Source organism: Dipodomys merriami, unplaced genomic scaffold (assembly GCF_024711535.1).
Source record: "Dipodomys merriami isolate MVZ:Mamm:240054 unplaced genomic scaffold, mDipMer1.0.p SCAF_57, whole genome shotgun sequence".
In the NCBI taxonomy this organism is placed as follows: Eukaryota; Metazoa; Chordata; class Mammalia; order Rodentia; family Heteromyidae; genus Dipodomys; species Dipodomys merriami.
In genome coordinates, this window is record NW_027206146.1 from 7255609 (window position 1) to 7378854 (window position 123246).

Below are 123246 nucleotides of genomic sequence, written 5' to 3' on the forward strand. Positions count from 1 at the left end.
CATTTGTTTCTATCGCATTTAAAAGATTATTTTATTGTTGTTTTGTATGTCCCTCCTCCACAGTATAACCCCTGCTTTCACTATATTTGATGTCAGTATAACTTGTGGAGGAGATGGGGAAAAACAAGTCGATTAAGTATACAGGTGGACCTGTTGCAACAATGAGAAGTACAAGTTGTCATGTCCAAAACTAAATTTACAACGTTGGCGCGGTGATGGGGGGGGGTGAACGGAGGGGGAGGAGGGAGCATTGAGTGGAGGAGTGGGGGAGGAGGCTGGGAAGGGATGTGAAGGGTAAACAAAGGAGGAGGCTGCAATGCTTGATGAGAAATGTGTGCATTATCCTGCCCATGTAATTGTAACCCTCTGTACAGTATGTTCACCAAAAAAAATAATAAAATAAAAAAAACACTGGGAACAATTACAGGCTTTTTTTTTTAATCACCAATTCATCTTAGTTAATGATTGCCTTGACCATCCAGACACTGTCACCACTTCCACGGTGGCAGTGCCAGTGGCCTGGGACAAAGAGCCAGGGACCCAGGACTCTGCCATGGCTGAGGACTACGTGTGGTACCAGGGAATTCCTTTCCCTGTTGTGTATATCTGCCCTGAACATCTAAAAGCTGTCCATGAGGAGCTGGTGCTGAAGGATGAGGACATCATCACGGTGACCTACCCCAAATCAGGTGAGCAGAGGGGGCTGTGGCTGCGTGGGAAAGGCCAGAGCTGTGGCCTCACTCCCAACTGTGTCCCACGTAGGAATGGTGTAGTAGCTGATTATTGAAGACCTGTGGCCCTCTGGTATTGTGCCACTCTTGAGCACAACAGCTCATGGAGAGTACCCAGGAGCTGTTCAAGCTCCAGGGTTGGCAGCACAGTTTTTTAAATAGGCGTTTTAGAGGTGCTTCATAGATCATAAAATGAAAAGGATGATTTTGAGGTTACCTGGAGAAAAAGCATGATCTCAAATAGAAGAATCATGATGGGCCATAGTTAGGACCAGGAAAACTTGGGGTAAACACAAGGCACTGGCAGGCCAGGGAGCCTGTGTGAAGGGGCACGGGGAGTGGGGAGGGAGCACTGAGGGCACACTGCAAGGGAAATGTGCTGAAAACCACAGCCAGTGGGGGCACTGCAGGATTTCAGCAACAGCTGACAGCTGCATTAAACCCAAATATCCACAGAGAAATGGCTGCACAATCCCAAGCAAGTTGAGAGATCAAAGTGGAATATTATACACTGTTGAAAATGCAGACAGCTCAGGGAAGGATCCATCACATGCTTCCCAGGGGACCATGCAGAGGCAGGCAGGCACAGCAGAAAGATGGTTACAAGGTTTATTACAGGAGCCATTTCTCCCCCAGAGAGAGAGCTCATGACCACCTCCACTATCTAGCAGCAGCAGGGGCTGGGGGTAGGAAGTGAGGTAGGTGGGAGCTCAGGTGGGTTGGGTAGAGAGAGGAAGGGGCCAGCTGTATGGCAAGAACTCCAGGGCAGGGAGCAGCTCAGAAATGGGTGGAGCTGAGGAAACAAAGGTGAGCATAATGCTTCCTACTTAGACCCATGCTCTACTATTATCAGGACATTTTGCCATTTGAAACCACATGAGTCCAGGCCATAGTGCAAAAAACAAACAAACAAACAAACAAACAAACAAACTGTGTACTATTGCACTCACATACAAGGCCCAGAAAAGCCAAAGTCCTGGTATGATAAGAGAATGATGGGGCAGGTGGCAAGCAAATCAATATTCAGTTGTCATGGGCAGTGTAGACTTATTAGATGACAAAATACTGGCACTGAGTGAGCTATGATTAAAATACACTAAACACTACTTATCCATATCAGATTGCACACCTGAGAAAGTTTATATCCGTAAGGTCTATGTTACATATGTTTTACCATTATCTATGTGTGTGTATGCATGTATGTATGTATGTGTGTGTGTGTGTGTATATATATATATATAAATATACATATACATAATATTGTGAATTCAGATAGAAATGAGTGACCTCTGCTTTTCTTTCTGCCCCAGGAACCCATTGGTTGATTGAGGTTCTCTCTCTGATTCACACCAAGGGGGATCCCAACTGGATTCGATCTGTGCCCACAGGTCTTCGTTCTCCATGGATTGAGAGTGAAGTTGGATTCCAAACCATAAAAGACAGGAACGAGGGTCCCCCCCTCATCACCTCCCACCTCCCCATCCAACTCTTCCCCAAGTCTTTCTTCACTTCCAAGGCCAAGGTCAGTGCTCAGTGCCAATAGCTGTCCCATCAAGGCCTTTTCTTCTTAAAAATGCACATAGCCAGCAGGTCTGGCATTCTCCCTCTGTAGTTCATGGAGGACCCCAGACTCTCCTTCATGAATTGAGGGTCCTCAGACCAAACAGGGTCCAAAATGCGGACCATGGCTCTGTAATCCCTGCCAGATGAACTGGATGACTAACGGAAAGACTAACCAAACTGTGTTTTAAGTGGATACCCAGATCTCATGCAGTCATCCCAGGTAAAAAGGAGGCTGAGATCTAAGGATCAAGATCAGAAGTCAGCCCAGGTAGGAAAGGCCAGGTGATTCTTATCTCTGATGAGCTATCAAAAGTAAAGCCAGAAGTGGAGCAGCAGCTCAAGTGGTAAAGCACCAGCCTGAGCACAAAAACACAGGGACATCACATAGGTCCTGAGTAAAAAAAAGAAAAGAAAAACATGACACCATGTCATGTGACCTGGTATCAGTGGCCTGACTCTGAAGGCTGTGCAGTGAATAAATACCTGGTGCTCATGGCCAGATCAGACCAGGAGCCTTTGTCCCACTTCCCCAGCCCAGCCCACACCACACACGGTGCACACTCTTCCCTGGCACAACGCAAATAGATTTGCTCCTGAACACCATAGAAAAGAGCGCCTATGCTGTGAAATCTCTGTTGTATCATTTCAGCTCCCTCCTTCAATGGATTTTTGTTGTTTTGTTTTTGTACCACTCCTGGGACTTGAACTCACAGCTGTCCCTGAGCTTTTGTACTCAAAGCTGTTATTCTACCAGTTTGCGCCATAGCTCCCCTTGAGGTTTTCAGGTAGTTAATTGGAGTTGGGTGTCTCATGAGCTGTTCTGCCTGGGCTAGCTTCAAACTATGATCCTCATATCTGAGCTGCCTGAGTAGCTGTGGTGACAGGTGAGAGCCACCCATGCCCAGATGTTTCAATGATGTTTACAGAACGACTCATAAATCTGCAGCCAGCAAAGGCTAACCAGCATCTGTTCTCCTGTGCTTTCTAGGTAAATATCCCAGATACGTTTAGGAAATGCATTGTCCCACCATTTTTTATTCCTGGCAAAGTGATTTGATTGTAGAAATTCTGAAAAGTATTTCACAAACTAATGCACAACCAAAAGACCAACAGATACTTCAATGTTGGAGCAAAAAATGGCTAGAATTTCTTTGAACACCAAGAGGGCAAGAAATGATGGGAAAATTGTTTAATTCTCTCCTTTCTCCCTTGAAGATGATCTATGTCATCAGAAATCCTAAGGATGTCCTTATATCTGGTTATTATTTCTGGAGTTTTACAAATCTGGCTAAGAAACCAGAGTCACTGGAACAATATTTTGAATGGTTCTTGCAAGGATATGGTGAGTAGACTGTGAAGTGAATGGAGAAGGATGTAAACCTCTTTGAGTGCCTATGCGACCCTACTCTCCAAGGTCTCCTTTAAATCTCACCATCTGTGGGTCCAATGCTTCCTCCTCCCAGAACTCACATTGGCTAAAGGCAGCACCAGACTTTTCCCATGATGGAAGGTCCCAAGGTGTTTTGAGCCCCTGGAGCTTCCGTAGCCATGGAGGACCCGCCCCCTCCTGGGTGCTCTTCTCCCAGATGTTGGCTCACAGCTTCTCACTGGCTTCCCACACAACCCAACTCTACCTTCCATACATATATTTATGTTTTAAAACGTTTTGCTGTCCGTGTCAGAGTTTCTCACTTGAAGTTGGGGTCGCTCTGTTTCTAGTCATGCAAAAGTTCTGGGTCATTCCTCATGCTTGTAATTTTGTCACTTCTCCATGGTTCTGGCAGGGGTCCATGGCCTGAGTTGGGTATGAAGGGTGGGGGGACCCCACATCTGTGCTCTAAGTACCTCATCATCTGGTGTATCAGGCCCTCTGGGTTTAGCTTCACAACCAGTAGAAGCACTTGATGAGCTATTTCTCCCCTGATTCAACATCTCTTACCACTTGTATCTATAGTCAGGGATAGTGGATCACGACTATAATCTCAACTACTCAGGAGCTGAGAGCTGAGGGTCAGAGTTGGAAGCCAACCCAGGCAGAAAGTCCTTGAGGCTCTCATTCCCACTCAATCATCATGATGCAGGGAGTGAAGTTGTGGCTCACGTGGTAGAGAGGAGTGTAGAAACCGAGGGACAGTGCTCTGGCCCTGATTTCAAGCAAAGATGTTTCAAGTAGAATAAAGCACACCAAGGCCTCTGCAGACTGACCTGCTGGGAGCCATGGGAAGGGATGGGAGGTGCCTCGTGTGCGTGTTTCACAGCTCAGGCCTTGCACTCAGACTTGTGCTCAGTTGTGCAAATGATGGATTTGGGCCAACTTGGTATGGAAGGCCCTCAGCCTGAGTTCTGTGAGGGCCTGCGGAACTCTTTGTCCGGGTCAGAGGTTTTGGTGTGGCCTTTGGTGACCTGCTTCAGATGGGCCAAAGGTTGTGCTACAGGAAAAATAGCTTAGAAATGCATGTCCTGACTCCACATTGCCTGTGTTTGCTCTCTTTCTCTCTCCCTCCCTCACTTCCCCTCCCTTCCCCTTTTCTCCCAGTCATGGAGCTTGTACTTTGGGCCTGGGTGCTGTCCCTCAGCTCTTTAGCTCAAGGCAAGTACTCTACCACTTGAGCCACAGCGCCACTTCTGGTTTTTTCGTGGTGCATTGGCAATAAGAGTCTCATAGACTTTCTTGCCCAGGCTGGTTTGGACAGTGATCCTCAAATCTCAGTGTCCTAAGTAGCTAGGATGACAGGCGTGAGACACCAGTACTCAGTAGTGCTCTCTCTTTGAGGCTATAAAGAGACAGGACTTATTTGTCGGTTACACCCTGGTGAAGGTGACAGCGACCAGAGCGATCAGTGCTGAGACCACCATGCAGATCGGGAATGGTGGAGACTTTTCACGCTGCCCCACTGTTCCTCCTGCAGTGCCTTACGGGTCATGGTTTGATCACGTCCGGGGCTGGATGTCCATGAGGGAAAAGGAGAATGTGCTGGTAATCAGTTATGAGCAGATAAAAAAGGTAACCATTGATTGTACATGCACCCCACCCCACCATGGCCCTGTTCACCCCTTCTACCACCTCCTCTGTTTCTCCAGTATCTTCTTCCCCAATATCCTCCCCCCAGTCTCCATCCCAACTTTCTATGTCAACTTTCTACATCCTGTTGTGTGTTATTCCTTCCTGCATTCCTCTCATCCTCCTTTTCTTTCTTTTTTATTTTTGTTTCAAGATAGAGCTGGTGTTCTACCCACTGAGTCACGCCCCCAACTCCACAGGCCACACATCCTCTCTCCTGCCAGTGTCTTCTGCTGTTTCTCTCTTCTCCTTCTCCCTCCTCCTCACTCCTGCTCTGTTGTCCCATCTCATACCCGAGCCCTTGTTTTTCTCTCCTTAGGACCCGAGGAGCATGGTAGAGAGGATCTGTGGGTTCCTAGGGAAGGCGCTGGAACCCGGAGAGCTGGACTTGGTCCTGGAGAACAGTTCCTTCCAGGCGATGAAGGAGAACAAGATGTCCAACCTCCCTGATGTCCCAGAGGAGCTTGTTCCCGCTGGTGTCAAAATCACCAGGAAAGGTATGATAATGTCCCAGGGAAGGAGGTGCTGGAAGCCAGGGAAAGAAATCTGGTCTCCAACCACACACTCCTGGCCTGGGATCAGCCAGGAACAGGCTGGCTGTTCACTTCCAGCTTGTGTTAAAACAAAGTAAACTGGAAGTGCAGCTGGGGCTCACATGGTAGAGTGCCAAGCCTTCAGCAAAAGAAGCTCAAGATCACTGCCCAGGCCCAGAGTTTAAGTCCTACAACAGACAAACAATTAATGTGATAGTAAGTGGATCTAAAAAGAAAACAAAGTGTAAGTACCAGCTGGGTGTCCATGGCTCAGGCCTGTAATCCTAGCTGCCCAGGAACCTGAGATCTGAGCATCACAGTTCAAATCCAGATGGCGTAGCATAATCCAGGAGATTCCTTCTCTCCAGTTAACTACCAAAAAAACAGAAAATGGAGTTGTGTCTCAAGTAGTAGAGCATGAGGCTTGTGCAGAAAATAACTCCCAAACAGCACCTATGCCCTGAGTTCAAACTCCTGTATAGACACACAATTGCACACACATGCACACATGTACACATCCTTAACTCTATTATATAAAACGTCTATTCACCTTCGTATTAAATGAAAAAGCTATTGTGTGACTATGAGACCATATCCTGAGCTTCCTGACTCCCACACATCTGGGGAGGATGTGCCCCTCTGGTGGCAGGGGGCAGAACTTGAGAGGAGAGCCCTGGACATGGAGCGTGGTAGCTGTGGAGTCCATCTCCCAGGGAGATCTGTGGCCTCACCCCCGGGGCAGGCAGAGGGCAGAAGGGACACTAGGAGACAGCGCCTTCCTGCCCTGACCCAGTCTGGTGTCATTGTTTTTCCACGGCCTAGGTACCATGGGGGACTGGCAGAACCACTTCACCCCAGCCCAGACACAAGCCTTCGAGGAAACATTCCGGGAGAAGATGGCGGGACTTCCTCTGGAGCTGTTCTTGTGGGACTAAGCCCAGATTTAGCTCCTTGTCTGTGGGGATGAAGACTTGTGTCCCCATCTTATGGAGGTGACAGGACTGGGCGGAGATCATAGCATTAGTCTATCACTCAAATCAGGAGGTCTGACTTTGCCTGTCTCATCTTTGGTGTACTCAGTAGTGTACACACTGCAGCCACATGCAGGTGAGGAGCACAAAGGGACCCATGTGTGTTCTTGCTGAAATAAATTGTGCCATGGCACTGAGGGCTGACAAACATGGCTCAGTGTTCTGCTTAGCAAAACCGACGTGTGTGAAAGCCTGAAGAAGTTCCCTTAGGCGGGGACAGTGGGATCCCCATGGCAGGAGGCTGCCTGATGGTTTGCTGGATGTTCTGGGGAAGGGATTTTTCCCCCACATTGATCTTGAGTGGAAGCTCTGTCCCAACTTGGGACAACCTGGGATGGAGATAGAACAGACACCAGGTCGGGGAATTGAGGTTTGGGGCACCAGGAGCCTGAAGCCTTTTGCCAGCTTCTGGTGCCCTGTTTGCATTGGACAAGGTATTTATTGAGTAGGGTACATGGTCGTACGTGTACAAAGTGAGATCACCATTTCCCCGACATCACAAGCACCAATACTACAATACAATCTTAATCACAAGCACCCTTTGTGTGGTATCATCTCCCTCAAGTGATAAATATCTCCATTATCTTTTTTTCAAATTTTATTTTATTTTATTTGTGAACATACTGTACAGAGGGGTTACAATTACATGGGCTGGATAATGCATACATTTCTTACCAAGCATTGCAGCCTCCTCCTTTGGTTTACACTTCACATCCCTTCCCAGCCTCCCCCCTCTCCCCAATCCCAATCCTTCTCCTTCCCCCCCATTACCCCCACACACACACCGACGTTGTAAAACTCGTTTTGGACATGACAACTTGTACTTCTCATTGTTGCAACAGGTCCACCTGTATCCGTAAACAACTGGTTGTTCCACATCTCCTCCACAAGTTATACTGACATCAAATATAGTTGAAGCAGGGGTTATACTGTGGGGGAGGGACATACAAAGCAACAAAGAGATAATCTTATAAATGCCTTAGAAACACATACATGAAAGAAAAAAACATTAAAATACATATATAAGGGTTCATTTTCCTGACATCACATTATCTGACCTTTTCCGCTTGACTCATACATATACTAGATATTGCAAATAAGGAAAACCATGGGACCTATGTTTCTTTAGGCCTGGCTTACTTCACTTAATATAATTTTTTCCAAGTTTTTCCATTTCCTAACAAATGGGGCAATGTCATTCTTTCTGATGGAGGCATAGAATTCCATTGTGTATATATACCACATTTTCTTGATCCATTCATCTACTGAGGGGCATCTGGGTTGGTTCCAGATCTTAGCTATGGTAAATAATGCTGCAATAAACATAGTTGTGCTGGTAGCTTTAGTGTGGTCTTGTTTGTAAACATTTGGGTAAATGCCCAAAAGTGGGATTGCTGGGTCATAGGGGAGTTCTATTTGAAGTCTTTTGAGGAACCTCCATACTGCTTTCCAAAGTGGTTCAACAAGTTCACATTTCCACCAACAATGAAGTAAGGTTCCTTTCTGTCCACATCCCCTCCAGCTTCTGTTGTTGTTAGAGTTCTTGATTTTTGCCGTTCTAACTGGGGTGAGGTGATATCTCAATGTTGTTTTGATTTACATTTCTTTTATGGCTAGGGATGTTGAACATTTCTTCATGTGTCTATTGGCCCTCCTTCTTTCATCTTCAGAGAAGTTTCTCTTCAAGTCTTTTGCCCACTTATTTATTGGGCAATTGTTTCTTTGAGGATTTGTTGTTGGGGGGTTTAATTTTTTGAGTTCCAAGTATATTTTCGATATGAGACCCTTGTCCGTTGTATGGCTAGTAAAGATCTTCTCCCAATCGGTGGGCTTTCTATTGATCTTGCTAGCTATGTCCTTTGCCATGCAGAAGCTCTGCAACTTTATGCAATCCCATTTGTCCAACCTTTCTTTGATTTGTTGTGTTTCTGGGTCTCTATTCAAAAAATTTCGGCCTGAGCCAAGGAGACCTAGGGTTTCTCCTATTCCATCCTGTAATGTTTTCAGATTGTCTGCTTTGACTTCAAGGTCTTTGATCCATTTGGAGTTGATTCTGGTGCAGTTTGATATATAAGGATCTAGCTTTAGTTTTCTACATGTAGTTAACCAATTTTGCCAGCACCATTTACTGAAGAGGCTGTCTTTCTTCCATTCTATTGTTGTAGCTCCCTTATCGAAGATTAGATGGCTATAGGTCTGTAGGTTCATTTCTGGGTTTTCAATTCTATTCCATTGGTCTTGAGGTCTGTTCTTATGCCAATACCAAGCTGTTTTGATTACCATGGCTTTATAGTAGAGTTTGAAATTTGGTATTGATATTCCTCCAGCAGTGTTCTTTCCGTTGAGGAGCGTTTTTGCTATTCGGGGTCTTTTATTGTTCCATATGAATTTTTGGATTGCCTCTTCTATTTCCTTGAAGAATGAGGTTGCAATTTTGATAGGTATTGCGTTGAATTTGTAGATAGCCTTGGGAAGTATTGCCATTTTCACGATGTTAATCTTTCTAATCCAGGAGCATGGGAGGCTTTGCCATTTTTTTAGTTCTGTGTTGATTTCCTTTTTCAAGATTTTAAAGTTTTCATCATAGAGGTCCTTCACTTCTTTAGTTAAGTTAATTCCTAGATATTTCACTTTTTTGTGGGGCTATTACAAATGGAGTTGCTTTCCTTATTTCAGCCACACTTTTCTCACAGTTGGCATACAGAAAAGCCACTGATTTTTGGGGGTTAATTTTATAAACTGCTACTTGGCCAAAATTTTGAATCAGCTTGAGTACTTTGGGAGTGGAGTCTATGGGATTCTTTAATACAAGATCATGTCATCTGCAAAGAGGGAGAGTTTTATTTCTTCTTTCCCTATTTGGATCCCCTTTATGTCTGCATCTTGTCTTATTGCTGTAGCTAGGCATTCTAATACTAGATTGAAGAGAAGTGGAGAGAGTGGGCATCCTTGTCTTGTTCCTGAGTTAAGAGGAAATGGCTTCAGTTTTTCACCATTGAGTATAATGCTGGCTGTAGGTTTGTCATATACAGCCTTTATTGTATTGAGGAATGTTCCATGGATTCCTAATTTTTCCAAAACCTTCATCATGAAGGGGTGTTGGATCTTGTCGAATGCTTTTTCTGCATCTATTGAGATAACCATGTGGTTCTTATTCTTGCTCCTGTTGATGTGATGAATAATATTAATTGATTTGCGTATATTGAACCAGCTTTGCATCCCTGAAATGAATCCTGTTTGATCGTGGTGTACGACTTTTTGGATGAATTGTTGAAGTCGATTGGCCAAAATTTTGTTGAGAAGTTTTGCATCAATATTCATCAAAGAAATGGGTCTATAGTTCTCTTTCTTTGATGAGTCCCTGCCTGGTTTTGGGATGAGGGTTATGATGGCTTCATAGAATGTGTTCAGTAGTGAGCTTTCTCTTTCAATTTCATTGAAGAGTTGGAGGAGTATTGGTGTGAGCTCTGCTTTGATGGCCTTGTAAAATTCCGCTGTAAAACCATCTGGTCCTGGACTTTTCTTAGCTGGGAGGTCTCTTATTGCTGTTTCTATTTCAATGCTTGATATGGGCCTGTTAGGCTGGTTTAACTCATCTTGGTTTAGTTTTGGCATGTCAATATTTGCTAGGAAAAGGTCCATTTCTGTCAAGTTCTCAAACTTATTAGCATAAAGATTTGAGAATTATTCCCTTATAATGTTCTGAATCTTGGTTGTTTCCGTGGTGATGTTTCCATTCTCATCTCTGAGTTTATTAATTTGGGTGTGTTCTCTTCTTTTTCTGATAAGATTTGCTAAGGGTCTGTCAATTTTGTTAATTTTTTCGAAGAACCAACTCTTTGTTTTGTTGATTCTTTCTATAGTTTTTTTGGATTCTAATTCATTTAATTCTGATTTAATTTTGATTATTTCTTTCCGTCTACTGGATTGGGGTTTATCTTGCTGCTCTTTTTCAAGGAGGTTTAGATGTGTCATTAAAGTGCTAGTTTCAGATCTCTCCAATTTGTTGATGTAGGAGCTCAGAGCTATAAACTTGCCTCTGAGTACTGCCTTTGCTGTGTCCCAGAGGAGCTGGTAATTTGTGTGTTCATTTTTGTTGAATAGCATGAACATTTGAATTTCCTTTCTAATCTCTTCCATGACCCACTCATGATTCAGCAGTGTGTTGTTCAGCCTCCATGTGATGCCAGACTTTCTTTGGTGGTTTTTGGAGTTGAGTTCTAATTTTATTCCCTTGTGGTCAGAGAGGATGCAAGGTATAACTTCAATGTTTCTGAATTTAGACAGGTTTGCTTTGTGGCCTAAAATGTGGTCTATTTTAGAAAACGTTCCATGTGCTGCTGAGAAAAACGTGTATTCTGATGCTGCTGGGTGAAATGTTCAGTAGATGTCTGTTAAGTCTAGTTGATCTATGCAGCTGTTTAGATCTGCGTTTTCCCTGTTGAATTTTTGCCAAGTTGATCTATCTAGTGGGGAGAGTGGTGTGTTAAAATCCCCAACAATTAATGTCTTTGGATCTATATGGGATTTGAGGGAAAGTAGTGTTTCTTTGATAAATTTGGGTGCTCCATGGTTTGGCGAATAGATATTTAGAATTGTAATATCCTCTTGAAGGAGAGATCCTTTAATTAGTATGTAGCGACCTTCTTTATCTCTTCTCATGAATTTTAATTTGAAGTCTATTTTATCTGATATTAGGATTGCAACTCCCGCCTGTTTATGGGGGCTGTTTGCTTGGTAGATTTTGTTCCAGCCTTTAACATTGAAAATGTGTTTGTTTTTACGGGCAAGATGTGACTCCTGCAGGCAGCAGATAGAAGGGTCTTGTTTTTTAATCCAACTAGACAGTCTATGTCGCTTAATTGGAGAGTTCAGTCCATTAACGTTAAGGGATAGGACTGAGAGGTATTTGGGAGTTCCTGCCATGTTATCCACCTTCTTGGGGGCTGCGAAAACTGGGTTCTTCCTATGGCCAGTGCTAATTTAATTTAATTTTATTGTAAAGATACTGGACAGAGAGGTTACAGTTACATGAGTAAGGTAATGTTCAGGTTTTTGTTAATGCCAGTCTTGTGTTATGTGCTTCCCATGGGTCTGAGTTTAATTGCCTGGCGCTCTACCGTGTTAGCCACAGGTCTTCAATAACAGAGCTACTATTTGGTCCCTATGTTGTAGACAGCAGGAGGGAATGGGGGCTGCAGGCCTGGAGGTTAAAAGACAGAGCACTGGAAGTGGAGCTCTGACTCAGGTGGTAGAATGTGAGCCTTGAGCGAAAAACTGAGGGACAGTGCCCAGGCCCTGAGTTCAAGTCTCAGGACCAGCAAACACTTGAATAACATAACGCTTGATGCATTCCCATCCTTTCATTTCTTACTGACGTTTTTGTGCCAGACCCAGCAGTCTGGCACCTACAGGACATGAATGTCTCGCAGGGTATTATGGGGGTGGTGACCAACCACATATCCACTCAGGGCCTGGGCTGTGACCCTGTGAGACCTAGGCTGTGATGTCATCGCACCCTCTCAGGTGTGATGGGGTCCCCTGAGAGGTGATCTCTCTTCGACTCCTGATGGGGAAAACGTGACCAAAGCCTGCCTAAAGCCCAGTCATTAGCTACAATTTGAAATGTGGTGAGTGAGGAAGCTCATCTCCAGGCTTTGAAAAATCAACACGTCCCCACGATTGAGAAAAAGAACAACAAACACACAAACAAAAAAAAGCACCATAGACATTCTTGGGGCTGGGAAGGTGGCTGAGTGGTAGGGTGCTTGCCTTGTATGCATGAGGCCCTGGGTTCAATTCCTCAGCACCACATAAGCAGAAAAAGCCAGAAGCGGTGCTGTGGCTCAAGTGTTAGATCTAAGGGACAGTGCCTTGGCCCAGAGTTCAAGCCGCAGGACTGATAAAAAAAATCAACATGTCTACTGTACCATAGTAATTGAGGAGGACCAGCTTACCAGATGGGGAGTGGTCCTACAGGTACTGGGACAAAATGAAGTGATTGATCAGGTATCAAAACAGGGAAGATGTAACCCAGCCAGGATAAATAGCTATCACCTCTGTACATAGCAGGCAAGGAGGCCTGGAACCTTCGGTTGATTTCAGAGGCCAGTTAAAGATAATCTTCATAAAACTGTAACTGCAAACTGAGTTAAGAGACTAACTTCTCCAAATATATACCATTTAAGGATGCTAACTTAGTGTCCAGAGGCTTTACACTCCATCAAGGCTGCAAACAGCGATGTTACAAATCATATTGAAGTCTGTAATGACATTGGCTCCTCTGCTGCAGCCATAATGGGTTCCACCATAATACGTCTTAAAATGTTTTAGATGTGAAAAAAATGGGATACATAAAAAGAAATTGTTCAAAAGGTAAGAACTCCTAACAAATTCAGAGCCTTGTACAAGTTAAATAACCCTCTTGGGATAGGATGGGGGTTGCCAGACCTTTCTATAAACTTCTCTGACATTATAAGTTGATTTAGGAAGAGTTCCCTCTTTTTGCCCAATTTTCCTTACAGACCCTGAAGACTAGAAGCCTCAGACATGTTCAAAGATCCCTTTGTATACTAATATGCCATGCTAACAAAGTTGTCTAAACATTTTCTGCTCTTTGTCATCTAGTTCTCAAATAACTGTGAAAAATGTTTGTTGTGTTTGTATTTTGCCTCATAGTTGCCTTTGTGTTGTCTGTCTAATAATGACCACACAGTTTTATCATATTGGACAAAATAATGTCACTTTGAATTGGAATTCCAAAAGAATCTATGGTCAATTTATATATATATATATATATATATATATATATATATATATATATATATATATTTTTTTTTTTTTTTTTTTTTTTTTTTTTTTTTTTTTTTTGTCAGTCATAGGGCTTGAACTTTGGGCCTGAGCATTGTCCCTTAGCTCTTCAGCTCACGGCTAGCCACTGTGTCACTTCCAGTTTCCTGGTTTTTAATGGAGATAAGCGTCTCATGGACTTTCCTCCCTGGGCTGGCTTTGAACCTGGATCTTCAGTCTCAGCCTCCTGAGTATATAGGATTACAGGTGTGAGCCCCAGGCACATGGCCAACTTTCTTTTTTTTTAATTTTAATTTTTATATTTTGTGAACATACTGTACAGCGCGGTTACAATTACATGGGCAGGATAATGCATTCATTTCTTATCAAGCATTGCAGCCTCCTCCTTTGTTTATCCTTCACATCCCTTCCCAGCCTACGCCCCCCCCCAATCTTCCCCCCCAAACCTCCCCCCTCACCCCCCCCCCCGCAGCTAATGTTGTAAAGCTCGTTTTTGACGTGACATCTTGTACTTCTCATTGCCAACTTTCATTTTTATAATCTAATTGAGCATTAAAACTCCTGTACAGCGTGCGCGGGGGGCGGCCGGCGATGGTGCGCGTGGAGGGCGCTGCGGGGGCGCGGCAAGGCCAGGCCAGGTGAGGGGCCACCAGGTGCCTGAGCCCTGGAGGCTGGCAGCCCACCGACGAGGACTCTAGGTGTGCAGACGCGGCCCTGATCCCTGATGACTGAACTACAGCAAGAAGTGGACAACATGAGGCCTGCGAAGGTGCTCGGGAAGAGGGAGAGCAAAGCCTCACTCCGAGGCTGAGAATGGTATGGAGGACAGAAAGAAAGTGTGCAGGTCCCCACAGTCCAGTCGCCTGCCCCATCCACGGAAGCTGAATCTCCAGACCAGAAAAAGAGCATCTGCCTGCGGTCAAAATCCAGTTTTGAGGGTGCAGCTGTGTCAGGTGACAAGAACGGATGCAAAACAGAAAGCAGAAATGTCCCTAAGACTGAAAGGAAAAAATCTTCATCTTCCAGCCAGTACAAGGCAAACATGCAGTTTCACAAGTTGTTCCTTGAAGTCCCAACCGAGGAGCCTCTGAGACACAGTGTTACATGTGCTCTACAGAAAGAAATACTGTGCCAAGGAAAGCTCTTTGTATCAGAGAACTGGATTTGTTTTCATTCCAAGGTCTTTGGAAAAGACACTAAGATCACTATTCCAGTTTTCTCAGTACCCTAATAAAGAAAACCAAAACTGCTCTTCTGGTGCCAAATGCTCTGATCATAACAACAGTCACAGACAGGTACATATTCATCTGTTACTCTCCAGAGATTCCACATACAAACTGCTCAGATCTGTGTGTGGACACTTAGACAATTCGAGTGTTGGTAACAGTCCCAATCCATCTTCTCCTGAAAACAGCTTCCGGGAAGACCGCCCTTCATCTTTGCCTCTGGACTTCAATGATGAATTCTCAGACCTCGATGGAGTGGTTGAACAAAGAAGGCAGGACACGGAAGGATACAGCAGTTCAGGTTCTCAGACTCTGTAATCAGAGAACTCCCGAGACTTCCACGTGACACAATCCCAGACAGTTCTGAATGCCACCAAAGTGGAGGCAAAACCACCTTGGGCCGACACCCATTTGAACAGAGTGCCTGATGGTAAAGCCAAGAACCTTCCCACACATGGTCAGTCAGAAACAATTGGAATCTTACCTAAAGTCAAGTCTGAGAAATGTCCAGCTGTTCAGCATATTCTTATATTCTATGCAATTGTTGTGTGTGCACTTATCATCTCCACTTTCTACATGAGATACAGAATTAACACTCTGGAGGAGCAGCTGGGGTCCCTGACATCCATTGTGGACACCCACAGTACTGAACAGACTGTCTCATTGGGCTGGGGTCTGAAGTACAGTTAAACGTGGAGGTCCTCTGCCAAGAGCTCACAGCCAACACAGTGAAACCAGAAAAGATTCAAAACAACTTTCAAAAGCTGCTAGAGAATGGTGACTGACCAACCAGACCCGCTGGGGCCAATGTAATACCTCAGTTTCCCCTGAAGAAGGTGCTCACGAGGGGTTCTTATTGAGGGCCTGTACTGGTCGGAGGCACAAGCGGATAAGAATCAGCTTGTTTGTGTTTGCCCTTGAAGAGCTCCAGCTCAGGAAAAGGGAGAAGGGGAATCGTTTGCTTCTTGTGCAATAAAAGTTGATCTTGTCTCTCTGAGAAAGTGTTTGCTGTTCTTGTTTCTGCTGCTGTGTAAGAAAACAGACCCATCTCGGGAGGCCTCAGGAGGGGCCAGGAGGACACTGTGGAATGCCTGTAGTTCCAGATTATCTTGACTGTCAATGAACACTCCACTTCATGCCTTTTTAACCCTTCCTCTCTTCCTTCTCTCTCCCTCCATCTCTAAGTCACCAGCCTTCAGACTAAGGGATACATGGTGACCCACAAGGCCCATGTGGTTCTTTACAAATTAGCCATGAGTCTCCAGAAATGCAATGAATGTCTAACTAGACATGCTTGCTTCAAACAGAACCGACATTTCTCTTTTTCTCTCTCTTTCTCATTCTTTTGCTGATATGTTCTGATGTAAATCATATCTGTATCATAATTTCTCAATGCAGTTTTAGTAAGAATGCTAAATAGAGTGGATTAAAGTATAAAAAAAAAAAAAACTCCTGTACATAGGGGCTGGGAAGGTGGCTCTGTTGTAGAGCGCTTGCCTTGCATGCCTGAGGCCCTGGGTTCGATTACTCAGCACCATATAAGCAAAAAGAAGAAACTGGAAGTGGCACTGTTGCTCAAGTGGTAGAGCACTGAACTTGAGCTAAAGAGCTGAGGGACAGCGCCCAGGCCCAGAGTTCAGGATCCATGACCCGACCCACAAAAACAAAAAAACCAAAAAAAAACAAAAAAATTCTTGTACATAAGTAGGAGTATAAGTGTATGTGAAACTGTTCAAAATAATCTAATATTTTAATGCTTAAAATCTGTCATGATGGTGTAAAAAAAAAACATGTCTGGGAAGGTGGTTCAGTGCTAGAGTGCTTGCCTTGCATGCATGAGATCCTGGGTTCAATTCCTCCGCACCATATAAGCAGAAAAAGCCAGAAGTGGGGCTGTGGCTCAACTGGTAGAGTACTAGCCTTGAGCTGAAGAGCTCAGGGACAGCACTTAGGCCCAGAATTCAGGCCCCATGACCAACAAAAAAAAAAAATACAAAACCAAAAACCAAAACAAGTTTCCTTGAGCTGAGAAAAAGATTTGGGAGGTAAGACTTGTCTTAAATGTTCATTTCAAAATATAGAAATGAATAAGACTAACCACTTAAGGTTCAAGTAAATGTCTGATGGTATGAGTATGTCTTAAATCTATAAGATAAAGAACTTATTAGTAAAGTTGATATGTAGCTACATTGGCTGTGATTTAAATAAGGTTAAAAGTAATGTAGTATAATACCTATATTTCCTACTTTATGCCAATTTCATATAGATGCTTCTCTCTTTCTCTTTCAGACACTAAAAACTAACAGTAATATAGGCAATGTGATTAGTATTCCTAAAAACTGCCCCGTGGGATGTCTTAAAAATTAAAACCTTTAAAAGGAGAATTAAAAAGAAAAAAGGGTTAATTTGGTTTCAATGCTATTCTGCAATTAGATACAAATTGGGAAGAACAAGCTTGTTCTGAGATCCTTAGTTTATTAAGTCTGGGTTCTTGGCACAGTGATTCCTACATGTAAAGAAAAACTATGCTATTAGAGTTTAAAGGTTTTCTACGAGTTAACTCAGACTACAGAAAAAAAAAAGTGTCAGCTTTAAATTCCAGATGGCCAGGAGAGAAATGGGTGCTGCCCAGTGGTTCTAGGTTTCCAAAGGGTTAACTTGAATGCTAATTAACAATGGGAGTAGCCTTAAAATCAGGACTTGGAAAGAAAAGTTATCCAAAATATTTGTTTCAAAGTGGAAAAGGGAAAATTAGGACTATTTAAAATTCACTTCAAGTTGTTTGCTGGTGTTTCACACCTGTAATCCTAGCTACTCAAGAGGCTGAGATCTGAGGATCTCAGTTGAAAGCCATCTTTGGGCAGAAACTCTGTGAGAGTCTTATATTTGATAAACTACTCAGAAAAATCTGGATGTGGCGCTGTGGCTCAAGTCGTAGAGCGCTAGCTTTGAGCTGAAGAGCACAGGGTCAGTGCCCAGGCCCTGAGTTTAGGCCCCAGGACTGACAAAAAAAGGGGGGGGGGAGGAGATAGGTGTAGGTCATGGAGCCCCAAAGAACAGATAGCAATGGCATTCTATACTTAATTATGAAAATTTACTTTTTCCATCCAATACTTCAGCAGCAGATAAACTTTGGAAAGATCTGAAAAAATTGCTTCTTCACCTCAACCTATAAGCTGAAAGGATGACATTGGAAATAACTAGAGACCCAAAACAGTGAAAGCATGGGGTGGTGGTTATTCCTGTGTGTGCAGAGGTTCAGCGGACTTCTATATACCTACCCTGAAATGAAAACCCAGAAATAAAGAGAAAATGCATCCAATGTCCAGGAACCTCTGGAGAAAACCTTCAAGAGGATGAGGATAACTAAAGCCTCAGGGAGAAAGAGAAACAGGGAACCTTCCCACCTGGAGACCAGTGAAGTTTCTCTAGAAGCTGAGAGATGCTAAAAGGACAATGGACAGGAAGTAAATGCATCGTCGTTGTTGATAATGATGATGGTGCTTATTCAGACTGCTGGTGCCTTCTGCCTCTGTTTGCAGGGTTCCTATGCTGGGTAAACTGTTGCACTGAAATTGTACTGTGATATGTAACAAGTCAGAAAATGGACTTGTCCAGTGATATAAAGATATTTAGTCAGGTTGTGTACCAGTGGTTCATTCCTGTCATCCTAGCTACTCAGGAGGCTGAGATCTGAGGATTGCAGTTCAAATCCAGCCCAGGCAGGAAGTGGTGAAAACTGGAAGTGGTGCTGTGGCTCAAGTCATAGAGTGCTAGCTTTGAGCAAAAGAGCTCAGGGACAGTGCAAGCCAAGCCCCATGATCAAAAAAAAAAAAAAGACCATGAATGAAACTTCCTTTTGTATCAAAGAAGGCTCTTCTGTGCAAAATGTTCTAACACAAAGTTTAGTAGGACATGTTGTCAGTTTAAAAGAGGTAAAAATAGGAAGTAGCGCTGTAGCTCAAGTGGTAGAGTGCTCGTTTTGAGCTGAAGAGCTGAGGTACAGCGCTCAGGCCCAGAGTTCAAGCCCCATGACCGACAAAGTATAAAACAAAACAATAACAAAAAAAGACTGTCAAAAGAGGTAAAAATATAACTCAGAATGAAATTAGTCTTCAAGAAGATTTGAGTTTAGAGAATGAATTAACTTTTGATCTTGAATTTATAGTTCATTGTGAGTTTTCATGCTTCTGTTGTGCAACTGTTCATCGGTGACAAGACTCTGTTTGCCTCAAGGAAAAAGAGTCGGCATTGGCTGGTTTTTCTTTTGTGGATGAAATGCAGGTGGCGCTCTAAAGAAAAATTATCCATGACTGTTATGTTAGGAGAATGGTGCCTGTCTGTCTTAGTAATTTGACCCATCACAATAAGAGATGCATGAGACAAGGTCTCACTGGAAATTGTGATAACTTAATGTTGTTAAATACTGTGGATAGGGCTGTAGCTGCAGCTTTTATTCTGCCTGTCCCTAGATTGGAGGAGTTGTCTAGAATGAAGGCAAAAGACTACCTTGTAATTTCAACCAAGTGACAGATGAATAAATCAAGAAATCAATCAAGGAATCAATCAATCAATCAATCAAGAAATGAAAAAGGGAAGAAAAATAATTTGACACGTTGGAACCACCACAGATTGTTTGCTGTTGAAAAACCGTTTAGGATGTGAACTGTTTGAAGGACTGAGCTACTTTAAGATAACTAGCAATTCTCAAAGGATTCAGAACCAGCTAGAGCAGCTCAAACAGGAACTGAAAAAGTTAAAATTCATTGATAACTGGGGACTTCCAGAGTAGTTTTCCTTTTATTTATTTATTTATTTTTGCCTCTCCTGGGCCCAAGATCCTCTATTTTATGGATTATCCGGCTAGCCTCTGTCTATTTCAATGTTTATCTTCTAGCATGCAGCATACGCTAGCTCAAACAAAAATGAGAATTATGCTTTCTGAAATCATAGGAAAATGGGGGATTGTGAGAGCCCCCAAAAGCAGAGCTGTGAGAGCAGAATGGATTGGGAGGATGGAAGGCCTCCTCTGAACATGAACTCTTAGAATCCTGATAGCTTCCTGGAAAGGTCAATCCCTTCTGGATTGATAGGACTTCAGATTTCTTTCTTGGGTGTAGGCTAATTCCACAGCAGACCTTCTGGGATCTTTGGGATAGACAAAAATCTATGTGAACTCTAAGTCATTTGCTGCTTACACCTGCTGCTTAAGATGAAGGAGATATTTATCACTTGAGGGAGATGGTACCACACAATGGGTGCATGTGATTAAGATTGTATTGGTGCTTGTGATATCAGGGAAATGGTGATCTCACTTTGTACACGAACGCTCCGTGCCCTACTCAGTAAATACCTTGTCAAATGGACTTAGGGCACCGGAAGCTGGCAAAAGGATTTAGGCTCCTGGTGCCCCAAACCTCAATTCCAGGACCTGGTTCTGTTCTGACCTCATCCCAGGTTGTCCCAAGTTGGGACAGAGCTTCCACTCAAGATCAATGGTGAGGGGGGAAGGCAACCCCTTCCCCACGACATCCAGCAAACCCTCAGGCAGCTTTTGCCATGGGCAGCCCACTGTCTCCACTTGAGGGACTTCCCCAGCCTTTCACCCAGGTCATCTTTGCTAAACAGAACACTAAGGCAAGTTTGTCAGCCCTCGTTGCCATTGCCCCATTTATTTCAACAAGAACACACGCAGGTCTCTTTGTGCTCCTCACCTGCATGTGGCTGCCGCCCTTACTGGTGATTGCACCAAAGATGTGACAGGCAAATTCAGACCTCCTGATTCGAGTGACAGACTAATGCTATGATCTCTGCCCAGTCCTGTCACCTCCATAAGGTGGGGACACAAGTCTTCATCGCAACACACAAGGAGCTAAAACTGGGCTTAGTCCCACGAGAACAGCTCCGGAGGAAGTCCCGCCATCTTTTCCCGGAATGTTTCCTCGAAGGCTTGGGCCTGGGCTGGGGTGAAGTGGTTCTGCCAGTTCCCCGTGATAACTAGGCCATGGAAAAACAATGACACCAGACTGGGTCAGGGCAGGAAGGCGCTATGCCCTGGTGTCCCTTCTGCCTTCTGTCTGCCCCGAGGGGGAGGCCATAGATCTCCCTGGGAGATGGACTCCACAGCCACCACGCTCCATGTCCAGTGCTCTCCGCTCAAGTTCTGCCCCCTGCCACCAGAGGGGGACATCCTCCCCAGATGTGTGGGAGTCAGGAAGCTCAGAAAGTGGTGTAATAGTCACACAATAGCATTTTTATTTAACACGAAGTTGAATAGATGTTTTATATAATAGAGTTAATTATGTGTACATGTGTGCATGTGTGTGCATGTGTGTGACTATACAGGAGTTTGAACTCAGGGCATAGGTGCTATTTGGGAGTTAATTTCTGCTCAAGCCTCATGCTCTACTACTTGAGCCACAACACCATTCTTTGTTTTTTTGGTAGTTAGCTGGAGAGAAGGAATCTCCTCGCCTATGCTACGCCATCTGGATTTGAACTGTAATGCTCCGATCTCAGGTTCCTGGGCAGCTAGGATTACAGATCTGAGCCATGGACACCCAGCTGGTACTTACACTTTCGTTTCTTTTCAGATCCACTTACTATCACATTAATTGTTTGTCTGTTGTAGGACTTAAACTCTGGGCCTGGGCAGTGATCTTGAGCTTCTTTTGCTGAAGGCTTGACACTCTACCATGTGAGCCCCAGCTCCACTTCCAGTTTACTTTGTTTTAACACAAGCTGGAAGTGAACAGCCAGCCTGTTCCTGGCTGATCCCTGGCCAGGAGTGTGTGGTTGGAGAGCAGATTTCTTTCCCTGGCTTCCAGTACCTCCTTCCCTGGGACATTATCATACCTTTCCTGGTGATTTTGACACCAGCGGGAACAAGGTCCTCTGGGACTTCAGGGAGGTTGGACATCTTGTTCTCCTTCATTGCCTGGAAGGAACTGTTCTACAGGACCAAGTCCAGCTCTCCGGGTTCCAGCGTCTTCCCCAGGAACCCACAGATCCTCTCTACCATGCTCCTCGGGTCCTAAGGAGAGAAAAACAAGGGCTCGGGTATGAGAGGGGACAACAGAAAAGGAGTGAGGAGGAGGGAGCAGGAGAAGAGAGAAACAGCAGAAGGCACTGGCTGATGAGAGGATGGGTGGCCTGTGGAGTTGGGGGCGTGACTCAGTGGGTAGAGCACCAGCCAAAAAGGAAACCTGAGTTCAAGACTCCATCTTGAAACAAAAACAAAAAAGAAAGAAAGGGAGGTTGAGAGGAATGCAGGAAGGAATAACACACAACAGGATGTAGAAAGTTGACATAGAAGGTGGGGTGGAGACTGGGGGGAGGATACTGGGGAAGAAGATACTGGAGAAACAGGGGAGATGGTAGAAGGGGTGAAGAGGGCCGTGGTGGGGTGGGGTGCAGGTAAAATCAATCTTTACCTTTTTCATCTGCTCATAACTGAGGATCAGCAGGTTATCCTTTTCCCTCATGGACGTCCAGCCCCGGACGTGATCAAACCATGACCCGTAAAGCACTGCAGGGGCAATAGTGGGGCAGCGTGAAAAGTCTCCACCATTCCAGATCTTCCTGGTGGTCTCAGCACTGATCACTCTGTTCCCTGTCACCTTCACAAGGGTGTAACCGACAAATAAATCCTGTCTCTTTATAGCCTCAAAGAGAGAGCACTAACTGAGTACTGGTGTCTCACGCCTGTCATCCTAGCTACTTAGGACACTGAGATTTGAGGATCAGTGTCCAAACCAGCATGGGCAAGAAAGTCTATGAGACTCTTATTGTCAATGAACCACCAAAAAACCAGAAGTGGCACTGTGGCTCAAGTGGTAGAGTGATCACCTTGAGCTAAAGAGCTGAGGGATAGCACCCAGGCCCAGAGTTCATGCCCCATGAATAAGAGAGAGAGGGAAGGAAGGGATAGAAAGGGAGGGAGAGGGAAAGAGAGCAAACACCAGCACTGTGGAGTCAGGACATGGATTTTTTTAAGCAATTTTTTCCTGTAGCACAACCTTTGGCCCATCTGAAGCAGGTCACCAAAGGCCACACCAAAACCTCTGACCGGGACAAAGCGTTCCACAGGCCCTCACAGAACTCAGGCTGAGGGCCTTCCATGCCAAGTTGGCTGAAAACCATCACTTGCACACCTGAGCACAAATTCGAGTGCAAGGTCTGCGCTGTGACACATGGACACGAGGCACCTCCCATCCCTGCCCATGGCTCCCCGCAGGTCAGTCTGCAGAGGTCTTGGTGTGATTTATTCTACTTGAAACATCTTTGCTTGAAATCAGGGCCAGAGCACTGTCCCTCGGTTTCTACACTCCTCTCTACCCCTTGAGCCACAACTTCACTCCCTGCATCATGATGATTGAGTGGGTATGAAAGTCTCAAGGACTTTCTGCCTGGGTTGGCTTCCAAGTCTGACCCTCAGCTCTAAGCTCCTGAGATTATAGGCATGATATACCAGCCTTGACCATAGATCCAAGTGGTAAGAGATGTGGAATAAGGGGAGAAAGCTCATCAAGCACCTCTACTGGTTGTGAAGATAAACCCAGAGGGATTGAGATACCAGATGATGAGGTACATAGAGCACAGATGTGGGGTCCCCCCCAACCTTCAGACCCAACTCACGCCCTGGACCCCTGACAGAACCATGGAGAAGTGACAAAATTACAAGCATGAGGAATGAAGTATGATATGGTCTATTTTGGAGAAAGTTCCATGAGCTGTTGAGAAGAATGTGTACTGTGTTGTTTTAGGGTGAAATACTCGGTAGATATCAGTTAATTCCGCTTGAAGTATGGCCTCACTTAATTCGGTCGCTTCTTTGCCAATCCTCTGGTTCGTAGACCTGTCCTTTGGTGAGAGTGATGTGTTAAAGTCTCCTAGTATTATCGTATTGGGATCTACTTTATTCTGTAAGTTTAAGAGCATTTGTTTAACATATCTGGGTGCACCAATATTTGGGGCATATAAGTTGATGATGGTTATATCCTCCTCTTGGATTGTTCCCTGTATTAATTTGTAATGTCCGTCCTTGTCTTTCTGTACTGATTTTAATGAAAAGTTTATTTTGTCAGATATCAGGATAGCTACACCTGCTTTTTTACTGGGGGCATTTGATTGGTAGATCCTTTTCCACCCCTTCACTCTGAGTTTGTTTGTATGTTTGGTTGAGAGGTGTGTCTCCTGAAGGCAACAGATGGATGGGTCTTGTTTTCTGATCCAGTCCTCAGTTTGTTTTCTTTTAATTGGCGAATTCAGCCCAATTTTATTAAGAGAAAGTATAGAGAGATGTATTGTTGTCCCTGCCATTCCGTTTTCCTAAGTTTTTCTTCTTTTCTTTCCTCCTGTGCTTGCTCAGTTAGACTTTGAGTAACGCCTGTTTGGGGCAGGTCCCAGTTCCTGGTTGCTTTTTTCAGGTTGTGTCCGCCCTCTCAGAATTCTTTTTAATGCTGGCTTAATGTATATGTATTCATTTAGTTTTTCTTTGCTATTAAAAGTTTTCAGTTCTCCATCGAATGTAAATGCTAGCATTGCCAGGTATATTAGTCTGGGTTGGGAGTTATTGGCTTTCAGGGCTCGTATGGTGCTTTCCCAGGCTTTTCTTGCATTCATTGTTTGTGTGGAGAGATCTGCAGTGATTCTAATTTTTTCCCGTTGTAGTATAGCTTCTTCTTCATTTTTGCTGCTTGCAGGATTGTTTCCTTATTATTCAGATCTATCATTTTTACTATAATGTGTCTAGAATGTTTCTCCTGGGATCTTGCTTGTTGGATGTTCGATAAGCTTCTGTGATGTAGTTAAGATGGTCGTTTTTGAGGTGGGGAAAATTTTCACCGATTATCTTGTTAAATAGGTGTTGCATTCCCTTGCTCTGGAATTCCTCACCTTCGTCCACTCCGATTATGCGAAGGTTAAATTTCTTGGCATTATCTGCTTGCTCTTGAATTTCCCTTTGGTTTAATTTGAGTGATTTTTTCCATATCTGTCACTTTTTGGTCCAGTTGGTGTATTCTGTCTTCTGTATCTGACACTCTACTTTCCATTTCATTCACTCTGTTGACTGTGGCTTCTATTGTGGTTTGCATGAAGGAAATGGATCCCTTAATGGATTCAATGTTGTTTCTCAGAGTACTGATCTCAGTATGTATTACCTCTAATTTAGCATTTATCTCACTTCTTATTGAGGTTTGTGCAGCTTCTATTTTTGTATCCAACTCTTGTTTGATATCCTGTATCTCTTTTGATAGTTCATCCTTGTGCTCTTTCAATTTCTGATCAATTTCTCGCTTTCTTTCTTTTTTTTCCGCTTTATTTCTTGAGTCATTGCCTCCAGCAACCCTTGGATGTAGCTTTTGTCTTCCATTCCAGCTTTGCTCCCACTGGGGCTCTCCCCTGCGTGGCTGCTGGCTTTTGAGGTAAGCTTGCTGTCCTGGGTTGTGGTAAACCTTGTGATTTTTCTCTGTGATTTTTGCATGGGGGTTCAGGAGACTGCTCTGCAATTTTGTTTTGGTGTGTCTGTCTTTGCTTGGTTGCTGATTCTGTATTGGTAGAGAGAGTCTGTGCCTGATGTGGGTTCTGTTGGGAGCCTATTTCCAGCTGCTATTCTGACCTACTTAGGATTCTTAGCTCTCTGCTGTAGATTGCTGGCAATTCCCGCCTTTGGAAGGGTTGAGCAGCCTAGACTGCTTGTGTTTGCTCCTACGGGTGCTCTTGTGAAGATCAGATGCTCTGGATGCACTCTCCCAAATACAGGCATCTGCTATAGGCTCCTGATGTGTTTTTGTTTGTTTGTTTGGGGCTGGTTGTGGGCTTGAACTCTAGGTTTGGGTGCTGTCCCTCAGCTCTTCAGCTCAAGGTTGGCACCCTACCATTTGAGCCACAGCACCACTTCTGTCCCTTTTTGCTTTTGTGATGCTGAGGAATCAGATCCAGGGCCTCATACATCCAAGACTATCACTCTACTGCTGAGCCGCCTTATCAGCCTGAGCTCCTGCTTTCTATTAGGTGCTGGCAGCCTGTGTTGCCCAATTCTCAGCATAGGGTATATGGGTGGAATTTTGGTGGGGTTTGGGCTTCTGTTGTCCTGAGCCTCCAGGTCTTTTGTTGTCACAGGCGTGCTTCCCGGGGAGTGCTGTTTCCTGATATTCTCCCCTCTGTTGTGGCGTATGCTCAGCTGTTTACTTCAGTTGGGAGGAGTTGGTTGTGTTGTTCAGGCACCAGATCCCCGGGCCTGGTTCCGGCCCAAGCCTGGAGTGCACTCATTAGGCCTGTGCTGATGTGTATACCACCTAGGTTATGCAGCCTGGAGGACACAGTTCAAATTTCTTCTACTGTTGGTAGTCTTGATCCAGGGGCGCTGTTCCTGGCTTGGGCATTTAAGCTTCCTTCCAGGGGCACTCTTGGTCTGGCCTGGCCAGCGGGGTGTGCTCCACGGGCTGGTGGAGCTCTGGAACAGTTCCCAGTTTTAGTGGGTCCTGTGGTCCGGGTGTTGGGGTAGGGAGTCTAGGTCAGGGTCTTGGGATTCCCCCCAGCTCTGGTCTCCCTTGAGTGATACACTGTCCCCTGTGGGGTACTCACCCTGGAGCTGGTTTTGTGGTGTAGGTCATCAGTTGTTGTTGCAATCCGAGTTCAGTTGGGGTGGTTGCAGGCTGGGCTGGGTGGTGGTGGCTCTGTGTGGTTCTTTTCTGTCTCTGCCTCTATGGAAGCTGTCAGGTCCACAGTGTCCACACTCAGGCGGCTTCTTCGCGGGTTATAGAGATCCGGTGGGTCTGACGCTGGTGCCTCAGGCAGCTTCTGTGCGGGTGATCTGCAAGCAGCCCCCTGTGTCTCTGGGGCTCCAGCAGACCCCGCCGGACTGGCTGGCTGGTGGCTTGGCCCACTGCCACGTGGCCAGAAAAGGTAGGGGGAGGGGTCTTCGCTCTTCTCTGTTCTGAAATTCTCCTTTTCCTCTCTTTCTTTTTTTGTTATTTTCCACCTCCTGCTTTTCTCTGAGTGTTCGTCTTTTTGTTGTTGTCGGTCTCTTGGGGAGATTAAGCATTGGAACTTGAACTCTCTTTTTGGTTGGGGAGAGCTGTGGCGTTTCCCTACTGACCCGTCGCCATCTTGGTCCCCCCTCTCCATTCCTAATGTTTTAAAGCCTCTTATTAATCACCTTTAATATTTCATACTTTAGTTTTCATTTGTGTTTTAAAAAAATCTCTTAAAATCTTGAGGCCAAGTGTCACTCATCGTCTCTTGGCTGCTTGTTTTACACATTAAAACTTTTAAACTCAAATGACAATTTTTCCTTAATGCAAGAATTACAGTCACCATCACTATACCACGAAGCTAGACTTAACACCTTTATGGCTTTTAAAAATATATACTACTTGTAGAACATCATTGGAAGCAAGTCACATTATATAAAGAAACTTTTTAACTCTCTTTTTAAGTCCAAGGGGCAGTTTTAGCAATACTACAGATCATCACATCACTAATTTTGACCATCATATTTTCAGAGTCTATCTACAGGGAAAAGGGACAGAACAACGATGGGCCACTTGGCTCCTCCTATGGAATGGGCACGCACCCAATCTGACTCTTTAGGGTTAGATGAACTGCGTTTGTGCCAGCTTGCCCTCTTTTACTATGCGAGGACTCTTCCTAGCACGTGTCCCACCATCTGTGGTCTCCCCCCAGGGCCTGTTCCACCATGTATGACCAGCTGAACTGCACTTCTGCCTGCTCACCCATTACCCCTAAAGATAGGTCTTCTGTTGGCTTCTAGTTTTTCCTTTTCTTATCTCTTGGTTCTCAAATGAAATACACAGTTTTAGACAGACAGAACAAGTAACATTTTTGACAGTGTTAAACTAACCTTTACATTTAAATTTCTAATATTTATTCCCAAATGTTAGCCAAGGGAACTAAATCCCAAACAGCCAATGCATTTTTGTTAAGCCAGATAACTTGATTACAGTATAAACAGTCTTATGCATTCTCAAATACCAGATTTTCATTTTTCAAGTTAAAGAATCCTTAAAAAGTCATTTAAAACACTATGAAGAGGGGCTGGGAAGTTGGCTCCGTGGTAGAGCTCTTGCCTTGCATGCCTGAGGCCCTGAGTTCGATTCCTCAGCACCACATAAGCAAAAAGAAAAAAGCCGGAAGTGGCGCTCTGGCTCCAGGGGTAGAGCGCTTGCCTTGAGCTGAAGAGCTGAGGGACAGCGCCCAGGCCCAGAGTTCAGGCCCAACGACCGGGCCCAAAAAAAAAAAAAAAAAAAAAAAAAACACTATGAAGATTCTTTAAAATTTTTGTTAATGTCCAAACCTCATAACCTTTTGAATTTTAAATTTAAACTCACCCAATTGTTATAGCATGCTGACAATTCTTATCTTGAACATGTTCACAAACACATACAAAACACACACAGATCTTGTTGTTTTTTTGTTGTTGTTGTTCGGTTGTGGGACATCAACTCTGGGCCTGAAAGCTGTCCCTCAGCTCTTCAGCTCAAGGCTAGAGCTTTACCACTTAAGCCTCAGTGCCACTTACGCCTTTTTCTGTTTATGTGGTGCTGAGGAATTGAACCCAGGGCCTCATGCATGCAAGGCAAGCACTCTACCACTGAGCCACCTTCCCAGTCCCCACACACAGATCTTAAAGCACGCAAAAATCAAAATCAGTTGTATATACATTTTCTAAAGTTTTAAACAAAAATTTAAGACACCATTTTTTAAAAACTAAGTTGGGCTTCATTTTCCCAAAGCTTGCTTGTTTAGCAAGGCAATTCACCAACGGGTCTTTTGAATCCCTTCTGTTGAAGGAGGTCTGGGGGAAGGGGTCACCTGAAACTAAACTAGCCTGATTTTTTCCCCATTTAGACAAAACCACTTTACAAATTGTTACATTGTCAGGACAAGCTGAAAAAGTCCAATCCAGGCACACAGCCTTCTACACCCTCCCCGCCAGCAGCCTCCACAAGGAGAAAATGCAGCCTGAGGCTTGAAGCAACTTTCCATGCCTCACGGGGGGGTGGGGGGGGACACAGCAGGTCTGTGACCATGACTGAGCCCAGCCAGAGGCTGGGACTTTTATTCCCCAGAGATGTTCAAATAAACAACACAAACACAAATAAACACAAAAACCAAGGATCCACATTTAAAACTGGTACCAATTCTAAAACAGAACTAGACAAGAACCAAAGGCTAAGTAAGGACTAATGGGCCCCAGTTTATCTTTCTCTCTACCAGAACTCTGTGCTGTTTTCACTCAGCAAGCTGAATCCCAAATCTGCTGAGTGAGCCTGCCACGCTCACCCAGAACTTCCCTACCTCAGAAAACATAGAGCAAACAAACACATTAAAGTAAACAAGACAAACAAGTGGCCACAAAGACAAGATCAGGTCTCAGTGAATGGGGTGACATCTCACCACTTACCAGGGGACTCGAACCCCCTCTACTCATCCCAGAGAATTTTTCTTTTTAGATTCTGGCAAACATTGACCCTTCTAAGGGGCCTTCTAAGGTGGAGGAGAATTCCCAATCATCTTGGGGCAAGGGAGAGAAGTCCCTAGCGGCCGTCCCCTCAGACTGACAGGTTCTCCCCCATGCTCAGACCCCCTGAGTCAAGGCCTGAGGCTAAGATCTTGTTGGTGCCACTTGCAGGTGGTCAGTGGCAGTTTCATAATTGACAAAGAAGCAAGTTACAAAAGCAGAACCAGCAGGGTTTTAGAAGAATTTTACCAAGCCTCCCCAGCCCTTCTTTACATGCACATGTAGTCAGACCAACTAAAATATCCAGCACTAATCTAGCAAACAAACAAGAATAAGCAATTTATAAAATCAAGGTTATGACACACACACAAAAAGTCAGCAAATGCCATGCTTACTTCAGAGAGCAGAATGGGCCTTCCGCCGTGGACTCCCTCAGCGATTTATAACCTGTAAGAGTCAGGGGAGGGAGAGGTCAGGACAATGGAAACAAGCACAGATTTTCTGGGGTGGTGGGGACTGGTCTGGTTGGTTTCCTGCTGAAAATCAAAAGTCAATATCATGAACAGAGGTCTCAGAACAAGGAAGAAACATGGATACAACTTCTCTTCTTTTTTGGTTTCTTTCTAGTCTTCTTTCTCTTCACCCTGTGTCTTTAGGGTTAAGTCTAGGGGGTTGGATGGGGCATTGCCCATGGCTTTCAGTCTCGTCAGTCATTCAGTACACAAATCAACAAGAGGTAACAGAAAAACAAAACACACACAGGCTTACAAGATGGAGATCTCCCAAGTTGATCTGCTGCCTTCTGTGAATGAACAGAAGGGGCAGACCCAAGTTGATGTGCTGCCCTCTGTGAATGAACAGAAGGGGCAGACCCAAGTTGATCTGCTGCCCTCTGTGAAGGGACAGAGGGAGCAGACCCAAGTTCAAGGTGGGCGGGTTGAGCCTCGGTTAGGAGGCCCTCCAGTCAGTTCTGGTCAAAGACCAAACTGACTCACGCCCTACAAGTCGGGGTTCTAGGGGTCCCCCTTCAAGTGAGGATCTGGGACGTCTCCCATTTCCTCCAGGGTTGCCGTACAAGTGCATCCGCTTCGACAACCCTTCAAGTATGAGTCAGAGCGGCCATCCTCAAGTGTAAGCCAAACAAACAAACACAATCAACCGGACAAGACAAATTAGCAGTGCTGTTTTCTTACCTTCAGAGTCTTGGGTCTCAGGGATTTTGGGGGGTATCCCGGATGAGCCCCCACTAATATGTTGTACCCCCCGTCGCAGGACCCCCACCAAGAAGACCACCGAGAGTCAGACGTTCCGAAATGCAAAAGCAAGGCTTTATTCAGGTGGGCTGCAGCTCGAGATTCATCCTACACACCGACTCAGAGGAGCTTAGGAGGAGATCCTCAAGCTGAAATGTCACAGGGTTTATAAAGGCAAAAACTACAAAGTTACAAAAGGAGGAGAGAAGAAAAAATCACAGACTAACAAATTTACAGCAACTAGAGGCGTCATCAGGGCATTCCAAGGTGATAAGAGGTAGTAGGGAGTTATCAAACTGGCTGGGTCTCAATGGGCCATCTGGACATTCCAGAGCAGTGAAAGCTTAGCAGGGAGTAATTGGTGGTCTGTTTATCTTGGGCCAGCTTGGTCATCTCCTGAAGTTTGTGGGGACCCAAGGCCAGCTATAGTACAAAGTGGGGCCTGACTTCAGAGTAGCTTTGTTCAAGTAATCTATGGTTTAGCAGTTTCAGCACAAACAAGGCAGTTTTTGAAATTCAGGTTGGCCCAGGGTTCATATGAGTAACAGAAGGGTTACTGTTTGGGTTCCATTCAGCATTCCCTTTGTGGTCTCCCTGACTTCCTTCAGCTCTTTGTTAATGGATTCCATGAATGCCTTTAGTGATCTTTGTGTATTCTCTACCTGGTCTCTCAATTCCTGTATTACTCTTTGATTAGCTTCCTCCCGTTCGTGGGATTCCTGTAGTTCTCTTTCCTCCCATTCGTGGGATTCCTGCAGTTCTCCTTGAGTGTTCTCAGCCTGCTCACGCCGTTCCTCCCTTTCTCTTTGAGTATTCTCAAGTTGTTCACGCAAATCCTGTATCAGTTTTTGAGTAGCTTCCTCACGCTTATGATATTCCTGTATAAGCTTTTGGGATGCCTCCTCTCTCTCCCTTTCACGCTCATACAGAGTCCTTTGTAAGTTGTCAAACTTCTCATTTATCATGTTTGCCAGCAGTGTTTGTAGAGCTATTTGGGAACTCTCCTCTGGATTATTCATTATCTGTTCTGACCCCTGATTATCAAGATTGGGAATTGAGATACCCGGATTTGCCATTTTTCTTGTGTTTTTCCGGCTTACTCTGCCCATTTGAGATTAAAATAGCACCAGTTTTGTGCTAGAACACTATCTTAAGGCAACCATCAATCAAAGTTTGCATTTGTACAGTCAATAGTCTACAGATACAATCTAGTTCAACAGATACATCTATTCAACATCAAACAACTATATGTTAATGGGCTTCGAACCGCAGAGAAGAATTTAGAAAACCAGAAATTATTAGGGTTAGGGAGAGATGTGGGTAAAAAATAGGAATAGATTGGTGTGGGGAGGCACAGGGAGAGTTAACTATGTCCTAATCCCAATGCCGGAAATAGGTTGGGTAGGATGCAAGTAGAGAGAGAGAGAAAAAGAAGAAAGGGAGAGGGAAATGAAAAGAGACCAGAAAAAAATAGAAACGTAAAAATTAATATTATTATGGAGATTAAAAGACCATCTATTTAGAGAGGAATGTGAGTATATTAAGAGAAGGGAAGGGACATAGAGGAGATGTGAAAAACTTTAAAAAATGCTTAAAATATTATATAGGTATAAAGAGGTAGTACTGCTTTTAAGTCTCAGAGGTTTTGAATTGAGTAATAAATTTGTGGATTAAGTGTGTACACAATGGGGGATAGGGTCTACTAGTTATCTACGGGTTTATCTGAGGATGTGCAGGACAAGAGTTAAGTCACAAAAAGAAGATCAAAAGAGAGGAAAAGGTGAAAAGGATAAGAAAGGGAGAAAAAAAGATCAGAAGTTCAGCAGAGCTAGACAAAAAACAAAAAGATAGTTAAGAAAAAAAGAAAAAGAGAAAGAAGACAAGAAAAGAAAGGAAAACGCACATTCAAGTATTCCTAAAATAAAAATTATAAGAGGAAAAAACAGTTACTGGAAAACAATTATTTTTTCAAAAAAGGCAAAAATTAAGGATTAATAAAATTTTTAGAAAAGGAAAAATATTTTTTATATATATAAGGTACCAAAAAAAAGAGAAAAAAAAGAAAAGAAGAAGAAGAACAAAAAAAAAGTTCTTTGATTTTTTTTTTATTTTTTTTGGGAGGGATGGGAAGAATCCTGTATCTCCCTTTTGTCTGTAACCAGCCTCTTGTTGGAGTCTCTGGTCAGCTTGAGGTCCTGTGGCTTGATTGGTTTCTTAAGTCAGTTTGTTCGAACAGGGAGAAAAATGCTCTGCTTTACCCAAGATTTGAGATCCCCCTCCCAGATTAGTTTAATGGGAGGGTGATCTGCTTTGAGAATCACAAAAGAGGGGGATGCAGTGGTGAGGCTAGGTTCTGGGTAGAGTTGAGGCCTTTCAACAATCAGTAGCTTTTCCCTGGGGCTATTTTGTGAAAAAACTCACAGAGCCCAGCCTGGAGCCATTCTCAGGGATTCTGTTTTTCAATTGATTGTTGAGGCTGCTAGAGGGAGGGGCAGCCTCTGGCTCTGGTTACCCAGTGAGGAAAGCCACTCCAATGGCTGGCGCCTGAGCTGGGTGACTTTTCCCTGGATGGAGCTGAGCTGGCAGGTCACTTCGCCGTTAAGTTCTTGTGACCTGCTAAATGACTCGTTTTATTCCAAGGTCTGAGCTGGAGCTAGCAGCTCCTCCGAGCTTTGTCGGTATCCAAGATGGAGATCACCGGTGCTGGGGGGGGAGGGGTGGCCTTCCCTCCTCTGCTCCCTGAGAAGGAGTGAGGACGTCGGGCTTCTACTCACGCCAAGTCTTGGATCCTGGGTCGTCTCTGGTCTGCAAACTGCAGGATGAAGATGTCCGCTCCTTGTCGGTTCTTGCTGGTGTTGAGTAGAATCCGCTCGCCCGCTTCATCCCGGACTCTCTGTGTGAGCGCTCAGGTATGGCCCCGGCGGCGGTCTCCGCCACAACCCTGCCGCTGCCGCCACCGTGCCTGCTGGCAAGCGCTCAGATGTGTCTTCTTGCCTTGGCTTTCCCTCTCTTGTCTAACTCTCTGTCCTGTGAAGGCACACTTGGTGGGATTCTCTGGCTTAAGACGGTTCACTGGAACTCTAAAACTGCTTTCTATGCGAGAGCTTGTTCAGATTCCAGCTTCTCCTCCGCCATCTTCCCGGAACCCCCACCTCTCCTTTATCTTAAGCAGCAGGTGTAAGCAGCAAATGAATTAGAGTTCACATAGATTTTTGTCTATCCCAAAGATCCCAGAAGGTCTGCTGTGGAATTAGCCTACACCCAAGAAAGAAATCTGAAGTCCTATCAATCCAGAAGGGATTGACCTTTCCAGGAAGCTCTCAGGATTCTAAGAGTTCATGTTCAGAGGAGGCCTTCCATCCTCCCAATCCTTTCTGCTCTCACAGCTCTGCTTTTGGGGGCTCTCACAATCGCCCCTTTTCCTATGATTTCAGAAAGCATAATTCTCATTTTTGTTTGAGCTAGCATATGCTGCATGTTAGAAGATAAACATTGAAATAGACAGGAGGCTAGCCGGATAATCCATAAAATAGAGGATCTTGGGCCCAGGAGAGGCAAAAATAAATAAATAAATAAAAGGAAAACTACTCTGGAAGTCCCCAGTTATCAATGAATTTTAACTTTTTCAGTTCCTGTTTGAGCTGCTCTAGCTGGTTCTGAATCCTTTGAGAATTGCTAGTTCCAACGTGTCAAATTATTTTTCTTCCCTTTTTCATTTCTTGATTGATTGATTGATTGATTCCTTGATTGATTTCTTGATTTATTCATCTGTCACTTGGTTGAAATTACAAGGTAGTCTTTTGCCTTCATTCTAGACAACTCCTCCAATCTAGGGACAGGCAGAATAAAAGCTGCAGCTACAGCCCTATCCACAGTATTTAACAACATTAAGTTATCACAATTTCCAGTGAGACCTTGTCTCATGCATCTCTTATTGTGATGGGTCAAATTACTAAGACAGACAGGCACCATTCTCCTAACATAACAGTCATGGATAATTTTTCTTTAGAGCGCCACCTGCATTTCATCCACAAAAGAAAAACCAGCCAATGCCGACTCTTTTTCCTTGAGGCAAACAGAGTCTTGTCACCGATGAACAGTTGCACAACAGAAGCATGAAAACTCACAATGAACTATAAATTCAAGATCAAAAGTTAATTCATTCTCTAAACTCAAATCTTCTTGAAGACTAATTTCATTCTGAGTTATATTTTTACCTCTTTTGACAGTCTTTTTTTGTTATTGTTTTGTTTTATACTTTGTCGGTCATGGGGCTTGAACTCTGGGCCTGAGCGCTGTACCTCAGCTCTTCAGCTCAAAACGAGCACTCTACCACTTGAGCTACAGCGCTACTTCCTATTTTTACCTCTTTTAAACTGACAACATGTCCTACTAAACTTTGTGTTAGAACATTTTGCACAGAAGAGCCTTCTTTGATACAAAAGGAAGTTTCATTCATGGTCTTTTTTTTTTTTTTGATCATGGGGCTTGGCTTGCACTGTCCCTGAGCTCTTTTGCTCAAAGCTAGCACTCTATGACTTGAGCCACAGCACCACTTCCAGTTTTCACCACTTCCTGCCTGGGCTGGATTTGAACTGCAATCCTCAGATCTCAGCCTCCTGAGTAGCTAGGATGACAGGAATGAACCACTGGTACACAACCTGACTAAATATCTTTATATCACTGGACAAGTCCATTTTCTGACTTGTTACATATCACAGTACAATTTCAGTGCAACAGTTTACCCAGCATAGGAACCCTGCAAACAGAGGCAGAAGGCACCAGCAGTCTGAATAAGCACCATCATCATTATCAACAACGACGATGCATTTACTTCCTGTCCATTGTCCTTTTAGCATCTCTCAGCTTCTAGAGAAACTTCACTGGTCTCCAGGTGGGAAGGTTCCCTGTTTCTCTTTCTCCCTGAGGCTTTAGTTATCCTCATCCTCTTGAAGGTTTTCTCCAGAGGTTCCTGGACATTGGATGCATTTTCTCTTTATTTCTGGGTTTTCATTTCAGGGTAGGTATATAGAAGTCCGCTGAACCTCTGCACACACAGGAATAACCACCACCCCATGCTTTCACTGTTTTGGGTCTCTAGTTATTTCCAATGTCATCCTTTCAGCTTATAGGTTGAGGTGAAGAAGCAATTTTTTCAGATCTTTCCAAAGTTTATCTGCTGCTGAAGTATTGGATGGAAAAAGTAAATTTTCATAATTAAGTATAGAATGCCATTGCTATCTGTTCTTTGGGGCTCCATGACCTACACCTATCTCCTCCCCCCCCCCTTTTTTTGTCAGTCCTGGGGCCTAAACTCAGGGCCTGGGCACTGACCCTGTGCTCTTCAGCTCAAAGCTAGCGCTCTACGACTTGAGCCACAGCGCCACATCCAGATTTTTCTGAGTAGTTTATCAAATATAAGACTCTCACAGAGTTTCTGCCCAAAGATGGCTTTCAACTGAGATCCTCAGATCTCAGCCTCTTGAGTAGCTAGGATTACAGGTGTGAAACACCAGCAAACAACTTGAAGTGAATTTTAAATAGTCCTAATTTTCCCTTTTCCACTTTGAAACAAATATTTTGGATAACTTTTCTTTCCAAGTCCTGATTTTAAGGCTACTCCCATTGTTAATTAGCATTCAAGTTAACCCTTTGGAAACCTAGAACCACTGGGCAGCACCCATTTCTCTCCTGGCCATCTGGAATTTAAAGCTGACACTTTTTTTTTTCTGTAGTCTGAGTTAACTCGTAGAAAACCTTTAAACTCTAATAGCATAGTTTTTCTTTACATGTAGGAATCACTGTGCCAAGAACCCAGACTTAATAAACTAAGGATCTCAGAACAAGCTTGTTCTTCCCAATTTGTATCTAATTGCAGAATAGCATTGAAACCAAATTAACCCTTTTTTCTTTTTAATTCTCCTTTTAAAGGTTTTAATTTTTAAGACATCCCACGGGGCAGTTTTTAGGAATACTAATCACATTGCCTATATTACTGTTAGTTTTTAGTGTCTGAAAGAGAAAGAGAGAAGCATCTATATGAAATTGGCATAAAGTAGGAAATATAGGTATTATACTACATTACTTTTAACCTTATTTAAATCACAGCCAATGTAGCTACATATCAACTTTACTAATAAGTTCTTTATCTTATAGATTTAAGACATACTCATACCATCAGACATTTACTTGAACCTTAAGTGGTTAGTCTTATTCATTTCTATATTTTGAAATGAACATTTAAGACAAGTCTTACCTCCCAAATCTTTTTCTCAGCTCAAGGAAACTTGTTTTGGTTTTTGGTTTTGTATTTTTTTTTTTTGTTGGTCATGGGGCCTGAATTCTGGGCCTAAGTGCTGTCCCTGAGCTCTTCAGCTCAAGGCTAGTACTCTACCAGTTGAGCCACAGCCCCACTTCTGGCTTTTTCTGCTTATATGGTGCGGAGGAATTGAACCCAGGATCTCATGCATGCAAGGCAAGCACTCTAGCACTGAACCACCTTCCCAGACATGTTTTTTTTTTACACCATCATGACAGATTTTAAGCATTAAAATATTAGATTATTTTGAACAGTTTCACATACACTTATACTCCTACTTATGTACAAGAATTTTTTTGTTTTTTTTTGGTTTTTTTGTTTTTGTGGGTCGGGTCATGGATCCTGAACTCTGGGCCTGGGCGCTGTCCCTCAGCTCTTTAGCTCAAGTTCAGTGCTCTACCACTTGAGCAACAGTGCCACTTCCAGTTTCTTCTTTTTGCTTATATGGTGCTGAGTAATCGAACCCAGGGCCTCAGGCATGCAAGGCAAGCGCTCTACAACAGAGCCACCTTCCCAGCCCCTATGTACAGGAGTTTTTTTTTTTTTTATACTTTAATCCACTCTATTTAGCATTCTTACTAAAACTGCATTGAGAAATTATGATACAGATATGATTTACATCAGAACATATCAGCAAAAGAATGAGAAAGAGAGAGAAAAAGAGAAATGTCGGTTCTGTTTGAAGCAAGCATGTCTAGTTAGACATTCATTGCATTTCTGGAGACTCATGGCTAATTTGTAAAGAACCACATGGGCCTTGTGGGTCACCATGTATCCCTTAGTCTGAAGGCTGGTGACTTAGAGATGGAGGGAGAGAGAAGGAAGAGAGGAAGGGTTAAAAAGGCATGAAGTGGAGTGTTCATTGACAGTCAAGATAATCTGGAACTACAGGCATTCCACAGTGTCCTCCTGGCCCCTCCTGAGGCCTCCCGAGATGGGTCTGTTTTCTTACACAGCAGCAGAAACAAGAACAGCAAACACTTTCTCAGAGAGACAAGATCAACTTTTATTGCACAAGAAGCAAACGATTCCCCTTCTCCCTTTTCCTGAGCTGGAGCTCTTCAAGGGCAAACACAAACAAGCTGATTCTTATCCGCTTGTGCCTCCGACCAGTACAGGCCCTCAATAAGAACCCCTCGTGAGCACCTTCTTCAGGGGAAACTGAGGTATTACATTGGCCCCAGCGGGTCTGGTTGGTCAGTCACCATTCTCTAGCAGCTTTTGAAAGTTGTTTTGAATCTTTTCTGGTTTCACTGTGTTGGCTGTGAGCTCTTGGCAGAGGACCTCCACGTTTAACTGTACTTCAGACCCCAGCCCAATGAGACAGTCTGTTCAGTACTGTGGGTGTCCACAATGGATGTCAGGGACCCCAGCTGCTCCTCCAGAGTGTTAATTCTGTATCTCATGTAGAAAGTGGAGATGATAAGTGCACACACAACAATTGCATAGAATATAAGAATATGCTGAACAGCTGGACATTTCTCAGACTTGACTTTAGGTAAGATTCCAATTGTTTCTGACTGACCATGTGTGGGAAGGTTCTTGGCTTTACCATCAGGCACTCTGTTCAAATGGGTGTCGGCCCAAGGTGGTTTTGCCTCCACTTTGGTGGCATTCAGAACTGTCTGGGATTGTGTCACGTGGAAGTCTCGGGAGTTCTCTGATTACAGAGTCTGAGAACCTGAACTGCTGTATCCTTCCGTGTCCTGCCTTCTTTGTTCAACCACTCCATCGAGGTCTGAGAATTCATCATTGAAGTCCAGAGGCAAAGATGAAGGGCGGTCTTCCCGGAAGCTGTTTTCAGGAGAAGATGGATTGGGACTGTTACCAACACTCGAATTGTCTAAGTGTCCACACACAGATCTGAGCAGTTTGTATGTGGAATCTCTGGAGAGTAACAGATGAATATGTACCTGTCTGTGACTGTTGTTATGATCAGAGCATTTGGCACCAGAAGAGCAGTTTTGGTTTTCTTTATTAGGGTACTGAGAAAACTGGAATAGTGATCTTAGTGTCTTTTCCAAAGACCTTGGAATGAAAACAAATCCAGTTCTCTGATACAAAGAGCTTTCCTTGGCACAGTATTTCTTTCTGTAGAGCACATGTAACACTGTGTCTCAGAGGCTCCTCGGTTGGGACTTCAAGGAACAACTTGTGAAACTGCATGTTTGCCTTGTACTGGCTGAAAGATGAAGATTTTTTCCTTTCAGTCTTAGGGACATTTCTGCTTTCTGTTTTGCATCCGTTCTTGTCACCTGACACAGCTGCACCCTCAAAACTGGATTTTGACCGCAGGCAGATGCTCTTTTTCTGGTCTGGAGATTCAGCTTCCGTGGATGGGGCAGGCGACTGGACTGTGGGGACCTGCACACTTTCTTTCTGTCCTCCATACCATTCTCAGCCTCGGAGTGAGGCTTTGCTCTCCCTCTTCCCGAGCACCTTCGCAGGCCTCATGTTGTCCACTTCTTGCTGTAGTTCAGTCATCAGGGATCAGGGCCGCGTCTGCACACCTAGAGTCCTCGTCGGTGGGCTGCCAGCCTCCAGGGCTCAGGCACCTGGTGGCCCCTCACCTGGCCTGGCCTTGCCGCGCCCCCGCAGCGCCCTCCACGCGCACCATCGCCGGCCGCCCCCCGCGCACGCTGTACAGGAGTTTTAATGCTCAATTAGATTATAAAAATGAAAGTTGGCAATGAGAAGTACAAGATGTCACGTCAAAAACGAGCTTTACAACATTAGCTGCGGGGGGGGGGGTGAGGGGGGAGGTTTGGGGGGGAAGATTGGGGGGGGGCGTAGGCTGGGAAGGGATGTGAAGGATAAACAAAGGAGGAGGCTGCAATGCTTGATAAGAAATGAATGCATTATCCTGCCCATGTAATTGTAACCGCGCTGTACAGTATGTTCACAAAATATAAAAATTAAAATTAAAAAAAAAGAAAGTTGGCCATGTGCCTGGGGCTCACACCTGTAATCCTATATACTCAGGAGGCTGAGACTGAAGATCCAGGTTCAAAGCCAGCCCAGGGAGGAAAGTCCATGAGACGCTTATCTCCATTAAAAACCAGGAAACTGGAAGTGACACAGTGGCTAGCCGTGAGCTGAAGAGCTAAGGGACAATGCTCAGGCCCAAAGTTCAAGCCCTATGACTGACAAAAAAAAAAAAAAAAAAAAAAAAAAAAAAAAAAAAAAAATATATATATATATATATATATATATATATATATATATATATATATATATAAATTGACCATAGATTCTTTTGGAATTCCAATTCAAAGTGACATTATTTTGTCCAATATGATAAAACTGTGTGGTCATTATTAGACAGACAACACAAAGGCAACTATGAGGCAAAATACAAACACAACAAACATTTTTCACAGTTATTTGAGAACTAGATGACAAAGAGCAGAAAATGTTTAGACAACTTTGTTAGCATGGCATATTAGTATACAAAGGGATCTTTGAACATGTCTGAGGCTTCTAGTCTTCAGGGTCTGTAAGGAAAATTGGGCAAAAAGAGGGAACTCTTCCTAAATCAACTTATAATGTCAGAGAAGTTTATAGAAAGGTCTGGCAACCCCCATCCTATCCCAAGAGGGTTATTTAACTTGTACAAGGCTCTGAATTTGTTAGGAGTTCTTACCTTTTGAACAATTTCTTTTTATGTATCCCATTTTTTTCACATCTAAAACATTTTAAGACGTATTATGGTGGAACCCATTATGGCTGCAGCAGAGGAGCCAATGTCATTACAGACTTCAATATGATTTGTAACATCGCTGTTTGCAGCCTTGATGGAGTGTAAAGCCTCTGGACACTAAGTTAGCATCCTTAAATGGTATATATTTGGAGAAGTTAGTCTCTTAACTCAGTTTGCAGTTACAGTTTTATGAAGATTATCTTTAACTGGCCTCTGAAATCAACCGAAGGTTCCAGGCCTCCTTGCCTGCTATGTACAGAGGTGATAGCTATTTATCCTGGCTGGGTTACATCTTCCCTGTTTTGATACCTGATCAATCACTTCATTTTGTCCCAGTACCTGTAGGACCACTCCCCATCTGGTAAGCTGGTCCTCCTCAATTACTATGGTACAGTAGACATGTTGATTTTTTTTATCAGTCCTGCGGCTTGAACTCTGGGCCAAGGCACTGTCCCTTAGATCTAACACTTGAGCCACAGCACCGCTTCTGGCTTTTTCTGCTTATGTGGTGCTGAGGAATTGAACCCAGGGCCTCATGCATACAAGGCAAGCACCCTACCACTCAGCCACCTTCCCAGCCCCAAGAATGTCTATGGTGCTTTTTTTTGTTTGTGTGTTTGTTGTTCTTTTTCTCAATCGTGGGGACGTGTTGATTTTTCAAAGCCTGGAGATGAGCTTCCTCACTCACCACATTTCAAATTGTAGCTAATGACTGGGCTTTAGGCAGGCTTTGGTCACGTTTTCCCCATCAGGAGTCGAAGAGAGATCACCTCTCAGGGGACCCCATCACACCTGAGAGGGTGCGATGACATCACAGCCTAGGTCTCACAGGGTCACAGCCCAGGCCCTGAGTGGATATGTGGTTGGTCACCACCCCCATAATACCCTGCGAGACATTCATGTCCTGTAGGTGCCAGACTGCTGGGTCTGGCACAAAAACGTCAGTAAGAAATGAAAGGATGGGAATGCATCAAGCGTTATGTTATTCAAGTGTTTGCTGGTCCTGAGACTTGAACTCAGGGCCTGGGCACTGTCCCTCAGTTTTTCGCTCAAGGCTCACATTCTACCACCTGAGTCAGAGCTCCACTTCCAGTGCTCTGTCTTTTAACCTCCAGGCCTGCAGCCCCCATTCCCTCCTGCTGTCTACAACATAGGGACCAAATAGTAGCTCTGTTATTGAAGACCTGTGGCTAACACGGTAGAGCGCCAGGCAATTAAACTCAGACCCATGGGAAGCACATAACACAAGACTGGCATTAACAAAAACCTGAACATTACCTTACTCATGTAACTGTAACCTCTCTGTCCAGTATCTTTACAATAAAATTAAATTAAATTAGCACTGGCCATAGGAAGAACCCAGTTTTCGCAGCCCCCAAGAAGGTGGATAACATGGCAGGAACTCCCAAATACCTCTCAGTCCTATCCCTTAACGTTAATGGACTGAACTCTCCAATTAAGCGACATAGACTGTCTAGTTGGATTAAAAAACAAGACCCTTCTATCTGCTGCCTGCAGGAGTCACATCTTGCCCGTAAAAACAAACACATTTTCAATGTTAAAGGCTGGAACAAAATCTACCAAGCAAACAGCCCCCATAAACAGGCGGGAGTTGCAATCCTAATATCAGATAAAATAGACTTCAAATTAAAATTCATGAGAAGAGATAAAGAAGGTCGCTACATACTAATTAAAGGATCTCTCCTTCAAGAGGATATTACAATTCTAAATATCTATTCGCCAAACCATGGAGCACCCAAATTTATCAAAGAAACACTACTTTCCCTCAAATCCCATATAGATCCAAAGACATTAATTGTTGGGGATTTTAACACACCACTCTCCCCACTAGATAGATCAACTTGGCAAAAATTCAACAGGGAAAACGCAGATCTAAACAGCTGCATAGATCAACTAGACTTAACAGACATCTACTGAACATTTCACCCAGCAGCATCAGAATACACGTTTTTCTCAGCAGCACATGGAACGTTTTCTAAAATAGACCACATTTTAGGCCACAAAGCAAACCTGTCTAAATTCAGAAACATTGAAGTTATACCTTGCATCCTCTCTGACCACAAGGGAATAAAATTAGAACTCAACTCCAAAAACCACCAAAGAAAGTCTGGCATCACATGGAGGCTGAACAACACACTGCTGAATCATGAGTGGGTCATGGAAGAGATTAGAAAGGAAATTCAAATGTTCATGCTATTCAACAAAAATGAACACACAAATTACCAGCTCCTCTGGGACACAGCAAAGGCAGTACTCAGAGGCAAGTTTATAGCTCTGAGCTCCTACATCAACAAATTGGAGAGATCTGAAACTAGCACTTTAATGACACATCTAAACCTCCTTGAAAAAGAGCAGCAAGATAAACCCCAATCCAGTAGACGGAAAGAAATAATCAAAATTAAATCAGAATTAAATGAATTAGAATCCAAAAAAACTATAGAAAGAATCAACAAAACAAAGAGTTGGTTCTTCGAAAAAATTAACAAAATTGACAGACCCTTAGCAAATCTTATCAGAAAAAGAAGAGAACACACCCAAATTAATAAACTCAGAGATGAGAATGGAAACATCACCACGGAAACAACCAAGATTCAGAACATTATAAGGGAATAATTCTCAAATCTTTATGCTAATAAGTTTGAGAACTTGACAGAAATGGACCTTTTCCTAGCAAATATTGACATGCCAAAACTAAACCAAGATGAGTTAAACCAGCCTAACAGGCCCATATCAAGCATTGAAATAGAAACAGCAATAAGAGACCTCCCAGCTAAGAAAAGTCCAGGACCAGATGGTTTTACAGCGGAATTTTACAAGGCCATCAAAGCAGAGCTCACACCAATACTCCTCCAACTCTTCAATGAAATTGAAAGAGAAAGCTCACTACTGAACACATTCTATGAAGCCATCATAACCCTCATCCCAAAACCAGGCAGGGACTCATCAAAGAAAGAGAACTATAGACCCATTTCTTTGATGAATATTGATGCAAAACTTCTCAACAAAATTTTGGCCAATCGACTTCAACAATTCATCCAAAAAGTCGTACACCACGATCAAACAGGATTCATTTCAGGGATGCAAAGCTGGTTCAATATACGCAAATCAATTAATATTATTCATCACATCAACAGGAGCAAGAATAAGAACCACATGGTTATCTCAATAGATGCAGAAAAAGCATTCGACAAGATCCAACACCCCTTCATGATGAAGGTTTTGGAAAAATTAGGAATCCATGGAACATTCCTCAATACAATAAAGGCTGTATATGACAAACCTACAGCCAGCATTATACTCAATGGTGAAAAACTGAAGCCATTTCCTCTTAACTCAGGAACAAGACAAGGATGCCCACTCTCTCCACTTCTCTTCAATCTAGTATTAGAATGCCTAGCTACAGCAATAAGACAAGATGCAGACATAAAGGGGATCCAAATAGGGAAAGAAGAAATAAAACTCTCCCTCTTTGCAGATGACATGATCTTGTATTTAAAGAATCCCATAGACTCCACTCCCAAAGTACTCAAGCTGATTCAAAATTTTGGCCAAGTAGCAGTTTATAAAATTAACCCCCAAAAATCAGTGGCTTTTCTGTATGCCAACTGTGAGAAAAGTGTGGCTGAAATAAGGAAAGCAACTCCATTTGTAATAGCCCCACAAAAAAGTGAAATATCTAGGAATTAACTTAACTAAAGAAGTGAAGGACCTCTATGATGAAAACTTTAAAATCTTGAAAAAGGAAATCAACACAGAACTAAAAAAATGGCAAAGCCTCCCATGCTCCTGGATTAGAAAGATTAACATCGTGAAAATGGCAATACTTCCCAAGGCTATCTACAAATTCAACGCAATACCTATCAAAATTGCAACCTCATTCTTCAAGGAAATAGAAGAGGCAATCCAAAAATTCATATGGAACAATAAAAGACCCCGAATAGCAAAAACGCTCCTCAACGGAAAGAACACTGCTGGAGGAAAATCAATACCAAATTTCAAACTCTACTATAAAGCCATGGTAATCAAAACAGCTTGGTATTGGCATAAGAACAGACCTCAGGACCAATGGAATAGAATTGAAAACCCAGAAATGAACCTACAGACCTATAGCCATCTAATCTTCGATAAGGGAGCTACAACAATAGAATGGAAGAAAGACAGCCTCTTCAGTAAATGGTGCTGGCAAAATTGGTTAACTACATGTAGAAAACTAAAGCTAGATCCTTATATATCAAACTGCACCAGAATCAACTCTAAATGGATCAAAGACCTTGAAGTCAAAGCAGACAATCTGAAAACATTACAGGATGGAATAGGAGAAACCCTAGGTCTCCTTGGCTCAGGCAGAAATTTTTTGAATAGAGACCCAGAAACACAACAAATCAAAGAAAGATTGGACAAATGGGATTGCATAAAGTTGCAGAGCTTCTGCATGGCAAAGGACATAGCTAGCAAGATCAATAGAAAGCCCACCGATTGGGAGAAGATCTTTACTAGCCATACAACGGACAAGGGTCTCATATCGAAAATATACTTGGAACTCAAAAAATTAAACCCCCCAACAACAAATCCTCAAAGAAACAACTGCCCAGTAAATAAGTGGGCAAAAGACTTAAAGAGAAACTTCTCTGAAGAAGAAAGAAGGATGGCCAACAGACACATGAAGAAATGTTCAACATCCCTAGCCATAAAAGAAATGTAAATCAAAACAACATTGAGATATCACCTAACCCCAGTTAGAACGGCAAAAATCAAGAACTCTAACAACAACAGATGCTGGAGGGGATGTGGACAGAAAGGAACCTTACTTCATTATTGGTGGGAATGTGAACTTGTTGAACCACTTTGGAAAGCAGTATGGAGGTTCCTCAAAAGACTTCACATAGAACTCCCCTATGACCCAGCAATCCCACTTTTGGGCATTTACCCAAATGTTTACAAACAAGACCACACTAAAGCTACCAGCACAACTATGTTTATTCTAGCATTATTTACCATAGCTAAGATCTGGAACCAACCCAGATGCCCCTCAGTAGATGAATGGATCAAGAAAATGTGGTATATATACACAATGGAATTCTATGCCTCCATCAGAAAGAATGACATTGCCCCATTTGTTAGGAAATGGAAAAACTTGGAAAAAATTATATTAAGTGAAGTAAGCCAGGCCCAAAGAAACATAGGTCCCATGGTTTTCCTTATTTGCAATATCTAGTATATGTATGAGTCAAGCGGAAAAGGTCAGATAATGTGATGTCAGGAAAATGAACCCTTAGATATATATTTTAATGTTTTTTTCTTTCATGCATGTGTTTCTAACGCATTTATGAGTTTTTCTCTTTGTTGCTTTGTATGTCCCTCCCCCACAGTGTAACCCCTGCTTTCACTATATTTGATGTCAGTATAACTTGTGGAGGAGATGTGGAACAACCAGTTGTTTAAGGATACAGGTGGACCTGTTGCAACAATGAGAAGTACAAGTTGTCATGTCCAAAACGAGCTTTACAACATCGGTGTGTGTGGGGTTAATGGGGGGGGGAAGGAGAAGGATTGGGATTGGGGGAGAGTGGGGAGGCTGGGAAGGGATGTGAAACGTAAACCAAAGGAGGAGGCTGCAATGCTTGGTAAGAAATGTATGCATTATCCAGCCCATGTAATTGTAACCCCTCTGTACAGTATGTTCACAAATAAAATTAAATAAAATTTGAAAAAAAGATAAAGGATATATTTATCACTTGAGGGAGATGATACCACACAATGGGTGCTTGTGATTAAGATTGTATTGTAGTATTGGTGCTTGTGATGTCAGGGAAATGGTGATCTCACTTTGTACATGTACGACCATGTGCCCTACTCAATAAATACCTTGTCAAATGCAAACAGGGCACTGGAAGCTGGCAAAAGGCTTCAGGCTCCTGGTGCCCCAAACCTCAATTCCCCGACCTGGTGTCTGTTCTATCTCCATCCCAGGTTGTCCCAAGTTGGGACAGAGCTTCCACTCAAGATCAATGTGGGGAAAATTCCCTTCCCCAGAACATCCAGCAAACCATCAGGCAGCCTCCTGCCATGGGGATCCCACTGTCCCCGCCTAAAGGAACTTCTTCAGGCTTTCACACACGTCGGTTTTGCTAAGCAGAACACTGAGCCATGTTTGTCAGCCCTCAGTGCCGTGGCACAATTTATTTCAGCAAGAACACACATGGGTCCCTTTGTGCTCCTCACCTGCATGTGGCTACCACCCGTCCTAGTGAGTACACCAAAGATGAGACAGGCAAAGTCAGACCTCCTGATTGGAGTGACAGACTAATGCTATGATCTCCGCCCAGTCCTGTCACCTCCATAAGATGGGGACACAAGTCTTCATCCCCACAGACAAGGAGCTAAATCTGGGCTTAGTCCCACAAGAACAGCTCCAGAGGAAGTCCCGCCATCTTCTCCCGGAATGTTTCCTCGAAGGCTTGTGTCTGGGCTGGGGTGAAGTGGTTCTGCCAGTCCCCCATGGTACCTAGGCCGTGGAAAAACAATGACACCAGACTGGGTCAGGGCAGGAAGGCGCTGTCTCCTAGTGTCCCTTCTGCCCTCTGCCTGCCCCGGGGGTGAGGCCACAGATCTCCCTGGGAGATGGACTCCACAGCTACCACGCTCCATGTCCAGGGCTCTCCTCTCAAGTTCTGCCCCCTGCCACCAGAGGGGCACATCCTCCCCAGATGTGTGGGAGCCAGGAAGCTCAGGATATGGTCTCATAGTCACACAATAGCTTTTTCATTTAATACGAAGGTGAATAGATGTTTTATATAATAGAGTTAAGTATGTGTACATGTGTGAATGTGTGTGCAATTGTGTGTCTATACAGGAGTTTGAACTCAGGGCATAGGTGCTGTTTGGGAGTTATTTTCTGCACAAGCCTCATGCTCTACTACTTGAGACACAACTCCATTTTCTGTTTTTTTGGTAGTTAACTGGAGAGAAGGAATCTCCTGGATTATGCTACGCCATCTGGATTTGAACTGTGATGCTCAGATCTCAGGTTCCTGGGCAGCTAGGATTACAGGCCTGAGCCATGGACACCCAGCTGGTACTTACACTTTGTTTTCTTTTTAGATCCACTTACTATCACATTAATTGTTTGTCTGTTGTAGGACTTAAACTCTGGGCCTGGGCAGTGATCTTGAGCTTCTTTTGCTGAAGGCTTGACACTCTACCATGTGAGCCCCAGCTGCACTTCCAGTTTACTTTGTTTTAACACAAGCTGGAAGTGAACAGCCAGCCTGTTCCTGGCTGATCCCTGGCCAGGAGTGTGTGGTTGGAGACCAGATTTCTTTCCCTGGCTTCCAGCACCTCCTTCCCTGGGACATTATCATACCTTTCCTGGTGATTTTGACACCAGCGGGAACAAGCTCCTCTGGGACATCAGGGAGGTTGGACATCTTGTTCTCCTTCATCGCCTGGAAGGAACTGTTCTCCAGGACCAAGTCCAGCTCTCCGGGTTCCAGCGCCTTCCCTAGGAACCCACAGATCCTCTCTACCATGCTCCTCGGGTCCTAAGGAGAGAAAAACAAGGGCTCGGGTATGAGATGGGACAACAGAGCAGGAGTGAGGAGGAGGGAGAAGGAGAAGAGAGAAACAGCAGAAGACACTGGCAGGAGAGAGGATGTGTGGCCTGTGGAGTTGGGGGCGTGACTCAGTGGGTAGAACACCAGCTCTACTTGAAACAAAAATAAAAAAGAAAGAAAAGGAGGATGAGAGGAATGCAGGAAGGAATAACACACAACAGGATGTAGAAAGTTGACATAGAAAGTTGGGATGGAGACTGGGGGAAGGATATTGGGGAAGAAGATACTGGAGAAACAGGGGAGGTGGTAGAAGGGGTGAACAGGGCCATGGTGGGGTGGGGTGCATGTACAATCAATGGTTACCTTTTTCATCTGCTCATAACTGATTACCAGCATGTTCTCCTTTTCCCTCATGGACATCCAGCCCCGGACGTGATCAAACCATGACCCGTAAGGCACTGCAGGAGGAACAGTGGGGCAGCGTGAAAAGTCTCCACCATTCCCGATCTGCATGGTGGTCTCAGCACTGATCGCTCTGGTTGCTGTCACCTTCACCAGGGTGTAACCGACAAATAAGTCCTGTCTCTTTATAGCCTCAAAGAGAGAGCACTACTGAGTACTGGTGTCTCACGCCTGTCATCCTAGCTACTTAGGACACTGAGATTTGAGGATCACTGTCCAAACCAGCCTGGGCAAGAAAGTCTATGAGACTCTTATTGCCAATGCACCACGAAAAAACCAGAAGTGGCGCTGTGGCTCAAGTGGTAGAGTACTTGCCTTGAGCTAAAGAGCTGAGGGACAGCACCCAGGCCCAAAGTACAAGCTCCATGACTGGGAGAAAAGGGGAAGGGAGGGAAAGTGAGGGAGGGAGAGAGAAAGAGAGCAAACACAGGCAATGTGGAGTCAGGACATGCATTTCTAAGCTATTTTTCCTGTAGCACAACCTTTGGCCCATCTGAAGCAGGTCACCAAAGGCCACACCAAAACATCTGACCCGGACAAAGAGTTCCGCAGGCCCTCACAGAACTCAGGCTGAGGGCCTTCCATACCAAGTTGGCCCAAATCCATCATTTGCACAGCTGAGCACAAGTCTGAGTGCAAGGCCTGAGCTGTGAAACACGCACACGAGGCACCTCCCATCCCTTCCCATGGCTCCCAGCAGGTCAGTCTGCAGAGGCCTTGGTGTGCTTTATTCTACTTGAAACATCATTGCTTGAAATCAGGGCCAGAGCACTGTCCCTCGGTTTCTACACTCCTCACTACCACGTGAGCCACAACTTCACTCCCTGCATCATGATGATTGAGTGGGAATGAGAGCCTCAAGGACTTTCTGCCTGGGTTGGCTTCCAACTCTGACCCTCAGCTCTCAGCTCCTGAGTAGTTGAGATTATAGTCGTGATCCACTATCCCTGACTATAGATACAAGTGGTAAGAGATGTTGAATCAGGGGAGAAATAGCTCATCAAGCGCTTCTACTGGTTGTGAAGCTAAACCCAGAGGGCCTGAGACCCCAGATGATGAGGTACATAGAGCACAGATGTGGGGTCCCCCCACCCTTCATACCCAACTCAGGCCATAGACCCCTGCCAGAACCATGGAGAAGTGACAAAATTACAAGCATGAGGAATGACCCAGAACTTTTGCATGACTAGAAACAGAGCGATCCCAACTTCAAGTGAGAAACTCTGACACGGACAGCAAAACGTTTTAAAACATAAATATATGTATGGAAGGTAGAGTTGGGTTGTGTGGGAAGCCAGTGAGAAGCTGTGAGCCAACATCTGGGAGAAGAGCACCCAGGAGGGGGCGGGTCCTCCATGGCTACGGAAGCTCCAGGGTCTCAAAACACCTTGGGACCTTCCATCATGGGAAAAGTCTGGTGCTGCCTTTAGCCAATGTGAGTTCTGGGAGGAGGAAGCATTGGACCCACAGATGGTGAGATTTAAAGGAGACCTTGGAGAGTAGGGTCGCATAGGCACTCAAAGAGGTTTACATCCTTCTCCATTCACTTCACAGTCTACTCACCATATCCTTGCAAGAACCATTCAAAATATTGTTCCAGTGACTCTGGTTTCTTAGCCAGATTTGTAAAACTCCAGAAATAATAACCAGATATAAGGACATCCTTAGGATTTCTGATGACATAGATCATCTTCAAGGGAGAAAGGAGAGAATTAAACAATTTTCCCATCATTTCTTGCCCTCTTGGTGTTCAAAGAAATTCTAGCCATTTTTTGCTCCAACATTGAAGTATCTGTTGGTCTTTTGGTTGTGCATTAGTTTGTGAAATACTTTTCAGAATTTCTACAATCAAATCACTTTGCCAGGAATAAAAAATGGTGGGACAATGCATTTCCTAAACGTATCTGGGATATTTACCTAGAAAGCACAGAAGATCAGACACTGGTTAGCCTTTCTTGGCTACAGATTTATGAGTCGTTCTGTAAACATCATTGAAACATCTGGGCATGGGTGGCTCTCACCTGTCACCACAGCTACTCAGGCAGCTCAGATATGAGGATCATAGTTTGAAGCTAGCCCAGGCAGAACAGCTCATGAGACACCCATCTCCAATTAACTACCTGAAAACCTCAAGGGGAGCTATGGCGCAAACTGGTAGAATAACAGCTTTGAGTACAAAAGCTCAGGGACAGCTGTGAGTTCAAGTCCCAGGAGTGGTACAAAAACAAAACAACAAAAATCCATTGAAGGAGGGAGCTGAAATGATACAACAGAGATTTCACAGCACAGGCGCTCTTTTCTATGGTGTTCAGGAGCAAATCTATTTGCGTTGTGCCAGGGAAGAGTGTGCACCGTGTGTGGTGTGGGCTGGGCTGGGGAAGAGGGACAAAGGCTCCTGGTCTGATCTGGCCATGAGCACCAGGTATTTATTCACTGCACAGCCTTCAGAGTCAGGCCACTGACACCAGGTCACATGACATGGTGTCATGTTTTTCTTTTCTTTTTTTTACTCAGGACCTATGTGATGTCCCTGTGTTTTTGTGCTCAGGCTGGTGCTTTACCACTTGAGCTGCTGCTCCACTTCTGGCTTTACTTTTGATAGCTCATCAGAGATAAGAATCACCTGGCCTTTCCTACCTGGGCTGACTTCTGATCTTGATCCTTAGATCTCAGCCTCCTTTTTACCTGGAATGACTGCATGAGATCTGGGTATCCACTTAAAACACAGTTTGGTTAGTCTTTCTGTTAGTCATCCAGTTCATCTGGCAGGGATTACAGAGCCATGGTCCACATCTTGGACCCTGTTTGGTCTGAGGACCCTCAATTCATGAAGGAGAGTCTGGGGTCCTTCATGAACTACAGAGGGAGAATGCCAGACCTGCTGGCTATGTGCATTTTTAAGAGGAAAAGGCCTTGATGGAACAGCTATTGGCACTGAGCACTGACCTTGGCCTTGGAAGTGAAGAAAGACTTGGGGAAGAGTTGGATGGGGAGGTGGGAGGTGATGAGGGGGGGACCCTCCTTCCTGTCTTTTATGGTTTGGAATCCAACTTCACCCTCAATCCATGGGGAACGAAGACCTGTGGGCACAGATCGAATCCAGTTGGGATCCCCCTTGGTGTGAATCAGAGAGAGAACCTCAATCAACCAATGGGTTCCTGGAGCAGAAAGAAAAGCAGAGGTCACTCATTTCTATCTGAATTCACAATATTATGTATATATATATGTATATTTATATATATATATACACACTATATATATTTGATATATATATATACACACACACACACACACACACACATACATACATGCATACACACACATAGATAATGGTAAAACATATGTAACATAGACCTTACGGATTTAAACTTTCTCAGGTATGCAATCTGATACGATAAGTAGTGTTTAGTGTATTTTAATCATAGCTCACTCAGTGCCAGTATATTGTCATCTAATAAGTCTACACTGTCCATGAAAACTGAATATTGATTTGCTTGCCACCTGCCCCATCATTCTCTTATCACACCAGGACTTTGGCTTTTCTGGGCCTTGTATGTGAGTGCAGTAGTACACAGTTTGTTTGGTTTTTTTTTTTTTTGCACTATGGCCTGGACTCATGTGGTTTCAAATGGCAAAATGTCCTGATAATAGTAGAGCATGGGTCTAAGTAGGAAGCATTATTGTCACCTTTGGTCCTCAGCTCCACCCATTTCTGAGCTGCTCCCTGCCCTGGAGATCTTGCCATACAGCTGGCCCCTTCCTCTCTCTACCCAGACCCACCTGAGCTCCCACCTACCTCACTTCTTACCCCCAACCCCTGCTGCTGCTAGATAGTGGAGGTGGTCATGAGCTCTCTCTCTGGGGGAGAAATGGCTCCTCTAATAAACCTTGTAACCATCTTTCTGCTGTGCCTGCCTGCCTTCACATGGTCCCCTGGGAAGGATGTGATGGATCCTTCCCTGAGCTGTCTGCATTTTCAACAGTGTATAATATTCCACTTTGATCTCTCAACTTGTTTGGGATTGTGCAGCCATTTCTCTGTGGATATTTGGGTTTAATGCAGCTGTCAGCTGTTGCTGAAATCCTGCAGTGCCCCCACTGGCTGTGGTTTTCAGCACATTTCCCTTGCAGTGTGCCCTCAGTGCTCCCTCTCCACTCTCCTTGTCCCTTCACACAGGGTCCTTGGCCTGCCAGTGCCTTGTTTTTACACCAAGGTTTCCAGGTCCTAACTATGGCTCATCATGATTCTTCTATTTGAGATCATGCCTTTTCTCCAGGTAAACTCAATTCATCCTTTTCATTTTATGAACTATGGAGCATCTCAAAAACACCTATTTAAAAAACGGTGCTGCCAACCCTGGAACTTGAACAGGGCCTGGGCGCTGTCCATGAGCTGTTGTGCTCAAGACTGGCACAAACCACAGGGCCACAGGGCTTCCATAATGAGCTACTACACCATTCCTACGTGGGACACAGTTAAGAGTGAGGCCACAGCTCTGGCCTTTCCCACACAGCCACAGCCCCGTCTGCTCACCTGATTTGGGGTAGGTCACCGTGATGATATCTTCATCCTTCAGCACCATCTCCTCATGGACTACTTTTAGATGTTCAGGGCAGATATACACAACAGGGAAAGGAATGCCCTGGTACCACACGTAGTCCTCAGCCATGGCAGAGTCCTGGGTGCCTGGCTCTTTGTCCCAAGCCACTGGTACTGCCACCGTGGAAGTGTTGACAGAGTCTAGATGGTCAAGACAATCATTAACTAAGATGAATTGGTGATTTAAAAAAAAACCCTGTAGCCGGTGCTGGTGGCTCACACCTATAATCCTAGCTACTCAGGAGGCTGAGATCTGAGGATCATGGTTCAAAGCCAGGCCGGGCAGGAGAGACCGTGAGACTCCTATCTCCAATAAACCACCATAAAACTGGAAGTGGCACTGTAGCTCAAGTGGCAGAGCACTCGCCTTGAGCTGAAGAGCTGAGGGACAGCGCCCAGGCCCAGAGTTCAAGCCCCACGACGGACAAAAACAAAACAAAAAAACAAAACAAAACAAAACAAAAAAAAACCCTGTAATTGTTCCCAGTAATTTATTTTATTTTATTTTTTTGTGTGTGAACATACTGTACAGAGGGGTTACAATCACATGGGCTGGATAATGCGTACATTTCTTATCAAGCATTGCAGCCTCCTCCTTTGTTTAATCTTCACATCCCTTCCCAGCCTCCCCCCGCACTCAAACCTCCCCCCTCATCCCCCCAGCACCAATGTTGTAAAGTTCGTTTTCGATATGACAGCTTGTACTTCTCATTGTTGCAACAACTCCACCTGTATCCTTAAACGACTTGTTTTTCCCCATCTCCTCCAGAAGTTATACTGACATCAAATATAGTGAAAGCAGGGGTTATACTGTGGGGGAGGGACATACAAAGCAACAAAGAAATAATCTTATAAATGCATTAGAAACAAATGCATGAAAGATAAAAACATTAAAATACATATCTAAGGGTTCACTTTCGTAACATCACATTATCTGACCTTTTTCTGCTTGACTCATACATATACTAGATATTGCAAATAAGGAAAACCTTGGGACCTATGTTTCTTTGTACCTGGCTTACTTCACTTAATATAATTTTTTTCCAAGTTTTTCCATTTCCTAACAAATGGAGCAATGTTGTTCTTTCTGATGGAGGCATAGAATTCCATTGTGTATATATACCACATTTTCTTGATCCATTCATCTATGAGGGGCATCTGGGTTGGTTCCATATCTTAGCTATGGTAAATAATGCTGCAATAAACATAGTTGTGCTGGTAGCTTTAGTGTGGTCTTGTTTATAAACATTTGGTTCCCAGTGATTTTTATTGGGCAACTGTGATATCGTGCAAAGGGTGAACAGTGCTCATCTCATCTTCAGTTCATGGCAGAAAACTAGAAATACAAGAGGAAATAGGCTAGGGCATAAGATTATCTAATGTTTTTTAATGTACTAATCCTTTATTTTGAGAAGAGGAGTAGATATCAGGAAAAATCATAGAGAGGGAAGGGCTGGACTTCTGGATCAACACTGCAAGTTCAATCTACTAATATCACTCCAAGATCTTTGCCAAGATTCCTCAATGCATTGTCCTTCCAAATTCCTCTGTTTCCCCTAGGATTTCTCTCCACTCCAGGCTGGCAGTCATAATCCCCCAGGTCATGGGGACTGTGACAGTTTCTCAGACTTCTTTTCTTTATCCTGACCTTGCAGATTTGACAAACACCAAAAACTTTTATAACTTTATGGGGATGGTGTGAGTGTGTGTGTATGTGTGTGTGTGTGTGTGTGTGTGTGTGTGTGTGTGTGTGTGTGTGTGTACACACCACAGAAACTGATTTCTCTCCTTTGTTCCTTCCTTCCATTCTTCCTTCCTTTCTTCCTTCTTTCCTTCCTTCCTTCTTTTCTTTCTTTTCTAGTTGGTCATGGGGCTTGAACTGGCCCTGGGTCCCTCAGTACTTTAGCTCAAGGCAAGCGCTCTACCACTGAGCCAACTTCCCAGTGCTAATTTTTTTAAACTTTCATTTTATTGTAAAGATACTGGACAGAGAGGTTACAGTTACATGTGTAAGGTAATGCTCAGGTTTTTGTTAATGCCAGTCTTGTGTTATGTGCTTCCCATGGGTCTGAGTTGTGTGCATTTTCAACATTGAGCAATATTCCATTTTGATCTCTTAACCCGATTTGGGTGATGCAGCCATTTCTCTGTGGATATTTGGGATTAATTGCCTGGCGCTCTACCATGTTAGCCACAGGTCTTCAATAACCGAGCTACTATATGGTCCCTATGTTGTAGACAGCAGGAGGGAATGGGGGTGCAGGCCTGGAGGTTCCAAGGCAGAGCACTGGAAGTGGAGCTCTGGCTCCGGTGGTAGAGTGTGAGCCTTGAGCGAAAAACTGAGGGACAGTGCCCAGGCCCTGAGTTCAAGTCACAGGACCAGCATACACTTGAATAACATGGTGCTTGCTGCATTTCCATACTTACATTTCTTACTGACATTTTTGTGCCAGACCCAGCAGTCTGGAACCCACAGGACAGTAATGTCTTGCAGGGCATTATGGGGTGGTGCCCACCCACATATCCACCCAGGGCCTGGGCTGTGACCCCGTGAAACCTAGGCTGTGTTGTCATCGCACCCTCTCAGGTGTGATGGGGTCACCTGAGAGGCGATCTCTCTTCCACTCCTGACTGGGAAAACTTGACTAAAGCCTGCCTAAAGCCCAGTCAATAGCTATAATTTGAAATGTGGTGAGTGAGGAAGCTCATCTCCAGGCTTTGAAAAATCAACACATCCCCATGACCGACAAAAAGAACAACAAACAGAAAAACAAAAAAAACACCCTAGACATTCTTGGGGCTGGGAATGTGGCTAAGTGGTAGAGCACTTCCCTTGCATGCATGAGTCCCTGGGTTCAATTCCTCAGGACCACATAAGCTGAAAAAGCCAGAAGCGGTGCTGTGGCTCAAGTGGTAGAGCACTAGCTTTGAGTTGAAGATCTAAGGGACAGTGCCACGGCCCAGAGTTCAAGCCCCAAAACTAACCAAAAAAAAAAAAAAATCAACGTGTCTATCCTGCCATAGTAACTGAGGAGGACCAGCTTACCAGACTGGGAGTGGTCCTACCGGTACTGGGCAAAAATGACGTGATTGATCAGGAATCAGAACAGGGAAGAGGTAAGCCAGCCAGGATAAACAGCTATCACCTCTGTACATAGCAGGCAAGGAGGCCTGGAACCTTTGGTTGATTTCAGAGCCCGGTTAAAGATAATTTTCATAAAACTGTAACTGCAAACTGAGTTAAGAGACTAACTTCTCCAAATATATACCATTGAAGAATGCTAATTTAGTGTCCAAAGTTTAACACTCCATCAAGGCTGCAAATGGCAATGTTACAAATCATATTGAAGTCTGTAATGACATTGGCTTCTCTGCTGCAGCCATAATGGGACTCACCATAATATGTCTTAAAATGATTTAGATGTGTAAAAAATGGGATACATAAAAAGAAATTGTTCAAAAGGTAAGAAGTCCTAGCAAATTCAGAGCCTTGTACAAGTTAAATAACCCTCTTGTGGTAGGATGGAGGTTGCCAGACCCTTCTATAAACTTCTCTGACATTATAAGTTGATTTAGGAAGAGTTCTCTCTTTTTGCCCAATTTTCTTTACATATCCTGACGACTAGAAGCCTCAGACATGTTCAAAGATCTATTTGTATACTAATATGCCTTGCTAACAAAATTGTCTAAACATTTTCTGTTCTTTGTCATCTATTTCTCAAACAGCTCTGAAAAATGTTATTCATTGTGTTTGTATTTTGCCTCATAGTTTGCTTTGTGTTATCTGTCTAATACTGACCACACAGTTTTATTATATTGGGCAAAATAATGTCATTTTGCTATTGGAATTCCAAAAGAATCTATGGCAGATATATATATATATATATAGTCACTCATAGGGCTTGAACTTTGGGCCTAAGCATTGTCCCTGTTCTCTTTAGCTTACGGCTGGCCACTGTGCCACTTCCAGTTTCCTGGTTGTTAATTGTAGATAAGAGTCTCATGGGCTTTCCTGCCTGGGCTGGCTTTGAACATGGATCTTTAGTCTCAGCCTCCTGAGTAGCTAGGATTACAGGTGTGAGCCACAGGCACCTGGCCAACTTTCATTTTTATAATCTAATTGAGCTTTAAAACTCTTGTACATAAGTATGAGTGTAAGTGTATGTGAAAATGTTCAAAATAATCTAGTATTTCTGCTTAAAATCTGTCATGATGGTGTAAAAAAAACATTTCTGGGAAGGTGGCTCAGTTCTAGAGTGCTTGTCTTGCATGCATGAGGTCCTGGGTTCGATTCATGTGCACCATATAAGCAAAAAAAGTCAGAAGTGGTAGTGTGGCTCAAGTGGTAGAGCACTAGCCTTGAGCTGAAGAGCTCAGAGATAGCACCCATGCCCAGAGTTCAGGCCCAAGGACCGACAAAAACAAACAAACACAACACCAAAAACCAAAGAAAGTTTCCTTGAGCCGAGAAAAGCATTTTGGAGGTAAGACTTGTCTTAAATGTTCATTTCAAAATATAGAAATGATTAAGACTAACCGCTTAAGGTTCAAGTACAGGTATAATGATTTGAGTATGTGTTGGGTCTTCGTCTGTCTTTGGATGGACGGGGTCTGAGGAGAGGTAAGTGCGAATTGTGGCCGCTGGCCTGTTCCCCAGCCTCCCTTAGCCCAGGAGACAATCAGAATCAGATGGGTGTCAAGTCAAGCAGGAACTCGCTTATTAACAGGGAGCATCTCCTTTTTAAAGCAAAAGACTGTGTGGGAGGAGAGGAAATGGAACCAACCAATCGCTGAAAGGCCACACCTTAACATGCACCTAAGCTTCCATGAGTTGTTTACACACTGAACCAAAGCAAATCGGGCTTTGCCCACTCAACTTCCTCTCAGGGCCATCTTTGCTACCCCTCACATATTCACCCTTTTTGTTTTAATGGCAGATCCACCTCCCAGTTAGTTATCTTTTCCCCCTCCTTTGTAAAGGTTATTTTAACAGGATTACATTTGGCCACACAGGGGGTTGGAGGCAAGTCTGGGGGGAAGGAGGGCCCTTGTGCATAAGAGCCTGTCCCAGTTACCTCTCACCCTGACCTAGCACAATAATAAACATCAGTCCCACCACAGTTAGAGTTAGAAATGTCCCAAGCCGTAAAATTTAAAACAAACTGTGCAGACATAGCAAAGCAATCCCGGGCACCTGGTGTCTTTCAAGTAAGCCAGTTCCTTGTACGTGCCTTCAAGTGAGCACAGGGGTCAAGATGACCTTTAAAGCTTTACTGTCAGCTCCCAACACCTGTCTTTGTCTAAAGAAGTGAACCCGCCTGTCTTAGGTTGGGTAGATTGCCTTATCTGTCTTTCCCGTCATCGGGAACTTCTTCAGAGCAAAGCTGAAGTCCCTGTCTTAGGTTGGTCCGACTGGCACCCCCTCTTACCTGTCTCTGGCTGCGGTTCCTCTCGGGGAAATTTATTTACTTGGAGCTTGATCTTATGTAACTGGCTGGCTCCTAAGAGTTTTGCAGTGCATGTATAATGCAAGGAAGGCATAGAAAAACCATCAGCAAAAGCATTCCCAGGCCAAACAATGTCATTAGCCCTTTAACTTTAGTCAGGGATGGGATAGCAGTCTTTGCCACTTTAGAGTCCAGAGGTGGGGCTTGTTCTACAGTAGGTTTTAGACATATTTACAGGACACATAACAAATGGTGGTTGTACAAGCAATTATTAAAAGAACAATTAGAGCAGCTAACATTAAAATAGACAGGAAATGAATGCATCATTGTTGTTTATAATGATGATGGAGCTTATTCAGACTGCTGGTGCCTCCTGCTCAGTATAAGCCTCTGTTTGGGAGGTTCCTATGCTGGATAAACTGTTGCACTTAAAAATTGTACTGTGATATGTAACAACTCAGAAATGGGACCTGTTCAGTGATATAAAGATGGAGTTAAGATATTTGGTCAGACTGGCTGCCAGTGGTTCATGCCTGTCATCCTAGCTACTCAGGAGGCTGAGATCTGAGGATCGCAGTTCAAAGCCAGCCCAGGCGGTAAGTGGTGAAAACTTGAAGTGGTGCTGTGGCTCAAAAGAGAAAATTCTCTGAAGAAGAAGAAAGAAGGATGGCCAACAGACACATGAAGAAATGTTCAACATCCCTAGCCATAAAAGAAATGCATATCAAAACAACATTGAGATATCACCTCACTCCAGTTAGAACGGCAAAAATCAAGAACTCTAACAACAACAGATGCTGGAGGGGATGTGGACAGAAAGGAACCTTACTTCATTGTTGGTGGGAATGTAAACTTGTTCAACCACTTTGGAAAGCAGTATGGAGGTTCCTCAAAAGACTTCACATAGAACTCCCCTATGACCCAGCAATCCCACTTTTGGGCATTTACCCAAATGTTTACAAACAAGACCACACTAAAGCTACCAGCACAACTATGTTTATTGCAGCATTATTTACCATAGCTAAGATCTGGAACCAACCCAGATGCCCCTCAGTAGATGAATGGATCAAGAAAATGTGGTATATATACACAATGGAATTCTATGCCTCCATCAGAAAGAATGACATTGCCCCATTTGTTAAGAAATGGAAAAACTTGGAAAAAATTATATTAAGTGAAGTAAGCCAGGCCCAAAGAAACATAGGTCCCATGGTTTCCCTTATTTGTAATATCTAGTATATGTATGAGTCAAGCAGAAAAGGTCAGATAATGTAATGTCAGGAAAATGAACCCTTAGATGTGTATTTTAATGTTTTTTTCTTTCATGCATGTGTTTCTAACGCATTCATAAGATTATCTCTTTGTTGCTTTGTATGTCCCTCCCCCACAGTATAACCCCTGCTTTCACTATATTTGATGTCAGTATAACTTGTGGAGGACATGGGGAAAAATGAGTTGTTTAAGGATACAGGTGGACCTGTTGCAACAATGAGAAGTACAAGTTGGCATGTCCAAAACGAGCTTTACAACGTCGGTGCAGGGGAGGGGGAAGGGGAGGGGAAGGAGAAGGATTGGGATTGGGGGGGAGGGGGGAGGCTGGGAAGGGATGTGAAGGGTAAACAAAGGAGGAGGCTGCAATGCTTGGTAAGAAATGTACGCATTATCCTGCCCATGTAATTGTAACTCCTCTGTACAGTATGTTCACAAATAAAATTAAATTAAATTTAAAAAAATAAATAAATAAATTAGCACTGGGTAGTTGGCTCAGTGGTAGAGTGCTTGCCTCATATAAGTGAGGCCCTGGATTCAATTCCTTGGCATCACATAAACAGAAAAAGCCGGCCGTGGTCCTATGACTCAAGTGGTAGAGTGCTAGCCTTGAGCAAAAGAAGCTCAGGAATAGCACCTTGACCCAGAATTCAAGCCCAGGACTTGAAGAGAAAAAAAAAAGCCAGGCCCCAGTGACACACACCTGTAATCCCAGCTAATTAGGAAGTAAGGATCAAAGTTGGAAGCCAGCCCAGGCAGCAAAGCCCAAGAGACTCATCTCCAACAAGACAAAAAGTGGAGCTGTGGCTAAAATGGTAGAGCACTAATCTTAAGCACAAAAACACAGGGACAGTGCCCAGGACCTGAGTTCAAGCCACAGGAAAAAAAATGGATTCATCCTCCAGAGAGAACAACCCACTTCCCAGGTACAGCCTACACCAGGCCAACCCCAAAGAGTTCCCAGTGCAATGCTACCTAGATTTCATCGCTCCTGAACATCATAGACATGGGTTCCTGGGGGATGGGAAGGTGGCGCAGTGGTAGAGCATTTGCCTCACATTGATGAGGCCCTGGGTTCGCTTCCTTAGCACCACATAAACAGAAAAGGCAGGAAGTGGTACTGTGGATCAAGTGGTAGAGCGCTTGCCTTGAGCTAAAAAACTGAGAAACCCAGGGCCAGTTCAACCCCCTTGAACAAGTACAAAAAAAAAGGAAACAAGGAAGGAAAGAAGGAAGGAAGGAAGGAGAGAAATCAGTTTCTGTGGTATATACACACACACACACACACACACACACACACCATCCCCATAAAGTTACAGAATTATTTGTTGTTTCTCAAATCTGCAAGGTCAGGATAAAGAAAAAAAGTCTGAGAAACTGTCCCTGCATCCAGGGGCCTAAGGAATCTTGGAGACCCATGACCTGAGGGATCATGGCTGACATCCTGGAGTGGAGAGAGATCCTAGGGGAAACAGAGGAAATTGGAAGGACAATGCATTGAGGAATCTTGGCAAAGATCTTGGAGTGATATTAGTAGATTGAACTTGGGGTGTTGATCCAGAAGTCCGGCACTTCCCTCTCCACGATTTTTTCTGATATCTACACCTCTTCTCAAAATAATGAATTAGTGCATTAAAAAATATTAGGTAATCTTATACCCTAGCCTATTTCCTCTTGTATTTCTAGTTTTCTGCCTTGAACTGAGGAACAGATGAGCATAGTTCACCCGTTGCATGATTTCACAGTTACCCAATAAAAATCCGTGGGGACAATCACAGGGTTTTTTATCATCAATTAATCTTAGTAAATGATTGTCTTCACCATCCAGACTCTGTCACCACTTCCACAGTGGCAGTGGCAGTGGCCTGGGACCAAGAGCCAGGCACCCAGGACTCTGCCATGGTCAGGACTACATGTGGTACCAGGGCATTCCTTTCCCTGTTGTGGATTTCAACCCTGAAGTCATAAAAGCAGTCCACAAGGAGCTGGTGCTGAAGGACGAAGACATCATCACGGTGACCTACCCCAAATCAGGTGAGCAGAGGGAGCTGTGGCTGGGTGGGAAAAGCCAGAGCTGTGACCTCACTCCCAACTGTGTCTAACGTAGGAATGGTGTAGTAGCTGATTATTGAAGACCTGTGGCCCTGTGGTATTGTGCCAGGCTTGAGCGCAACAGCTCATGCACAGCGTTCAGGCCCTGTTCAAGCTCCAGGGTTGGCAGCAGATTTTTTTTAAATAGGTATTTTAAAGGTGCTCCATAGTTCATTATACGAAAAGGATAATTTTGAGGTTACCTGGAGAAAAAGCATGATCTCAAATAGAAGAATCATGATGGGCCATAGTTAGGACCTGGAAAACTTGGGGTAAACACAAGGCACTGGCAGGCCAGGGAGCCTGTGTGAAGGGGCACGGGGAGTGGGGAGGGAGCACTGAGGGCACACTGCAAGGGAAATGTGCTGAAAACCACAGCCAGTGGGGGCACTGCAGGATTTCAGCAACAGCTGACAGCTGCATTAAACCCAAATATCCACAGAGAAATGGCTGCACAATCCCAAGCAAGTTGAGAGATCAAAGTGGAATATTATACACTGTTGAAAATGCAGACAGCTCAGGGAAGGATCCATCACATCCTTCCCAGGGGACCATGCAGAGGCAGGCAGGCACAGCAGAAAGATGGTTACAAGGTTTATTACAGGAGCCATTTCTCCCCCAGAGAGAGAGCTCATGACCACCTCCACTATCTAGCAGCAGCAGGGGCTGGGGGTCGGAAGTGAGGTAGGTGGGAGCTCAGGTGGGTTGGGTAGAGACAGGGAGGGGCCAGCTGTAAGGCAGGAATTCCAGGGCAGGGAGCAGCTCAGAAATGGGTGGAGCTGAGGACCAAAAGTGAGCATAATGCTTCCTACTTAGACCCATGCTCTACTATTATAAGGGCATTTTGACATTTGAAACCCGATGATTCAAGGCCATAGTGCAAAAAAAAACCAAACAAACTGTGTACTATTGCACTCACATACAAGGCCCAGAACTACCAAAGTCCTGGTGTGATAAGAGAATGATGGGGCAGGTGGCAAGCAAATCAATATTCAGTTTTCATGGACAGTGTAGACTTATTAGTTGACAAAATACTGGCACTGAGTGAGCTATGATTAAAATAAACTAAACACTACTTATCCATATCAGATTGCATACCTGAGAAAATTTATATCTGTAAGGTCGATGTTACATATGCTTTACCAGTATAAGTATGTGTGTGTGTAAGCATGTATGTGTGTGTGTGTGGGTTTGTGTGTGTGTGTGTATATATATACATATATATATATATATATTATTGTGTATTCAGATAGAAATGAGTGACCTCTGCTTTTCTTTCTGCCCCAGGAACCCATTGGTTGATTGAGGTTCTCTCTCTGATTCACACCAAGGGGGATCCCAACTGGGTTCAATCTGTACCCACAGGTCTTGATTCCCCATGGATCGAGACTGAAACTGGATAAAAATTGAAAGTGGAGAGGAAGGAGGGTCCCCCCCTCATCCCCTTCCACCTCCACATCCAACTGTTCCCCAAGTCTTTCTTCACTGCCAAGGCCAAGGTCAGTGCTCAGAGCCCAATAGCTGTACCATCAAGGCCTTTTCCTCTTAAAAATGCACATAGCCAGCAGGTCTGGCATTCTCCCTCTGTAGTTCATGGAGGACCCCAGACTCTCCTTCATGAATTCAGTGTCCTCAGACCAAACCAGAGTCCAAGATGTGGACTATGGCTCTGTAATCCCTGCCAGATGAACTGGATGACTAACAGAAAGACTAAACAAACTGTGTTTTAAGTGGATACCCAGGCCTCGTGTGGACAGCCCAGCTAAAGAGGAGGCTGAGATCTGAGGATCAAGATCAGATGTTAGCCCAGGTAGGAAAGGCCAGGTGATTCTTATCTCTGATGATCTATCAAAAATGAAGCCAGAAGTGGAGTAGCATCTCAAGTGGTAAAGCACCAGACTGAACACAAAAACACAGGGACAGTACCTAGGTCCTGAGTAAAAAAAAAAAGAAAAAAGAAAATTGAGCTTATGTGGTTTCAATGTCATGTAACCTGATGTCAGTGGCCTGACTCTGAAGGCTGTGCAGTGAATAAACACCTGGTGCTCATGGCCAGACCAGACCAGGAGCCTTTGTCCCGCTTCCCCAGCCCAGCCCACACTACACACGATGCACACTCTTCCCTGGCACAAGGCTACCTAGATTTGTTCGTGAACACCATAGAAATGGGCGCCTGTGCTGTGAAATCTCTGTTGTATCATTTCAGCAGCCTCCTTCAATGGATTTTTGTTGTTTTGTTTTTGTGCCACTCCTGGGACTTGAACTCACAGCTGTCCCTGAGCTTTTGTACTCAAAGCTGTTATTCTACCAGATTGCGCCATAGCTCCCCTTGAGGTTTTCAGGTAGTTAATTGGAGATGGGTGTCTCATGAGCTGTTCTGCCTGGGCTAGCTTCAAACTATGATCCTCAGATCTGAGCTGCCTGAGTAGCTGTGGTTACAGCTTAGAGCCACCCATGCCCAGATGTTTCAATGATGTTCACAGAACAAATCCTAAATCTGCAGCCAAGAAAAGCTAACCAGCATCTGCTCTCCAGTGTTTAGTAGATAAATATTCCAGATACACTTAGGAAATGTGTTGTCCCACCATTGATTTATTCCTGGCAAAGTGATTGGATTGTAGGAACTCTGAAAAGTATTTCATAAATTAATGCACAACCAAAAGATCAACAGATACTTCAATGTTGGAGCAATAATGGCTAGAATTTGTCTGAACACCAAGAGTGCAAGAAATGATGGGAATATTGTTTAATTCTCCCTTTGCTCCCTTAAAGATGATCTATGTCATCAGAAATCTTAAGGATGTCCTTATTTCTGGTTATTATTTCTGGCATTTTACAAATCTGGGTAAGAAACCAGAGTCACTGGAACAAATATTTGAATGGTTCTTGCAAGGACAAGGTGAGTAGACTGTGAAGTGAATGGAGAAGGATGGAAACCTCTTTGAGTGCCTATGGGACCCCACTCTCCAAGGTCTCCTTTAAATCTTACCATCTGTGGGTCCAATGCTTCCTCATCCCAGAACTCACATTGGCTAAAGGCAGCACCAGACTTCTCCCATGATGGAAGGTCCCAAAGTGTTTTGAGCCCCTTGAGCTTCCGTAGCCATGGAGGACCCATCCCACCCTGCGTGCTCTACTCCCAGATCTTGGCACACAGCTTCTCACTGGCTTCCCACACAACCCAACTCTACCTTCCCTGTATATTTTTATATTTTAAATTTGTTTGGCTGTCCGTGTCAGAGTTTCTCACTTGAAGTTGGGATCGCTCTGTTTCTAGTCATGCAAAAGTTCTGGGTCATTCCTCATGCTTGTAATTTTGTCACTTCTCCATGGTTCTGTCAGGGGTCCATGGCCTGAGGTGGGTATGAAGGGTGGGGGACCCCACATCTGTGCTCTATGTACCTCATCATCTGGTGTCTCAGGCCCTCTGGGTTTATCTTCACAACTAGTAGAGTTGCTTCATGAGCTGTTTCTCCCCTGATTCAGCATCTCTTACCACTAAGATCTATATTCAAGGCTGGTATATCATGCCTATAATCTCAGGAGCTTACAGCTGAGGGTCAGAGTTGGAAGCCAACCCAGGCAGAAAGTCCTTGAGACTTTCATACCCACTCAATCATCATGATGCAGGGAGTGAAGGTGTGGCTCAAGTGGTAGAGAGGAGTGTAGAAACCGAGGGACAGTGCTCTGGCCCTGATTTCAAGCAAAGATGTTTGCAGTAGAATAAACCACACCAAGACCTCTGTAGAGTGACCTGCGGGGAGCCATGGGCAGGCATGGGAGGTGCCTCATGTGCATGTGTCACAGCTCAGACCTTGTACTTGAATTTGTGCTCAGGTGTGCAAGTGATGGTTTTCAGCCAACTTGGCATGGAAGGCCCTCAGCCTGAGTTCTGTGAGGGCCTGCGGAACTCTGTCCTGGTCAGAGGTTTTGGTGTGGCCTTTGGTGACCTGCTTCAGATGGGCCAAAGGTTGTGCTACAGGAAAAAAATTGCTTAGAAATCCATGTCCTGGCTACACAGTGCTGGTGTTTGCTCTCTTTCTCTCTCCCTCCCTTTCTATCCCTTCCTTCCCCCTCTCTCTTATTCATGGGGCATGAACTCTGGGCCTGGGTGCTATCCCTCAGCTCTTTAGCTCAAGGTGAGCACTCTACCACTTGAGCCACAGCGCCACTTCTGGTTTTTTGGTGGTTCATTGGCAATAAGAGTCTCATAGACTTTCATGCCCATGCTGGTTTGGACACTGATCCTCAAATCTCAGTGTCCTAAGTAGCTAGGATGACAGGCGTGAGCCACCAGTACTCGGTAGAGCTCTCTGTTTGAGGCTATAAAGAGACAAGACTTATTTGTCATTTACACCCTGGTGAAGGTGACAGGGACCAGAGCAATCAGTGCTGAGACCACCATGCAGATCGGGAATGGTGCAGACTTTTAACACTGCCCCACTGTTCCCCCTGCAGTGCCTTACGGGTCATGATTTGATCACGTCCGGGGCTGGATGTCCCTGAGGGAAAAGGAAAACGTGCTGATACTCAGTTATGAGCAGATGAAAAAGGTAACAACTGATTTTACATACACCCCACCACTGCCCTCTTCACCCCTTCTCCCATCTCCCCTGTTTCTCCAGTATCTTCTTCCCCAGTATCCTCCCCTCAGTCTCCATCCCACCTTCTATGTCAACTTTCTACATCCTGTTGTGTGTTATTCCTTCCTGCATTCCTCTCATCCTCCCTTTCTTTCTTTTTTATTTTTGTTTCAAGATGGAGTCTTGAACTCAGTACCTGATGTTTTGCTTTTTGGCTGGTGCTCTACCCACTGAGTCACGCCCCCAACTCCACAGGCCACCCATCCTCTCTCCTGCCAGTGTCTTCTGCTGTTTCTCTCTTCTCCTGCTCCCTCCTCCTCACTCCTGCTCTGTTGTCGCCTCTCATACCCGAGCCTTTGTTTTTCTCTCCTTAGGACCCGAGGAGCATGGTAGAGAGGATCTGTGGGTTCCTAGGGAAGGCGCTGGAACCCGGAAAGCTGGACTTGGTCCCGGAGAACAGTTCCTTCCAGGCAATGAAGGAGAACAAGATGTCCAACCTCCCTCGTCTCCCAGAGGAGCTTGTTCCTGCTGGTTTCAAAATCACCAGGAAAGGTATGGAAATGTCCCAGGGAAGGAGGTACTGGAAGCCAGGGAAAGAAATCTGGTTTCCAACCACACACTCCTGACCAGGGATCAGCCAGGAACAGGCTGGATGTTCTCTTCCAGCTTGTGTTAAAACAAAGTAAACTAGAAGTGCAGCTGGGGCTCAAATGCCAAGCCTTCAGCAAAAGAAGCTCAAGATCAGTGCCCAGAGCCAGATTTAAGTCCTAAAACAGACAAACAAGTAATGTGATAGTATGTGAATCTGAAAAGAAAACAAAGTATAAGTACCAGCTGGGTGTCCATGGCTCAAGCCTGTAATCCTACCTGCCCAGGAACCTGAGATCTGAGCATCACAGTTCAAATCCAGACGGAGTAGCATAGTCCAGGAGATTCCTTCTCTCCAGTTCAATACCAAAAAACAGAAAATGGAGTTGTGGCTCAAGTAGTAGAGCATGAGGCTTGTGCAGAAAATAATTCCCAAAAAGCACCTATGCCCTGAGTTCAAACTCCTGTATAGACATACACATGCACACACATGCACACATGTACACATACTTAACTCTATTATACAAAAACTCTATTCAACTTCCTATTAAATGAAAATGCTATTGTGTGACTATGAGACCATATCCTGAGCTTCCTGACTCCCACACATCTGGGGAGGATGTGCCCCTCTGGTGGCAGGGGACAGAACTTGAGAAGAGAACACTGGACATGGAGCATGGTTGCTGTGGAGTCCATCTGCCAGGGAGATCTGTGGCCTCACCCTGGGGGCAGGAAGAGGGCAGAAGGGACAGGAGGGGACAGACAGTGCCTTCCTGCCCTGACCCAGTCTGGTGTCATTGTTTTTCCATGTCCTAGGTATCACGGGGGACTGGAAGAACCACTTCACCCCAGCCCAGACACAAGCCTTTGAGGAAACATTCCGGGAGAAGATGGAGGGACTTCCTCCGGAGCTGTTCTCCTGGGACTAAGCCCAGATTTAGCTCCTTGTCTGTTGTGATGAAGACTTGTGACCCATCTTATTGAGGTGACAGGACTGGGTGGAGATCATAGCATTAGTCTGTCACTTGATTCTGGAGGTCTGACTTTGCCTGTCACATATTTGGTACAATCACCAGGACGGGTGGCAGCCATATGCAGATGAGGAACACAAAGGTCCCGCGTGTGTTCTTGATGAAATAAATGGTGCCACGGCACCGAGGGCTGACAAACATGCCTTAGTGTTCTGTTTATCAAAGTCGACCTGGGTGAAGGGCTGCGGAGGTCCCTTGGGCGGGGACAGTGGGCTGCCCATGGCAGGAGGCTGACTGAGGTTTTGATGGATGTCGTGTGGAAGGGATTTCTTCCCTCGCATTGAGCTTGAGTGGAAGCTCTGTCCCAACTTGGGACAACCTGGGATGAGGCCGGAACAGACACCAGCTCCTGGAATTGAGGTTTGGGGCACCAGGAGCCTGAAGCCTTTTGCCAGCTCCCGGTGCCCTGTGTCCATTGGACAAAGTATTTATTGAGTAGAGCACAGGGGTGTTCGTGTACATAGTGAGATCACCATTTCCCTGACATCACAAGCACCAATACTACAATACAGTCTTAATCACAAGCACCCATTGTGTGGTATCATCTCCCTCAAGTGATAAATAACTCCTTCATCTTAAGCAGCAGGTGTAAGCAGCAAATGACTTAGAGTTCACATAGATTTTTGTCTGCTGTGGAATTAGCCTACACCCAAGAAAGAAATCTGAAGTCCTATCAATCCAGAAGGGATTGACCTTTCCAGGAAGCTCTCAGGATTCTAAGAGTTCATGTTCAGAGGAGGCCTTCCATCCTCCCAATCCTTTCTGCTCTCACAGCTCAGCTTTTGGGGGCTCTCACAATCGCCCCTTTTCCTATGATTTCAGAAAGCATAATTCTCATTTCTGTTTGAGCTAGCATATGCTCCATGATAGAAGATAAGTATTGAAATAGAAAGGAGGCTAGCCTGATAATCTATAAAATAGAGGATCTTGGGCCCAGAAAAGACAAAAAAAAACAAAACAGGAAAACTATTCTGGAAGTCCCCAGTTATCACTGAATTTTAACTTTTTCAGCTCCTGTTTGAGCTGCTCTAGCTGGTTCTGAATCCTTTCAGAATTGCCAGTTATCTAAAAGCATCTCAGTCCTTCAAACAGTTCACATCCTAAATGGTTTTTCAACAGCAAAGAATCTGTGGCAGTTCCAATGTATCAAATTATTGTTCTTCCCTTTTTCATTTCTTCATTGATTGATTGATTTGTTGATTGATTTCTTGATTTATTTATCTGTCACATGGTTGAAAATACAAAGTAGTCTGCTTCACTCTTTCTGGACACCTTATTCAAGTCTAGGGACAGGCAGAATAAAGCTGCAGCTACAGCCCTATGTATTTAACAGCATTAAGTTAACACAATATCAAGTGAGATCTTGTCTTATGCATCTCTTATTCTGATGGGTCAAATTACTAAGACAGACAGGCACCATTCTCCTAACATAACAGCAACAGATAATTTGTCTTTAGAGAGCCACCTACCTTTCATCCACAAAAGAAAGAACAGCCAATGACAACTCTTTTTCCTTGAGGCAATCAGCGTGTTGTCAGTGATGAGCAATTGCTAAGGTCATTTGCACAGCTGAAGCATGAACACTCACAGTAAACTATAAATTCAAGGACCAAAGTTAATTCATTCTCTAAAATCTCATCTTCTTGACAACTAATTTCACCCTGAGTTATATTTTTTCCTCTTTTAAACTGACAGCATGTCCTACTAAACTTTGTGTTAGAACATTTTGCACAGAAGAGCCTTCTTTGATACAAAAAGAAGTTTCATTCATGGTCTTTTTTTTTTTTTTTTTTTTTTTGGTCATAGAGCTTGAACTTTGAGCCTGGGTACTGTCTCTGAGCTCTTTAGCGCAAAGCTAGCTCTCTATGACTTGGGCCACAGCACCACTTCCGGTTTTCACCACTTCCGGCCTGGGCTGCCTTTGAACTGCGATCCTCAGATCTCAGCCTCCTGAGTAGCTAGGATGACAGGCATGAACCACTGGCACCCAACATGACTAAATATCTTAACTCCATCTTTATATCACTGGACAGGTCCCATTTCTGAGTTGTTACATATCACAGTACAATTTAAGTGCAACAGTTTACCCAGCATAGGAACCTCCCAAACAGAGGCTTATACTGAGCAGGAGGCACCAACCACCTGAATAAGCACCATCTTTATTATCAACAATGATGATGCATTCACTTCCTGTCCTTTGAACTTTTAGCATCTCTCAGAGAACGCTTTCTAGAGAAAGGTTCTTCACTGGTCCCCAGGTGGGAAGGTTCCCTGTTTCTCTTTCTCCCTGAGTCTTTAGTCCTCTTGAACATTTTCTCCAGAGGTTCCTGGAGATTGGATGCATTTTCTATTTATTTCTGGGTTTTCATTTCAGGGTAGGTAGACAGATGTCCGCTGAACCTGTGCACACACAGGAATAACCACCACCCCATACTTTGACGGTTCCGGGTCTCTAGTTATTACCAATGTCATCCTTTCAGCATATATGTTGAGGTAAAGAATCAATTTTTTCAGGTCTTTCCAAAGTTTATCTGCTGCTGAAGTATTGGATGGAAAAAGTAAATTTTCAAAATTAAGGGTATAGAATGCCATTGCTAGCTGTTCTTGGGGGTTCTAATGACCTACACCTATCTCCTCCCTCCCCCCTACTTTTTTTTGTCAGTCCTGAGGCCTGAACTCAGGGCATGGGCACTGACCCTGTGCTCTTCAGCTCAAAGCTAGCACTCTATCACTTGAGACACAGCACCACTTTCACCTTTTTCTGAGTACTTTATTGAAGATAAGACTCTCACGCACTTTCCTGCTCAAGGCTGGCTTTAAAATGCTATCCTCAGATCTTAGCCTCTTGAGTAGCTAGGATTACAGGTGTGAACCACCAGCGCCCGACTTGAAGTGAATGTTAAGTAGTCCTAATTTTCCCTTTTCCACTTTGAAACAAATGCTTTGGATAAGTTTTCTTTCCAAGTCCTCATTTTAAGGCCAATCCCATTGTTAATTTCCATTTAAGTTAACCCTTTTGAAACCTAGAGCCACTGAGAAACAACCATTTCTCTCCTGGCCATCTGGAATTTAAAGCTGACTCTTTTTTTTTCTGTAGTCTGAATTAACTCTTAGAAAACCTTTAAACTGAAATAGCATAGTTTTTCTTTACATGTAGGAATCACTGTACCAAGAACCCAGACTTAAGAAACTAAAGATCTCAGAACAAGCTTGTTCTTCCCAATTTGTATCTAATTGCAGAATAGCATTGAAACCAAATTACATTATACAGATTAACTCTTTTTTCTTTTTAGTTCTCCTTTTAAAGGTTTTAATTTTTTTGATTTGTCCAATGTTTTATTTAGTGTAGACATCTGGAGTACTGTAAAACATGCATTATCTGTAGATTCAAGAAAGGAGCAAGCTACATTGTCCTCACTGTCAAATGTGTCAGGCTTGGCATACATGATGGAGATTAATGAAGTATCATGAGTGTAATATGGTTTCTGAAAAGCTTCTATAATTTGGAGTAGGGTCTTAATCATGTGAAAAGCAAAGCTGTTCACATTTAGTATCATATATTTCATTGGAGGTACACTGAACTTTATAATTTTTTTATTGTAAAGATACTATACAGAGGGTTACAGTTACATGAGTGAGGTAATGAGTACACTTCCTCTTGAACATTGTTACCCCCTCCATTGTTTTCACCCTACCATCCCCTCCCTCCCTTCCCCGAGGTTCTTTTTTTTTTTTTTTTTTGATTGTGATTAAGTGATTACATAATTTCCGGAAATTCACAGTATTATGGAATACTGATGCTCATTTAAAGTCACAAGTTCATTCTAACTTTCCTGGAGCAAATTGTCTATCACAGTCTGTAATTTATAACGGTGCTCACATGTTATATACTATATATGTGATCAGCAGCATGGGGACATTTAGTAGTGGTTCAACCAGATGGGTGGGAGTTCTTTGTTTAAACCATCCCTGCATCTCTGGGATGAAGCCTACCTGGTCATAGATAATTTTTTTAAGTGTTTCTAGATTCTGTTAGCTAGAATCTTCTTAAGGATCTTTGCATCTGTGTTCATCAAGGAAATTGGCCTGTAATTCTCCTTTTTGGTTGGGTCTTTGCCTGGTTTGGGGATGAGTGTGATATTGGCTTCATAGAATGAGTTTGGGATAGCTCCCTCCTTCTCTGTTTCTCTGAAGAGCTTGAGGAGTATGGGTATTAGTTCTTGTTTAAAGGTCTTACAGAATTCTGCTGTGAATCCATCTGGTCCTGGGCTTTTTTTTGTTGGAAGAATTTTGATAGCTTCCTATATCTCATTACAGGATATTGGCTTATTTAATTGGTTAACTTCTTATTTGCTCAGTTTGGGTAACTTGTATTTCTCTAAAAATACATCCATTTCTGCCCGGTTTTCTTCCTTTAGAGAATATAGCTTTTGAAAGTAGTCTGTTAGAATTGTTTGGATATCTTGGGTATGTGTTCTGATGTTTCCCATGGCATCCCTAATCCTATTAATATGGGTTGTCTCTCTTCTTTTTTTAATTAATCTAGCCAACAGGCCATCAATTTTGTTTACTTTTTCAAAGAACCAGCTTTTTGTTTGGTTTATTTTGCTTATGGTTTTCTGATTTTCTAATTGGTTAATCTCTGCTCTTAATTTGGTTATCTGGCTTCGTCTAGTAGATTTAGGTCCGATTTTTTCTTGTTTTTCTAGCTGTTTTAATTGCAACAGGAGATTATTTACTTGGTCTGTCTCCATTCTCTTGATATGGGCACTGAGGGCAATAAATTTGCCCCTCAGGACTGCTTTTGCTGTGTCCCACAAGTTTCTTTGTGAGGTGTTTTCATTTTCATTGAGTTGTAGGAAATGCTTTATTTCTTCTCTGATCTCTTCTGTTACCCAGGCATTGGTAAGGAGTGTGCTGTTCAATTTCCATGTATTAGAGAAATTTCTGCGGTATGCTTTGTTATTGAGAGCTAGCTTGATTCCACTGTGGTCAGATAGGATACAGGGGATTATGTCAATCCCATTGTATTTGCTTAAGTTCCTTGCATGAACTATGATATGGTCTATTTTGGAGAAAGTTCCATGGGCTGCTGAGAAGAATGTGTACTGTGTTGTTTTAGAGTGAAATACTAGGGAGAAATCAGTTAATTCCACTTGAAGTATGGCCTCACTTAATTCAGTAGCTTCTTTGCCAATCCTCTGGTTGGTAGACCTGTCCTTTGGTGAGAGTGGTGTGTTAAAGTCTCCTAGTATTATCGTATTGGGATCTATTTTATTCTGTAAGTTTGAGAGCATTTGTTTGACATATCTGGGTACACCAATATTTGGGGCATATAAGTTGATGATGGTTATATCCTCCTCTTGGATTGTTCCCTTTATTAATATGTAGTGTCCGTCCTTGTCTTTCTGTACTGATTTTAATGAAAAGTTTATTTTGTCAGATATGAGGATAGCTACACCTGCTTTCTTACTGGGGGCATTTGATTGGTAGATCCTTTCCCACCCCTTCACTCTGAGTTTGTTTGTATGTTTGGCTGAGAGGTGGGTCTCCAGAAGGCAACAGATGGATGGGTCTTATTTTCTGATCCAGTCCTCAGTTCGTTTTCTTTTAATTGGCGAATTCAGCCCATTTACATTAAGAGAAAGTATAGAAAGATGCATTGTTGTCCCTGCCATTTCATTTTCTTAATTTTTCTTCTTTCCTTTCCTCCTGTGCTTGCTCAGTTAGACTTTGAGTAACGCCTGTTTGGGGTAGGTCCGAGTTCCTGGATGCTTTCTTCAGGTTCTGTCCCCCCTCTCAGAATTCTTTGTAATGCTGGCTTAATGTTTATGTATTCATTTAGTTTTTCTTTACTATTAAAAGTTTTCAGTTCTCCATCGAATGTGAATGCTAACTTTGCCAGGTATATTAGTCTGGGTTGGCAGTTATTGGCTCTCAGGGCTCGTATGGTGCTTTCCCAGGCTTTTCTTGCATTCATTGTTTGTGTGGAGAGATCTGCAGTGATTCTAATTTTTTTCCCATTGTAGTATAGCTCCTTCTTCATTTTTGCTGCATGCAGGATTGTTTCCTTATTATTCAGATCTATCATTTTTACTATAATGTATCTAGAAGTGTTTCTCCTGGGATCTTGCTTGTTGGATGTTCGATAAGCTTCTGTGATGTAGTTAAGATGGTCGTTTTTGAGGTGGGGAAAATTTTCATTGATTATCTTGTTAAATAGGTGTTGCATTCCCTTGCTCTGGAATTCCTCACCTTCATCCACTCCGATTATGCGAAGGTTAAATTTCTTAGCATTATCTGCTTGCTCTTGAATTTCCCTTTGGTTTAATTTGAGTGATTTTTCCATATCTGTCACTTTTTGGTCCAGTTGGTGTATTCTGTCTTCTGTATCTGACACTCTACCTTCCATTTCATTCACTCTGTTCACCATGGCTTCTATTGTGGTTTGCATGGAGGAAATGGAACCCTTTATGGATTCAATGTTGGTTCTCAGAGTACTGATCTCGCCTCTCAATGAGGTATGCATTACCTCTAATTTGGCGTTTATCTCACTTCTTACTGAGGTTTGTGCAGCTTCTATTTTTGCATCCAACTCTTGTTTGATATCCTGTATCTCTTTTGATAGTTCATCCTTGTGCTCTTTCAATTTCTGATCAATTTCTCACTTTATTTCTTGAGGCATTGCCTCCAGCAACCCTTGGATGTACCTTTTGTCTTCCATTCCTGCTTTGCTCCCACTGGGGCTCTCCCCTGCGTGGCTGCTGGCTTTTGAGGTGAGCTTCCTGTCCTGGGTGGTGGTAAACATTGTGATTTTTCTCTGTGATTTTCGCATGGGGGTTCAGGAGACTGCTCTGCAATTTTGTTTTGGTGTGTCTGTCTTTGCTTGGTTGCTGATTCTGTATTGGTAGAGAGAGTCTGTGCCTGATCTGGGTTCTGTTGGGAGCCTATTTCCAGCTGCTATTCTGACTTACTTAGGATTCTCAGCTCTCTGCTGTAGATTGCTGGCAATTCCTGCCTTTGGAAGAGTTGAGCAGCTAGACTGCTTGTGTTTGCTCCTACTGGTACTCTTGTGAAGATCAGATGCTCTGGATGCACTCTCCCAAATACTGTAGTCTGCTATGGGCTCCTGATGTGTTTTTGTTTGTTTATTTGGGGCTGGTTGTGGGCTTGAACTCTAGGTTTGGGTGCTGTCCCTCAGCTCTTCAGCTCAAGGCTGGCACCCTACCATTTGAGCCACAGCACCACTTCTGACCCTTTTTGCTTTTGTGATGCTGAGGAATCAGATCCAGGGCCTCATACATCCAAGACTATCACTCTACTGCTGAGCCGCCTTAACAGCCTGAGCTCCTGCTTACTATCAGGTGCCGGCAGCCTGTGTTGCCCAATTCCCAGCCTAGGGTATATGGGTGGAGTTTTGGTGGGGTTTGGGCTTCTCTTGTCCTGGGCCTCCACATCTTTTATTGTCAAAGGCGTGCTTCCCGGGGAGTGCTGTTCTCTGTTTTTCTCCCCTCTGTTGAGGCGTATGCTCAGCTTTTTACTTCAGTTGGGAGGAGTTGGTTGTGTTGTTCAGGCGCCGGATCCCCGGGCCCGGTTCCGGCTCCAGCGTGGAGAGCACTCGTTAGGCCTGTGCTGATGTGTATACCACCTAGGTTATGCAGCCTGGAGGACACAGTTCAAATTTCTTCTACTGTTGGTAGTCTTGACCCAGGGGCGCTGTTCCTGGCTTGGGCATTTAAGCTCCCTTCCAGGGGCATTCTTCCTCTGGCCTGGCCAGCAGAGTGTGCTCCATGGGCTGGTGGAGCTCTCGAACAGTTCCCAGGTTTAATGGGTCCTGTGGTCCGGGTGCTGGGGTAGGGAGTTTGGTCAGGGTCTGGGGATTCCCTCCAGCTCTGGTCTCCCTTGAGGGATACACTGTCCCCTGTGGGGTACTCACCCTGGAGCTGGTTGTTTCTGTGTGGTGTAGGTCATCAGTTGTTGTTACAATCCGAGTTCAGTTGGGGTGGTTGCGGGCTGGGTTGGGCGGTGGTGGTTCTGTGTGATTCTTTTCTGTCTCTGCCTCTGTCGAAGCTGTCGGGTCTACAGTGTCCACGCTCAGGCGGCTTCTTTGCAGGTTGTAGAGATCCGGTGGGTCTGACGCCAGTGCCTCAGGAGACTTCTGCGTGGGTGATCTGTAGGCAGCCCCCTGTTCCTCTGGGACCTGGGCGGCCCCCGCCGAGTCATTGCGAACGCGATTGGGCGGTGGTCTGCCGACAGGTCCCTTTGTCGAGCTGCTGGTGCCAAGCGGCTTTGGTGGGATGGAGCCTCTCTGCTCTGGTGGAGTGTGAGGGGTGGGGGTGGGATCCTCGTGGAGACTCCTGGCTGGTAGGTTTCTCTGTTCCTTGTGATCCACTGTTCTGCAAACCGGTACCTGGTGATCTGCAAGCAGCCCCCTGTGTCTCTGGGGCTCCGGCAGCCACCGCTGGGCAGGCTGGCCGGCAGCTTGGCGCACTGCCGCGCGGCCAGTAAAGGTTGGGGGAAGGGTCTTCGCTTTTCTCTGTTTTGAAATTCTTCTTTTCCTCTCTTTCTTTTTTTGTTATTTTCCGCCTCTGGTTTTTCTCTGAGTGTTCGTCTTTTTGTTGTTGTCGGTCTCTTGGGGAGATTAAGCATTGGAATTCAAACTCTCTTTTTGGTTGGAGAGAGCTGTGGCGTTTCCCTACTGCCCCGTCGCCACCTTGGTCCCCCCTCTGAACTTTATAATTTTTAAACAAATAAAAAATAATTGGTTTGTAGAAGATGCCCATTTCCCAACTGTATTCACCCCTTCAGAAATCTTAATTGTAAAAAATCATATGACTTCTGGAAGTTTTATGTTTATCTGAGCAAAAACTATTATTTCTTTTTTGGTTGCTGAGGTGTATTAAACTTGAAGAAGATAATATCTCCATCTTCAACAATATAATTTCTGCCTTGTTGTCTGTACTTTCCAGCAGCCTTGACTGCATTTTCAGAACCTTCCTCCTTAAAATCATCATATTTCATTACTTCTGCCATAATGAATCCCTTTTCCAAATCTGTGTGAATCTTTTCTGCAGCCTGAGGTGCCTTCGTCCCTTTCCTGATGGTCCATGCAAGCACTTCTTCTGGGCCTGCAGTGAAAAAGTATTCCAGTTGGAGTGCTGCAAACCCAGCCTTAATGATCTTTGGCAAAGCACTTTGTGTCATGTTCGCTTCCAGATACTTCTGTCTCTCCTCACCACTCAATTCTTGCAACTTGAGTTTCAAGGCCCCACTAAAAGGAATGACCAAGGCACCTGGGTCATACTTGACCACCCACTCTTTAATTTTTATCACCCATTTGTTTTTCTGCCTAATGTAGTCTTTTTCAGAAAGATTAACCAAGTAGACCATTGGTTTTGAAGTCAAAAATAAGTGTTTATTCAACACTTCAATCTTTGTCATTCCAATCATGATAGAAACGAACAGGTTTCTTTTGATCTATACCCCGGGATTTGACCTTGAACATTATGTCATATTCAGGTTTTAGTTTTTTATCTCCGCCTTGGACAGCCACCTTTTCTAGTTTATCTATAATGGGACCAATCATTTCCTCATCTTTAAGCTGAAGTTCTTCATGTATTATTTCTATGTCTCTTCCTTCCATGTGTGTGATATCATCATCTTCAAAAACACATGTTAGATGAAAGATTCCATCACAGGCACTAATATGAGATAAAAAGGCATTTCCCAAGCCCTGCCCATTTGTGAGCTCCTTTCACAAGACCAGCAATATCCACTACATTTAGAAAGGCGGGGATTTTGCTTGCTGGTTTGTGATGCTGACAAAGAAAGTCAAATCTTTCATCTGGCACAGGTACTCTGCTCTCATTAGGATCAATAGTACAAAATGGGAAGTTTTCTGCAGAGGCCTGACTATTAGTTAATACATTGACGAATGTAGATTTCCCAACATTTGGTAATCCAGCAATGCCAATTTTCAGTGAGGTTCCAAATCTTCCAATGATTGGGGGTGGTTTAATTCCATCACCTGCCTTTTGGGGGGCATCATGTTCGGCGAGGAGGGTTACACGGGGTGTGAGATTGCAGGAGACTTGCCGGCTGCCAGAGGCGCGGAGGAAGGCAGAGAGAGTTCACGCCGGCCCCTTCACCCAGAGGCAAGCACAGACCACGGAGGAGACAGAACGCACAAGAAGGGCAAGAGTTTAATTTTTAATACATCCCAAGGAGCAGTTTTTAGGAATACTAATCACATTTCCTATATTACTGTTAGTTTTTAGTGTATGTCTGAAAGGGAAAGAGAGAAACATCTATATGAAATTGGCATAAAGTAGGAAATATTAGTATTACAGTACATTACTTTTAACCTTATTTAAATCACAGCCAATGTAGCTACATATTAACTTTACCAATAAGTTCTTTATCTTATAGATTTAAGACACACTCATGCCATCAGACATTTACTTAAACCTTAAGTGGTTCGTCTTACTCATTTCTATATTTGGAAACGAACATTTAAGACAAGTCTTACCTCCCAAATGCATTTCTCAGCTCAAGGAAACTTGTTTTGGTTTTTGGATTTGTATTGGTTTGTTTTTGTCGGTCATGAGGCCTGAACTCTGAGCCTGAGCACTGTCCCTGAGCTCTTCAGCTCAAGGCAAGTACTCTACCACTTGAGCCACAGCACCACTTCTGGCTTTTTCTGCTTATATGTTGCGGAGGAATTGAACCCAGGATCTCATGCATGCAAGCACTCTAGCACTGAACCACCTTCCCAGACCTGTTTTTTTTTCACACCGTCATGACACATTTTAAGCATTAAAATACTAGATTATTTTGAACAGTTTAACATATACTTACACTCATACTTATGTACAAGAGTTTTTTTTGTTGTTGTTTTGGGGTTGTTTTTTTTTTTGTTTTTTTGTTTTTTTGAGTCCGGTCGTGGGGCCTGAACTCTGGGCATGGGCGCTGTCCCTCAGCTCCTCAGCTCAAGTTTACTGCTCTACCACTTGAGCCACGGCGCCACTTCCAGCTTTTTTTCTTTTTGCTTATGTGGTGCTGAGGAATCAAACCCAGGGCCTCAGGCATGCAAGGCAAGCACTCTACCACTGAGCCACCTTTTCAGCCCCTATGTACAAGAGTTTTAATGCTCAATTAGATTATAAAAATGAAAGTTGGCCATGTGCCTGTGGCTTACACCTGTAATCCTAGCTACTCAGGAGGCTGAGACTGAAGATCCATGTTCAAAGCCAGCCCAGGCAGGAAAGCCCATGAGACTCTTATCTCCAATTAACTACCAGGAAACTGGAAGTGGCACAGTGGCTAGCCTTGAGCTGAAGAGCTAAGGGACAATGCTCAGGCCCAAAGTTCAAGCCCTATGACTGACAAAAAAAAAAATCTATCTATCTATCTATCTATCTATCTATCTATCTATCTATCTATCTATCTATCTATATATATATATATATGTATATGTATATATATGTATGTATATATATGGATATGTATATATATGCATATATATGTATATATATATATATATACATATATATATATATATGGGCCATTGGTTCTTTGGAATTCCAATGGCAAAGTACCATTATTTTGTCCAATATGATAAAACTGTGTGGTCAGTATTAGACAGACAACACAAAGCCAACTATGAGACAAAATACAAACATAACAAACAACATTTTTCACAGCTATTTGAGAACTAGATGACAAAGAACAGAAAATGTTTAGACAACTTGTTAGCAAGGCATATTAGTATACAAATGGATCTTTGAACATGTCCGAGGCTTCTAGTCTTCAGGGTCTGTAAAGAAAAGTGGGCAAAATGAGGGAACTCTTCCTAAATCAATTCATAGATGTAAGAGAAGTTTATAGAAGGGTCTGGCAACCCCCATCCTACTTCAAGAGCCTCTGAATATTGCTAGGAGTTCTTACCTTTGGAACAATATCTTTATAACTATCCCATTTTTTGCACATCTAAAACATTTTAAGATGTTTCATGGTTGGTCCCATTATGAATGCAGCAGAGGAGCCAATGTCATTACAGACTTTAATATGATTTGTAACATCGCCATTTGCAGCCTTGATGGAGTGTAAAGCCTTTGGACACTAAATTACCAATCTTAAATGGTATATATTTGGAGAAGTTAGTCTCTCTTTTTTTTTGGGGGGGGGGGGTCCGGTCCTGGGGTCTGAACTCTGGGCCTGGGCACTGTCCCTCAGCTATTCAACTCAAGGCTAGCTCTCTACCACTTGAGCCACAGCAACACTTCTGGCTTTTTTCTTTTTGCTTATGTGGTGCTGAGGAATCAAATCCAGGGCCTCAGGCATGCAAGGCAAGCGCTCTACCACTGAGCCAACTTCTCACCTTAGAAGTTAGTCTCTTAACTCAGTTTGCAGTTACAGTTTTATGAAGATTATCTTTAACCAGGCTCTGAAATCAACCAAAGGTTCCAGGCCTCCTTGCCTGCTATGTACAGAAGTGATAGCTCTTTATCCTGGCTGGGTTACCTCTTCCCTGATCAATCACTTCATTTTTGCTCAGTACCTGTAAGACAACTCCCAGTCTGCTAAGCTGGTCCTCCTCAGTTACTATGGGAGGGTAGACACGTTGATTTTTTTTTTTTTGGTCAGTCCTGGGGCTTGAACTCTGGGCCGTGGAACTGTCCCTTAGATCTTCAACTCAACGCTAGTGCTCTAGCACTTGAGCTACAGCGCCGCTTCTTGTTTTTTCTGCTTATGTGATCCTGAGGAATTGAACCCAGGGCCACATGCATGCAAGACAAGCGCTCTACCACTGAGCCACCTTCCCAGCCCCAAGAATGTTTATGGTGCTTTTTTGTGTGTGTGTTTGTTGTTCTTTTTGTCGATCATGGGGACGTGTTGATTTTTCAAAGCCTGGAGATGAGCTTCCTCACTCACCACATTTTAAATTGTAGCTATTGACTGGGCTTTAGGCAGGCTTTGGTCAAGTTTTCCTAATCAGGAGTGGAAGAGAGATCGCCTCTCAGGGGATACCATCACACCTGAGAGGGCGCGATGACATCACAGCCTAGGTCTCACGGGGTCACAGCCCAGGCCCTGGGTGGATATGTGAGTGGACACCACCCCATAATACCCTGCGAGACATTCATGTCCTTGGGTTCCATACTGCTGGGTCTGGCACAAAAATGTCAGTAAGAAATGTAAGGATGGGTAAAAAAAATTTAAAAAAAAAAAAAAAAAAAAAAAAGAAATGTAAGGATGGGAATGTATCAAGCGCTATGTTATTCAAGTGTTTGCTGGTCCTGAGACTTGAACTCAGGGCCTGGGCACTGTCTCTCAGTTTTTCGCTCAAAGCTCAGACTCTACCACCCAAGCCATAGCTCCACATCCAGTGCTCTGCCTTGGAATCTCCAGGCCTGCAGCCCCCATTCCCTCCTGCTGTCTACAACATAGGGACCATATAGTAGCTCCTTTATTCAAGACCTGTGGCTAACACGGTAGAGGGCCAGGAAATTAAACCCAAATATCCACAGAGAAATGGCTGCATCATCCAAACCAGTTTAAGAGATCAAAATGGAATGTTACTCAGTTTTTAAAATGCAGACAACTCAGACCATAGGAAGCACATAACACAAGACTGGCATTAACAAAATCCTCAGCATTACCTTACTCATGTAACTGTAACCTCTCTGTCCAGTATCTTTACAACAGAATGAAAGTTACAAAAAATACCACTAAGGGCTGGGAAGGTGGCTCAGTGCTAGAGCCCTTGCCTTGCATGCCTAAGACCCTGGGTTCGATTCCTCAGCACCACATAAGCAAAAAGAAAAAAGCCGGAAGTGGCACTGTGGCTCAAGTGGTAGTGAAGAGTTAAAAGTGGCTTCATTTCAAAGCAGTAACCCTTCTGTTGTTCATATTAACCTTGGGCCCACCTGAATTTCAGAAACCATCTTGTTTGTGCTGAAACTGCTAAACCGTAGATTACTTGAACAAAGCTACTCTCAAGTCAGGCCACACTTTGTACTATAGCTGGCCTTGGGTCCCCACAAACTTCAGGAGAAGTCAAGCTGGCCCAAGATAAACAGACCACCAATTACTCCCTGCTAAGTTTTAACTGCTCTGGAATGTCCAGATAGCCCATTGAGACCCAGCCAATTTGATAACTCCCTACTACCTCTTATAACCTTGGAATGCCCTGATGACACCTCTAGTTGCTGTAAATTTGTCAGTCTGTGATTTTTTTTCTCTCCTCCTTTTGTAACTTTGCAGTTTTTGTCTTCATAAACCCTGTGATATTTCAGCTTGGGGCTCTCCTCCTAAGCTCCACTGAGTCGGTGTGTAGGACAAGGCCTGAGCTGCAGCCCACCTGAATAAAGCCTTGCTCTTGCATTTCAGAACTTCTGACTCTCGGTGGTCTTCTTGGTGGGGGTCCTGTGACAGGGGGTACAACAGTAGAGCGGTATCCTTGAGCTGAAGAGCTGAGGGACAGCGCCCAGGCCCAGAGTTCAGGCCCCACACCCAGACACACACAAAAAAAAAATAGCACTGTTAAGTTGGCTCAGTGGTAGAGTGCTTGCCTCATTTGCATGAGGCCCTGGATTCAATTATTTGCATCACATTAACAGAAAAAGCCGGCCATGGTTCTATGACTCAAGTGGTATAGTGCTAACCTTGAGAAAAAGAAGCTCAGGAATATCACCTGGACCCAGAGTTCAAGCCCAGGACTGGAAGAGAAAAAAAAAAAAAAAAACAAGCACCAGTGACACAGGCCTGTAATCCCAGCTAATCAGGAAGTAAGGATCAAAGTTGTAAACCAGCCCAGGCAGGAAAGGCCAAGAGACTCTTATCTCCAACAACACAAGAAGTGGAGCTGTTGCTAAAGTGGCAGAGCACTAATCTTAAGCATAAAATCACAGGGACAGTGCCCAGGCCCTGAGTTCAAGCCCCAGGAAGGCAAAAAAAAATGGCTTTATCTTCCAGAGAGAACATTCCACTTCCCAGGTTCAGCCTACACCAGGCCAACCCCAAAGAGTTCTCAGTGCAGTGCTACCTAGATTTCATCACTCCTGAACATCATAGAAATGGATTCCTGGGGGTTGGGAAGGTGGCAAAGAGGTAGAGCATTTGCCTCACATTCATGAGGCCCTGGGTTCGCTTCCTTAGCACCACATAAACAGAAAAGGCAGGAAGTGGTGCTGTGGATCAAGTGGTAGAGCACTAGCCTTGAGCTAAAAAATTTAGAGACCCAGGGCCAGTTCAATCCCCTTGAACAACTACAAAAAAAAGGAAACAAGGAAGGAAGGAAGGAGAGAAATCAGTTTCTGTGGTGTGTACACACACACACACACACACACACACACACACACACACACAAACACGCACACACACACACACCATCCCCATAAAGTTACAGAATTATTTGTTGTTTCTCAAATCTGCAAGGTCAGGATAAAGAAAAAAAGTCTGAGAAAATGTCCCTGTGTCCAGGGACCTAAAGAATCATGAAGACCCATGACCTGGGGGATCATGGCTGACATCCTGGAGTGGAGAGAGATCCTAGGGGAAACAGAGGAAATTGGAAGGACAATGCATTGAGGAATCTTGGCAAAGATCTTGGAGTGATATTAGTAGATTGAACTTGGGGTGTTGATCCAGAATTAGAGCACTTCCCTCTCTAGGATTTTTTTCTGATATCTACACCTCTTCTCAAAATAAAGGATTAGTGCATTCAGAAATATCAGTTAATCTTATGCCCTATCCTATTTCCTCTTGTATTTCTAGTTTTCTGCCATGAACTGAGGATCAGATAGCACAGTTCACCCTTTGCATGATTTAAGAGTTGCCCAATAAAAATCACTGGGGACAATCACAGGGTTTTTTTTTTATAACCAATTCATCTTAGTTAATGATTGTCTTCACCATCCAGACTCTGTCACCACTTCTTCAGTGGCAGTGGCAGTGGCCTGGGACCAAGACCCAGGCACCAAGGACTCTGCCATGGCTCAGGGCTACGTGTGGTACCAGGGCATTCCTTTCTCTGTTGTGGATTTCTGCCCTGAACATCTAAAAGCAATCCATGAGGAGCTGGTGCTGAAGGACGAAGACATCATCACAATGACCTACCCCAAATCAGGTGAGCAGAGGGGACTGTGGCTGCATGGGAAAGGCCAGAGCTGTGGCCTCACTCCCAACTGTGTCCCACGCAGGAATGGTATAGTAGCTGATTATTGAAGACCCGTGGCCGTGTACTTTTGGGCCAGTCTTGAGCACAACAGCTCATGGAGAGTGCCCAGGCCCTGTTCAAGCTCCAGGGTTGGCAGCACAGTTTTTTAAATAGGTGTTTTTAAGGTGCTCCATAGCTCATAAAATGAAAAGGATGATTTTGAGGTTACCTGGAGAAAAAGCATGATCTCAAATAGAAGAATCATGATGGGCCATAGTTAGAACCTGGAAAACTTGGGGTAAACACAAGGCACTGGCAGGCCAGGGAGCCTGTGTGAAGGAGCACGGGGAGTGGGGAGGGAGCACTGAGGGCACACTGCAAGGGAATGTGCTGAAAACCACAGCCAGTGGGGGCACTGCAGGATTTCAGCAACAGCTGACAGCTGCATTAAACCCAAATATCCACAGAGAAATGGCTGCACAATCCCAAACAAGTTGAGAGATCAAAGTGGAATATTATACACTGTTGAAAATGCAGACAGCTCAGGGAAGGATCCATCACATGCTTCCCAGGGGACCATGCAGAGGCAGGCAGGCACAGTAGAATGATGGTTACAAGGTTTATTAGAGGAGCCATTTCTCCCCCACAGAGAGAGCTCATGACCACCTCCACTATCTAGCAGCAGCAGGGGTTGGGGGTAAGAAGTGAGGTAGGTGGGAGCTCAGGTGGGTCTGGGTGGAGAGAGGGAGGGGCCAGCTGTATGGCAAGATCACCAGGGCAGGGAGCAGCTCAAAAATGGGTGGAGCTGAGGACCAAAGGTGAGCATAATGCTTCCTACTTAGACCGATGCTCTACTATTATCAGCGCATTTTGCCATTTGAAACCCCATGAGTCAAGGCCATAGTGCAAAAAATAACCAAACAAACTGTACTATTGCACTCACATACAAGGCCCAGAATTGCCAAAGTCATGCAGGTGATAAGAAAATGGTGTGGGTAAATGCAGGTGGCAAGCAAATCATTATTCAGTTGTCATGGACAGTGTAGACTTAATAGATAACAAAATACTGGCACTGAGTGAGCTATGATTAAAATACACTAAACACTAGTTATCCATATCAGATTGCATACCTGAGGAAGTTTATATCTGTAAGGTCTATGTTACATAGGCTTTACCATTATATATGTGTGGGTGTGCATGTATGTATAAGTGTATGTGTGTGTGTGTGTGTTTATATATATATATATATAATATTGTGAATTCAGACAGAAATGAGTGACCTCTGCTTTGCTTTCTGCTCCAGGAACCCATTGGTTGATTGAGGTTCTCTCTCTGATTCACACCAAGGGGGATCCCAACTGGGATCGATCTGTACCCACATATGTTTGTTCCCCATGGATCGAGACTACAAGTGGATATGAATTCAAAGAGGAGAGGAAGGAGGGTCCCCCCCCTCATCTCCTCCAACCTCCCCATCCAACTCTTCCCCAAGTCTTTCTTCACTTCCAAGGCCAAGGTCAGTGATCAGTGCCCAATAACTGTTCCATCAAGGCCTTTTCCTCTTAAAAATCCACATACCCAGCAGGTCTGGCAGTCTCCTTCTGTACTTCATGGAGGACCCCAGACACTCCTTCATGAATTGAGGGTCCTCAGACCAAACCAGATTCCAATATGTGGACCATGGCTGTGTAATCCCTGACAGATGAACTGGATGACTAATTGAAAGACTAACCAAACTGTGCTTTAAGTGGATACCCAGGCCTTGTGTGGTCAGCCCAGCTAAACAGGAGGCTGAGATCTGAGGATCAAGATCAGAAGTCAGCCCAGGTAGGAAAGGCCAGGTGATTCTTTTTTTTTTTTGTCAGTCGTGGGACTTGAACTCTGGGCCTGGGCACTGTCCCTCAGCTCTTCAGCTCAAGGCGAGCGCTCTACCACTTGAGCTACAGCACCACTTCCGGTTTTCTAGTGGTTTATTGGAGATAGGAGTCTCACGCTCTCTCCTGCCTGGGGTGGCTTTGAACCGCGCTCGATCCTCAGATCTCAGCCTCCTGAGTAGCTAGGATTACAGGCGTGAGCCACCAGTGCCCTGCTGGCCAAGTGATTCTTATCTCTGATGAGCTATCCAAAATAAAGCCAGAAGTGGAGCAGCACTTCAAGTGGTAAAGTTCCAGCCTGAGCATCAAAACACAGGGACAGCACCTAGGTCCTGATATAAAAAAAAATAAAAGAAGAAGAAAAGAAAAAAGAAAAAGAAAATTGAGCTTGTGTAGTTTCAATGTCATGTGACCTGGTATCAGTGGTCTGACTCTGAAGGCTGTGCAGTGAATAAACACCTGGTGCTCATGGCCAGATCAGACCAGGAGCCTTTGTCCCTCTTCCCCAGCCCAGCCCACATCACACACGATGCACACTCTTCCCTGGCACAAGGCTACCTAGATTTGTTCCTGAATACCATAGAAATGGGTGTCTGTGCTGTGAAATCTCTGTTGTATCATTTCAGCTCCCTCCTTCAATGGATTTTTGTTTTGTTTTTGTGCCACTCCTGGGACTTGAACTCACAGCTGTCCCTGAGCTTTTGTACTCATAGCTGTTATTCTGCCAGTTTGCGCCATAGCTCCCCTTGAGGTTTTCAGGTAGTTAATTGGAGATGGGTGTCTCATGAGCTGTTCTGCCTGGGTTAGCTTCAAACTATGATCCTCAGATCTGAGCTGCCTGAGTAGCTGTGGTTACAGGTGAGAGCCACCCATGCCCAGATGTTTCAATGATGTTTGCAGAACAACTCGTAAATCTGTAGCCAAGAAAGTCTAAGCAGCGTCTGCTCTCCTGTGTTTAGTAGATAAAGATCCCTGATATGTTAAGGAAATGCGTTGTCCCACCATTGTTTTATGCCAGGCTAAGTGATTGGATTGTAGGAACTCTGAAAAGTATTTCACAAACTAATGCACAACCAAAAGATCAACAGATATTTCATTGTTGGAGCAAAAAATGGCTAGAATTTCTCTGAACACCAAGAGTGAAAGAAATGATGAGAATATTTTTTAATTCTCTCCTTTCTTCCTTGAAGATGATCTATGTCATCAGAAATCCTAAGGATGTCCTTATATCTGGTTATAATTTCCGGCGTCTTACAAATCTATCTAAGAAACCAGAGTCACTGGAACAATATTTTGAATGGTTCTTGCAAGGACATGGTGAGTAGACTGTGAAGTGAATGGAGAAGAATTTAAACCTCTTTGAGTGTCCCCTCCCTGCAAGGTCTCCTTTAAATCTCACCATCTGTGGGTCCAAAGTTTCCTCATCCCAGAACTCACATTGGCTAAAGGCAGCACCAGACTTCTCCCATGATGGAAGGTCCCAAGGTGTTTTGAGCCCCTGGAGCTTCCGTAGCCATGGAGGACCCGCCCCCTCCTGTGTGCTCTACTCCCAGATGTTGGCTCACAGTTTCTCACTGGCTTCCCACACAACCCAACTCTACCTTCCTTACGTATTTTTAAATTAAATTTGTTTTGCTGTCCGTGTCAGAGTTTCTCACTTGAAGTTAGGATCACTCTCTTTCTAGTCATACAAAAGTTCTGGGTCATTCCTCATGCTTGTAATTTTGTCACTTCTCCATGGTTCTGTCAGGGGTCCATGGCCTGAGTTGGGTATGAAGGGTGGGGGACCCCACATCTGTGCTCTATGTACCTCCTCATCTGGTGTCTCAGGTCCTCTGGGTTTAGCTTCACAACCAGTAGGAGTGCCTGATGAGCTTTTTCTCCCCTGATTCAACATCTCTTAACACTTGGATCTATAGTCAGGGCTGGTGGATCACGCGTATAATTTCAGCTACTCAGGAGCTGAGAGCTGAGGGACAGAGTTGGAAGCCCACCCAGGCAGAAAGTCCTTGAGGCTCTCATTCCCACTCAATCATCATGATGCAGGGACTGAAGATGTGGCTCACGTGGTAGAGAGGAGTGTAGAAACCGAGGGACAGAGATCTGGCCCTGATTTCAAGCAAAGATTTTTCTAGTAGAATAAAGCACGCCAAGGCCTCTGCAGACTGACCTGCTGGAAGCCATGGGCAGGGAAGGAAGCTGCCTCGTGTGCGTGTGTCACAGCTCAGACCTTCCACTCAGACTTGTGCTCAGTTGTGCAAGTGATGGATTTGGGCCAAGCTGGCATGGAAGGCACTCAGCCTGAGTTCTGAATTCTCAGTTACACCCTGGTGAAGGTGCCAGGGACCAGAGCAATCAGTGCTGAGACCAACATTCAAATCGGGAATGGTGGAGAATTTTCACGCTGGCCCACTGTTCCCCCTGCAGTATCTTACAGGTCATGGTTTGATCAAGTCCCAGGCTGGATGTCCATGAGGGAAAAGGAGAACGTGCTGGTCCTTAGTTATCAGCAGACGAAAAAGGTAACGATTGATTTTACATGCACCCCACCACTGCCCTCTCCACCCATTCTACCATCTCCCTGTTTCTCCACTATGTTTTTACCCCAATATCCTCCCCCCAGTCTCCATCCCACCTTCTATGTCAACATTGTACATCCTGTTGTGTGTTATTCCTTCCTGCATGCTTCTCATGCTCATTTTCTTCCTTTTTTTGTTTCATGAAGGAGTCTTGAACTCAGTACCTGATGTTTTGCTTTTGGCTGGTGCTCTACCCACTGAGTCATGCCATCAACTCCACAGGCCACCCATCCTTGCTTCTACCAGGGCCTTCTGCTGTTTCTGTCTTCTCCTGCTCAATTCTGTTCAGTCATGCTCTGTGTTGTCCCCTCTTATACTCCAGCCATGTTTTTCTCTCCTTAGGACCTGAGGAGCATGGTAGAGAGGATCTGTGGGTTCCTGGGGAAGGCGCTGGAACCCGGAGAGCTGGACTTGGTACTGGAGAACAGTTCCTTCCAGTCAATGAAAGAGAACAAGATGTCCAACATCCCTGATGTCCCAGAGGACCTTCTACCTGCTGGTTTCAAAATCACCAGGAAAGGTATGGAAATGTCCCAGGGAAGGAGGTGCTAGAAGCCAGGGAAAGAAATCTGGTCTCCAACCACACACTCCTGACCAGGGATCACCCAGGAACAGGCTGGCTGTTCACTTCCAGCTTGTGTTAAAATAAAGGAAACCGGAAGTGGAGCTGGGGCTCACATGGTAGAGTGCCAAGCCTTCAGCAAAAGAAGCTCAAGATCACTGCCCAGGCCCAGAGTTTAAGTCCTACAACAGAAAAACAAATCTTGTGATAGTAAGTGGATCTGAAAAGAAAACAAAGTGTAAGTACCAGCTGAGTATCCATGGCTCAGGCCTGTAATCCTAGCTGCCCAGGAACCTGAGATCTGAACATCACAGTTCAAATACTGATGGCGTAGCATAGTCCAGGAGATTCCTTCTCTCCAGTAAACTACCTAAAAAACAAAGAATGGAGTTGTGGCTCAAGTAGTAGAGCATGAAGCTTGAGCAGAAAATAACACCAAGCCGCACCTAGGCCCTGAGTTCAAACTCCTGTATAGACACACACTTGCACACACATACACACACTTAACAATTATATAAAAACTTTATTCAAATTCCGATTAAATGAAAATGCTATTGTGTGACTATGAGACCACATCCTGAGCTTCCTGACTCCCACACATCTGGGGAGGATGTGCCCCTCTGTTGGCAGGGAGAAGAACTTGAGAGGAGAGCACTGGACATGGAGCGTGGTGGCTGTGGAGTCCATCTCCCAGGGAGATCTGTGGCCTCACCCTCGGAGCAGGCAGAGGGCAGAAGGGACACCAAGGGACAGCGCCTTCTTGCCCTGACCCAGTCTGGTGTCATTGTTTTTTCACAGCCTAGGTATCACGGGGGACTGGAAGAAGCACTTCACCCCAGCCCAGACCCAAGCCTTCGAAGAAACATTCCAGGAGAAGATGGTGGGACTTCCTCCGGAGCTTTTCTCATGGGACTAAGTCCAGATTTAGCTCCTTGCTGTTGGGATGAAGACTTGTGTCCCCAACTTATGGAGGTGACCGGACTGGGTTGAGATCATAGCATTTGTCTGTCATTCCAATCAGGAAGTCTGACTTTGCCTGTCACATCTTTGGTGCAATCACCAGGACGGGTGGCAACCACACACAGGGGAGGAGCACAAAGGGACCCTTGTGGGTTCTTGCTGAAACCAATGGGGCCACGACACGGAGGGCTGACAAACATGCCTTACTGTTCTGTTTAGCAAAGACGACCTGCGTGAAAGGCTGCATGGGTCCCTCGTGTGGGGACAGTGGGCTGCCCATGGCAGGAGGCTGCCTGAGGTTTCCTGGATGTCCTGGGGAAGGGGTTGTCTTCTCCTCCCCACTGATCTTGAGTGGAAGCTCTGTCCCAACTTGGGACAACCTGGGATGAGGCCAGAACAGACTACAGATTGTGGAATTCAGGTTTGGGACACCAGTAGCCTGGAGCCTTTTGCCAGCTCCCGGTGCCCTGAGTCCATTGGACAAAGTATTTATTGAGTAGAGCACAGGGGTGTACGTGTACAAAGTGAGATCACAATTTCCCTGACATCACAAGCACCAATACTACAATACAATCTTAATCACAAGCACCCATTGTGTGGTATCATCTCCCTCAAGTAATAAATATCTCCTTCACCTTAAGCAGCAGGAGTGAGCAGCAAATGACTTAGAGTTCACATAGATTTTTGTCTATCCCAAAGATCCCAGAAGGTCTGATGTGGAATTAGCCTACACCCAAGAAAGAAATATGAAGTCCTATCAATCCAGAAGCGATTGACCTTTCCAGGAAGCTCTCAGGATTCTAAGAGTTCATGTTCAGAGGAGGCTTTCCATCCTCCCAATTCTTTATCCTCTCAGAGCTCCCCCTTTTCCTATGATTTCAGAAAGCATAATTCTCATTTTTGTTTGAGCTAGGGTAAGCTGCATGCTAGAAGATAAATATTGAAATAGACAGGAGGCTAGCAGGATAATCCATAAAATAGAGGATCTTGGGCTCAGGAAAGGCAAAAAAAAAAACCAGGAAAACTATTCTGGAAGTCCCCAGTTATCACTGAATTTTAACTTTTTCAGCTCCTGTTTGAGCTACTTTAGCTGGTTCTGAATCCTTTGAGAATTGCCAATTATCTTAAAGCAGCTCAGTTCTTCAAACAGTTCACAGCCTAAATGGTTTTTCAACAGCAAACAATCTGTTGTGGTTCCACTGTGTAATTTTATTGTTCTTCCCCTTTTCATTTCTTGATTGATTGATTGATTGATTGATTTGTTGATTGCTTTCTTGATTTATTTATCTGTCATTTGGTTGAAAATACAAGGTTGTCTGCTGCACTCTTTCTGGACCCCTTCTTCAAATCCAGGGACAGGCAGAATAAAAGCTGCAGCTATAGCCCTATCCACATTATTTAACAGCATTAACATATCACAATTTGGAGTAAGATCCTGTCTTATGCATCTCTTACTTTTGTTTAGTTTTGTACTTTATATATTTTAAATATTTTCTAAGCAATTGTGCTTAGAGGGTTCGCAATGTGTGGCCAAAAATCATGATATTCAGTATACTTAGTTAAATCTGGCCATATATCAAATTTAAGCTCATAGTGTCTTTTCTGTTATCCTTTCACATAATCGTTTACTTTTTTCTATAGAGGCCTTCACTGTCCCATAAGATCTTTCTTGTTCCTTCTTTAATAGTAAGCACCAAGGAGGCCTAGATCTAGCAAGTCTCTCAGTAAATGAAAGAGAGTAACAGGAAGTTCTTTCTCGTAAGTAGTTTTCCCAGCAATTGTCTTCCTTATCATACACACCTGTAAAAGGCTATGGATTTAGGGGAAGTCTCTGGGGTCCTCTAGATAAGGGAGGATCCCACCATTTTCCTCTGATAAGCCATTGTCATCTTTCATCTACCAACCTTTTAGGAATCTTATTTAGCTTTTGGTCTAAATATCCCTCTATATCTTTCTTATCTACAGGATATCTATGTGAATCTATTGTATATGTTTTTAGGATTAAAGGAAAGTCCCCAGTAGCCATACACTCTTTCTGCTCTAGCCACTCCTACAGCTTCTTGTAAATCTCTTACAAACAATTCCTTCTGCTGAAGTGACATCATGAAGCCCCCAATACTTTTATATTTACTTATGACTTGTCTACTAGCCTCTATAAGAGGGGCTTTCAGGGTAGCACATAACTCTGGTGAGTTAGTCATATTTTTAAGACACTTATCAGATGTTGGAGTCGTCAACACCCTTAAGAAAGAGCCATGAATAAGGGAACGTTGAGCATGAGTAAGTACAATGAGCAGTAGGAACAGTAAAAGATTAATAGGCACTCCTATACAGTGAAGAAAAGAAAAACAGGAACAGAAACACATCTTTCCCAGGGGCTTGCCAGCCTTTCCAGGAGGTAAGCCTCTTTGAAGCCCCATTCTCTGAGGTAGACTTCGGCGAAGTCCCATTCTCAGAGATAGGTCTCTTTGAAGCCCCATTCTCTGAGGTAGACTTTGGTGACGTCCCACTCTCAGAGATAGGTCTCGGTGAAGCCCCATTCTCAGGCCTGAAAGCAGGCTTCCCATGCTAAGCAGACTCCACCGGAGTAGGCATGGCAGGGGATGGAGTTTTGGGGATCGTGAAGGTGTAGTATCATGTCTTCTGCAAAAAGGGATAGTTTAACTTCTTCTTTCCCTATGCGGATCCCTTAAATGTCTTTTTCTTGCCTTATTGCCCTGGCGAAGGGTTCCAGGACTATATTGAAGAGGAGTGTGAAGAATTAGAAAAATTAGGGCTGCATCCATTTTACAATTGGCTAATTTGCTAACTTCTGATTGTGCTTCTGTAAACTTGCTTATGCTAGCACTGACCCTTCCCTTCCCAGAAATGAGTTAAGAAGTTTGAGGGACCAGATGCTAGCCCCAGGACAAGGTCAGTGGTCATAGATAAAGAACAGACAGTACGTGTTCCTCAGTTCCCATTTAGAAATTCCCCGGACAGGACCTTGAGAGAACGACCACCTGGCAAGACCACAAGCTAAGCCAAATGTCAACCAAGCATAGGCCTGTAACCATGTAAACCCCCCTTAAACCAACCATGGGCCAGTCATTTTACAAAGAGGGTTACAAAATTTCCCGCATGGCAAAGTGATTGTTGGTGTATATGGTGACCTTTAAATGGACCAATCACGAGATGCTTTGTGTTATGCGTTAATCTTGTGGGTTTTGCCTTTAAAAAGTCTTGTAACCGCTGTTCAGGGCTCTTGACTGACCAACGCAGAGAGTCTGTTTGCACAAACGTCAAATAAAATCCTCATGTTTATTGCATCACCCGGCCTGGAGTCTGAGTTTTCTGGGGAGCCCTCCCGTTGACGAAAGTATCCGAGGGGGCTTTGGTCTTTCAGAGTGGAGACAGTGGGCATCCTTGCCTGGTTCCTGATTTTAGGAGAATTGGTTGTAGCTTTTCCCCATTAAGTATAATATTGGCTATTGGTCTGTCATAAATGGCTTTTATTGTTTTTAGAAATGTTCCTTCTATTCCTATTTTCTCCAGAGCTTTTAGCATGAATGAATGTTGAATTTTATCAAAGGCCTTTTCTGCATCTGTGGCGATAATCATGTGATTGTTGACCTTGGCTCTGTTGATGTGTTGGATTACATTTATTGACTTACATATGTTAAACCATCCCTGCGTCTCTGGGATGAAGCATACCTGGTCATAGTATATAATTTTTTATGTGTTTCTGGATTCTGTTAGCTAGAATCTTCTTAAGGATCTTTGCATCTGTGTTCATCAAGGAAATTGGCCTGTAATTCTCCTTTTTGGTTGGGTCTTTGCATGGTTTGGGGATGAGTGTGATATTGGCTTCGTAGAATGAGTTTGGTATAGCTCCCTCCTTCTCTGTTTCTCTGAAGAGCTTGAGGAGTATGGGTATTAGTTCTTATTTAAAGGTCTTATAGAATTCTGCTGTGAATCCATCCAGACCTGGGCTTTTTTTTTTGTTGGAAGACTTTTGATAGCTTCCTGTATCTCGTTATAGGATATTGGCTTATTTAATTGGTTTACTTCTTCTATGCTGTTTGGGCAAATTGTATTTCTCTAAAAATGCATCCATTTCTGCCAGATTTTATTGCTTTAGAGAGTATAACTTTTGAAAGTAGTCTGTTAGAATTGTTAGGATATCTTGAGTACTTGTTGTGATGTTTCCCGTGGCATCCCTAATCCTGTTAATATGGGTTTCCTGTCTTCTTTGTTTAATTAATCTTGCCAAAGGGCCATCAATTTTGTTTATTTTTTCAAAGAACCAGTTTATGTTTAATTTATTTTGGTTATGATTTTCTGATTCTCTAATTGGTTAATCTCTGCTCTTAATTTGGTTATCTGACTTCGTCTAGTAATTTTAGGTTACATTTTTTCTTGTTTTTCTAGCTGTTTTAATTGCAACAGGAGATTATTTACTTGGTCTGTCGCCATTCTCTTGATGTGGGCACTGAGGGCAATAAATTTGCCCCTCAGGACTGCTTTTGCTGTGTCCCACAAGTATCTTTGTGAGGTGTTTTCATTTTCATTGAGTTGTAGGAAATGCTTTATTTCTTCTCTGAGGAGTGTGCTGTTCAATTTCCTTGTATTAGAGAAATTTCTGTGGTATGCTTTGTTATTGAGAGCTAGCTTGATTCCACTGTGGTCAGATAGGATACAGGGGATTATGTCGATCCCTTTGTATTTGCTTAAGTTCCTTGCATGAACTATGATATGGTCTATTTTGGAGAAAGTTCCGTGGGCTGCTGAGAAGAATGTGTACTGCGTTGTTTTAGGGTGAAATACTTGGTAGAAATCAGTTAATTCCGCTTGAAGTATGGCCTCACTTAATTCGGTAGCTTCTTTGCCACTCCTCTGGTTGGTAGACCTTTCCTTTGGTGAGAGTGGTGTGTTAAAAAGTCTCCTAGTATTATCGTATTGGGATCTATTTAATTCTGTAAGTTTGAGAGCATTTGTTTAACATATCTGGGTGCACCAATATTTGGGGCATATAAGTTGATGATGGCAATATCCTCCTCTTGGATTGTTCCCTGTATTAAAATGTAGTGTCCGTCCTTGTCTTTCCATACTGATTTTAATGAAAAGTTTATTTTGTCAGATATCAGGATAGCTACACCTGCTTTCTTTTTTTTTTAATTTAATTTTATTGTATTTGTGAACATACTGTACAGAGGGGTTACAATTACATGGGCAGGATAATGCGTACATTTCTTATCAAGCATTGCAGCCTCCTCCTTTGTTTACCCTTCACATCCCTTCCCAGCCTCCCCCTCCCTCCCAATCCCAATCCTTCTCCTTCCCCCCCACTTCCCCCGCCACACCGACAATGTAAAGCTCGTTTAGGACATGACAACTTGTACTTCTCATTGTTGCAACAGGCCCATCTGTATCCTTAAACAACTGGTTTTTCCCCATCTCCTCCACAAGTTATACTGACATCAAATATAGTGAAAGCAGGGGTTATACTGTGGGGGAGGCACATACAAAGCAACAAAGAGATAATCTTATAAATGCGTTAGAAACACATGCATGAAAGAAAAAAACGTTAAAATACATATCTAAGGGTTCATTTTCCTGACATCACATTATCTGACCTTTTCCGCTTGACTCATACATATACTAGATATTGCAAATAAGGGAAACCATGGGACCTATGTTTCTTTGGGCCTGGCTTACTTCATTTAATATAAATATTTCCAAGTTTTTCAATTTCCTAACAAATGGGGCAATGTCATTCTTTCTGAATGAGGCATAGAATTCCATTGTGTAAACCATGGGACCTATGTTTCTTTGGGCCTGGCTTACTTCACTTAATATAATTTTTTCCAAGTTTTTCCATTTCCTAACAAATGGGGCAATGTCATTCTTTCTGATGGAGGCATAGAATTCCATTGTGTATATATACCACATTTTCTTGATCCATTCATCTACTGAGGGGCATCTGGATTGGGTCCATATCTTAGCTATGATAAATAATGCTGCAATAAACATAGTTGTGCTGGTAGCTTTAGTGTGGTCTTGTTTGTAAACATTTGGGTAAATGCCCAAAAGTGGGATTGCTGGGTCATAGGGAAGTTCTATGTGAAGTCTTTTGAGGAACCTCCATACTGCTTTCCAAAGTGGTTCAACAAGTTCACATTCCCACCAATAATGAAGTAAGGTTCCTTTCTGTCCACATCCCCTCCAGCATCGGTTGTTGTTAGAGTTCTTGATTTTTGCCGTTCTAACTGGGGTGAGGTGATATCTCAATGTTGTTTTGATTTGCATTTCTTTTATGGCTAGGGATGTTGAACATTTCTTCATGTGTCTATTGGCCATCCTTCTTTCTTCTTCAGAGAAGTTTCTCTTTAAGTCTTTCGCCCACTGATTTACTGGGCAGTTGTTTCTTTGAGGATTTGTTGTTGGGGGGTTTAATTTTTTGAGTTCCAAGTATATTTTCGATATGAGACCCTTGTCCGTTGTATGGCTAGTAAAGATCTTCTCCCAATCGGTGGGCTTTCTATTGATCTTGCTAGCTATGTCCTTTGCCATGCAGAAGCTCTGCAACTTTATGCAATCCCATTTGTCCAATCTTTCTTTGATTTGTTGTGTTTCTGTGTCTCTATTCAAAAATTTTCGGCCTGAGCCAAGGACACCTAGGGTTTCTCCTATTCCATCCTGTAATGTTTTCAGAGTGTCTGCTTTGACTTTGAGGTCTTTGATCCATTTGGAGTTGATTCTGTTGCAGGGTGATATATAAGGATCTAGCTTTAGTTTTCTACATGTAGTTAACCAATTTTGCCAGCACCATTTACTGAAGAGACTGTCTTTCTTCCATTCTATTGTTTTAGCTCCCTTATCGAAGATTAGATGGCTATAGGTCTGTAGGTTCATTTCTGGATTTTCAATTCTATTCCATTGGTCCTGAAGTCTGTTCTTATGCCAATACCAAGCTGCTTTGATTACTATGGCTTTATAGTAGAGTTTAAAATTTGGTATTGATATTCCTCCAGCAGTGTTCTTTACATTGAGCAGCGTTTTTGCTATTCGGGGTCTTTTATTGTTCCATATGAATTTTTGGATTGCCTCTTCTATTTCCTTGAAGAATGAAGTTGGAATTATGATAGGTATTGCACGGAATTTGTAGGTAGCCTTGGGAAGTATTGCCATTTTCACGATGTTAATTTTTCCAATCCAGGAGCATGGGAGGCTTTGCCATTTTTTAAGTTCTGTTACACCTGCTTTCTTACTGGGGGCATTTGACTGGTAGATCCTTTTCCAACCCTTCACTCTGAGTTTGTTTGTATGTTTGGCTGAGAGGTGGGTCTCCTGAAGGCAACAGATGGATGGGTCTTGTTTTCTGATCCAGTCCTCAGTTCGTTTTCTTTTAATTGGCAAATTCAGCCCATTTATATTAAGAGAAAGTATACAAAGATGCATTGTTGTCCCTGCCATTCCGTTTTCCTAAGTTTTTCTTCTTTCCTTTCCTCCTGTGCTTGCTCAGTTAGACTTTGAGTAATGCCTGTCTGGGGCAGGTCCCAGTTCCTGGTTGCTTTCTTCAGGTTGTGCCCCCCTCTTAGAATTCTTTGTAATGCTCGCTTAATGTTTATGTATTCATTTAGTTTTCTTTGCTCTTAAAAGTTTTCAGTTCTCCATCGAATGTGAATGCTAGCTTTGCCGGATATATCAGTCTGGGTTGGCCGTTATTGACTTTCAGGGCTCGTATGGTGCTTTCCCAGGCTTTTCTTGCATTCATTGTCTGTGTGGAGAGATCTGCAGTGATTCTAATTTTTTCCCGTTGTAGTATAGCTTCTTCTTCATTTTTGCTGCTTGCAGGATTGTTTCCTTATTATTCAGATCTATCATTTTTACTATAATGTGTCTAGAAGTGTTTCTCCTGGATCTTGCTTGTTGGGTGTTCTATACGCTTCTGTGATGTAGGTAAGATGTTCTTTTTTGAGGTGGGGAAAATCTTCATTGATTATCTTGTTAAATAGGTGTTGCATTCCCTTGCTCTGTAATTCTTCACCTACGTCCACTCCAATTAGACGAAGATTAAGTTTCTTGGCATTATCTGCTTGCTCTTGAATTTCCCTTTGGTTTAATTTGAGTGATTTTTCCATGTCTGTCACTTTTTGGTCCAGTTGGTGTATTCTGTCTTCTGTATCTGACACTCTACTTTCCATTTCATTCACTCTGTTGACTGTGGCTTCTATTGTGGTTTGCATGGAGGAAATGGATCCCTTTATGGATTCAATGTTGGTTCTCAGAGTACTGATCTCAGTATGTATTACCTCTAATTTGGCCTTTATCTCACTTCTTATTGAGGTTTGTGCAGCTTCTATTTTTGCATCCAACTCTTTTTTTATATCCTGTATCTCTTTTGATAGTTCATCCTTGTGCTCTTTCAATTTCTGATCAATTTCTCGCTTTATTTCTTGAGTCATTGCCTTCAGCAACCCTTGGATGTAGCTTTTGTCTTCCATTCCTGCTTTGCTCCCACTGGGGCTCTCCCCTGCGTGGCTGCTGGCTTTTGAGGTGAGCTTGCTGTCCTGGGTGGTGGTAAACCTTGTGATTTTTTCTCTGTGATTTTCGCATGGGGGTTCAGGAGACTGCTCTGCAATTTTGTTTTGGTGTGTCTGTCTTTGCTTGGTTGCTGATTCTGTATTGGTAGCCTGATGTGGGTTCTGTTGGGAGCCTATTTTCAGCTGCTAGTCTGACCTACTTAGGATTCTTAGCTCTCTGCTGTAGATTGCTGGCAATTCCCGCCTTTGGAAGGGTTGAGCAGCCTAGACTGCTTGTGTTTGCTCCTACGGGTGCTTTTGTGAAGATCAGATGCTCTGGATGCACTCTCCCAAATACAGGCATCTGCTATGGGCTCCTGATGTGTTTTTGTTTGTTTGTTTGTTTTGGGCTGGTTGTGGGCTTGAACTCTAGGTTTGGGTGCTGTCCCTCAGCTCTTCAGCTCAAGGCTGGCACCCTACCATTTGAGCCACAGCACCACTTCTGACCCTTTTTGCTTTTGTGATGCTGAGGAATCAGATCCAGGACCTCATACATCCAAGACTATCACTCTACTGCTGAGCCGCCTTATCAGCCTGAGCTCCTGCTTTCTATTAGGTGCTGGTAGGCTGTGTTGCCCCATTTCTCAGCCTAGGGTATATGGGTGGAGTTTTGGTGGGGTTTGCGCTTCTCTTGTCCTGAGCCTCCAGATCTTTTGTTGTCACAGGCGTGCTTCCCGGGGAGTGCTGTTTCCTGATTTTCTCCCCTCTGTTGTGGCGTATGCTCAGCTTTGTACTTCAGTTGGGAGGAGTTGGTTGTGTTGTTCAGGTGCCGGATCCCCAGGCCTGGTTCCGGCCCCAGCCTGGAGCGCACTCGTTAGGCCTGTGCTGATGTGTATACCACCTAGGTTATGCAGCCTGGAGGACACAGTTCAAATTTCTTCTACTGTAGGTAGTCTTGACCCAGGGGTGCTGTTCCTGGATTGGGCATTTAAGCTCCCTTCCAGGGGCCCTCTTGCTCTGGCCTGGCCAGCGCTGTGTGCTCCACAGGTTGGTGGAGCTCTCGGACAGTTCCCAGTTTTAGTGGGTCCTGTGATCTGGGTGTTGGGGTAGGGAGTCTAGGTCAGGATTTGGGCATTCCCTCCAGCTATGGTCTCCCTTGAGGGATACACTGTCCTCTGTGGGGTACTCACCCTGGAGCTGGTTTTGTGGTGTAAGTCGTCAGTTGTTGCAATCCCAGTTCAGTTGGGGTGGTTGCGGGCTGGGTTGGGCAGTGGTGGCTCTGTGTGATTCTTTTCTGTCTCTGCCTCTATCGAAGCTGTCGGGTCCACAGTGTCCACACTCAGGCGGCTTCTTAGAGGGTTGTAGAGATCCGGTGGGTCTGACGCCGGTGCCTCATGCAGCTTCTGCGTGGGTGATCTGCATGCAGCCCCCTGTGCCTCTGGGACCTGGGCAGCCCCCGCCAGGTAGATGCTATAGTGGACGGGTGGGTCCGGTGCCTCAGGTGGCTCCTGTGGGGGTGATCTGCAGGCAGCCCCCTGTGCCTCTGGGACCCGGGCGGGCCCCTGCTGGGTCCTTGTGATCGTGATCTGGTGGGTCTAGTGCCTCAGGCGGCTTCTGTGCAGGTGGTCTGCTGACAGGTCCCTTTCTCACGCTGCCGGTGCCGGTCGGCTTTGGCGGGATGGAGCCTCTCTGCTCGGGTGGAGAGTGAGGGGTGGGGATGCGATCCTCGTGGAGACTCTTGGCTGGTAGGTTTCTCTGTTCCTGGAGATCCACTGTTCTGCAAACCGGTACCTCAGGTGGCTTGTACGCGGGTGATCTGCAAGCAGCCCCCTGTGTCTCTAGGGCTCCGGCAGCCCCTGCCAGGCCAGCTGGCCGGCGGCTTGGCACACTGCTGTGCGGCCAGTAAAGGTTGGGGGAGGGGTCTTCGCTCTTATCTGCTCTGAAATTCTCTCCTTTTCCTCTCTTTCTTTTTTTGTTATTTTCCACCTCCTGCTTTTCTCTGAGTGTTCGTCTTTTTGTTGTTGTCGGTCTCTTGGGGAGATTAAGCATTGGAACTCGAACTCTCTTTTTGGTTGGGGAGAGCTGTGGCGTTTCCCTACTGACCCGTCGCCATCTTGGTCCCCCCTCTCCATTCCTAATGTTTTAAAGCCTCTTATTAATCACCTTTAAGATTTCATACTTTAGTTTTCATTTGCATTTTTAAAAAATCTCAAAATCTTGAGGCCAAGTGTCACTCATTGTCTCTTGACTGCTTGTTTTTACACATTAAAACTTTTAAACTCAAATGACAATTTTTCCTTAATGCAAGAATTACAGTCACCATCACTATGCCACGAAGCTAGACTTAACACTTTTAAGGATTTTAAAAACATATACTACTTGTAGAACATCATTGAAAGCAAGTCACCTTATATAAATAACCTTTTAACTCTCTTTTTAAGTCCAAGGGGCAGTTTTAGCAATACTACAGATCATCACATCACTAATTTTAACCATCATATTTTCAGAGTCTATCTACAGGGAAAAGGGACAGAACAACGATGGGCCACTTGGCTCCGCCTATGGAATGGGCACATACCCAATCTGACTCTTTAGGGTTAGATGAACTGCGTTTGTGCCAGCTTGCCCTCTTTTACTATGCATGGACTCCTCCTAGCGCGTGTCCCACCATCTGTGGTCTCCCCCCCAGAGTCTTTCCCACCATGCATGACCAGCTGAACTGCACTTCTGCCTGCTCACCCATTACCCCTAAAGATAGGTCTTCTGTTGGCTTCTAGTTTTTCCTTTTCTTATCTCTTGGTTCTCAAATGAAATGCACAGTTTGAAACAGACAGAACAAGTAATATTTTTGACAGTGTTAAACTAACCTTTACATTTAAATTTCTAATATTTATTCCCAAATTTTAGCCAAGGGAACTAAATCCCAAACAGCCAATGCATTTTTGTTAAGCCAGATAACTTGATTACAGTATAAACAGTCTTATGCATTCTCAAATACCAGATTTTCATTTTTCAAGTTAAAGAATCCTTAAAAAGTCATTTAAAACACTATGAAGATTCTTTAAAATTTTTGTTAATGTCCAAACCTCATAACCTTTTGAATTTTAAATTTAAACTCACCCAATTGTTACAGCATGCTGATGATTCTTCCCTTGAACATGTTCACAAACACATACAAAACACACACAGATCTTAAAGCGCGCAAAAATCAAAATCAGTTGTATATACATTTTCTGAAGTTTTAAACAAAAATTTAAGACACCATTTTTTAAACTAATTTGGGCTTCATTTTCCTAATGCTTACTTGTTTAGCAAGGCATTTCACCAACGGGTCTTTTGAATCCCTTCTGTTGAAGGAGGACTGGGGGAAGGGGTCACCTGAAACTAAACTAGCTTTTCCCCATTTAGACAAAACCACTTTACAAATTGTTACATTGTCAGGACTAGCTGAAAAAGTTCAAACCAGGCAAACAGACTTCTACACCCTCCCTGCCAGCAGCCTCCACAAGGAGAAAATGCAGCTTGAGGCTTGAAGCAACTTTCCATGCCTCACAGGGGGGGGGGGGGGCACAGCAGGTATGTGACCATGACTGAGCCCAGCCAGAGGCTGGGACTTTTATTCCCCAAGTCTAGGGACAGGAAGAATAAAGCTGCAGCTACAGCCCTATGAATTCAACAGCATTAAGTTATCACAATTTCGAGTGAGATCTTGTCTTATGCATCTCTTATTCTGATGGGTCAATTTACTAAGACAGACAGGCACCATTCTCCTAACATAACAGTCACAGATAATTTTTCTTTAGAGCACCACCTGCCTTTCATCCACAAAAGAAAGAACAGCCAATGCCCACACTTTTTCCTTGAGGCAAACAGAGTCTTGTCAGTGATGAGCAGTTGCTAAGGTCATTTCCACAGCTGAAACATGAATACTCACAATGAACTATAAATTCAAGGTCCAAAGTTAATTCATTCTCTAAAATCTCATCTTCTTGACGACCAATTTCATCCTGAGTTATAGTTTTACCTCTTTTAAACTGACAGCATGTCCTAGTAAACTTTGTGTTAGAACATTTTGCAAAGAAGAGCCTTCTTTGATACAAAAGGAAGTTTCATTCATTGTCTTTTTTTTTGGGGGGGGGGGTTGTCATAGGTCTTGAAATTTGGGTCTGGGCACTATCCCTGAGCTCTTTAGCTCAAAGCTAGAGCTCTATGAATTGAGCCAAAGCACCACTTCAAGTTTTCACCACTTCCCGCCAGGTGGCTTTGAACTGCTATCCTCAGATCTCAGCATCCTGAGTAGCTAGGATGACAGGCATGAACCACTGGCACCCAACCTGACCAAATATTTTAAGTCAGTCTTTATATCACTGGACAGGTCCCATTTCTGAATTGTTACATATCACAGTACAATTTAAGTGCAACAGTTTACCCAGCATAGGAAACCCCAAACAGAGGCTTATACTGAGCAGGAGGCACCAGCAGTCTGAATAAGCACCATCATCATTATAAACAACGATGATGCATTCACTTCCGTTCCCTTGTCCTTTTGGCATCTCTCAGCTTCTAGAGAAAGCTTCTTCACTGGACCCCAGGTGGGAAAGGTCGTTCTTTCTCTTTCTCCCGGAGCCTTTAGTTATCCTCATCCTCTTGAAGGTTTTCTCCAGAGGTTCCTGGAGATTGGATGCATTTTCTCTTTATTTCTGGATTTTCATTTCAGGGTAGGTAGAGAGTTGTCCGCTGACCCTGTGCACCCACAGGAATAACCACCACCCCATACTTTGACAGTTCCGAGTCTCTAGTTATTACCAATGTCATCCTTTCAGTGTATTGGTTGAGGTGAAGAAGCAATTTTTTCAGGTCTTTCCAAAGTTTATCTGCTGCTGAAGTATTGGATGGAAAAAGCAAATTTTCAAAATTAAGGGTATAGAATGCCATTGCTACCTGTTCTTTGGGGCTGTAGTGATCTACACCTATCTCCTCCCCCCACCCTTTTATTTGTCAGTGGTGGAGCCAGAATTCAGGGCCTGGGCGCTGATCCTGTGCTCAAAGCTAGTGCTCTATCACTTGAGCCACAGAGCCACATCCAGCTTTTTCTGAGTAGTTTATAGAAAATAAGACTCTCATGGAATTTCCTGCCCAAGGATGGCTTTGAACTGCGCTCCTCAGATCTCAGCCTCTTGAGTAGCTAGGATTACAGGTGTGAACCACCAGCGCCCGACTTCAAGTGAATGTGAAGTAGTCCTAATATTCCCTTTTCCGCTTTGAAACAAATACTTTGGATAACTTTTCTTTCCAAGTCCTCATTTTAAGGCCAATCAAATTGTTAATTTGCATTTAAGTTAACTCTTTTAAAACCTAGAGCCACTGGGAAACAACCATTTCTCTCCTGGCCATCTGGAATTAAATCTTGACACTTTTTTTTTCTGTAGTCTGAGTTAACTCGTAGAAACCCTTTAGATTCAAATAGCATAATTTTTCTTTACATGTAGGAATCACTGTACCAAGAACCCAGACTTAATAAACTAAGGATCTCACAACAAGCTTGTTATTCCCAATTTGTATCTAATTGCAGAATAGCATTTAAACCAAATTACAATATACAGATTAACCCTATTTTCTTTTAAATTCTTCTTTTAAAGTTTTTAATTTTTTTTGTTTTGTCAAATGTTTTATTGAGTGTAGATATCTGGAGTACTGTAAAACATGCATTATCTGTAGATTCAAAAAAGGAGCAAGCCACTTTGTCCTCACTGTCAAATGTGTCAGGCTTGGCGTACATGATGGAGATTAATGAAGTATCATGAGAGTAATATGGTTTCTGAAAAGCTTCTATAATTTGGAGTAGGGTCTTAATCATGTGAAAAACAAAGCTATTCGCATTAAGTATCATATATTTCATTGGAGGTACACTGAACTTTATAATTTTAAAACAAATAAAAAATAATTGGTTTGTAGAAGATGCCCATTTCCCCAACTTTATTCACCCCTTCTGAAATTTTAATTTTAAAAAATCATATGACTTCTGGAAGTTTTATGTTTATCTGAGCAAAAACTATTATTTCTATTTTGGTTGCTGAGGTGTATTAAACTTGAAGAAGATAATATCTCCATCTTCAACAATATAATTTCTGCCTTGTTGTCTGTACTTTCCAGCAGCCTTGACTGCATTTTCAGAACCTTCCTCCTTAAAATCATCGTATTTCATTACTTCTGCCATAATGAATCCCTTTTCCAAATCTGGTGAATCTTTCCTGCAGCCTGAGGTGCCTTCATCCATTTCCTGATGGTCCATGCACGCACTTCTTCTGGGCCTGCAGTGAAAAAGTATTCCAGTTGGAGTGCTGCAAACCCAGCCTTAATGATCTTCGGCAATGCACTTTGTGTCATGTTCGCTTCCAGATACTTCTGTCTCTCCTCAGCACTCAATTCTTGCAACTTGAGTTTCAAGGCCCCACTAAAAAAAATGACCAAGGCACCTGAGTCATACTTGACCACCCACTCTTTAATTTTTATCACCCATTTGTTTTTCTGCCTAATGTAGTCTTTTTCAGAAAGATTAACCAAGTAGACCACTGGTTTTGAAGTCAAAAATAAGTGTTTATTCAACACTTCAATCTCTTTGTCATTCCAATCATGATAGAAACGAACAGGTTTCTTTTGATCTATACCCCAGGATTTGACCTTGCACATTATGTCATATTCAGGTTTTAGTTTTTTATCTCCGCCTCGGACAGCCACTTTTTCTAGTTTATCTATAATGGGACCAATCATTTTCTCATCTTTAAGCTGAAGTTCTTCATGTATTATTTCTATGTCTCAGATGGGATCTACACTTCCTTCCACATGTGTGATATCATCATCTTCAAAAGCACATGTTAGATGAAAGATTCCATCACAGGCACTAATATGAGATAAAAAGGCATTTCCCAGGCCCTGCCCGTTGTGAGCTCCTTTCACAAGACCAGCAATATCCACTACATTTAGAAAGGCGGGAATTTTGCTTACTGGTTTGTGAATTGACAAAGAAAGTCAAATCTTTCATCTGGCACAGGTACTGTGCTCTCATTAGGATAAATAGTACAAAATGGGAAGTTTTCTGCAGAGGCCTATCAGTTAATACATTGATGAATGTAGATTTCCCAACATTTGGTAATCCAGCAATGCCAATTTTCAGTGAGGTTCCAAATCTTCCAATGCTTGGGGGTGGTTTAATTCCATCACCTGCCTTTTGGGGGGCATCGTGCTCAGCCAGGAGGGTGACACGGGGTGTGAGATTGCAGGAGACTTGCTGGCAACTGGAGGCGGGGAAGAAGGCAGAGAAAGTTCAGGCCCGGCCCCTTCACCCAGAGGCACGCAAGTACGGCGGAGGAGACAGAACGTGCAAGACAGGTAAGATTTTAATTTTTTTTTTTTGATTTTAATTTTTAATACATCCCAAGGAGCAGTTTTTAGGAATACTAATCACATTGCCTATGTTACTGTTAGTTTTTAGTGTCTGTCTGAAAGGGAAAGAGAGAAGCATCTATATGAAACTGGTGAAAGACCCCAGACTTCTGGGATACTTTCGTCTGCAGGAAGGCGCCCCAGAAACCAAGACTCCAAACCAGCAAATGCAACAAGCAAGAGGAATTTATTCAGCGTTTGCGCAAACACACTCTCTGCCCCAGTCAGTCAAAGAGCCCCGGGCAGCAGTTACAAGCATTTTTAAAGGCAAAAACCACAGGATTAGCATAAGACACCAGGTGCTCCGGGATTGGCCCAATTTAAAAATCACTATGTACTCCAGCAATCATTTTGCTATGCGGGAAATTTTGTAACACTCCTCGTAAACTGGTTGGCTGAGGGCAAATCTATGGGGAGCGGTCACCCTGGAGGGGAGTTCACATAGTTACAGGCTTGTGATTGGTTGACATTTGACCTAGTTTGCTGGACTCGCCAGATGGTCCTTATCTTGGGTCCCATTTGGGGAACTTCCAAACAGGAACTTAGAAGAACATACTCGTTTGTTCTTTATCTACAACTACAGACCTTATCCCAGGGCCGGCATCTGGACTCTGAAACTTTTTCCTTATTTTCAGGGAGGGGAAGGGTCACAGCTAGCGCAAGCAAGTTTACTGAAGCAAAATCAGCAGTTAGCAATTGGAAAATGTAACTCTAATTTTTAATCTTTCATTCCCTCCTTTTTCTTTGGACTAATTTTAATCTGAAAATTTAGGGTGTCTCTATATTATTTTGTGGGGTGTCAGTTGTTTTCAATGCTTGGTATTGGGATCTCAGAACTAATAGATGGACTGCACTGATTTTTTTTTTTTACAAAAGACACCAGTCTGTTGAGTATACAAGGTCTGATTGTAACAAAATTAACAGTACCAGAGCCCCTTACATTTTTTTTTTACCAGTCCTGACTCCGTGTATCACAGTTAACTTAATTTTATACCAGCTGTACTTGTAAGCTCCAATTTTAAGACATACTCATTCCATTTGTTACATACTAAAACTTTTTGAGATTTGTCTTAAAGACATTTCTTACTTTTTAAATTTTTCAATTTTTTTTCCAAGGCTTTTTTTTACTACCTTTTTTTTTTTTTTTTTTTTTTTTTTACAATTTCTTGAGCATCTTTGTGGCTGGAGTTTAAAAATGCCCAATTTTTTTTGGCTTGCAGAACCTTTATCTTAGAACAGCCTTAAGGCACCACTGTGATGCAGAAGCTTGTTAGATTTTAAGGCTAAGAGTATTACCTCCATTGATAACACACTCAGGTTATTACCATACCAGAGCCAAACTAGGCTGTGACCATAGAGTGGATTTCCAGTCACTATGCACTGAAATGCCTAAGACAAGCAATCCAGTGATATCCTTGTCCCCAATATCCACTGTGGGAAGAGAGGGTTTCTGGATATCATCCAAAAGAATGTCCCACAAGATCTTAGATTTAGCAACATTCAACCAGGAAGCAGACTCAGGTGATGGAATCAGGCAGGAGTTCCTCCAGGTGGCTGTCAGTCCTTCGTTGAACTTTACCCATTAGGGTATGCTGCAGCAGCAGCAGCAGCAGCAGGGTCTCTCAGTGGCTCCAAGGGACTGTCACACCTCATGCTGGGCTGTAAATTCCTACACAGACTGGTCAAGGATACATTGCATAGGCTTGACAGGCTTTGATCCTGCTGGTTTTTAAGATCTTTAAACAATAGCCCAGGACAGTTTACCAAAATTACAACCTTTTTACTAATCAGATATTTTTGTAAATAAACACAGAAGGCTCAGAAGGCTTAGTTTTGTAGCCATCTCTGACAGATGCAGTCTCCACACCTTGAACACCTACAACAGTTAACACTATTTTTTATGCCTTTTTTTGAAATTATTTTATCTATTTTGTCTCATTTTTCCAAAACTGACTCTGGACCCTTGATCTTAAAAAGGGGGTAGAAGGGTGAAGGTCCATCTTCTGTAACTTTTTTAGGTTGACTTTAGGGGCGTTGATCTTACCTAGCCAGGAACCTATAACCTTAGTCCATTTTACAAAGAGGCCATCAGGGTTAGATGTCATTAAGAACAATATTTAACTTTTGACAACTGCACAGACCTTTTTTCCGTCTACAGCAGTGTAGCTTGTTTAGCACTCTGGTTTGTAAAAGCATCTTCCTAGATGACTTAGGAATGTGATCTCTAGTGACCCAACAATGCCTAAGTTACCTTTGCAGGCCTTTAGACAGATATCAATAGAAACACACTTTCAGGTTTACAAACTTTTTCCTGAGCAGATGAACTTTATGTAACTAGTGTTAGCTCAATTAGAGCTGCCAATTTGAGCTTTTGCCACATAAAGGGGTTGAGATTTAAACTATCCCCCACATTTTATAACATTGGCTTTTTACTATCATAGAGGACTGGAAAGTTCCTGTCCCTTACAAGGTAGATAGTCATGGACATTAGGCATGCTTTTAAACTCTTCCCATGACCTCCCGGCTCTGACCAGTTTTGAAGGGCCATGCACAAATGACTCTAGGATCTGACATTTTTGCCATCCAAGCAGTGGCTTACTGCCTCTGGATGCTCCTCCATTGCTTTTGTCCCAGGAGTGTCTTCTCCACATTGGGATAAATGCCTCATTGGCATTTCCCTTTAGCTGGTCACTGGACTTGAACTCGGGACCTGAGCACTGTCCCTTAGCTCTACAGCTCAAGGCTAGCACTCTGCCACTTTGAGTCCCAAAGCATCTCTGCTTGCTCTTTCAGCACTCTGCTGGCTGAGTAGAGGTGACAGTCTCAAAGGCACCTTTTTCTGCCCGCGCTGTCTTTGAACCAGTTTGCAGATCAATGAGTCTTATAAAAGGCCACCTTACTCCAATTAAAAGCAACAAGGTGGTCAACATAGAAGTAGCTTTTAAGCATGCTCTTACCTGAAACTTATTAAGAGTCAAAGTTACATCTGACAAACTTGTAAGAATTCTCTGTGCTCTGCTCTGGACTTTGCTGGAAACTTAAAAAAAAAAAACAACCTATAAGAGCAAACTGGAATAGCAATTATTTTGGTAATCCTAATTTTTTTCTATGCACATTGAAGCCAATGTTAAAAACAACTTTACCTTTAAACTTTATATCCAAAAATCCATTTTTTATTCTTTTTAAGTCTCCTATTAATCTTTTTTTTAATATTGTATACCTTAGTTTTTATTTGCATTTTGAAAAGATCCCTTGAAATCTTGAGGCCAAGTGTCACTCTTGGCTCTTGGCTGCTTGTTTTAAAACAGACACACATTAAGATTTTTAAACTCAAATGACAATTTTTTTTCTTAATGCGAAAATAACAATCATTGTAACTGAACCAAAAAGTTAGACTTAGTGTCTTTATGACTTTTAAAAACATCCTAATTGTAAAACATTAAAAGCAAGCCACATTATACAAATAACTTTTTAACCCTCTTTTTAAGGCCTTTTTAATTTTAATGTTAACACATCCAAGGGGAAATTTTAGCAATACTAATCAGATCATCACATCACTCATTTTAACCATCATGTTTTTAGTGTCTATCTGCAGGGAAAAGAGAACAAAGATGGGCCACTCAGCCCCTTTTATGGAATGGGCACACACCCAATCTGACTCTAGGGTTAGATGAACTGCGTTTGTGCCAGCTTGCCCCCTTTTACCCTGCGTGGACTCCTCCCAGGGTCTGTCCCATCATGCATGACCAGCTGAAGTGTACTTCTGCCTGTTTACCCCTTACCCCTAAAGACAGGTCTTCTGTTGGTTTTTAAGTTTTTTCCCCTGTCTCTTCTCTTAGTTCTTGAATGAAATACACAGTTGTAAACAAAACAGGTACTGTCTTTGACAGTGTTAAACTAACCTTTACATTTAAATTTCTAATATGTATTCCCAAATTTTAGCCAAGGGAACTAGATGACAAACAGCCAATGCATTTTTGTTAAGCCAGATAACTTGATTACAGTATAAACAGTCTTATGCATTTTAAAATATTAGTTTTTTTTAAATACCAGATTTTTTAATTAGCAAGTTAAAGAATCTTTAAAAAGCCATTTAAAAAATGTGAAGATTTTTTAAAATTTTTGGTAATGTTCAAACCTCATAACCTTTTGAACGTTAAATTTAAACTCACCCAATTGTTACAGCATGCCGACAATTCTTATCTTTGAACACGTTTACAGACACACATAAAACACTCACACAGATCTTAAAACACGCAAAACTCAAAATCAGTCATACGTACACCTTTTAAAGTTTTTAAACAAAAATTTAAGACAGTATTTTTTTTTAACTAGGTACCTTTGTTGGGCTTTATTTTCCCAGAGCTTGCTTATCTAGCAAGGCAATTTACTAATTTGTCTTTGGACTCCCTTTTGTTGGAGGAGGGCTGGGGGAGGGGGGTCACCTAAAACTAAATTGGCCAGATTTTTTTAATCCAATTTTAGACAAGAGCACTTTACAAATTGTTACATTGTCAGAACTAGCTGAAAAAGTCCAAACTAGGCACACAGCCTTCTACACCCTCCCTACTGGCAGCATCTACAAGGAGAAAATGCAGCCTGAGGCTTGAAGGGAACCAAACTAGCCCAGTAACCTTTCATGTCTCACAGGGAGGGTGGGCATAGCAGGTCTGTGACCGAGCCCAGCTGGAACTTTTATTCCCCCAGAGATGTTTAAATAAATAAATAACAAAAACACAGATAAACACAAAAACCAAGGATCCACATTTAAAACTGGTACCAATTCTAAAACAGAACTAGACAAGAACTGAAGGCTGAGTTGGAGACTAATGGGCCTCAGTTTATCCCTACCAGAACTTAGTGCTGCTCCAACTCAGCAAGCTGAATCCAGAGTCTGCTGAATGAGCCTGCCACACTCACCCAGAGCTTCCCTACCCCAGAAAACATAAAACAAACACACACACTAAAGTTAACAAGACAAACAAGTGGCCACAAAGACAAAATCAAGTCTCAGTGAATGGGGCGACATCTCACCACCATTCACTTACCAGGGGACTCAACCTCCCTACTCACCTCCGGAGGATTTTTCTTTTAGATTTCTGCAAACGTTGACCCAGGGCCTTCCAAGGCAGAGGAGAATTCCCAGTCATCTTGGGGCAAGGGACAAAATTCCCTAGCGGCCATCCCCTCAGACTGACAGGTTCTCCCCCATGCTCAGACCCCCCTGAACCAAGGCCTGAGGCTGAGACCTAACTGGGGCTACTCGCAGGTGGTCAGTGGCAATTTCATAATTGACAAACAAGCAAGTTCCTAAAACCTGACAATCTGGGCTCGGGCTGTAACTTCCAGTGATCTAAAGTCAGACTTAAGGGCATTGTTAGTTGTTGCCCCATCCCTTTAAGGACAACAAAACAAGCAACAGAGACAATTAACCCTAAACAGAAGCAGACGAAACCAGACAGGCGCTGCGCGGCAGTCAAACAACTGCAAACAGAAAAAGCAACTTCAGATGGGAGTGGCCGACCATGGCTAAACTACCCAGGAAGGAGAGAAGTTTCACTTTCCCCCCTTCCTCCAGTTCCCAGGGAGGAGAGAGATTCCACGTTCTCCCCTTCCTCCAGGTCACAGGAAGGAGAGAGAGTCCACGTTCCCTCCTTCCTCCAACACTCAGGGCACGTCTGCCCGAGCTGGGCCACAGGTTTCAGGGCACGTCTGCCTCTCCTACTGACTTCAATACAGGTCCTGTACAGGCACTTTCCTTCGGATCCCAGAATGAAGAAAGCAGAACAGAGATAACAAACACGGAAGAAGAGAAACTCAAGAGCTCTATCTTACCTTCAACTGGTCTTGGAATTTGGGTCTGCCCCCCCCCACCCCCGACCGATCCCGGACGAGCCCCCAACTGAAAGAACTCAGACTTCTGGGATACTTTCGTCTGCAGGAAGGCGCCCCAGAAACCAAGACTCCAAACCAGCAAATGCAACAAGCAAGAGGAATTTATTCAGCGTTTGCGCAAACACACTCTCTGCCCCAGTCAGTCAAAGAGCCCCGGGCAGCAGTTACAAGCATTTTTAAAGGCAAAAACCACAGGATTAGCATAAGACACCAGGTGCTCCGGGATTGGCCCAATTTAAAAATCACCATGTACTCCAGCAATCATTTTGCTATGCGGGAAATTTTGTAATACTCCTCGTAAACTGGTTGGCTGAGGGCAAATCTATGGGGAGCGGTCACCCTGGAGGGGAGTTCACATAGTTACAGGCTTGTGATTGGTTGACATTTGACCTAGTTTGCTGGACTCGCCAGATGGTCCTTATCTTGGGTCCCATTTGGGGAACTTCCAAACAGGAACTTAGAAGAACATACTCGTTTGTTCTTTATCTACAACTACAGACCTTATCCCAGGGCCGGCATCTGGACTCTGAAACTTTTTCCTTATTTTCAGGGAGGGGAAGGGTCACAGCTAGCGCAAGCAAGTTTACTGAAGCAAAATCAGCAGTTAGCAATTGGAAAATGTAACTTTAATTTTTAATCTTTCACTGGTATAAAGTATGAAATATTAGTATTACAATACATTACTTTTAACCTTATTAAAATCACAGCCAATTTAGCTACATATCAACTTTACTAATCAGTTCTTTATCTTATAGATTTAAAACATACTCATACCATCAGACATTTACTTGTACCTTAAGTGGTTAGTCTTACTCATTTCTATATTTTGAAACAAACATTTAAGACAAGTCTTACCTCGCAAATGCATTTCTCAGCTCAAGGAAACTTGTTTTGGTTTTGGGTTTTGTATTTCTTTGTTTTTATCTGTCATGGGGCCTGAACTCTAGGCCTGAGTGCTGTCCCTGAACTCTTCAACTCAAGGCAAGTGATCTACCACTTGAGCCATAGCACCACTTCTAACTTTTTCTGCTTATATGGTGAGGAGGAATTGAACCCAGGATCTCATGCATGCAAGGCGAGCACTCTAGCACTGAAACACCTTCCCAGACCTGTTTTTTTTTCACACCATCATGACAGAATTTAAGCATTAAAATACTAGACTATTTTGAACAGTTTCACATACACTTACGCTCATACTTATGTACAAGAGTTTTTTTTGTTTTATTGTTTTTTTGGGTCCAGTCGGGGGTCCTGAACTCTGGTCCTGGGCGCTGTCCCTCAGCTCTTCAGCTCAAGTTTAGTGCTCTACCACTTGAGCCACAGCGCCACTTCCGGGTTTTTTCTTTTTGCTCCTGTGGTGCTGAGGAATCAAACCCAGGGCCTCAGGCATGAAAGGCAAGTGCTCTACTACTGAGCCACCTTTCCTGCCCCTATGTACAAGACTTTTAATGCTCAATTAGATTTAAAAAATGAAAGATGGCCAAATGCCTGTGGTTCACACCTATAATCCTAGGTAATCAGGAGGCTGAGACTGAAGATCCATGTTCAAAGCCAGCCCAGGCAGGAAAGTCCATGACAATCTTATCTCCAATTAACAACCAGGAAACTGGAAGTGGCACAGTGGCTAGGCTTGAGCCGAAGAGCTAAGGGACAATGCTCAGGCCCAAAGTTCAAGCCCTATAACTGACAAAAAAAAAAAAAAAAAAAAATATATATATATATATATATATATATACACACATATATATATGTATATATATATATATATATATATATATATATATATATATATATATATATATAGGCAATAGATTCTTTTGGAATTCCAATGTCAAAGTCATATTATTTTGTCCAATATGATAAAACTGTGGGGTCAGTATTAGACAACACAAAGCAAACTATGAGGCAAAATACAAACACAATAAATAACATTTTTCACAGCTATTTGAGAAATAGATGACAAAAAACAGAAAATGTTTAGACAATTTTGTTATCAAGGCATATTCGTATACAAATGGATCTTAGAACATATCTGAGGCTTCTAGTCTTCAGGGTCTGTAAAGAAATCGGGCAAAAAGAGGGAACTCTCCCTAAATCAATTTATAGATGTAAGAGAAGTTTATAGAAGGGTCTGGCAACCCCCATCCTACCACAAGAGGGTTATTTAACTTGCACAAGGATCTGAATTTGCTAGGAATTCTTACCTTTTGAACAATTTCTTTTTATGTATCCCATTTTTTGCACATCTAAAACATTTTAAGACGTATTATGGTGGGTCCCATTATGGCTGCAGCAGAGGAGCCAATGTCATTACAGACTTCAATATGATTTGTAACATCGCTGTTTGCAGCCTTGATGGAGTGTAAACACTTGGACACTAAATTAGCATTCTTAAATGGTATATATTTGGAGAAGTTAGTCTCTTAACTCAGTTTGCACTTACACTTTTATGAAGATTATCTTTAACCGGGCTCTGAAATCAAACAAAAGTTCCAGGCTTCCTTGCCTGCTATGTACAGAGGTGATAGCTGTTTATCCTGGCTGGGTTACATCTTCCCTGTTCTGAAACCTGATCAATCACTTCATTTTTGCCCAGTACCTGTAAGACTACTCCCAGTCTGGTAAGCTGATCCTCCTCAGGTACTGTGGGAGGGTAGAGACGTTGATTTTTTTTTTTTTTTGGTCAGTCCTGGGACTTGAACTCTGGGCCGTGGCACTGTCCCTTAGATCTTCAACTCAAGGCTAGCGCTCTACCACTTGAGCCACATTGCCGTTTCTGGCTTTTTCTGCTTATGTGGTCCTGAGGAATTGAACCCAGGGCCTAATGTATGCAAGGCAAGCACCTTACCACTGAGCCACCTTCCCAGCCCCAAGAATGTTTGGGTGGTTTTTTGTTTGTATGTTTGTTGTCCTTTTTGTCAGTCATGGGGACAGGTTGATTTTTCAAAGCCTGGAGTTGAGCTTCCTCATTCACCACATTTCAAATTGTAGCTATTGACTGGGCATTAGGCAGGCTTTGGTCAAGTTTTCCCAATCAGGAGTGGAAGAGAGATCGCCTCTCAGGGGACCCCATCACACCAGAGAGGGTGTAATAACATCACAGCCCAGGTCTCACGAGGTCACAGCCCAGGCATTGGGTGGATATGTGAGTGAACACCATCCCCGTAATGCCCTGCGATTCATTCATGTCCTGTGGGTTCCTGACTACTGGGTCTGGCACAAAAATGTCAGTAAGAAATGTTAAGTATGGGAATGCATCAAGCCCTATGTTATTCAAGTGTTTGCTAGTCCAGAGACTTGAACTCAGGACCTGGGCACTGTCCCTAAGTTTTTCCCTCAAGGCTCACACTCTACCACCCGAGACAGAGCTCCACTTCCAGTGCTTTGCCTTGGAACCTCCAGGCCTGCAGCCCCCATTCCCTCCTGCTGTCTACAACATAGGGACCATATAGTAGCTCCGTTATTGACGACCTGTGGCTAACACGATAGAGTGCCAGGCAATTAAACCCAAATATCCACAGAGTAATGTCTGTATTATCCAAACCAGGTTAAGAGATCAAATTGGAATTTTACTCAGTGTTGAAAATGCATACAACTCAGACCCATGGGAAGCACATAACACAAGACTGGCATTAACAAAAACCTGTGCATTACCTGACTCATGTAACTGTAACCTCTCTGTCCAGTATCTTTACAATAAAATTAAATTTTAAAAAATTAGCACTGGGAAGTTGGCTCAGTGGTAGAGTGCTTGCCTCATATGAGTGAGGCCCCGGATTCAATTCCTTACCATCGCATAAACAGAAAAAGCCAGAAGTGGCGCTATAGCTCAAGTAGTAGAGTGCTAGTCTTAAACAAAAGAAGCACAGGAATAGCACCTTGACCCAGAGTTCAAGCCCAGGAATGGGAAAAAATGGCCTCAGTGACTCACACTTGTAATCCCTGCTAATCAGGAAGTAAGGATCAAAGTTGGAAGCCAGCCCAGTCAGCAAAGGCCAAGAGATTCTTATATCCAATGAGCCACCAACAAGACAAGAAATGGAGCTGTGACTAAAGTGGTTGAGCATTAGTCTTAAGCACACAAACACAGGGACAGTGCCCAGGCCCTGAATTCAAGACCCAGGAGGAAAATATAAAATGGCTTTTTCCTCCATAGAGAACATCCCACTTCCCGGGTACAGCCTACACCAGGCACAACCCCAAACAGTTCCCTGTGCAATGCTACCTAGATTTGTTCACTCCTGAATATCATACACATGGGTTTCTGGCGGCTAGGAAGGTGACTCAGTGGTACAGTGTCTGCCTCACATTAATGAGGCCCTTGGTTCGATTCCTCAGCACCACATAAACAGAAAAGACCAGAGGGGCACTGTGGCTCAAGTTGTAGAGCGCTTGCCTTGAGCAAAACAACTGAGAGACCCAGGGCCAGTTCAAGCCCCATGACCAACTACAAAAGAAAGGAAGGAATGAAGACATAGTCATACCATCAGACATTTACTTGAACCTTAAGTGGTTAGTCTTACTCATTTCTATATTTTGAAATGAACATTTAAGACAAGTCTTACCTCCCAAATCCTTTTCTCAGCTCAAGGAAACTTGTTTTGGTTTTTGGTTTTGTATTTGTTTGTTTTTGTCGGTCATGGGGCCTGAACTATGAACCTAAGTGCTGTCCCTGAGCTCTTCAGCTCAAGGCTAGTGCTCTACCACTTGAGCCACAGCCCCACTTCTGGCTTTTTCTCCTTATATGGTGCAGAGGAATTGAACCCAGGATCTCATGCATGCAAGGCGAGCACTCTAGCACTGAACAACCTTCACAGACCTGTTTTTTTTTTTTACACCGTCATGACAGATTTTAAGCATTAAAATACTAGATTATTTTGAACAGTTTCAAATACACTTACACTCATACTTATGTACAAGAGTTTTGGGGGGGGGTTGTTGTTGTTGTTTATTTGGGACGGGTCATGGGTCCTGAACTCTGGGCCTGGGCCCTGTCCCTCAGCTCTTCAGCTCAAGTTTAGTGATCTACCACTTGAGCAACAGCCCCAACTTCTGGTTTTTTCTTTTTGCTTATATGGTGCTGAGTAATCGAACCCAGGGCCTCAGGCATGCAAGGCAAGTGCTCTACCACTGAGCCACCTTCCCAGCCCCTATGTACAGGAGTTTTAATCCACAATTAGATTATAAAAATGAAAGTTGGCAATGAGAAGTACAAGTTGTCATGTCAAAAACCTTGGTGCCGGGGGGGGGGGGGAGGGGGGAGGGGAGGAGGGGGGGAGGGTTGGTGTTGGGGCAGGAGGCTGGCGGGGGAGGGTTGGGTGAGTTTTAATGCTCAATTAGATTATAAAAATGAAAGTTGGCCACGTGCCTGAGGCTCACACCTGTAATCCTAGCTACTCAGGAGGCTGAGACTGAAGATCCAGGTTCAAAGCCAGCCCAGGCAGGAAAGCCCATGAGACTCATCTCCAATTAACAACCAGGAAACTAGAAGTGGCACGGTGGCTAGCCGTGAGCTGAAGAGAACAGGGACAATGCTCAGGCCCAAAGTTCAAGCCCTGTGACTGACAAAAAATATAAAATAAAATTTTATATATATATATAATATATATATATAATATTATATATAAGAATCTATGGCCAATATATATATTGGCCATAGATTCTTTTGGAATTCCAATGGCAAAGTACCATTATTTTGTCCAATATGATAAATCTGTGTGGTCAGTATTGGACAGACAACACAAAGCCAACTATCAGGCAAAATACAAACACAACAAACAACATTTTTCACAGCTATTTGAGAATTAGATGACAAAGAACAGAAAATGTTTAGACAACTTTGTTAGCAAGGCATATTAGTATACAAATGGATTGTTGAACATGTCCGAGGCTTCTAGATTTCAGGGTCTGTAAAGAAAATTGGGCAATAGGGGGGACCAAGATGGCGACGGGGCAGTACGGAAACACCACAGCTCTCTCCAACCAAAAAGAGAGTTCGAGTTCCAATGCTTAATCTCCCCAAGAGACCGACAACAACAAAAAGATGAACACTCAGAGAAAAACAGGAGGTGGAAAATAACAAAAAAGAAAGAGAGGAAAAGAAGAATTTCAGAACAGAGAAGAGCGAAGACCCCTCCCCCAACCTTTACTGGCCGCGCGGCAGTGCACCAAGCCACCGGCCAGCCGGCCCGGCAGGGGCTGCCGGAGCCCCAGAGACACAGGGGGCCACCTGCAGATCACTCACGTAGAAGCCGCCTGAGGTACTGGTTTGCAGAACAACTGATCGCCATGAACAGAGAAACCTACCAGTCAGGAGTCTCCACGAGGATCCCACCCCCACCCCTCACTCTCCTCCCGAGCAGAGAGGCTCCATCCAGCCAAAGAGGTCTGGCACCCTCGGTGTGACAACGGGACCTGTCTGCAGACCACCCAAACAGAAGCCGCCTGAGGCACCAGACCCGCCCGATCACAATTGCAACGACCCGACGGCGGGAAGCCACCTGGGTCCCAGAGGCACAGGGGGCTGCCTACAGATCACCAGCGCAGAAGCCGTCTGAGCATGGACACTTTGGACCCAACAGACTCTTTTTTTTTTTTTATTGTGATTAAGTGATTACATAATTTCCGGAATTTCACAGTATTGTGGAATAACGATGCTCATTTAAAGTCACAAGTTCATTCTAACTTTCCTGGAGCAACTTGTCTATCACAGTCTTCAACATATAACAGTGTTCACATGTTATACACCATATATGTGATCAGCAGCATGGGGATATTTAGTAGTGGTTCGACCAGATGAGTGGGAGTTCTTTGTTTCTTAAGTCCTGTTAGTTTTGTCGTATCACCTAACATTTTGGATTTAGCATCCACTTATCAGGGAGACCATGTACTGTTGTGTCTTCGCTCTTGGTTTCCCTTGCTCAACATGATTCCTTCTAGCTCCATCCATTTCCCTGCAAATGCCATTATTTTGTCATTTCTAATGGCTGCATAATATTCCATTGTGTATAGATACCACCATTTTTGGATCCATTCATCTGTGGTGGGGCATCTGAGTTGTTTCCATATCCTAGCTATTGTGAACAGTGCTGCAATAAACAATAAGGTGCACATGTCCTTGTATATTGGTTCCTGTTGTTCAGGGTAGATGCCTAGAAGTGGTATGACTGGGTCGTAAGGGAGGTCAATCTTTAGCTTTCTAAGGACCCTCCAGACTGCTTTCCAAAGTGGTTGTATAAGTGCACATTCCCACCAGCAGTGTAATAGGGTTCCTCTTTCTCCACATTCCCTCCAGCATTTGTCGTTGGCTGATTTGTGGATGTGGGACATTCTGACTGGGGTAAGGTGGTATCTCAGGGTTGTCTTTATTTGCATTTCCTTCACCACCAGGGATGATGAACATTTCCTCATGTGTTTCTTTGCCATTTTTATTTCTTCATTTGAGAAGTCCCTCTTTAGTTCCCTTGCCCATTTAGTAATTGGTTTGTTAGGTTTGGGAGGGATTAGTTTCTTGAGTTCCTTATATATACAGGATAATAACCCCTTGTCTGATATATTGCTGGTAAATATTTTTTCCCAATTAGTTGGTTGTCTTTCTAGCTTCGTTGCGATAGATTTAGCTGTGCAGAAGCTTTTTATTTTAAGGTAGTCCCATTTGTCGAGTCTCTCTCCAACTTGTTGTGACCCTGGGAATCTGTTCAGGAAGCTCCTTCCTGTGCCTATTAGTTCAAGTGTTTCTCCTACTCTGTCCTGCAGTAGTTTCAGAGATTCAGGTTTAATGTTAAGGTCTTTAATCCATTTTGAGTTGATGTTGGTGCAAGGTGATAGGCTGGGGTCCACTTTTAGTTTTCTGCATGTGGCCGCCCAGTTTTCCCAGCACCAGCGGTTGAAGAGGCTGTGTTTCTTCCATTGTATGTCTTTGGCTCCTTTGTCGAATATCAGCTGGCTGTAGGCCTGTGGATTTATTTCTGGATCTTCTATTCTGTTCCATTGGTCTTCGGGTCTGTTTTTGTGTCAGTACCATGCTGTCTTTATTATAGCTCTGTAGTAGAATTTGAAGTTCGGCATGGATAGCCCTCACATATTGTCTTTATCCCCTAGAATTGTTTTGGCTATTCTAGGTCTTTTGTTGTTCCATATGAATTTTTGGACTGTTTTCTGTATTTCAGTGATGTACGTCATTGGGATTTTAATAGGAATTGCATTGAATTTGTATATTAGTTTTGGAAGTATTACCAAGAGCATGGGAGGTCTTTCCATTTCCTAGTGTCTTCTGCAATTTGTTTCTTTAACTTCTTATAGTTTTCATTAAATAGTTCTTTTACATCTTTGGTTAGGTTAATTCCTAAATATTTTACTTGGGGGGAGGTTATTGTGATTGGGGTTGCTCCCTTTATTTCCCTCTCTTCTTGTACATTGTCAGTGTACAGGAAGGCAACTGATTTTTGTGGGTTTATTTTGTATCCTGCTATTTTGCCGAAGTGATTTATGATTTCTAAGAGTTTGGGGATTGCCGCGGACCAGCTCTGTTGGGACAACGGAAGACACCTAGTGGAGGAACTGGAATAGGTGGGGAGATGGCAAACAGACAACTCACACACAAGAGGAGTAGATGATGAGTGCGATTTAATGCAGAGGATAACAAGCTTTTATAGAAAAAGTCTCCATGAGAAAGGGCAAAAGGTAACACAATCTTGCTGCAGGGCTTCATTTTTGGGTGGTAACCAGCTGGTCGCCTGATCTTGTTTTTTGGATGACGAGCTATGACGATAGGCACTTGTTTTCAGCTTTACCTCTATTTTTAAGAAATACAATGGGTTTCGATGTTTATCAACAATTAACCATTAACCAGAGCATATGGGCAAGGTGCTGAACAGAAAGGCATGAACTCTAGTACTTCATAGTTACTTTTGTTTAGTTTTGTACTTTATACATTTTAAATCTTTTCTAAGCAATTGTGCTTAGAGGGTTCGCAATTTGTGGCCAAAAATCATGATATTCAGTATACTTAGTTAAATCTGGCCATATATCAAATTTAAGCTCATAGTGTCTTTTCTGTAACCTTTTCACATAATCGTTTACTTTTTTCTTTTTTCTTTTTTTTTAAATTTTTTTATTGTAAAGATACAATACAGAGGGTTACAGTCACATGAGTGAGGTAATGAGTACACTTCCTCTTGCACATTGTTACCCGTTCCATTGTTTTCCCCCTACCATCACCTCCCTCCCTCCCTTCCCCAAGGTTCTTTTTTTTTTTTTGATTGTGATTAAGTGATTACATAATTTCCGGAAATTCACAGTATTGTGGAATAATGATGCTCATTTAAAGTCACAAGTTCATTCTAACTTTCCTGGAGCAAATTGTCTATCACAGTGTGTAATATATAACGGTGCTCACATGTTATATACCATATATGTGATCAGCAGCATGGGGATATTTAGTAGTGGTTCAACCAGATGAGTGGGAGTTCTTTGTTTCTTAAGTACTGTTAGTTTTGTCATATCACCTAACATTTTGGATTTAGCATCCACTTATCAGGGAGACCATGTACCATTTGTCTCTTCGTTCTTGGCTTACCTCGCTCAACATGATTCCTTCTAGCTCCATCCATTTCCCTGTTGTTTACTTTTTTCTATAGAGGCCTTAACTGTCCCATAAGATCTTTCTTGTTCCTTCTTTAATAGTAAGCACCAAGGAGGCCTAGATCTAGCAAGTCTCTCAGTAAATGAAAGAGAGTAACAGGAAATTCTTTCTCCTAAGTAGTTTTCCCAGCAATTGCCTGCCTTATCATACACACCTGTAAAAGGCTATCGATTTAGGGGAAGTCTCTGGGGTCCTCTAGATAAGGGAGGATCCCACCATTTTCCTCTGATAAGCCATTGTCATTTTTTATCTACCAACCTTTTAGGAATCTTATTTAGCTTTTGGTCTAAATATCCCTCTACATCTTTCTTATCTACAGGATATCTATGTGAATCTATTGTATATGTTTTTAGGATTAAAGGAAAGTCCCCAGTAGCCATACACTCTTTCTGCTCTAGCTGTGCCTACAGCTTCTTGTAAATCTCTTACAAACAATTCCTTCTGCTGAAGGGACATCATGAAACCCCCAATAATTTTATATTTACTTATGACTTGTCTACTAGCCTCTATAAGAGGGGCTTTCAGGGTATCACTTAACTCTGGTGAGTTAGTCATATTTTTAAGACACTCATCAGATGTTAGAGTCGTCAACACTCTTAAGAAAGAGCCTTGAATAAGGGAACGTTGAGCATGAGTAAGTACAATGAGCAGCAGGAACAGTAAAAGATTAATAGGCACTCCTATACAGTGAAGAAAAGAAAAACAGGAACAGAAACACATCTTTCCCAGGGGCTTGCCAGCCTTTCCAGGAGGTAGGCCTCTTTGAAGCCCCATTCTCTGAGGTAGACTTCGGCAAAGTCCCATTCTCAGAGATAGGTCTCGGTGAAGCCCCATTCTCAGGTCTGAAAGCAGGTTTCCCATGCTAAGCAGACTCCACCGGATGGAGTTTTGGGGATCGTGAAGGTGTAGTATCATGTCGTCTGCAAAAAGGGATAGTTTAACTTCTTCTTTCCCTATGCGGATCCCTTTAATGTCTTTTTCTTGCCTTATTGCCCTGGCAAAGGGTTCCAGGACTATATTGAAGAGGAGTGTGAAGAATTAGAAAAATTAGGGCTGCGTCCATTTTACAATTGGCTAATTTGCTAACTTCTGATTGTGCTTCTGTAAACTTGCTTATGCTAGCACTGACCCTTCCCTTCCCAGAAATGAGTTAAGAAGTTTGAGGGACCAGATGCTGGCCCCAGGACAAGGTTAGTGGTCGCAGATAAAAAACAGACAGGCCGGGCGCTGGTGGCTCACGCCTGTAATCCTAGCTACTCAGGAGGGT

The 123246-nt window shown here is 43.6% G+C and overlaps 3 protein-coding genes and 5 pseudogenes across 5 annotated transcripts; 4 read left to right on the top strand and 4 right to left on the bottom strand.

The window, feature by feature from the left end:
* Positions 1 to 486: 486 nt before the first annotated feature.
* Positions 487 to 7067, top strand: LOC138812858 (sulfotransferase 2A1-like). Its single transcript, XM_070001082.1, has 6 exons — positions 487 to 689; positions 2042 to 2253; positions 3510 to 3636; positions 5204 to 5298; positions 5675 to 5852; positions 6711 to 7067. The coding sequence occupies exons 1-6, from the start codon at positions 554 to 556 to the stop codon at positions 6821 to 6823; spliced, it is 861 nt and encodes a 286-aa protein (XP_069857183.1). The 5' UTR covers positions 487 to 553; the 3' UTR covers positions 6824 to 7067.
* A 7359-nt stretch (positions 7068 to 14426) lies between these two features.
* LOC138812565 (GRAM domain-containing protein 2B pseudogene) lies at positions 14427 to 15785 on the top strand (annotated as a pseudogene).
* A 22382-nt stretch (positions 15786 to 38167) lies between these two features.
* LOC138812566 (GRAM domain-containing protein 2B pseudogene) lies at positions 38168 to 39526 on the bottom strand (annotated as a pseudogene).
* A 7360-nt stretch (positions 39527 to 46886) lies between these two features.
* On the bottom strand, positions 46887 to 53470 carry LOC138812859 (sulfotransferase 2A1-like). The gene is made up of 6 exons (XM_070001083.1): positions 53286 to 53470; positions 51698 to 51909; positions 50315 to 50441; positions 48653 to 48747; positions 48100 to 48277; positions 46887 to 47241 (listed from the first exon to the last, which is right to left on the bottom strand). Exons 1-6 carry the CDS (start codon positions 53419 to 53421, stop codon positions 47129 to 47131), a joined length of 861 nt encoding a protein of 286 aa, XP_069857184.1. The 5' UTR covers positions 53422 to 53470; the 3' UTR covers positions 46887 to 47128.
* An 8431-nt stretch (positions 53471 to 61901) lies between these two features.
* LOC138812567 (3-alpha-hydroxysteroid sulfotransferase-like) lies at positions 61902 to 68489 on the top strand. 3 transcript variants are annotated; one of them, XM_070000535.1, is made up of 5 exons: positions 61902 to 62101; positions 63446 to 63657; positions 66617 to 66711; positions 67116 to 67293; positions 68146 to 68489. In XM_070000535.1, exons 3-5 carry the CDS (start codon positions 66655 to 66657, stop codon positions 68256 to 68258), a joined length of 348 nt encoding a protein of 115 aa, XP_069856636.1. In that variant the 5' UTR covers positions 61902 to 62101; positions 63446 to 63657; positions 66617 to 66654; the 3' UTR covers positions 68259 to 68489. The 3 variants fall into 3 exon arrangements, with proteins under 3 accessions (XP_069856636.1, XP_069856637.1, XP_069856638.1); XM_070000536.1 differs by lacking the exon at positions 63446 to 63657; XM_070000537.1 differs by lacking the exons at positions 61902 to 62101; positions 63446 to 63657 and adding an exon at positions 65034 to 65057.
* Positions 68490 to 77147: 8658 nt separating this feature from the next.
* LOC138812569 (obg-like ATPase 1 pseudogene) lies at positions 77148 to 77970 on the bottom strand (annotated as a pseudogene).
* A 6383-nt stretch (positions 77971 to 84353) lies between these two features.
* On the top strand, positions 84354 to 90450 carry LOC138812489 (sulfotransferase 2A1-like; annotated as a pseudogene).
* A 14446-nt stretch (positions 90451 to 104896) lies between these two features.
* On the bottom strand, positions 104897 to 106004 carry LOC138812570 (obg-like ATPase 1 pseudogene; annotated as a pseudogene).
* Positions 106005 to 123246: the final 17242 nt, after the last annotated feature.

Bases quoted from the DNA above. Each gene is read 5' to 3' on its own strand.
- LOC138812858 (XM_070001082.1), top strand. From the start codon at position 554: ATGGCTGAGGACTACGTGTGGTACCAGGGAATTCCTTTCCCTGTTGTG. The intron at 2,254-3,509 runs GTCAGTGCTCAG...TCTCCCTTGAAG, and splicing joins TCTTCACTTCCAAGGCCAAG to ATGATCTATGTCATCAGAAA. The intron at 3,637-5,203 runs GTGAGTAGACTG...TTCCTCCTGCAG, and splicing joins ATGGTTCTTGCAAGGATATG to TGCCTTACGGGTCATGGTTT.
- LOC138812859 (XM_070001083.1), bottom strand. From the start codon at position 53,421: ATGGCTGAGGACTACGTGTGGTACCAGGGCATTCCTTTCCCTGTTGTG. The intron at 51,910-53,285 runs GTGAGCAGACGG...TTTCTGCTCCAG, and splicing joins GGTGACCTACCCCAAATCAG to GAACCCATTGGTTGATTGAG. The intron at 48,748-50,314 runs GTGAGTAGACTG...TTCCTCCTGCAG, and splicing joins ATGGTTCTTGCAAGGATATG to TGCCTTACGGGTCATGGTTT.
- LOC138812567 (XM_070000535.1), top strand. From the start codon at position 66,655: ATGTCCCTGAGGGAAAAGGAAAACGTGCTGATACTCAGTTATGAGCAG. The intron at 66,712-67,115 runs GTAACAACTGAT...TTCTCTCCTTAG, and splicing joins GTTATGAGCAGATGAAAAAG to GACCCGAGGAGCATGGTAGA. The intron at 67,294-68,145 runs GTATGGAAATGT...TCCATGTCCTAG, and splicing joins TTTCAAAATCACCAGGAAAG to GTATCACGGGGGACTGGAAG.